At 36.0% G+C, this 144,179-nt stretch overlaps 5 protein-coding genes and 1 long non-coding RNA gene across 9 annotated transcripts; 1 reads left to right on the top strand and 5 right to left on the bottom strand.

The window, feature by feature from the left end:
• Positions 1-33,028: 33,028 nt before the first annotated feature.
• LOC122312522 (RNA-dependent RNA polymerase 1-like) lies at positions 33,029-38,131 on the bottom strand. The gene is made up of 5 exons (XM_043127159.1): positions 37,573-38,131; positions 36,851-37,137; positions 34,914-36,763; positions 34,260-34,410; positions 33,029-34,174 (listed from the first exon to the last, which is right to left on the bottom strand). The coding sequence occupies exons 2-5, from the start codon at positions 37,076-37,078 to the stop codon at positions 33,356-33,358; spliced, it is 3,048 nt and encodes a 1,015-aa protein (XP_042983093.1). The 5' UTR covers positions 37,079-37,137; positions 37,573-38,131; the 3' UTR covers positions 33,029-33,355.
• Positions 38,132-56,107: 17,976 nt separating this feature from the next.
• LOC122314350 (probable RNA-dependent RNA polymerase 1) lies at positions 56,108-61,405 on the bottom strand. 2 transcript variants are annotated; one of them, XM_043129871.1, is made up of 5 exons: positions 61,253-61,405; positions 60,300-60,585; positions 57,943-59,789; positions 57,289-57,439; positions 56,108-57,203 (listed from the first exon to the last, which is right to left on the bottom strand). In XM_043129871.1, the coding sequence occupies exons 2-5, from the start codon at positions 60,525-60,527 to the stop codon at positions 56,400-56,402; spliced, it is 3,030 nt and encodes a 1,009-aa protein (XP_042985805.1). In that variant the 5' UTR covers positions 60,528-60,585; positions 61,253-61,405; the 3' UTR covers positions 56,108-56,399. The 2 variants fall into 2 exon arrangements, with proteins under 2 accessions (XP_042985805.1, XP_042985804.1); XM_043129870.1 differs by lacking the exon at positions 61,253-61,405 and adding an exon at positions 61,100-61,239.
• A 5,923-nt stretch (positions 61,406-67,328) lies between these two features.
• Positions 67,329-70,060, top strand: LOC122313084. Its single transcript, XR_006243279.1, has 3 exons — positions 67,329-68,203; positions 68,288-68,335; positions 69,781-70,060. It is a non-coding gene; the product is annotated as an uncharacterized LOC122313084 (long non-coding RNA).
• Positions 70,061-75,602: 5,542 nt separating this feature from the next.
• Positions 75,603-76,439, bottom strand: LOC122312625. The gene has a single exon (XM_043127282.1). It carries the CDS (start codon positions 76,437-76,439, stop codon positions 75,603-75,605), a length of 837 nt encoding a protein of 278 aa, XP_042983216.1.
• A 25,519-nt stretch (positions 76,440-101,958) lies between these two features.
• Positions 101,959-105,717, bottom strand: LOC122314417 (aspartate-semialdehyde dehydrogenase). Of its 2 annotated transcripts, XM_043130006.1 has the most exons (7): positions 105,026-105,717; positions 104,169-104,255; positions 104,004-104,048; positions 103,819-103,914; positions 103,570-103,671; positions 102,408-102,562; positions 101,959-102,321 (listed from the first exon to the last, which is right to left on the bottom strand). In XM_043130006.1, the coding sequence occupies exons 1-7, from the start codon at positions 105,584-105,586 to the stop codon at positions 102,240-102,242; spliced, it is 1,128 nt and encodes a 375-aa protein (XP_042985940.1). In that variant the 5' UTR covers positions 105,587-105,717; the 3' UTR covers positions 101,959-102,239. The 2 variants fall into 2 exon arrangements, with proteins under 2 accessions (XP_042985940.1, XP_042985941.1); XM_043130007.1 differs by lacking the exon at positions 103,570-103,671.
• Positions 105,718-124,614: 18,897 nt separating this feature from the next.
• On the bottom strand, positions 124,615-132,298 carry LOC122313693 (CRAL-TRIO domain-containing protein YKL091C). 2 transcript variants are annotated; one of them, XM_043128873.1, is made up of 7 exons: positions 132,142-132,298; positions 131,971-132,050; positions 131,645-131,900; positions 128,502-128,538; positions 126,574-126,691; positions 125,835-125,945; positions 124,615-124,918 (listed from the first exon to the last, which is right to left on the bottom strand). In XM_043128873.1, exons 2-7 carry the CDS (start codon positions 132,040-132,042, stop codon positions 124,781-124,783), a joined length of 732 nt encoding a protein of 243 aa, XP_042984807.1. In that variant the 5' UTR covers positions 132,043-132,050; positions 132,142-132,298; the 3' UTR covers positions 124,615-124,780. The 2 variants fall into 2 exon arrangements, with proteins under 2 accessions (XP_042984807.1, XP_042984808.1); XM_043128874.1 differs by having other exon boundaries at positions 131,971-132,296.
• Between the last annotated feature and the right edge of the window lie 11,881 nt (positions 132,299-144,179).

Genomic DNA, 144,179 nt, shown 5'->3' with positions numbered 1-144,179 from the left:
ACTGATCAAAATCAATTCGATTCTAATTTTTCTTTTTCTAAAACTAAACCAGACTGGTTTATATATATTTTAATTTTTTCAATTATATATAACTTTTATATATAATATATAATTATATATAAAATAGTTTTGTATTATATGATAAATTATTAATTAATATAATATTAAATTTTAAAATCTTATATTATTTTGTTTATTGTATTAATAGTTATATTAATATTATATAGTACATATATTTTTTTTTTTTAAGAGAAAACCTGATCTCATTAATAAAAACAGTTACCAAATACACCCAAAGTAACCTAAAAGAACAATTCAAGCTAGAGAGTATACAACATTTCCTTGGTAACTATAGTACAAATACATGATGGACACACTTCTATGTCATAAAGATCTTCAGAGCACAAAAGGGCATCTTCTGCTAGATAGTGAGCTGCTGAATTAGCCTCCCGGATACAGACCAGTGACTATATTCATTAAGTAGCTGTCTTGCATCTCCAATGAGGCATCCACCTAGACTCCAGTTCAGTTTGTGATTCTTCAACAGCTCCACCACTTGTTTTGCATCCCCCTCTAAGTAGATACTTTTCAGGCCAAGCTCTCTACAAAAAATTGTTGCTAAGAGTACACCATATGCTTCAGCATCAAAGGGAGATCCTTTTAGGGGCCTGTTTGCACGAAAGGCTCCAATGACCCGATCTTGATGATCTATGATAAGAACTCCTATGCCTATTTTTCCTTCCCTTGAGTTAATAGCTGAGTCCCAGTTGACTTTGAAGCCTTCAGCATCAGGTCTTGACCAAGTGAGGGTCTTTGCTGTGGGCTTGCCATTGGAAGTTGTTGGTTCTTTGAGTGCCTTCATATAATCTGTCATTTCTATTTTTGCTTGTTGATAAACACACGTGAGATGTTTGAGACCTTTTCCATGGATGAACTCATTCCTCCTAGTCCATATTCTTCTTGCAGTAATGGCTATCTCAGTAAGGTCTAGTGGGTCTATGGAATCTACCATAATGGACCAGATATCAAAGAAAAAGTCACTATGGTGAGACATCTTTTGCACATTTTTTCCCCCTTGATTCCACACATCTTTTGCTGCCTTGCATCCCCATAGAGCATGACTTGAAGTTTCTACCTCTTGCAAACATATCAAACATGAGTTGTCTTCCACAATTTTCCTTTTTTTTAGATTGGCCTGGGTGCGAAGAGCCTCATTGCAGGCTCGCCATATGAATATCTTAGTCTGGGGGGGTGTATCTAATTTCTAGATGGACTTCCAAATCAACTTATTCTTGTTTCTATCTGAAGTCTCCCCTTCTAATTCTTTGTCTAGCTCTTTACTGAGGTGATATCCACTTTTAACTGTGTATAAGCCATTGTTGGTAAGTTCCCACACCAACCTGTCTTCCCTTCCTCCCATACTTAAAGGTATAGCTTTAATGTTCTCAATTTCCTGTTGGTCGAATAATTCATAGAAAAGAGAGTCTTTCCATTCCAGCCTTTGAGGATCTATGAGGTCACTGAATTTTTCACACCAACATTCTTCATCTCGGGTTGATAGTACCATTTGATTATGTATATGAGGTATCCATCTATCAGACCATATATTCACTTTGGCTCCATTCCCTATCCTCCACATGAGACCCTCCTTTAATAGATTTTCTCCTACATTGATACTTCTCCATACAAAAGAAGGCCTTGATCCCACCTGTGCTTCTGTGAATTCCACCTTACTGAAACACTTTTGCTTAAGTACCTTGGCCATTAGGGAGGACGGATTTTGTAGAATCCGCCACCCTTGTTTGGAAAGTAATGCTAAGTTAAACAGCCTCAAATCTCTAAAACCAAGTCCTCCTGAGCCCTTTTTTGTACTAAGTTTGTCCCAACTAACCCATTGTATTTTTGAGGTCTCCTCGTCAAAACCCCACCAGAACTTTCTAAGCATTTGATTCAGTTTGTTAGTAATGGACATTGGAAGGAGAAACATCCCCATGGTGTAAGTAGGGATGGCTTGCAAGACTGCTTTTAGAAGGACTTCTTTCCCAGCTGTAGAAAGGTGTTTTGTCTTCCAATTGGCTACACAAGCCCAGGTTCTGTCTATGAGGGAGTGAAAGATTGCTACATTGGTTCCGCCCACCAGTGCAAGAAGGCCCAGGTACCTTTCAAAAGTCCCAGAGGATTTAATCCCTGCTACTTGCAATAGTTGATTCTGTGACAACTGGTTTGTATTCTTACTGAATAAAATAGATGATTTTTCCTTATTCAAAACCTGTCCAAAAGCCTTCTCATATTGGCTAAGGATATTGAGGACACAACTGAGTTCCTCAGGGGCTGCTTTGAGGAATAAGAGACTATCATCTGCAAAGAAAATGTGGTTCACAGTGACAGGTCCTCTTCCAATTGGGACAGGTGTAAGGTTTCCACAAAGCTCAGCTCTATTGAGGAGGCAGGTAAGAGCTTCAGCACAAAGAATAAACAGATAGGGGGACAAAGGGTCCCCTTGTCTAAGGCCCCTGGAAGGCTAGAAACACTGTTGGGCTTCTCCATTTGTGAGGATTGAATATGACACTGAATTAAGGCAAGTCTGGATGATGTTTACCCAGTGGTTTGGGAATTCCATCTTTTTCATGATAGCTTCAATAAAACTCCATTCAACCCTATCATAAGCCTTACTCATATCTAACTTGAGTGCCATGAAACATTTTTTTCTTTCATTCTAGTATTCATAGAGTGTAATATTTTGTAAGCCACAATGGTATTATCAGAGATTAACCTGCTTGGCACAAAGGCACTCTGGTTGTGAGAGATAAGCCTAGGGAGAATTACTTTCAATCTGTTTGCAATTGTTTTGGATATGATTTTGTACACTACATTACAAAGACTGATGGGTCTAAACTCTATAACTTTTTTAGGACTCTTGACTTTGGGAATTAGAGTAATGAGTGTGTCATTTATCTCAGAAAGGGATCCACCTTGATGAAGGATTTGGAGGGCTAGCTTGTAAACATCTTCACTCACTACTTCCCAGTGTTTTTGGTAAAAATGGGCTGGAAAACCATCGGGGCCAGGAGACCCCAATGAGTTCATTTGAAAAGCAGCAACTCTGATCTCCTCTCTAGTGAAAGGAATCATAAGCCAAGTCTTGATATCCCCTGCCAGCTTAGTATCGATGGAATTTAAACACTCTTCAAAATTAAAAGGCTGAGAAGTAGTAAAGAGAGTAGAGAAATACCCTATGAAGACTGCCCCAATCTCTGTCTGTTCAGTGATAATTCTCCCATTTGGATCCTCTATTGCTTTGATAGTATTGGTTTTTCTCCTTTGGCTGGCTTGCATATGAAAGTATTTGGTTTTTCTGTCACCAAGTTTGAACCAGTGTTGCTTTGCCCTCTGCCGCCACTTTAAGTCCTTTTCTGTCAAGTTTTTCTCCACTTCCTTCTAAATTTGTTTCATTTGGGATAGGTGATCACCTGTGCTAGTTTCTTGGAGGTAACCAATTTTTGCCATTCCATTGTTGATTGCCTTGTGATCTTCCTGTTGCCTCTTGTTGTTCCAACCCTGCAGATCTCTTTGACAAGTACCAAGTTTCTGTCTTAACTGATTTGCCTTTGTCCCTCCTCCTCCATCCTTCCTTCATGCCTCAGATATTGTCTTCAAATAGTCTTCTCTCATCTCCCAAGCCACCTCATATCTAAAACAGCTCACTCTTTTCTTTCCTTTAGGACCTTTTGCGTGCTTTTCAATTACAAGGGGGGAGTGGTCAGATTTAATTGCAGCTAGTGCAGTACTCGAGCCATTCTTGACAAGATCATTCCATTACTTATTAACAAAGGCTCTATCAATCCTTTCTTTTATGAAGGCCTTTCCACCTCGATTGCTGGACCATGTGAACCTCAATCCCTGTGAATGGATGTCATTAAGTCCACAGTAGTCTATAGCCCTTCTAAAAGATTCAATTTGTCGATATGGTCTACTTGCTCCACCCATTTTTCTTTCTGGTGCAGGATCTCATTGAAGTCACCTGCACAGAGCCAAGCCATAGGGCTAGAGGGTTTTAGCATTTGCAACAATTGCCAGCTACTACTCATTTTGGCCGATTCAGGGTGTCCATAAAACCCTGTGAACTGCCAAGTTGGTCCAGGATCACCTTCTTGAATTAGTACACTAATATGTCATCTTGTGTAGTTGATTATTTTGACCTGCCAGGCTTCCTTCCAAAGTAATGCAATGCCTCCACTCATTCCCACACAATCCACAGCAAAACAACCCTCCATCTTCAAACTCCTTCTCACCTCTTCAAGTCTTGATTTTCTGCTCTTAGTTTCCACAAGGAAAACTAAGTTGGGTCACTTTTCCTTAGTTAAATTTCTAAGGACACTAACTATCCGAGGGTTCCCAAGCCCTCGACAATTCCATACTAGTATGCTCATTGGGGTTGGCAGGGTTGGGCACCAGCCTCTGCCATTTCTTTTTGGTTTTCTTTGTTGTCATCAAATCTCATTGTTCTTTTTTCACCAGGAACATCCTCATATACCCTCCTCTTACACCCCCTCTTGTAATTAGTTCTCAAAGCCTGGTTGGAGATATCAGCCAGATGTTCTACCTCCTTCTCTTCATTGTATGAACCTCCTTTTCTTGCAATTCTTTTCCATTTCTTAGTTTTATTCTTCAAACTAGTCGTACCTAGTGTCCTATATTCACCTTCTGCTTGCTGGTAATCTGTCTTTTTGCTAATGCTAGACTTCTTGACCTTGGGACCACATTGCCCCTCCTTAGACCCCTCCTTACTTTTAGCTGTTATTATGTTCACTTCACTGTCTAGCACGTGTGCCATAGTATTAATGTCAACCCCTACTCCTCTAGGTGTTGTTAAGTCAGCCTCTATGTCCATTCCCACGTTAGGACCCTGTGGACTTTGGGAACTAGTGTTTTCCCCCGCTACACTATTTTCATGGACGTGCACTGCCTCATTGTGTTCTAAAAGTTCACTTTTGGCCTGAACTGGGTTAAGGACCCCTAGGTAAGAACCAAGATAGTTACCTTTACCTGAGCTTCCTTCATTTAACTGTTGTGTGCTGCAGGCTCGAAGACCATTTTCCTTCTTTTCCGCTGGTAAACTTTCCTGCTCTTCTGCCTTAGCCTGTTGATTGACAGCTTGAGAGTTTTGCCATGTCTCTTCTCTGACACCTTCCGCTCTATCTCTTTGATGTTCCCCATGCTGTTTTTTCTCCCCCTCGGAGCCACCATACCTGCGACTGTCAAAGATGTTTATATTCCTCGGCTGCCCAAGGAGCCAGGGCCCAAACTATGTTGGAGCTTCCTCCTCACCTTGATGCTTAGGCCGCAGTCTGGTGCATTCTTTTCCTTTGTGAAAAAGCACCCCACATTGAAAGTAGAAGTTCTGCAATCTTTCGTATTTAAGTGAAATCCAGTGCTTCTTTTCTCCAAACTTTATCCATTTCCCTCTCAAAAGAGGTTTATGGATGCCCACTGCTACCCTTACTCTCAAGCTTCTCCCCCATGCACGTCCATCTGCTTTAGTGTCCACCCGTATCACGTTTCCAATGGATGCAGCAAACTATTCTCCAAGTTCTTCTATCATGGTAGCTAGTGGTAGGTTGTGGAGCTGAACCCAGAAGGGTTCATACACAAAATGAAGTTCGTTTATTGATACTATTCCGTCCACTTCTAACAGCGTGAGGAGATGTCTATCAAAGAACCAGGGACGGCCACTGAGAACTTTCTCCTTGTCTACCTGAGTTTTGAACTCGATCAGAAAACATTGGTCTCCCAACTCTTTAAACCTGACCCAGTCTTCCAACCTCCAGATTTGAGACATTGTGATTCTGAACGCTTCGCTATTCATCCCTTTTTTCTATCATCGCTCTTCCGACTATATAGTGCTTTCCTCTTCTATCCTCCTCCTTTGAAAAATCTTGTTTGACGTGAAAACAAGACTTTTCTTCCTCCGATAGGTGAAGTCTCTCCCACCTCTTTCCCAAATCCTCTGCCTCCATTTGATCACTCCCAGTCGTGATATACAAAGTGCACTAGATACAGAAACTAAGTAACAAACTTAAAACTCACAGGGTGTGAGACATAAAGCCTTTAAGACCAAAGGCACTGGACAACCTCACTCTTTCTCCGAAAGGAAAGGGAGGACTCATATAGTACATATTAATAGTTATGCTAATATATTATAATATATATTACTATAGTCTATAAAATAATTATAATATATATTATAATATACTATAATATATTATGCCTATAATATTATGTACTATAATATACTATATTATACAATATATAATATAGTACATTAAACCAAAAAACCGAATCGAACCGGACCAGAAACCGATAAAACCAAAGTATTGGTTTAGAATGGTAACTGGTGCGTAATCAGTTTAAAAAAAAATAAAATCAGTACATACCAGTTTAGTCTTAAATTTTACTCAAAACTAGACCGATTACACCTCTACTTGCAGTGCTTATCTCTACATACAAAGTCTCACTAATAAATTGCCAAATCCTTTAAGTAAGCTAAGTTTGAAAACAAAAAGTATTTAATCTATCTAATCTCATAATTATTATAATTTTCTTAAATTTTCCTATTAAATATAATAAATAATTCAACTTTTTTAAATCTTAAAACAATAATAATATTAAAAAATAATATTCTAACAATAATTTATTTAATTTTTAACTTTCTTATCATCTCAATTCCTTACCCCATCCTCTCCGTATCAGTTTTTGCCAAACCGCATTTCACATCACCTTCTTTTGTCATCCCTCCATTTTCGGCAATCATACTGAGTCTTCCTCCTGCAAAATTCACTAAAAACACTTCAAATCAAACACGTCCAAGACGGTTTCTCATATACATATATATATATATATATTTTCCTTCGGCCAAACTCCTCATCACACAGCAAACACCTCCACCATCAACAAAGAAATCCAACCTCTGTTTACTGTAAACAAATTGAGCCTAGCTAGCCATCATGGTTCTCAACCACCTCTCCCTCTCTTTCGATATGCAACACATCCTTTTTCTCTTCCTCTGCTTTGTTGAACTCCGAAAGCTAACAACACTGTTCATCTTCCCACTATATTGTAGAATTGTTGTTGCCGCCGGCATCCCCATCTTAGCACAGACTCCAAGTGCCATCGCACTATCCCCCTTTCGGTGAGCTCATCATTGACTCTGATCTCTTCGTTGCCCAGCACATATGCCTCTATTATGGTTTTTATTTGATTTTTCCTTTATTTCAATGAGCAATGCTACACAACTTCTCAATTTCCACACACCATTTTTTTTTAATTTTTAAATTTTTTAATATTTTTGAAAAATTTTTTTTGAGTTTATTATTCTTAAATTAATTCAATTCTTCTATTTATTATTTATATATTAAATATTTGATAAAAGAAAAAAATAATAAAAATTAAAAAAAATATGGTGTGTAGAAATTGTGTGGATAATAAGAAATTGTGTAGATATTAGATAATGACATACATATTACGTATTGGAGTCTGCCTAAATATTGGATAATGACAGACATTATTTCATACGGCTCGTATTTAAAAATTTTAATTTTTTTATTATTTTTTTAAAGTATTTTTTAATATTTTTAATGATTTAAAATAATTAAAAAAATTAATAATTTCAATAATACTCACTTTCTTAATTATTAAATAAAAATAAATAATAAACTAAATGATAAGGTCCAGCATTATCCATAAATATTTGGCTGTCATCAAGATTGAAAGGAATTTCTTTAAGTTCCGTTAAGCTGGGTAACTTTTTGAAATGATATTACGTTTATGCCCTTTTTTTTTGTAGCTGCCAGTGAGTTAAATTCTTTTCTGTTACTCGCCCTTTTCCTTCCGTACCAGTAGGCAGTAGCGTTGGTAATGTGCTTCCACTGTCAAGTCTAAAATTGGACTAAATATTGAGATTTTAGTTAAAAATAAAATTATTAGAGATATTAATCCGATTATTCATTTTAAAATTATAATAATAATATATTATTATATATTTTAGTAATAATTAATTTTTAAAATTTTTCTATATTTTATAAATAAATTTCATATATTAATTAATAATTTCATTTTTACTTCAAATTACAATTTTTTTCTCAACCTAATTATCCAACAAATACACACCAACTAAAGGAAGAGCAAAAAAAAGAAAAAAAAAAAGAAAAAGGTAAATGATCAATATATCTATAGAACGGTAGAACTTGAAGAATATTTTTATACTAAAAAATTATTTTAGAGATAAATAGTAGAACTCCAAACTTGAAAAATAGTTTGACTTTACTATAACTCAAAAGTGAAATATTAGAATTTTAACTACTTTAATAAAAACAAATTTAATAAAAATTAGACAAATTTTGACTAGAGGCCAATGCCATTAAAGCACTAGTAGTGGACTCAACATAATTATATTTTGGCTAAAATTTAACTAAATTGCATAAAAATTTACTGTACTAGACTTAACAAATCTACAGTATTTTTAACTTTGATCATTTTTACTAACCAAATTTAGCCCACCCAAGTTGTTGGCCGAATATTATTTTGACCTAAAAATTTTAATCCACAGCTCCAAAAAATTCATCTTCTTTCTGAAAAGAATGATCTCATTTCGGCCAAATTCCACGATCTCACTTCTCACTAGCAGCCAAACCATTTTACCCAAATCCCACGCCGTCATCATCTCCCATTGTCGCGGCTGAACGCTGCACAACTCGAAAAGAAAAGGATTTGGGTTGCTTAATACCCAAATCAGATTAGAACTACTAAAAAGATCGACGCATATGAAAATAGGACTGTAAACCGAAGTGTCGGCGTCGGTTTCGGTGGCAAACCGATACACCACCGACACATTAAATCTCCAAAGATCTCGACCAAAATCAATCGATAGCGAAGAAGAGAACCGACTGGAGTTTAATCTGTCGGCATTAATCGGTTCGACGGTTTGGGGATCGATTTCCACTTTCCAAGTGCAGTGGGACTTCAACGGCAAGGGAGGAGGAGGCGGTGGCTCATGCCGCTTGCGAGGTTGTGGTCTGACGACAGAGTAGAGAAGAGAGAGAGAGAGAGAGAGAGAGAGAGCAGAGGTGACGGACAGTGCGAAGAAGAAAAGAGAAGAAGTAGTCTGGCTAGCCCTAGACTAAATAGTGCCGTTTGGATTGCATTTATTTTTTATTATTATTTTTTTTTTTGTATCCTACGTCATCAAAACTATGTCGTTTCACTTAAGTGAAGTGAAACTGCGTCGTTTCATTTAAACATATTTGAAAAAAAATAGGGATGGCTGACGTCGGCTGGTTCAACAGTTTTTCACTAGGCCGAACCGTGAACTGAACTGGCCGACGTCGGTTTGGCTTAAATCCTACCGCCGGCCGACCAGTTCTCTGACGGTTTCAGCCAGTTCCCTGCTCCGGCAGCCAATCTGATCAGTTTCGACCGGTTTCTCAATTTTCTGTACAGCCCTATATAAAAACAAGACTTTGCAACGAAAACATACTGAAATTACATATCGGAACACCCAACTAGATAGAAAGGATGATAGATTAAGAAGATGAAACCTCTACCATAGAGTGGAGGAAAACCTGAGATAGTAGACAACATAGGACCGAGAGCATCAAAACATAGAAACGAACATATTTCAAGCCCAAGAACATACTAGGGATGAACAACATTACCTTTTTGGAGTAGCGGCTCAAGACCCAGGCTCTACAGGGAAATAGGGTGAGAGCTTAATTTTAGACTGGAAAACCGATGAACTAGCCTAGACCGGACCAGTTCGATCGCTTTATAACCTGTCCAAATTCAGAATCGGTTCTTATGTTGTGCAAACTGATTGGAATCAGTCCAGTTTCAGTTTCCTACTTTTAGGGACTAGACCGGTTGTAAAAAATTTAATATATAAATATTAATTTTATATAATTTTGAATATTATATAAAATATTTTGTGTATATATAATTTATATAAATTTTTTATATATAATTATATATCATATATGAAATAATTTTATATTATAATTTACAACATAAGATCTTAACCTTAAATATGAATATTTATAATTTGTTTGGTCATATGTTGTTAATAACAAAAAATATATTAATTACATTTTATGGCATAATAAATTTTCAACATATTCTTTTAAATCTTTGATAAACACATAATAGGATTAGTAATCTACTAATCCACTTTAAGTCTATATGTAAACATCAAACAATTATATAAATCATTATAGTATTAGTAGTTATATTAATACTATATCACTAGATAATGATACTATAGTGATATCACTATAATATATATATAACATCATCTTCACTATATATATATAGTATATATATATATGTGGTATAATATATAGTGAGGATGATGTTAATACAGTTAACTATCATAATATGTTAGTATTAAGTATTAATAACTTAATAGCATTAGTAGTTATATTAATGCTATGATACTATAATGATATAATCAATGATCATATAAGTGATATTTCATAATGGTAATTTATATGTTAGTATTAAGTATTAGTAACTTAATAATATTAGTATCAATAGTATTACTAATATTTATATATGTTAGTATAATATATATATATAAAGTATACTATATTAATGTAAATATCATAGTATATTGCATATTTTTTTACAATTTTACATTTTATTAAAACTGAAAAGTTTGACCGAATCTAACCGGAATCGCTAAAACCGAACATATCAATTTAGGAGGATAACATGTGCGTAATTGATTTTTTAAAATACAAAACTGGTATATACCGGTTCGGTTCTAAATTTTATCTAAAATCCGACCGAACCAGATTGGTTATATCTCTAATTAATAGGAGTGTAAAAAAAACCCCGAAAAACTGACCCAGCCCAAACTGGTTGTGCCGATTTTAGACCAGTCTAGTCCCATAAAATGGAAAACTGGCCGAAACTAGTCCAGTTTTAGTTTCAACCATTTTTAGCCCGGACCGGATCGGTACTGTTTAATATATTTTTTAAGATTATATATAATATGTTTTATATTATATATAATAATATAAATTATAATTATATATAAGATAATGTTATTATAATTTATAAAATAAAAATTTAATTTTAAACATGAAAATTTAATTGATCATATGCTTTAAATATATAATATTATAAATATATTATTTATTAATAACATTTTATTATAAGAAATTAGAACCAAAAAAGAAATAAAATCACTCAAATATTATTACTAAATTTTGATGGCCTAATAAACTTAAAACTCTCTATATTTTTTTGATAAGTACATAAATATAAATTATATATATTAGTATATAATTTATATTAATACAATTTACATTTTATGACCTAATACTAAATACTAATTGTCTAATACTATATTACAATTAATATTATACTTTAAATCTATGTATAAATTAGTATATAAATCATTATGCTAAATAATCACATATAAAATAATGATATAGTAATACTAATACTATCAATATAGTCTATCAATAATATAGTTATAAACTTATAATAAACTAAACTCACTATAACAATTAACAAATACTAATATATAGTTATTCTAATCACTATAATTAATACTAATATTTATAATGATACTAATAGTGTGATACTATATTACTGTTGGTAATATACTTTAAGTGTATTTATAAATTAGTATATAAATCACTATATTAAATAATCACATATAAAATAATCAATATAGTCTATCAATATTATATTTATAATAGACTAAACTCACTATAACAATATAACAATTAACAAATACTAATATATAGTTATTATAATCACTATAATTAATACTAATATTTATAATGATACTAATAGTCTAATACAATATTACTATTGGTAATATATTTTAAGTCTATTTATAAATTAGTATATAAATCACTATACTAAATAATCAAAAATAAAATAATCACATATATACTAATACTAATATTTTAATATAGACTATAGTTATACTTATTCTAATATAGTTATACTAAATTAACATAACTAATACTAATATATAGCTATACTAATATTCTAATATTAATACTATTATATAGTCTACTAAATTATATAGCTATAACTAATACTAACATATATATATACATATATATACTAATACTAATAGTCTAATGTAGACTTATAGTATTAATATCACTATATGTAGTAGTAACACTAATACTATAATGGAATAAGTTATTGTTTTGTATTTACATTGCTTTGTATTTAATAATATCATTGTTGTTCGGTTTAATTATTTTATTTTATTAATATTTAATTGTAGTGTTTTTAATTATCTTGTATTTATTTTATTATACCCTTTTTATTTTGTTGGACCATTTATCTTCAGACTGTGCTTGTTTTGGAGAATTTTATTTTTTGTTTTGGGCCAAGCTGTTCTAGTTTTCGGGCCCAGCCCCTTTCACTTCAGCCCAGCGGTCAGCCCTCTCTTGAACTCAAATGGTGCATTTTGTAAAGCCTTATGGCTTCTTTTCTTTCTTTTCTTTTCTTCCTCCTCTTGCGCCATGCCACTTCTCCTTCACTCGAGTTCTTCTTTTCTTCTTCTCTTCTTCTTCCTCCAATCCTCATGCTGCATCGCGCAGTGCCGTGCCATATAGCCATTTGTTCTTCTTTCGTTTTCATTTTTTACCTTTTCTTCCACAGCCTGCCACGCATAGCCCCTCAAGCAACCCCTCACAACTCACGCAACTCCTCACACAGCCTGCAGCCCCTCTCTCACGTCTTTATGTCTTCGATTCTTCAGAATCCCCACGATAATTTTTCTCCATTATTTTTTTTTCATTTCACTTATTTAAGTTATTTGAAATTACTTTGAAACCTAATATGAATCATTAGGGTTTTGTGATTGTATTTGTGTTATTCGAGTTTTGTTATTAACAGATTGTGTTTGTGAAATTAGTAAATTACTTTGAAATCTGGTAGATGGTATTTGTGTTATTAGGGTTGTTGAATCTGAAATTCAGGATTTTTGTGATGGTATTTGTATAATTACTTTGTAATTGTTTGAGATTACGTTTATAGAATTTGAAAAGCAAGACATAATAGAATTTTGTCTAGTTCTCGAACACGTTTATTCAAAGCACTATAAGGGGTTTGGTATAGCAATTCAAGTAGACTATTGTTCTTTGAGATTGAGGATGTTTAATCAGTTGATTTTGTGTGTTTTTTTTTAATCAGATTTGAACAATAGTCAGTGCACTGAACTCCTATATTTGGATTAAGTTGCAATGACCTCATACCTAAAACAGAAACTAAATAAGCACTAAAATAAGCAATGGTCTGCATTCACTAGCCACTTAAAACTAAATATCTTTTAAAACTCATACCAATTGGATTTGATCAAGGTAAGACTAGTTACAATTTCTAATATTAATACTGTTGAACTCAAGATTTCAAGTTTTGTGTAATTATATATTTACAAATGGATTTTGATGATAACAAATGAATTCAAAGAATGAAGAAGTCTCAAGCTCAAGTTGTCTACATAATGGAGTCAAGCACATCAAGGAAACAAGCATGAACAAGAAGGGAACAAGTTCACATTAAAATTATAGAGTAATGTTGTAAATCTCTTCAAAATTCGAAATTAGGATTAATGCTCAAAATTAATATTTTATCATAAAGCATTAAAATACATTTTTCACATGTGCATGAATATTTTTGAAAATTAAATTTGAAAATTTTGAAAGATGATTGATTGTCATCTTTTACATGTGCATGCCTTGATTAAAGGGTTGAACTTTGAAAATATTAAAGATGATTGATTGTCATCTTTCACATGTGTATGTTTTATTTGAATATTTTCAAAAGTGATTGATGCTTTTTTAGACTTATACAAAAGGTAGATGATTTTGTTTGAAAAATTTGAAAAGTAAAGTGTGCTCATTTTGTCATATACAAAAAGTAAAAGATTAGGTTTGAATTGTTTGAAAAGAAAAGTGTGCTCATTTTGTCATATGCCAAAAGTAAAAGATTAGGTTTTATTTTTTTTGAAAAAGTGAATAATGTTGTCTTTGACAATTGAAAAAGAATAACCTTTTATTTGAATTTTTTGAAAAAGTGAATGATGTTGTCTTTGACATGTGAATCTTTTTAAATTTGAATATGAAGTCTCATATGCCTATAAATAGATCATTTGAGAGCTTCACATTTACAACATCCAGAGCATACAACATTCATTCAAAGCTTTCATTCTCTCTTCTCTAAACATTGAGCCTTAATCCTTGTTCATTTTGAGAGATATAGTTTGCGCTGTATTGTTCTTATTTCACTCATTGATGAGTGTTTTCTGATAACCTACCCACTATCAGCTCTTGTATCAGAAAAGGGTGTGTATAACCCTTGTGCGTGTAGAAAGTATTCTACACAGGGAATAGTTGAATCACCACGTGTAAGGTGATTGCAAGTGTAGATGATGTTCTACACGGATCCTTTGTAGCGGTGTTGTTCAAATGTGTAATAGGTTTCTATCTCCACCTGAAGGAGATTGAATAGTGAATTCGGGAATCCTCAAGGGGTAGCTTGAGGCGAGGACGTAGGCAGTGGGGCTGAACCTCATTAACATACTGAGTTTGCTGCTCTCTTACCCTTACTCTTTATATTTATTGCTATTTCATATTTTGTTTATATTTTATATTGTATATTTAATTTATAATTGTTATTTTTTTTTAATACAACTCAATTCACCCCCTCTCTTGTGTTAGTCATCTGGGCAACAATTGGTATCAGAGCTAAGAGCTCTATTATAAGATTAACTATCTTTTGAGTTAAGATCTTATAGCTAACATTGCAGCTTCATTTGGTGAAGGTCAATCTAGCAGTCGGCCTCCACTCTTTTGTGGAGATAATTACTCATTCTGGAAAGTTAGAATGAGAATATTTCTTCAAGCTCAATGTAGGGAAATCTGAAAATATATTGTAAATGGACCTTATATTCCAACAAAAGTGTTTGATGGAGTAAAGGTCAAAAAGGAAGAAGAAGAGTTTGATCGTGAAGACGATAGACTTTATACTTTAAATTTAACTGCTATAAATTTAGTATATAATGCTCTTAATGGAAATGAGTTTAATAGAATAATGAATTGCGTTACGGCAAAGGAAATTTGGGATAACTTGGAAGTAACTTATGAAGGAACTTCGCAAGTCAAGGAATCAAAAATTTATATTCTTACTCATGAATATGAAATGTTTAAGATGAATGATGATGAATCTATTTCTAGTATGCACACTCGTTTTACTAACATCATAAACAGCTTGACAGTTCTTGGCAAAGTTTGTTCCAAGGTGGAGATAGTAAGAAAAATTCTCAACTCTTTACCAAAACGTTGGGAATCAAAAGTTACAGCGATTCTTGAAGCTAAAGACCTCAAGAAGCTCGAAGTCAATGAACTCATCGGGTCACTTATCACCCATGAGTACACATTGAAAAGAGGAGAAGAATAAGGAAAGCCAAAGAAGAGCTTAACACTTAAAGTTGTTCCTCATGAAAGTGAAAGTGATGAAGATGAGGAAAATGACGATAAAGATGAAGAAGTTGCGATGATAACAAAAAGAATTCAGAGGTTCTTAAAGAAAAATAGAACTCCTCTGAGAAAATCCTTCAAAAAGTTTTCCAAGAAAGATTCAGGTAAAAATGACACTTTAATTTGTTATAAATGTAATAAACCTGGTCATATCAAACCAGATTGTCCTCTACTAAAGAAAGATCGAAACAAGGGCAAGAAAGCAATGAAAGCTACATGGGATGATGATTCAATTAGCTCAGATAGTGAAGCAAGCAATGAAAAATCAGCAAATCTTTGTCTTATGGCTAAAGATGACATTGAGGTAACAAATCTTGATAATATTGAAAATCCTTCATATGAAGAATTGCAAAATGTTTTAGAAGAGATTTATGAGGAAGTTGAAAAATTGGGTATCAAGTATACTACTTTGAAAAAGAAAAATTCTTCTTTAACAAACGAAATTGAAATTTTAAGAAAAAAAAGTATCATTTTGAAAGATGAAAATTTTGAATTGAATAAGAAGAAAAACGATTTAGAAAATATTGTTGAAAACTTTACGAATGGAAAAAGTGTGATGACCCGCTTTTACGTGTATTTTCACTGAAGGGTTGTTTTTATTTTAATTAATATATCAGTTATTTTATTTTAATTTATTTGCGTTTTAAAATTTGTTTTTAATTTAATTTAATTTATTTGTGGTTGTGTTGTATTTCTTTTAGTTGTTGTGTGGTTTTAATCTTTTTGGCGGTTTAGTTTCGTTTCCCGGAATGAGGACTGGACCTCATCTCTTTTCACATCTTTTTCCTTTTTTCTCTTTTTCCTTTTTTCTTTTTCCCTTCCTTTCTTTTTTTTCCTTCTTTTTCTTTTTTCTTCTTTCTTTTTTTTTCTTTTTCTTTTTCTCTCTTCTCTCTCCCCGATCCGGACCCCCCCGTGTTCTCTCTCTCTCTCCTCCCTCTCCCTCACGCCGGCGTCCCCTTCTCCAGCCCCTACCGCCGCCGTCCGGCCACCGTTCGGCCCCCCACCGGTCCCATTCTCTTCCTCTCCCTCCGGTGCACCACCCCACCCAAGCTCACCCCCAACCGGCCGGCCATTTGGCCGGAAAAGCTCCAAGAAAGCCGCACGGTTTTGGCTCCGATCCGCCGCCGTCGCTCCACCTCCGGCCACCACTTCTTCACCACTTCATCACCGACTCCTTGCCGTCCTAACCCACCCATTTCCGGCCTCCAACGACCACCGGAACAGCTCCTACGAGCTTAGTTTCCGTTTTGGGTAATCCGGCCATTCCGCCGCCACCCACGGCCGTTCGTCACTTCCAATAGCTTCACAACCATCCCTAGACCATACCCTATCAATCTCGTGTCCTAGTTTGTCTCCGTTCAAAAGTGGGTAATTTATTACCCACGGCAACAGTGTAATTTTACACTGTTACGTTGCTTTTCCTCCGCTGTTTGCAACGCCGCTTGTTTTCTAAAATTGCCGTATAGCGCTGTAAGTATTTTCCAAACCCTATTTTCAGATTTTAATATATATTGCTCATTCAATTATTTATTGTTGTTGGTTGTTGATTCCAGACTGAGTCCGAGGAGTTTCGGGGGTCGGATGGATGGAGGACGGAGTTACCTGTTTATTTGTTTCATGTTGTTTGATTATTTTATTATGCATTGTTATGGCATTACATGATGCATGCACGGGTGTTTGTGGATTTATGTGAAAAGCCGGTGTATTGGCGTAAGTGTGTTGCGGGTGCGTGTGTATCACGAGCCCAAGTCGGGATGGGTTATTATCTCGGTGGAGCTCCTCTGGTCACTCGGGAGCGGAATAAACTGAGTGATGTCCCCTGAGTTGTCGAGAGAGATGACGGGAGCGGGGCTAGGGGATGCTTGGCTACGAACGCGCCGGGCGTGGAACCGGGTATCGCCCTACTCACCGACTCCGTGGCCCTTCGCTGGCGAGGGCTAGAGGATGCTTGGCTACGCACGCGCAGGAGGCGCGGAACTGGGCATCGCTCGTTAGGTGTCACATGCGTGGTGGTACTCTACGGTGTGACACTGGAGCCAGGGTGTGCGGATGACCCCTAGGGGAGGTCATGGTGCATACGGTTAAAATTGGATAATGGTTTATGAGGCCAAATGGGACTTTTGGCGTGGGCCAGATAGACTTCTGGCGAGATATTGGGCCAAATGGACTTTTGGCGGCCAAATGTGACTTTTGGCGTGTTTTTCGGAAAGGATGTGTTTTTGGGCCAAATGGGTTTTTGGCGTGTGTGGAAAACTTGTGTTTTATGGGCTTTGTGCATTGGGCATGGTTCATGCATCTTGTTTGAGTTTTATGTGTTTTTATCTGGTAGTGTTTGGGTTTTACTTACCTGCGGTACCATTCGTGGTTCCGTAGCTTTTGGTGCAGAGTTAGAGGACGAAGAGGAGGAGGCTGAGCCCGAGGATGCGGCTCCGCCGGGTTGCTGATGCTATCTTTTATATTTGTTTAAAACTGTATTTGGGTTTTTGTAATATTTTATTATGTATGTTTTAAACAGCTTGTATTACGTTAAGAAAAATTTTGGTACTTAGTTATATGACTTTCGTTATCCGCTGCGTTTTTCTTGTGCACACTTGTTGCCTTTGCACACACTTGGCACCCGTCGATGGGATGGTGACCCGGGTTGTCACCATCCGGACGTCTTGATTTTCCCGTGTTCGAGCGTGGGGAATTGGGGGCGTCACAGGTGGTATCAGAGCCGTTTGGCTCTGGGTAAAACCACATGTCCCGTAGGTAGTACCAGAATGTTTTTAAAGTTGTGTTTTAAAATTTATTTTAAGTAAAGTTGCTATTTAACATGTTTTATTTGGTTTATTGATTTGAGCTTGTTTGCTTGTTTTTATTTATTTAGTTATGTTATTGCATGCTGGTTTCTTTTGTTTCTGGCTGTGTGGTGTTGGTTTTGGTTTTTGGTTTTATGATGGTTTTATTTGCTTTCTTAAAGGAGGGTCCAGTAGCATGGTGCAAGCCGGATGCACCTATGAGCGCTTCCTGACGCATAGGACTCCACACTTCACTGGAAATGAGGATCCACTTCAGGCTGGAAAATGGATCAAAGATCTGGAGAGAACCTTTGAGGTGTGTGGATGCGCTGAGGCACAGCAAGTACTCTACGCCAGCTATCTCTTGCAAGGTACCGCTTCTGATTGGTGGGATACCAAGAGGGTGATGCTGGAATCGGAATTGGGATCTTTCGCTGCGGTGACTTGGCAGCGTTTCAAGAAGGAGTTCAATGACCGCTTCTTTCCCGCATCGGTAAGGAAGCAAAAGGCAAGAGAGTTCTCCAATCTGGTCCAAGGGGGCGCGACAGTGGAGCTGTACGCCCGGAGGTTCATAGAACTTGAGCGGTTTGCTCCTCACCTTGTCGCCACTGAGGAGATGCGAGCAGATCGTTTCCAGGAGGGGCTACGCCATGACATACGCCGTACGGTGGTCAGCCATCGGATATCCACTTTTCAGGAATTAGTGGATGTGGCCACCCTGGTGGAGCGGGAAAATAATCTGAGTGTGGGCTCCCCTCCAGGGCATAAGAGGCAGAGTTTTTCTGGTGAAGGAAGCAGCTCGGGTTCGCCCCAGAAATTTGTTCAGCGGTACGGAACTCGACCTCAAACGTCCTCGGGTGTTCGTATGGGAGGACGGGTGCCTATTTGTGGAGCTTGTAATAGAGCTCATGAGGGCGAGTGTCGGATGAGTAGTGGACCCCAGTGTTACCGGTGTGGTCAAGTGGGACATATTGCTCGAGATTGCCCCGTCAGAGTTCAAGGAAGCCGTGGAGGCAGACACGGTGGAAGAACCAACCCGAGACAAGCAGTGCAAGCCCGGGTTTATGCTGTCACCTCCGGAGATGTGGATGATGAGACACCAGCGACTCAGAATGCTGGAGTCATGGCTGGTATGAGTCTAATCTAATCATTCGTGATGAATGCCTTGTGTGGTTTTGTTTTGTTTTATATATATGTTATCGAGGCTTAAAGAGAATGGCTTGATCTGGGTGATCTTTTAGGGAAGTAGAATAATTGAGTTCTTTGGTTCCGTGGAGTTTATGAAATGGTCTTTAATGTAGTAGGTTGTAAGTTCAACAAATTTCGATGTTAGATTTTATGAAGTTTCGACAAGTTTTAAGGTTTGGGGCCTTATAGATTTTAGGAAATGATTTTATCGGTTCGGAAGAAATAGATCCATCGAGGTTTTGGAAACAATAGTTTAATTGTTGGTATTGAATTCGACTGAAGTTGAGACCTCATGTTCGGGAGACTTTTAGGAACGGATTATTAGTAGGTTTAAGGTCATTTTCAGTATAAAGCTTTAAGCGATAGCTATTTGCTGATGTTAAGGGTATAAGTTAAGCAAATATAGGAATGATTCATGTTGATTTGCGGATATAAGTCGAGATGATGGAAATAGTGGTAATAGACTATTTGTGTGTTGGAATGACTATTCGTTTCGGCTAAGGACGTATGAGATCGACACGTGATAGTGGTGAATAGATTGGAGTGTTCAGTCGAAACGTGTTACTCAATGGTATGTTGGTTGGCAATAATTGTTATAGCTCGAGGTTATAGTGATAGGTTTTAGGATTGATTCATACCGAGTGAGGATAATAGATGATGCAGGTTTTAGAAAATGAATTTTTGTTTATTTTGAGGATAAGGTACGGATGTTGGAAATGGAAGTGATGGATCACTTATCCGTTAGAATGATTATTGATCTTAGCTAAGGGGTACATGAGATCCATTTATAGTGGTGGTGAGGGTGTATGGATTTCGGAGAGTACAAATCCTAGTCTCTTTTTTTGGCATTGAGTTGTTTGGTAAGTGAATGGAATGTACGATTGAAGTGGGTTACCAATTGGAGTGATGGTTGGCATTAATGGTTGAGTCTATCTTCAAGAATTAATTGTGACTTGAGGTCACACAGGAATTTAAATTGGTGAGGCTATACTTTTCTTTGGAGATCAAGTATCTAGTTGGGAGAATTGGGGATATGGTTATATAGCTTGAAAGGAGATCGTTAGGTCACCATGTGTGGAATATGAAGTAATGAATCTTGGAAGTTGAAACCTATGCATCAAAGGTGGGTAGCATGATCATATGTATGAGGTAATAAAACATTAGGATTCATGAGTGTTGTTTAATGGTTTTGATGGATTGAAGATTTGAACAGTATGGCCTGTCTTGAGAATTTTTTGTGAAGTGCTATTGAAGGAATTAGTTGTGCTAAAACTAAAGTTTCTGAGGGTATAAGTAGGTGGGTGAGTTACCAAGAGCGTTTTGATTATGTCTAGGTGAAGTCAATGGGAGTTTATAGTGAGCAAGTTATTGCAAGATTAGATATTATTCAAAATATAGGTTGTGAGCTTGAAGTGTGGGATATCGGATAGAGGTTATAGGCGCCCTTGTTGGTTGGCGGGGAAGGACTTGGGCCTTTTGGAGATGTTCCTTATCTTTAGAAGAGACAGGTGTATTTTGGGGATGATGTTATATGTTTTCAAATTGGGGCCTGGAGGTTGATTAGTACTGGTTCTGTCATCAATCAATGGATGTATTTTGCGGAATGTTGGTTTTCGATTGGGGCAGCAATGACCAACTGAGGAATGAGTGGAGATTTGAGGTTTTTGGAGGTATATGATTTTCTATGGAAAAGTGATAAAGGTTTTATTATGATTAGGTGTGGCTTGAGCTTATACTTCATGATATTAATTTTGAGGATATAGCCTTTATGTATTTTGGTGAGTTATCAGAGTGTGCGCGAAAGCGTGATTTTTGGAGATTCTTAGGAGTTCAAATTTTGTGTTGATGTTGAGGATTTAGTAGTGATTCGAAGTTTTAATGGGAGATTAATCTTTTGGTCGTACAATTTGGTTTATTGATGGTTAATTTTGGAGGTGGCTATTAGGTTACCAAGGTTGGAATAGGATGAAAATTCGGAAGGTAAAGCAGAGGCGTCGTCGATATTAGCAATTTATGGTGTGAAGTTAATAACCATTGGATTTGTTGGGAGTTGTCGATGATATGTATCTCTCAAATATGTTCGGAGTTGTATGTTGTATCTGTTTGGCGCTGATGGTTGATCTTGCAAATTTCGAGGACGAAATTTGTTTTTAAGGGGGGAAGGATGTGTTGACCCGCTTTTACGTGTATTTTCACTGAAGGGTTGTTTTTATTTTAATTAATATATCAATTATTTTATTTTAATTTATTTGCGTTTTAAAATTTGTTTTTAATTTAATTTAATTTATTTGTGGTTGTGTTTTATTTCTTTTAGTTGTTGTGTGGTTTTAATCTTTTTGGCGGTTTAGTTTCGTTTCCCGGAATGAGGACTGGACCTCATCTCTTTTCACATCTTTTTCCTTTTTTCTCTTTTTCCTTTTTTCTTTTTCCCTTCCTTTCTTTTTTTTCCTTCTTTTTCTTTTTTCTTCTTTCTTTTTTTTTCTTTTTCTTTTTCTCTCTTCCCTCTCCCCGATCCGGACCCCCCCGTGTTCTCTCTCTCTCCTCCCTCTCCCTCACGCCGGCGTCCCCTTCTCCAGCCCCTACCGCCGCCGTCCGGCCACCGTTCGGCCCCCCACCGGTCCCATTCTCTTCCTCTCCCTCCGGTGCACTACCCCACCCAAGCTCACCCCCAACCGGCCGGCCATTTGGCCGGAAAAGCTCCAAGAAAGCCGCACGGTTTTGGCTCCGATCCGCCGCCGTCGCTCCACCTCCGGCCACCACTTCTTCACCACTTCATCACCGACTCCTTGCCGTCCTAACCCACCCATTTCCGGCCTCCAACGACCACCGGAACAGCTCCTACAAGCTTAGTTTCCGTTTTGGGTAATCCGGCCATTTCCGGCCATTCCGCCGCCACCCACGGCCGTTCGTCACTTCCAATAGCTTCACAACCATCCCTAGACCATACCCTATCAATCTCGTGTCCTAGTTTGTCTCCGTTCAAAAGTGGGTAATTTATTACCCACGGCAACAGTGTAAATTACACTGTTACGTTGCTTTTCCTCCGCTGTTTGCAACGCCGCTTGTTTTCTAAAATTGCCGTATAGCGCTGTAAGTATTTTCCAAACCCTATTTTCAGATTTTAATATATATTGCTCATTCAATTATTTATTGTTGTTGGTTGTTGATTCCGGACTGAGTCCGAGGAGTTTCGGGGGTCGGATGGATGGAGGACGGAGTTACCTGTTTATTTGTTTCATGTTGTTTGATTATTTTATTATGCATTGTTATGGCATTACATGGTGCATGCACGGGTGTTTGTGGATTTATGTGAAAAGCCGGTGTATTGGCGTAAGTGTGTTGCGGGTGCGTGTGTATCACGAGCCCAAGCCGGGATGAGTTATTATCTCGGTGGAGCTCCTCTGGTCACTCGGGAGCGGAATAAACTGAGTGATGTCCCCTGAGTTGTCGAGAGAGATGACGGGAGCGGGGCTAGGGGATGCTTGGCTACGAACGCACCGAGCGTGGAACCGGGCATCGCCCTACTCACCGACTCCGTGGCCCTTCGCTGGCGAGGGCTAGAGGATGCTTGGCTACGCACGCGCGGGAGGCGCGGAACTGGGCATCGCTCGTTAGGTGTCACATGCGTGGTGGTACTCTACGGTGTGACACTGGAGCCAGGGTGTGCGGATGACCCCTAGGGGAGGTCATGGTGCATACGGTTAAAATTGGATAATGGTTTATGAGGCCAAATGGGACTTTTGGCGTGGGCCAGATGGACTTCTGGCGAGATATTGGGCCAAATGGACTTTTGGCGGCCAAATGTGACTTTTGGTGTGTTTTTCGGAAAGGATGTGTTTTTGGGCCAAATGGGTTTTTGGCGTGTGTGGAAAACTTGTGTTTTATGGGCTTTGTGCATTGGGCATGGTTCATGCATCTTGTTTGAGTTTTATGTGTTTTTATCTGGTAGTGTTTGGGTTTTACTTACCTGCGGTACCATTCGTGGTTCCGTAGCTTTTGGTGCAGAGTTAGAGGACGAAGAGGAGGAGGCTGAGCCCGAGGATGCGGCTCCGCCGGGTTGCTGATGCTATCTTTTATATTTGTTTAAAACTGTATTTGGATTTTTGTAATATTTTATTATGTATGTTTTAAACAGCTTGTATTACGTTAAGAAAAATTCTGGTACTTAGTTATATGACTTTCGTTATCCGCTGCGTTTTTCTTGTGCACACTTGTTGCCTTTGCACACACTTGGCACCCGTCGATGGGATGGTGACCCGGGTTGTCACTATCCGGACGTCTCGATTTTCCCGTGTTCGGGCGTGGGGAATTGGGGGCGTCACAAAAAGAAATTTTGAAAAACTTCTTGGTAGTCAAAGATGTGTTTTTGACAAGGCATGTTTGGGATATATGCCAAAACAAAAATACAAACCTTATAAAAATTTCTTTGATAATCATTCTACATCAAAGACTAATATTCAAAATTCTTTTCATAAAAATAATTTTGTCAAAAAAGGATATTATTATAATCATTCAAGTTTTTCATATATGTCACATGCTATTTGTAATTTTTGTAATAGAAATGGTCATAATTATCATACTTGTCCTATTAGAAGAAATCATACAATGACTATTAGGGCCATATGGGTACCTAAAAATCTTGTTTCTTCTAATACTAATAAATAAAGGACCCAAAGAACTTGGGTACCAAGAAAAATCATTTTAATTGTTTTTATAGGTATGCATGAAGTCATCCACAAGCAAAAATAAGTGGTTTTTAGATAGTGGATGTTCAAGACACATGACGGGAGACAAGACTAAGTTCTTTGATCTTAGATCTAAAGAAGAAGGACACGTGACATTTGGAGACAACTCGAAAGGGAAGATCATGGGAATAGGTAAAATTGATAATGAATCTTCTCTCATAATTGAAGATGTTCTACTTGTTGAAGGTTTAAAACATAATCTTTTGAGCATAAGTCAATTATGTGATAAATGATTTACAGTTACTTTCAAAATGGATAAATGCATTATTTTGAATGATCATAATTGTAATATTTGTTTTATTGCTTTTAGAAATAATAATATTTATACAATCGATTTTGAAGAAATTACCTCACAAGATGCTATTTGCTTTTCAGCTCAAAATGAAACTAGTTGGCTATGGCATAGAAGATTAGGTCATGCCAATATGGAACTTATTTCCAAACTTTCAAAAAATGATCTTGTGAGAGGTTTACCAAAAACAAATTTTCTTGAAGACAAAATTTGTGATGCATGTCAATTTGGTAAACAAACAAAAACTTCTTTTAAAACTAAGAAACATATTTCCACTACTAGACCATTGCAATTGATACACATGTATCTTTTTGGACCAAATAGAGTTGCAAGTCAAGGAGGAAAATATTATGCATTTGTTATTATTGATGATTTCTCTAGATATACTTGGGTCATCTTTCTTGCTCATAAAGATGAGGCACATAATGCCTTTACCAAGTTATGCAAGAGAATTCAAAATGAAAAGGGCTATACTATTTCAAGTATCCGAAGTGATAGGGGAAAAGAGTTTGTTAATAAAAATATTGAAACATTTTGTGATGAAAATGGTTTTGTGCATAATTTTTCTGCTCCTCGAACTCCTCAACAAAATGGGGTAGTAGAGAGGAAAAATAGATCTTTTCAAGAAATGGCAAGAACAATGCTCAGTGAGAACAACTTGCCTAATTATTTTTGGGCCGAAGCGGTAAGTACTGCATGTTATGTTATAAATAGAGTTATGCTAAGGTCTAAATTAGATAAAACCCCCTATGAGCTTTGGAATGAGAAAAAGCCCAACATTGGTTACTTTCATGTATTTGGATGCAAATGTTTTATTTTGAATGACGGAGATAATTTAGGCAAGTTTGATGCAAAATCTGATGAAGATATTTTTCTCGGGTATTCTACTAATAGTAAAGCTTATAAAGTATTCAATAAAAAGACTTTGACTGTACAAGAATCTATGCATGTAGTATTTGATGAATCTAATTCTCTACTCTCCAAGAAATCTATTGATGAAGAAACAGGAGGTATAAATAACACGGAAAGTCTCAATCTCAACAAAGAGAACACAATAGAAGAAGTTCAACATGGAACCATCAGCAAAGATCATCAAAATTTAATATAAGATGCAATCAAACAGTGGAAATTTGTGAAAGATCATCCAGTGAAACAAATTTTGGGAGAACCTTCACGAGGTGTAAGTACTCGATCATCTCTTAGAAATATTTGCAATCATACTGCTTTTCTATCTCAGATTGAACCCAAAAATATTGATGACGCACTTCTTGATGAATTTTGGATTCTAGCTATGCAAGAAGAGTTGAATCAATTTGAAAGAAATGATGTTTGGACACTTGTTCCTAGACCTAAAAATCATACTATTATTGGAACAAAATGGGTTTTTAAAAACAAGAAAGATGAGTCCGGAGTCATTACTAGAAATAAGGCTCGACTTGTAGCCCAAGGTTTTAATCAAGAAGAAGGAATCGATTATGATGAGACATATGCACCAGTCGCAAGATTAGAAGCTATTCGAATGCTACTTGCATATGCTTGTTATAAAGATTTCAAACTTTTTCAAATGGATGTTAAAAATGTTTTCTTAAATGGTTTTATAAATGAAGAGGTATATGTTGAGCAACCTCCAGGTTTTGAAAATCATATTTCCCCAAATCATGTTTTCAAACTCACAAAAGCACTATATGGACTTAAACAAGCTCCTAGAGCTTGGTACGAAAGATTTAGTGGTTTCTTGATTGAAAAAGGTTTTTCAAGAGGAAAAATCGACACAACTCTTTTCATTAAATATGAAAATGATGATATTCTTTTGATTCAGATTTATGTTGATGATATAATATTCGGTAATACTAATGAAAATATGTGTCAAGTTTTTGCTAAGACTATGCAGGAAGAATTTGAGATGAGTATGATGGGAGAACTTACATTCTTTCTCGGATTGCAAATTAAGCAAGCAAAAAGTGGAACATTCATCAATCAATCAAAATATATTAAGGAATTACTGAAGAAGTTTGGGATGGAAAATGCTAAGGAAATTGGAACACCAATGAGCCCATCAACTAAACTTGATAAAGATGAATCCGGTAAGCCAGTTGACTCGAAGATATATCGAGGTATGATTGGTAGCTTATTATATTTAACAGCTAGTAGACTAGATATTATGTTTAGTGTGTGCTTATGTGCACGCTTTCAATCATCTCCAAAAGAATCACATTTAATTGCAGTTAAGCGCATTCTTAGATATCTTAGTGGTACAATTAACCTAGGGTTATGGTACCCTAAGCACACATCTTTCGATCTAATCAGCTACACAGATGCAGATTATGCTGGCTGTAAAATAGATCGAAAAAGCACTAGTGGAGCATGTCATTTCTTAGGTCATGCATTAGTTTCCTGGTTTAGTAAAAAACAAAATTCTGTTGCACTATCTACTGCTGAGGCAGAATATGTTGCTGCGGGTAGTTGTTGTGCTCAAGTTCTCTACATGAAACAACAACTTGAAGATTTTAAACTCAAGTATAATCACATTCCAATCAAATGTGATAATACAAGTGCTAAAAATCTTTCAAAGAACCCAATACAACATTCTAGAAGTAAGCATATTGAAATAAGGTATCATTTTCTTCGAGATCATGTGCAGAAAGGCGATATAATATTAGAGTTCACAAACACACACGATCAGTTAGCAGATATTTTCACAAAACCTTTACCAGAAGATAGATTATGTATGATCAGAAGAGAAATAGGTATGATGCATACTATGAATATCTCTTAAAACATAGACCAGAGTCAATAAAAATAGAGATAGATTTTTTAAATACTTTTACATAAACTTGAGATTCTTAGCCTCATGTTTGAGACGCTCATTCTCTTCATACAATATCATGTCATTCTTATCTATGGGAACCGGCAAGCGGAATGAAGAATCTAATAAAGATTTCAACTGTTTATTCTTCTGCCGAATGATTCCTTCCCTTGTGTGAGACTCTTGAACAATTCGTTGAAGTACAACAATTTGTTCTTTGAGCTTTTCAACTTCATGATTTTTGACTTGTAGCCGTTGAGAAAAAGTAACAATAGAGGAAGAGTAGCGAGTCCCAAGACTCACCAAGTCATAAATATCATCAGAATCTGACTTATTAGTCAGATTATTATTTTCTTGCTGCAACATGGCACCAATGGCAGCTGCAAAAAGGACAGGAGGTTGAGATGCAGAATGCCTCATGGATAGATCTAGAGAAATGTTAGAAAAATGAGCCTTGAGAAAAAAATAGAAGGCTTAAAACGAGAATGCTGAAGGAATGCAGATGAGTTATAGAGATGAGATGAAAACTTGATGCGAATTAGATGAAATTCGGGACTGATTTTATAGAGATAGCATAAAGAATAAGACAAACTATTGTCTCTTCAAATCTTATTTAGTTAAAAGAAATACAAGATATGCTGGACACATATTTTCAAAAATTTTCTTACTAAGCCAGCGAGATTAATAGTAGATTGTTCCTATTTTTCTAGTAAACGATGAACCTCTGCTGTTATTTGCCGATGTTGACCTTGTATCTGAACCCTTTCTCATTCCAGCTCCTCTATTCGTGGTTGCAGATTATAAGCATACCAATCTGCAAATTTTTTCAACTCTTGGTTTTCTTGCTTTAGCCTTTTATTCTCACTATCCTTATTAGCAAGCTTCTGTCGTAACTCAGATATTTGCATGTTAAGATGATCAATCTCACTCACCCTCGCCATTAACCTTCGAGACATGATCGTAACAGAGGCAGCATATTGACTACTGAGCATTCTTGATTCTGCAATAATCTCAGAATCAGCCTTACTAGAAAAACGGTTCACTGCTCCTATCATGGTATTGACGGCCTCAGGAGAGAAGATTGATGATTGATGCGTCAAGAGTTCCTGATTCAAGTCTGGAACATTAGTGGAAGAGAATTGCTCAGCCATTCTATCGTTGTGGTAAAACAGAACTCAGGTCAAGAAGTAATTATTTTTTTGGCATCCGATAGATGAAAATGATCATTTTTTTATATCAATTCAGAGCCTTCAATCACGTTTATCAACAACATCAGGCGATTGTTTAAATCTCTAGCCGCACTAAATTCATAGAGTTAGGCCTCGAGACTTTGCAGCATTTGTCGGGTCACGGACGGCTCCTTTTTTTTTTTCAACTATCTACAGTGACTATTAAACGCATCGTTTTCTTCAGTCCATTTACTTGTTGCGGATCCTTTTTAATGATGCCAAAAGGGGGAGAAGTATTAGACTAGAACATTAACATTGTTTAAATTGCTAAACTTGTTATATATGCTTGGAATTATATTTATACTTTTGCTTGAAAAACTAACGCACATTCTCAGGGGGAGCTTAAGTATTAATACAGCTTTCAGGTTCTATCAAGTATTTGTCATCATCAAAAAGGGGGAGATTGTTGAACTCAAGATTTCAAGTTTTGTGTAATTATATATTTACACATGGATTTTGATGATAACAAATGAATTCAAAGAATGAAGAAGTCTCAAGCTCAAGTTGTCTACACAATGGAGTCAAGCACATCAAGGAAACAAGCATGAACAAGAAGGGAACAAGTTCACATTAAAATTATAGAGTAATGTTGTAAATCTCTTCAAAATTCGAAATTAGGATTAATGCTCAAAATTAATATTTTATCATAAAGTATTAAAATACATTTTTCACATGTGCATGAATATTTTTGAAAATTAAATTTGAAAATTTTGAAAAATGATTGATTGTCATCTTTTACATGTGCATCCCTTGATTAAAGGGTTGAATTTTGAAAATATTAAAGATGATTGATTGTCATCTTTCACATGTGCATGTTTTATTTGAATATTTTCAAAAGTGATTGATGCTTTTTTAGACTTATACAAAAGGTAGATGATTTTGTTTGAAAAATTTGAAAAGTAAAGTGTGCTCATTTTGTCATATACAAAAAGTAAAAGATTAGGTTTGAATTGTTTGAAAAGGAAAGTGTGCTCATTTTGTCATATGCCAAAAGTAAAAGATTAGGTTGGATTTTTTTTGAAAAAGTGAATGATGTTGTCTTTGACAATTGAAAAAGAAGAACCTTTTATTTGAATTTTTTGAAAAAGTGAATGATGTTGTCTTTGACATGTGAATCTTTTTAAATTTGAATATGAAGTCTCATATGCCTATAAATAGATCATTTGAGAGCTTCACATTTACAACATCCAGAGCATACAACATTCATTCAAAACTTTCATTCTCTTTTCTCTAAACATTGAGCCTTAATCCTTGTTCATTTTGAGAGATATAGTTTGCGCTGTATTGTTCTTATTTCACTTATTGAGGAGTGTTTTCTGATAACCTACCCACTATCAGCTCTTGTATCAGAAAAGGATGTGTATAACCCTTGTGCGTGTAGAAAGTATTCTACACAGGAAATAGTTGAATCACCACGTGTAAGGTGATTGCAAGTGTAGAGGATGTTCTACACGGATCCTTTGTAGCGGTGTTGTTCAAAGGTGTAATAGGTTTCTATCTCCACCTGAAGGAGATTGAATAGTGAATTCGGGAATCCTCAAGGGGTAGCTTGAGGCGAGGACGTAGGCTGTGGGGCTGAACCTCGTTAACATACTGAGTTTGCTTCTCTCTTACCCTTACTCTTTATATTTATTGCTATTTCATATTTTATTTTTATTTTATATTGTATATTTGATTTATAATTGTTATTTTTTTTAATACAACTCAATTCACCCCCCTCTTGTGTTAGTCATTTGGGCAACAAATACTATTATATAGTTGGTCTAAAACCTGAAAAAGGGACCAAACCTGACCAGAAACTGGTAAAACTGGAGTACCAATTTAGGAGGATAAATGGTACGTAATCGGTTTAGAAAAATGCAAAACTGGTTTTTATCGGTTCGGTCTAGATTTTATTCAAAACCGGATCGAACTGGACCGGTTACACCCCTACTAATGAATAACAATGATGAAATTAGTGGAATTGAAAAGCCAGGGAGTTGAAATAAATAAAGGAATAACACGTTTTTTTTGTTTATGATTTTGGTATTCTTTACTTAAATTGAGTTTTGTTTTTTTAAGCGAGTATGTTTGGTTTCCTTACAATTAGAATTAAAATAAATAAAAGTATTAAAATTAATATAAAAAATTTATATTAATTTTGTTAAAAATTAGCTAATTAAAATTATAATTTTTTTTAAAATATTGTTAAAGTTTGGATTGACTTTGACTCTTCGATTAAAAAAAGAAAATATGCAAGTTGCTTTTATTCTTTTTGGGTTAAGCATGCGCAGACCGTTATAAAATGTTATTTCTTAACAGCACTGTAAATCTAGTGGCAGTATTAGACTTTTTAAGTACTAATATTACGTTATTGCCCTTACAAATTGTAACTATGACAGTTTGTAATCGGATTCTTTATCGTACTAAGGACTTACTTTTATGAGTTAAGTTCAAGTTCTATTAGGCTGGTTTTATTAATGTTATTAATGTTATCTCCCTTAGTAGATATTTAATTAAATAAAATATTATTACACTCCTTTCTAGAAAGTTAGTGACATATTGAACCTTTTATGAAAAATGCTACTTAACCTTCCTTAACCATATTGTTCAAAGTTATTGCTCTGGGTATTTTAATTTTTGTTTTTTTGTTTTTATTTTTATGTTTTTACGTAGTGATTAATAAAATGACTATTAGTTAAGTTGTATATTTTTTAATTTGTTTTAATTATTAATGATGTTAAAAAGATATCGAAAATATAATGAAAAAACATAGAACAACAAATTTCAACCAGCGATACCCCTAATACTAAATGCTAGACAGCCTGCTAGCACCGTCAACTTTGTATAGGTAACAATTTTTAGGGCGAGACTTTGGAATTAGCGATATGAGATAAGTAGTTTGATTATAAATTATGATTACCACATAGATTATTATTACTAAAGCCAATTTTTGATAGCCTCTTTTTATGTACCACGTATGTCATGATTTATGCAAGATATCATTCATCATAGTCCACGATCATATTAAATTCCACATCACATTTAATTCAGCATTTTATATTTATGTACGTATTATTTATGTTATACACCTCATGTTGCATAAGACATGTAAGTTTCTTTATGTTCAACTGTAAGATAAAGTAGATCAGTTATTAAGATTAACATTTAGATGCATGGTACCAATGCAATTTTTTGGGTAGATGTGCAAGCCACGATCTTAAGTATGGTGCACCATAGTATGCTAGAATACTATTAGTAGTTCCCCTTATGGCCGTAGGATGTGAGGCTAGTGTACAATCTTGCATGCAAGGTTAAGTGTGTTAGCCATTAAGACAAGTATGATAAGTCAAATAAGTAAGATAATTCAAGACAAGTCATGCATGTCATAAGCATATGTATGATTAATGATCATAACTTTAAATTTTCAACATAAAAAAGTTTATGAAAAATTCAATATTTATTATGTTTATGTTGTGATGAGTTTCTTACTGAATCTTGGACTCATTTTAGTTTTATTTCATATTTTTTTAACCACCAAAGTGAGGATGAGGGATACGAGCAGGTGGGCCAAGATTTGATGGAGGGTCCATTAAATCCCAAACTTCTTAGAAGAAGTTGTTTTTATTACATGAATTTTATTCAGTTTATTTCATTTAATATTATTTAGAGACATGTTTTTATTAAATAATTATTTTTATGAAATAAATGTTTGTTTTATTAAATAAGAGATCTCTAACTAGATTATTTTTTATGAAAACACGTGACATCTCTAACCATAGGGAAGAGGGTGTTTCATGTAGGGATCTAGACCTGTATCAAAGTCTATGGTCTCGAGAACGAAACCATAGATAGGTTAGGTGGTTATGACAAGATTGCAAATGAAGATAATGCTATCAAAGATACTATGAAAACATTTCATGAAAATATTAGACGAACACGTATATGCTTGAAAAGGAATCACCCTCACTCTTATAGCTATGTGCATCCTTTTAACATGGTAAGGAATCACCCTCTCGGAAAGTTGTTATTTGTTTATGCAAAATACATAAAAACACATTAGTATTATTATAATGAGTAATAATCCATCTTCAATGCAAGTGGAAAACCTGTATTATCCACCCTCAACCAACTTGAAGACACCATCATTTGATATGGCGAAATACGATTCCATCACTATCAAGTCATGTGGCCAAATACAATTCCACCCCACTCTCCAAGAGACATTCTCCTTCCTTTGTGATGTACGAGACAACATTTCGCGAAATGGTTCATGGAATCCTCTATCCCATCTCATAAATATAGATTCACAGTAATGACTCCTCACACAAAGACATGCACTCTCACACTGAGATAAAGGGTTCCCACGCAGGGTCTTAGAGTCAGGTATCGAAAATAGTTAAAACATTGAACACATTAAAAACATTGAAAATAAGTTCGTAAATATAGATAAAAACAAATGATTGAAATATTTATTTATGGTTGCAGAATGGGGGTGATATAACAGACCGCCCGAAAAAACAATCAGTATATCCTCACAATGCTTGTCGACAGCATATCGACATTCCAAACCAATTGTCATATATTACAGAATCATAAAAAGATGCAAAACTGGAAATCTATTTAAATACAACAGAAACTAAAACATATTCTCTAGCCCCAAACATCTGCCTGGAGCATTTACAAGTAAATACCAATAACAGAACAAAGCAAAGGTAAAATAGTCATATCAAACAGCTGTCACATTCATACAAGTTGTTGAGAGAAATGAAATCAATGACTGAATTGATGCTCCGGTGATGACAGATGTAAAGCCTTTACACTCAATTTATCCCTCTTGATTTGCATAAGTTGGTCATAAACGCACCATGCAAAACTAAGGAAATGAGCCCTATTCATTTCTTCGTTGTAGCGACCCCAGTAAGTATAATGATATGTGACATGATACCACGCCGATGCTTTTGCTTTTGCTTTTGCATTATCAGTATTGTCTGCATCAGTTCCCTCGTTGAACCAGGTCCTGGCTTCCATTCTTAACGACTTTACAGCATATTTAATTGCATCCAGATCCCTCTTCCCAACAAAATGTTTTGACATTTTCAAAAGATTGCCACTGAGAATTTCAGCTTCAGTTTTGATCCCGTAATAATCCATCAAATTCCCCAACTTGTAATCATACTCACTTTTGTTTCTAAAAGCATCACTGAGGAAGTCCTCAAAGCCGTCTACTTCCATGTCAGGGTCATAATGCAGTTTTGCTGATTCCAATGTGAAGGCTTTCACAGGACTAGTGCGCGCTGCAATGGCTTTCACTTCTCGGAAAAGCTCTCCGATAACAGATCTCGATCTGTAGGTACGTTTATTAGGCTTTTCCATGAAATCGGGATACACTTTGATGTATAGATGAGGAGGTATTTCGGCTGCAATACCCGTTTCCGGGAAGTCAACGGCGATTGAGTGTAGCTTGGCAAGCTCCATACATTCATGGCTCATTACCCTATGGGGCTCCCTGTCTGCAAAAACGGTATGGACCATTCTGATGATTCCTGAGTTGTCTTTGACCATATAGTTAGGGAAATACTCCTCTACTTCCTGCATGACAACAATTAGAGGCTTTTATATGTTAGGTATAGAAGAAAGTTTGTGGAGAAGGACATGGAAATGTGAGGTTAGATACCTTTATTGTAACATCATGATCAACTTGGGTGGTAAGTGCTGCAACATATTCCATTGGCTGAACTTCAAGAGGAGGAATAAGATCACGGTCCCAAGCGACAAAGTACATATCTCCATCCAAATTACTTCCCGATGATTCATTTGGATGAGGTCTGAACACAATTATTTTCAAATCATGTTAGTAAAGAGTGTATACAGAAATAATGTTGAATATGACTTTTGAGTAATTGTATGGCCAAGGCAAGTGACCAAACAACAACAACAAAAAAGCAATGGCGTGAGTATGCCAACAAATTTGGAACCTTTTCAAGTCACAAGCAGAGGAAGAAATGACAATGCAAAGTAAACAGAGAGTTTAGTCTGAATCTACAATGTTCAAAAATTGCATATTTTATATAACAAATTTAACTTTATGGTAGTTTACATTATATGTTGAGATTGTACTTAAGGATAATGGGTCTCGTTGTTTTCCCTATTGATTACATTAGATCTTATAAACATTATAACAAGACAAAAGGGCAGTCATGAATATTAGTAGGATGGGATGAATTTAATGATGCTATAGGATTATGTGTAAACTCTGGTGCAAGTGAGTGCACATATTAATAGGATTCCATGCGTTAGAATTACCAACTATTGCATTTTAAAGACTTACCTCTTTCCCTTTTGTGGAAAAACAACACAATCCACCATGTGGTGTAGAGCTGGCACATTAACAGCTTTCAGGACTCTCACATCTCCTGGGTGTAGAGAAGGGTCTCGAGCAACAATCACCTCACCTTCAAGGATGTAGTTATTTGGGTTTGAAGTGCTGGTAGTAAACATATGGGATGTCTGCTTACAAAGTTGTCTACTAAAGCGAGAAACTTGCAGAAATACTTGACCGTATTCCAATGTCCTAGTTTCATCTAGGCATCCCATCATATATCTTCCATTTGGAACAAATATCCTTGTTCCAAACCTCAAGTCCATCAACTTAGAAGCATGGAATGCTTGAAGCATCATTGAAAGAAATGGTTCTACATCTGGCTTATAATCACATAAAAGCATTTCCTTCAAAACTTTTGTGATGTCTTCTGAGAACATCATCTCCAGTGCCACTTGTGCTCTCAACGGATCTTTTAATATGGCATTCAGTAGATCTAGAGCCTCCCTTTGCCTTTTTTGAAAAGCTTGATCTTTCACTCCAAGGTTAGACAAAAGAGTGATTATCTGGCGATTCAGAAAACAAGGCTGAAACTTACTCCAAGCCACAACATCGAGTTTTGTGTTATCTGATTTGTATTTACACATGCTCTTTCTCAATGACAACTTCGCCGATGATGTCGGATCCACAGCCACAACACCTTTGTACCCACCATATCGAATCTGAAATGCTGATGGAACAGAGCTGCAGCCTAACTTTGTTGCCACTTTGCAAGCCAATTCTTCAGATACCGTCCCAATGCCATCTGAGAAACAATATGTGGCTTTCCCCCTATTAACTTCTATATCAGGAATAACTTCAATTTCATCTCTAGCAGCAATGGCAGTTGCTCTAGAAGAGCAAAAAGATTGGCCGAGCCTGGAAACATATTTTGCTACATTCTTGATATCTTGAAAATCACCCATCCACTCTCTGATATCTGCTGCAGTCAAGCCAGGCCTTGAAGCAAACATCCAAACAGAATTATCCCGTGCATGACTGGATGAAGGGGCAAGAAATTCAAAATTCTTATCACCAATAACTATGCCATTTCTTAAAGTGGATATTATCCTCTCATAAACTCTTGTTCGCTTGTCCTCATTTGTAGAAGATGCTCGTAACGATAAAGCTATTGATCGAAGTTTATCCAAATCCTCATCAACAAAAGAAACACGCAGAAAATTATCAATATCGTCAGGATAATTTCGCAAGACCCTGTTGGAGAGGTTCACCTCTGGACCACAGAAGTAGACTTTCGATGGAGTAATTTGAACCCTGTGTACATATATGAGCCCATCCTCCAAATAAATAGCAGCAGTTCTAGGAAGTTGAGTGGATGTGGCATATCCTTTGTACTGCTCCTTGAGCCATTTCACAGGTTCATAGCAGCAATCTTTTAGATAAAAAAGTTTGTCCAGGGCAAATTCTATGTGCTCAACTTTGATTCTCTTAGGATCAACCAACCGATAAAAATCATCATCAATTGCTGGCCCAGGAACACACCCATGCTGAATTAAGGAATTGATCTTAAATAAGATATTATATGGCAGCTCAAAGCCCGTGGGTGGATTCACAATGGGCACAAGACCTGAACTGCATGAGTAAGGAGAACCTTCCATCAATTCAAGTTGGTTTTCATTTTCTTTATAATGGGCAAAATCAAGGTGTAATTCCGGAAGCCGGAGCTTATTTGGAAGCTCCAAACATAGAGCATAAGATTGGCCAATGAAGCCGGATGGAGTGAAATCAACTCCTCGCATCCACTCAAAACGTTGACCATCAGATGCATCTTTCTCAAAAATCCTTGGAGACCCAAGTAACTAGCAATATAAACAAGAACTCATTTAGTGAAAAAAGTAAAAGTAGCAATTTCAACACAAAAATGATTAAATTTTTCATCAGCTAACCTGGATGAGAAGAAACTTTGTTGCTTGACCACGTGGAGGATATAGCTCAATCTTCCAAATGTTCTCATAAGAGATTTCAAACTTGTACTCTACGGAAAGATGGGAAAAAAAGAAATACAATCTTCTCATCTTGAAATCAAATTTCCCGAATACACCTTCCTGCTTCCAGAGCACAGAAAAATTATCCCTCGAAACCAGATTTCCAAAGCGCAGCACTACATTATCCATGCTGTATAGAAAGGTCCTTGGCTCTGGTAAAATATCAAATTTTGAGTCCCAAGCTTTAACTGCAGTTTCAGCATGGACAATAGTTGGGAAAATAAATAACAGACTTTAGAACTTGAATGCTTCAAATAAAAAAATTCAAGGAACTCCTAAAAACCATTCTCACAAATTCTGCACTTTGTTTTCTGAAAATAACTCATTCAAACAGAGTCAACGAAGAAAACTAGAGCACATGCAATTGACAATAAGATACATGTTACTGCATTTGAAAGAAACTAATTCTCAAAAACACCATAATCCAAAACCAAAAGGACATTCAAGCCAATCTGAAACCACCAACATTCAGATTTCACAGCAATATATATATACTCAAAACCATCAGGCTGACAAAAGGCTTCAATGATACATTATCTACGAGAGGGGAAGAACAAGTGTTGCTGAGAGGAATGGAAGTGGGTGAAATGTAGAGAGAGAGAGAGAGAGAGAGAGAGTCTGACCTGAGAGGAAAGCACTGAGTGTAGAATTGCTGGTGTGGAAAAAACCCAAAGCTCGTGAGCAAACTAATATGGATGAGAGCAAAGTGGGAGCAGTCTCTGGCGCCAAAAGATGGCTGTTAACAAACTACGCCCAGCCGAAGGGTACTCGAGATGACGTAGGCAGGGTCTGAGGAGCCCAGTTCACTGTAAGTGACAAGTGGCAGCATGTGATTGCATTATAAGGGAAGGAACATTCACGAATGTAATTGCTTTATAACACTTGTTTACCAAGTTGAAGAATGACAAACGTCGTTTAATGTCACGTTCCATACCCTTTACACATATTCTTGCTTGGGTCCCAAATCTGGGAAAACGATTGGGCACTCGGACTTTCTAAGCCTTCTTTGGCAGTTAACGCGTTGGTGGGGCTTATGGAAATGATCTATTTTGTGGGTATTGTCTGTGTTACTTTGTTACCCATGATTCCTTCTTGCTCCCAAAGGGTTGGACCAAAAAAGAAAAATGATGAAACCGAGAAGAAATCTATAGGGAAAAGGTGAAAACTTGGGCAACGAGGATATGCGGGGAGATTCCTTCTTGCTGCCAAAGGGTTGACTCAAACCGTTGGGAAAATACTAAAAGGAAACCTTACGTGGATGGCCAGAGTCCAGTCATTTAAAAAAAAATTAAAAAAAATCCAGAATTTAAGTAAAATTTGAATAAACTAACTTACATATTAAAATGAAAGATGAGTATATAAAAAATGCCTCGTTGATTTCTATTGAGAACAAAATTTTAAAAATGTCTTTACAAAATTATAATGAATAAATATTATTGCATGAAATACTATTATAACAAATCTAAAGGAGATGTTAAGTTGCATTTTTTATAATTTTATTTCCATGTGTATATATATGTATGGCAAGTTATAAATTTTTTTTATTCAAATTGAAAGTTCTCTTTAAAGACGATTAGATGTAAATTTTATATATAATTATAATTTTACCTAAACTTCACATTTATTTTTATTTTACATTAATATTACACATTAAAAATGTTAGCCCCCATATAAAAGTATCTGGTTTTGCAACTGTTGGTGGTACCGAACTGTGGTGGGCTGCCACCACCCCGGCACCAGAAATGGGGTTAGTCCACCAAAATTGCTTCTTCTTCTTCTTCTTTCTTTCTTTTTTTTTTTTTTTTCTATAAATATGGATTCATGCTTTATATATAACCATACTTAAAAATAATTAAAATATAGACTAAATATTTTGTCCCCCCTCTCTTTTCTATTTCAATTTCTTTTATATTTTCAATCAGAAAACAACCTCCCAAATTTTTGCCGAGTTTTCAAATAAATTTCTCATATGTTTGGTAAGTAAGATGAGAATTTTGAGTTGAAATGAAAGTTTAAAATATTATTTTTAAATATTATTATTGTTTTAAAATTTGAAAAAATTAAATTGTTTATTATATTTTGTGTAAAAATTTAAAATAATAATAATAATAAGATGAAAATTTTAAACTGAGATGTATCATCTAAACCTGCCTTAATGTCCCATTTATACCGGAGAATTTGAATTTATATTTCAATTATATTTCAGTTACAAATCAATCATAATTTTATATTAAAATATTAAAATTTTGACTTTAAAAAAGTTACTTCTTCTCATGGAATCGTCAAATAAAAAATATTCAATTAAATAAACAAAATTATTTTTTACTAAAATACTTAAAAAAATCTAAAAGAAAACACTTATTAAAATCAAGCAAGTGTTATTTGCTTAACGAAATAGCTTATTAAATTCAAAATTATAAAACTGAGCGTGCCATAAACTATCTAAGTCTGCCTCTCCCCCTAGGCCAAGTCTCGTCCTGCACCTCCATCCTCTATAATTTTAAAGAGTTGAAAGATTTCCCACGTTGTGAAGGGGTTATCCCCGAGGCCAGCTAGGCCAAACAGGCTCTGCCCATGGAGCCCAGGAAGACCTAGGGCCCGAGGGTGATGGATGGGACAGACCGGGTTGGCATAAAAGGTTGAGCAGTAGAGGCAGCTAAGTAACACGTGTTGATCAGGCTTGCCTGACACCCCTACTGGTTGATAGGTCTCTACAAGCAAGGACAAGAACAATCCATGTCCTAGAGCCCCAGCAGCTAAGCACATCTAGAAGTGGGTTAGCTTGACCAAGGACTTGCCACATTAAATGGAACATGTAAACGGGCACGCCACAACCATGGAACCACGCTACATTCAGTGCTCTCTAGGGGCAAGCACTCTAGCATGCCTATTCATCTAATGTCAGTGATGAATGTTCCGATTACTATTTTTTCTCATATTAATTCTCTTCTTGCAAATTTTTTATGGGGGGAGACAGACAACAAAAGGAAGTTACATTGGCTATCGTGGAAAAAAGTGTGCAAGCCTACAAAGGAATGTGGGTTTGGGTATTCGGGATTGTAAAGAGGTGCAAAAGTCGCTCTAGATGAAGTTTGCTTTCCGTCTTATATCTATCAACAATTTGTGGACTGATTTTTTCTGGGCCAAGTATTTCCATTAAGCACATGTTTTAGCACAAAATAGGCGACCCACAGACTCCCGTTTTTGGAAATCTATTCTTTCCATCTTATCGGAAGTAATGGATAATGTGAAGGTGTTGGTCAGGGGTGGAAATGCTTCTTTTTGGTTTGATAGATGGCTATCATCGGGTTTGCTTTCCGCTAGAGTTCAAGATATTGCAAATATGAACTCACGTATTAGTGACTGTTGGATGAATAACTCCTGGAATATGGATCTTTTAAGGGATTTAGTTGATGTTGACATGGTGACAGAAATTATAAAAAATGTTCCAACTGGAGAAAGAGGACTGGATTTAGTTTTTTGGAAGCCATCCCTTGATGGAAAATTCTCTACTTCTGTAGCTTAGGAGGTTATTCGGACCAAAGGGTCTTAATTTTCCGGGATATGGATGGTTTTGGCATAATAGTTTGCCTAAACGGATATCTATTTGTATGTGGAGCATTTAGTTTAATTCATTGGCTATGGATGAACGAATTTAGAACAAAGGGGTCTCATTAGCTTCTGCCTGTGACTATTGCTCACGGCATCAATTGAAAAGCATCGATCATATTTTTTCTAGGGGTGAGATTGTGGCTCAGGTTTGGTTTTATGCTAGCACAAAAATGGGGATTCCATCGACACAACATTGGTCATGGAAAACCAGAGTTTTGCACTAGTTTAATTATGCCAAGAAGTCTTTCATCAAGGATACGCTTACTGGTTTAATTCCTTGTTTAATCACTTGGTGCCTTTGGAAGAGAATATGTAATGTGAGAATGGAGGGGAAGTCTAAAAATGCTGGACAGGTTTGGCGAGCTGTACGTGTATGGATTAAAAATAGTAAAATGGTCTAGGCCCCCCGCGGGTTGGTTTAAGCTCAATTGCGATGGTAGTTTTCGGGGGAATCCTGACAATACAGGAGGTGGTGGCATAATAAGAGATAGTAATGGCATAGTGAAATGGGCTTTCTCTACTTATTACGGACGTGGCACTAATAATAGTGTGGAATTAAAGGCCATTGTGGAAGGTATTTGGCTATGTAAAAAGCTTTATATGGATAATATTATTATTGAAAGTGACTCTAAAATTGTCATCGATTGGATACGTAAGGGGAGGTGTACGTTGTGGTATCTCTGGGATTTTTGTGAAGAATTATGTAAGGAGTTGAGTGGAACGAACTACATGGTAGAACACCAATTTCGGGAAGCAAACTATGCGGTAGATTTTTTAGCACGCGAAGGAGAAATGGGAAGGATAGAAATTTATGATAGCATTCAAAGAGGCCCTTAGCTTTTAAAAGGTATCGTCCGGATTGATTATGTGGGTCTTCCTTCTTTTCGTTTTTAATTGGTTTGTTTATTGTTTTTGAATGGGTTTGTGTTGGTTTTTTTTAGGCCTATTTAGATTTAATTTCTTTCCTTTTCATTGGCCTGTTTAGTTCCTTTTGTTTTTCTCTTATAGGCTTGTTTAGATTGGCATCTTTTTCTGGTTTTATTTTCTTTGTTTGTTTGGTTTGTGTTTGGGAGGTCCTTTAGTTTCTTTATTTGTTAACTCCCAGAGGCTGGTTCTGTAACTACGGTTTTCCTCCGTCATAAATGAGGATTTTTTACTAAACTTGGGATAGGGCCACTATTGGACATGTGACTACTGACTCTTTAAAAAAAAAAAAAAAAATCTAGACTCTACACCTTGGGATCTTCAAAACGATTTAATGGTGAGGAATTAAAACACTGATTTAACTTAAAAACACTTAGAGGAATTAAGATAGAATATTATTTAACTAAGCTTTAGTTTATAAAATATAATATTCATCATTAATTAAATGAAGTTTTGCTAATTAATTTTAAGAGAATAAAACCATTTAAATAAATTAGAGTTTTCGATAAAATTTAAATCTCATAATATTTTTAAATAACTAAAATCATTTAAATAAAATGATTTTCTATAATTATAATATTTTTGGAGCTTTGAGCTCCAAAAATATAATAATTTTTTTATTTAAAATTAGGCTTGATTCAATAATACTGAAAATATCCCATATAAATATCTCCTAGACATTTAAAAATATTTGAAAGCTTTAAAACACTAGGCTTGCTTTAAAAATCACTTAATATCTTTGAAACACACCATTGCGATCCGGCATGCAGAACAAGGCTCCTAACCATAAGAGAAAGAAGGAGTGGGATGTTACAAACATTGGCCCGATTTGAAACTCGATATTCCAATGCGAAAAATTGGATAAGTTCTTCATCACTGGCCAGGGCTGGGAGTTTCCCGCCTCTAAAAGCCCCCAACAAGATTTCCCAGTTAGGGCTAATTGAGGTACAATTCCATATGAAAAAGGCTTATGGGCAAGCATGGAGCCCCTGTCTAACCAAGAACTAGCCCGAATTAAAACTGTTCGTTCCTAGGCTGAGGCTCACCCTGACAATCTTTGGACTGACTTCTTGTTGACCCCAACTCACATCGATCGCTTCCTGTTGTCCCCTAATCATTCTCACATTCAATGGCGCTCATTCTTGGTTCTGGCTACAGTTCCCCCCTCTCTACCAAAGAAATCTCCAAAAAATGACAAGAAGGACAGACAAGCCGTGCAAGAGAAGAAAGAAAAGAAAGGGCAAACCGAGAAAAAAGAAGAGAAAGAAAGGAAGGAAAAGAAAAGCAAGAAGGAGAAGATAGAGAAGGAAAAAGAAGAAAGAAGTCAACAAACAAGGGCTCGCTCCAAAGACGCCCCTTTCCCCTACCCCAAAACAAAAAAGGATTCTGACACCCTCAGAGGGCGACCATACCCAGACATCCAACCCACCAGTTATTACTCCACTCTCTGTCCCTGGCGTCTCTCTTGTGCGGTCGCACTCTCTTGCCTTGGGAGATGCTGAGGGTTTGACTAGTTTAGCCCTCTTTGATCTAGCTGCCACCTTCCAGTTCGAGACTCCCCAACGGGTTCACACATTGGCATCCAGTTCCACGTTTAAGTTCCCCGTGTTCGAGGATCTGGTGGGAGAAGGTGAGTTAGATGAAGAGGTTGCCGCCACCCTTAACCTGGACCCTATCGTGGGGGAAGGAGTTCGCTCACCTATGACGGAAAGTCTTGTACATCTCCCAACTGGGAGTGTGCATGGTGAACTGGTGAGTGCCTCCTCAATTAGAAGGGCGGATACTACTCCTACACACACAAAAGACCTGGACGGCGGGGATGGAAACCTAGGCGGCGTGATTAGGGGCATGCCCCCCTGGCACCACCACCAAGAAGTGTGTGAAGAAGTGGAGGCCAGCAACCCTTCTTACAGACCCTGCCACCTACTGTTTGTAGGGGCACTACCTTTTCGTTAAATTTTAGCGGTGAGTGCCTCTCCATTCCTTCCCTCTTCACCCCATCTTTTGGTTGAGATACTGAGTCTCTTCTTATCGAGGGCTTGGGTTGTTTAATGGGAGAAGAAGCCCACTTAATTGATGCTGACTTGGCATATACTAGGGCCACCTACCCATCTATAGGCCTTGGGTGCTCCCTAGAAGGAGTGGCAGATTCAACACCAAGACATAACAAGATTTCTCTGCCAAGGGGTGTTCATGGTCATGAAGAAGTGGAGGCCAGCGACCCCTTCTTAGAGACGCTGCCACCTAAAGTTTCTGGGGGCACTACCCTTCATTAAATGTTAGTGGTGAGTACCTCTCCATTTCTTCCCTCTTTGTCCCATCTTTTGGTTAAGATACTAAGTCTCTTCTTATCGAGGTCTTGGGTGGTTTGATGGGAGAAGACGCCCACTTAATAGATGCTGACTTGGCATATATCAATGGTGGGGAGACCAATGGTGGTGCTTCCTCCAATGGTGGGGAGACTTGTTCTTTTTGAGGTACTGTCGCCATGGGACTTGTTCTTTTTCCTTGTTTGCTTATTCGCAATTTTGACCCGAGTGTTCTATGGTTTTTGTAGGGAATCAATGGCTTGGTGGCATGAATTATGGCAGAACGAGCCCGCCTAGAGGAGGAAGTCCAAGAAAGGTGAAGGTTGTGTTATATTACCAAGGTCGCCTTCGAGAAATGGAGGGTGGATAAGGCGGAGATGGAGGTGCTTGCCGAGAAGAAGAGGGAGTTGGAAATACTACTGGAGCAGTCAAAGGGCCACGCCCACTCCCTGCACAGCGACTTGGAGATTCTTGAAAATGAAGTCCTTGGGCTTCATGACAATGTACGCCATGCCCAAGAGGCGAAGGTCAAGGATGACTTCGCCTTGAGGCTTTTCAAATAAGAGAGTGACTATGCTAAATCCCAGCTCTACAATGCCCAGAAGGGCTTTGAGTCTGAATTGGCCCTCCTCAATGCTGATCTACATGCCCGCTCTAGGAAGTTAGACTCAACTTAAGAGGAATTGGCCCTTTTCACAAGAACGTAGTCAAGGGCTGGCACAAGAGTTGGCGGCCGCTGTGGAGAAGACTCGCCTTACCTCTCTTGACTTTTATGAAGCGCAGAGGGCCTTGGCATAACTCAGGTGGCGTCATCAACAATACAAGGAAAACTGTAAGGACTTGATGAGGAACTCAGGAAGCTAAATTTTTCCTTCCTTGCAAAGGACCAACAATTGTCCGAGAAGAAGAATGAGCTAGTTGCTGCCCGGGTGGAAATTATAAGCCTGCGTGCCCAGCTAACCTCTGCCCCTACCACCAGGGATCATGCATTTACCTACGGTTATGGCATTGGAATCCTGAGGCTCAGGTCCCATCTCCTGACTGATCCTTCTACTGACCTTGTGACTCTAGATTGAGGTTTGTTTTATCCTGAGGCAACTACTCGTCGCCGCGTTGACACATTCGGGCAAGATGAGATGCCTGACGCTTTTGGGGGAGTCCCTCCACTACCACCGCTTTCTGGGAATAATGCCTCCTAATTCCTTGTGTATTTTGCCTTTTCTTTTGCACCTTTTGTAACCCATCTCATAAACTTTTGGGTTTACTTTTGACTCTATGAGGACAATTTTTAGGTAGTCCTTTTGAACACTTGCCTTCTTATTTGTGCTACCAATATTTTTGGTATGAGAGGAGATGTAGCTTGTTATAAGCGTCTTAAGGGTGGCATGGTCTCGTGACCTTTGTGCCCTTTTTGCATGGCACTGCAAGCTGTTAAGACTTGTCGTAGGGTGGCATGGTCTCATGACCTCCATGCTCTTTTTTATGGCATTGCAAGCTACATGGTCTTGTGACCTCCAAGCCTTTTTTTTATGGCACCGCAAGCTGCTAAGGTTTTTCATAGGTGTTGGTGGCATGGTCTCATGACCTTCACACCCTTTTTTATGGCACTACAAGTTGCTAAGGCTTGCCATAGGTGATTAAAGGTAGCATGGTCTCATGACCTCTATGCCCTTTTTTTATGGTTCTATAAGCTACTAAGACTTGTCATAAGTGTTTAAGGGTGGCGTGGTCTGGTGACCTCCGCGCTCTTTTTTCATGGCACCGTAAGTCGCTAAGGCTTATCATAGGTGTTTAAAGGTGGCATTGTCTTGTAACCTCTACGCCCTTTTTTCATGGCACCGTAAGCTACTAAGGCTTGTCATAGGTGTTTAAAGGTGGCGTGGTCTCATGACTTCTCCTCCCTTTTTTCATGGAACTGCAAGCTACTAAGACTTGTCATAGGTGTTTAAGAGTGGCATGGTATCGTGACCTCCACACCCTTTTATATATGGTGTGTCAGATTTGAGAAAATGTTCATCCTAGGGTATTTCCTTATACAAAGAGATAACAACACAGTGGAAGGCGATAGGAATTAAGTAACTACATATGTGAATAAGAATACGAGTGTAAACATAAACAATAACAAAATGAAATAAACAAAACAAATGTAATTGCTATGGATAGAACTTCTTTAAGTGCTCTGCATTCCACGAGTGTGGTAGCTCCTTGCACTGGCTATCCTTCAAGCAGTAAGACCCTGGCCTGTTGTTTGCTACCACCACATAGGGTCATTCCCATCAGTGCCCCAATTTTCCATTGTCCTTAGTGGTCACCCTGCTTTTCTTCAAGACTAGATCCCTTGTCTTAAAAGTCCTAGGCTTTACTCTCTTGTTGAAATATTGCTCAGCTTTAACTTTTTGTGCAACACTTTGGCCTCCGATATTTCCCTTTCCTCTTCCAATAAGTTGAGGTACTCCTCCATCTTTTTGTCATTTTGGGGCGCTGCAAAATAGCGTGTTCAGAAACTTGGGAGCCATACTTCGACTGGGGGAATTGCTTAGCACCCGTACACCAGTGCGAATGGGGATTCCCCCATTGGTGTCTTTACCGATGTTCTATATGTCCAAAGTACCCCCAGCAGCTCATTCGCCCATTCTCCCTTCTTTTTTGTGACCTTTTTTTTTTAGGATTGAGAGTAATGCCTTATTCATCTCTTTTGCTTGTCCATTTGCTTGTGGGTGACCTGGCAAAGAGTATTTTACTTTGATCTTCAGTTCCATGCACCATTCCCTATAATGGTCCGAGTCAAACTAGTGCCCATTGTCTATAACTATGCTTTGCAAGATCCCATATATGCAAATGATGTTCTTCCACAAAAATCTTGTCACAACCTTACTTTTCATGGTTGCCAATGGCTCTACTTTCGCCCACTTCATGAAGTAGTCCACTGTGACAACCATGAACTTCACACCGCCTCTCCCTGGAGGCAAAGGTCTAACCAGATTCATGCCCCACTAGACAAAAGGCTATGGCGTAGTTAAGGATGTCAACTCCTCTGGGGGGCAGGAGGTATCAGCGCGTATGTCTGGCATTTGACGCATCTTTTCATGAACTCTCGAGCATCCCTCAATGTGTTGGGCCAATACCCTACCCTTACTGCTTCTCAGCTAGGGCCTTTCCGCCAGAATGGTTTCTGCATATTCCTTCGTGTATTTCTACTAGGACATACTGCTCTTCTTGAAGTGAGATACATCGTAGTAATGGGGTCAAGAAACCCCTTTTGTAAAGGACCCCATCGATAAGCGTGAAGCTAGCCGCCCTTCTCCTTATTCTCCTCGCCTCTTCCTTTCCTTCAAGCAATTTTCCCACATCTAAATGCTCGACCACATTGCTTGCCCATTCTGGAATACTTGAGCCTAGGAAGCCCACTTCTTTCCCAATAGCTGGGACCTCAACGATTCCCCTTTCAACTTGCCATGGGAGGGGTGCTTCCTCCATTCCTAATGCTATGCTTGTTAACTTGTCTGCCACTATATCCTCCTCTCGTGGTATCTAAGATATATTGAAATACGATAAAAGATCACGTGCCTCCTAGACTCATGCTAAGTATTTCTTCAACTTCTCCCCCTTCATGGTGTATAGGCCCAGCACCTGATTGACTCCTACCTGTGAATCCAATTTTTCCTCCACCTCGGTTGCTCCTATTGTGGCGGCTATAGAGAGCCCTGCCACCAATGCTTCATATTCTACCTCATTTTTTATAACTTTGAATGTTAACATTGCCATGTAGTGTCGTTCCATACCATCGGGGCTTAGCAGATGCACTCCCAAGTCCCCCTCCAGCCCAACAGGATGAACTATCTATGAAGAGTACCCATGGCTTTCCTGTTGGCGCTACTGCATCTCCTTAGGAGAAACCTGAGAATTCTACCACAAAATCTGCCAATGTTTGCCCCTTTACCATCTTCCTTGGCATGTATTCTATATTGAACTCACTTAGCTCAATCGACCACCCCACCAACCTTCTTAAGTTGTCAGGTTTCCTTAAGGCCTTTGCTAACGGGCTCTCTATGAGCATCCTTACTATGTAGGCCTAAAAATATGGGCAGAGTTTTCTAGTCGTCGTCACTAAGGCAAAAGCTAACATATCAACTCAGGGATACCTTACTTCTGCTCCTCTTAAAGCCCGACTTATATAATACACAAGAAGTTGAACGACTCCTTCCTCCTTCACTTGGATGGCTGACACCGCATGTGTGGAGAATGCTAGATATGCGTAAAGTATGTCGCCTTTCTCTGGTTGCTTTAGAAGTGGCAGGCTGGCTAGGTGTTGTTTTAAATTTTTAAGGGCCTCATCACATTCTTCCGTTGACCTGCCTATGAATCTACTCAGCGCGGCTATCCTTCTCGCCAGTCATTGAGTGTTGTTCAGACTTCTTGGCGACTTCATATTGAGTATGGCCTCTATTTTTTTGAGAGAGGCTTCAATTCCTCTCTCTCAGACATAATAAATCACAAGAATTTTCCTAACTCAACCTCGAAAGCACATTTTGCAGGGTTCAACCTCATCCTGTAATGGCATAGGATCCTGAACGCCACTAGCAGGTCATCAAGGTGCTTGGCGGGTTCCTTACTTTTCACTAAAAGGTCGTCTACATATACTTCTATGGAATTCTCAATCTGTTCCTTAAACATGCAATTAACCAACCTTTGGTAGGTTGCTCCCGCATTCTTCAATCCGAACGGCATAACCTGTTAGCAATACAACCCACAATTTGTAATGAACGATGTCTTCTCCTCATCCGCTGGGTGCATTCGGATCTGGTTGTAGCTTGAATAGGCATCCATGAAGCTCAGCATCTAGTGTCTTGCTGTTGCGTCCACAATAACATCAATACGTGGTAAAGGAAAACTGTCCTTTTGGAAAGCCTTTAAGTTAGTGAAGTCCACGCACATTCTTCACTTTCCATTTTCCTTTTTCACTAAGACGACATTGGATAATCATTCTGGATAATGAGCTTCCTTGATGAATCCAGCGGCAAGTAGACATTTTACTTCTTCATTAATGGCGACATACTTTTCCGCTCTGAATGACCTTCTTTTCTGATGCACTGTCATGTGCTTGGGATTTACGCATAAGCGATGCTCAATGATACTGTTGTATATACCGGGAATCTACTCATAACCCTAAGCGAACACATCCGTGTGCTCTATTAATAACTACTTTAGAGCTTCTCTAGCCTCTGGAGGGAATTGGGCCCCAGTATGTGTGGTAGTGCTGGGCCGGTCCGAGTATAGTGTCACAAGCTCCAGTGGTTCATTAGCCCCAACCTATTGTAGACTCTACTCATCCCTGACTTCCACGTTTTTTCCTAAAGTCACCGCCAAAGGTGGCAGTAAGGGTGGTATCGATGCTTCACTTATTTTTGCAATGACACAAACTTCGCTTTGATTGCTCTCCAACTCTTGTACATAACATTCTCGTGCTAGAGCATGTTCACCCCATGACTTTCCAACTGCGCCATCAGTTGGGAACTTTATCTTATGGTGGTATGTGGATGTTACCACCTTGAGATAATTGAGCGTTTGTCTCCCCAATATAGCATTGTAGGAGGATGAAACTTTTACCACCAAGAAATCGGTCATGGTGATGGCTATCCGTGTACCAGTCCTGACAATTACCGGAGGGTAATAGCATTGATGGGCTATATTGTATCTCCAAAAAAGCCCTTTAGTGGCATCAGGGTGGGCCTTAGCTTTTTGGTGTTAAAACCAATCCTGGTGAAAGCCTCCCAAAATAGTATATTTGTCAAGCTTCTGTTGTTAGTTAGTATCCACCTGGTCGTATAGTTAGCTATTACGAGGGTGACCACCAAGGCATCATCGTGCAGATACAATACTCCTTCACGATCTTCCTCCCTAAATGATATTACCACCTGAGCATTAAGTTTTTTATGCTTAGAGGCATTATCTGTCACATATATTTCCTTATACCTTGCCCTTCCTGAATGTGCCTTTCGGCTAGATGTGGGCATGCCGCCTCTAGCAGTGTCCCTTGCTATTTTCCAAATTTCTCCTATGGGTACCCTGTTCCTGTTGCCTTTTGGGGGCACCCTGTCCCTGTTTTCCTGGTGGACATCAACTTGGTATTGGCATAATCGATCATTATTGCTTCCTCAGGTACCACATCTAGACTCTTGGTGCCTCTTGGGTTTCGAGCGTTCTGCAACCATTCACTCCAACTCTCACGTTCCCTCTAGCTTAGTCACTCTCTTCTTTATAGTTGTGCAATCTTTAGTCCAGTGCGATCCTGTTTGGTGATACTTGCAGTAGCAATTGCCTGTCCTAGTCTGTTGTCATTCCTTGTTGTCCTTCTCCTCTTCTTGCACATTTAAATTGTTGTGTATCAACCTAGGATTGTGGTCTGGCTGCCTTTATTTACTTCTTTCTTGACGATTCAATCTAGGCTTCCTGTCAACCTGCCCACTTCTCCACTCGATTTGTTGTCTTCCTTCCTCGGATCCACCAATGCCTGTAGTGTATCTTCAAATCATCCGCCCTATCTATGAATTCCCTGAGGATGGAAGGTGTCTTTCTGGCGAGGGTAATCTTCTCGTCCTGATCATCCATTGCGAACCTTTCCTTATTGAAACTAGTAAGGTAGGCCTTCAGGTTCTCATCCTCATTTTATTTGACCATTAGCAGATAGGCAGTTGGGCGCCGACGTCTCCTACTGGGCATAAACTGGGTGAGAAACTTCTTAACCAGCTCTTCGAAGCTGTTTATTAACCTTGGCCTGAGGGTCCCAAACCACCCTCTTGCTGTCTCCCCTTTAGGGTCAAAGTAAAAGCTCGACAGGCGATCACCCCTAGAAAACCATGCAGTGTGATGTGGGCTTTGAAGTTCTCCAGATGGTCCACTAGATCTTCTGACTCATCATACATGTTTATTTGGGGAACCTTGAATTTTGGCTAGAGTGGCATGGCCATAATTTTTTCACTGTATGGCAAATCAGTTTGGTTTAATAGGCATTCTACCGAAGAAGATCCCCTCATCTTCCTTGCCATTTCTTCATACTTTCTCGCCAGACTTCTCAGCTCATCGTGCATCTTTCTCTTCTCCACCATTCTTAGACTCAACTCTCCATTGTACTGCGATTCACCCTCACCCTACTCACTATGACCGGGTGTGGTGGTGTTGTTAGATTCTACATTCTTTTACCACAAGTCATCGTTTTCCTTCTTTAGAGTCTCCATGGCTTCTAACGGCTTCAATTGCTACTAATTGTGCTTACATGGTTGTCGGTAATGTATCCATCTCTCGATTTGCTAAGGAAGGGGTTACGGTCGGCATGTGCGAACCACGTTTGTATGCAATGAGAAATTGGACCCAAATCCCATAGACGACGCCATTGTTAAGAACATATCCCACCACCTTAAACGTACAGTTCACCTGCAAGATGGAATAAAACATCAACATGATACGCCTGCAAACACTTTGATGCTTAAGTCAGTAAAGAATCTCACTCAAGTAATCAAGAATTCACATCTAGATTGTCTTTGGAATTACCTGGTATATATAGAGATTTCTAGTTGAATTAGATCAGTGCTATAATGAGATCACACTCATGTGATGTCTATCTTGCGCAATGTTTATCAGCATAGAATATCTCTAAGTAACCAAAACAACCATGTACATGTATGAAATTCTTATTCTTCCAGGCAAGGCGGCATGTAGATCCCTACCGGGCTTGGGTCCTCCAGTTTGGGCCGTGTGATAGAGGGCCTTCTCCATTGGGTTGGAAGCACCAAATGGGCCCTCCAATCTGTGTATAATATTAGTATATATCGTTGTTATATATCATATTCTATATTAGTATTAGTATGGTATTTATAATTGATATATATATGTGTGTGATACTATAGTATACTATATACTACTATATATACTATTACTATATTATATATCATCACTATATTTATATATCACAATATACATAACTATATATATAGTAATGTTTGTCAAAATAAATAATAAAACTATATATAGTAATAAATTAAAACATATAGTGTAGATATTAGACTATACTAAAACATTTAGTAAGATACGTTCGAACAGTATGGCCTAGCATTTGAATGTTATATTAATAATTGAACATTTTTCACCTTAAATAAGCATGTTCGAAAGGTTTCTAGGGTTTTTAGCACCTCCTAACATAGTGGCGGGAATGTCTTCCGCCAGTCCTTGAGTAGCAAAATTTTGTTCGAACGATACTTTATTACAGTTTGAATGCTAACACAAAAATTTATTAAGTGGGAAAAATTGCGTGCAAAATTTATTTTCACATTCGAACATGTTATATTTACATTCAAATGGTTAACAGCTTAATATGCCACATAGGTGACAACTTTTTTCACCTTAGTAAGTGAAGCTTTAAGTGGGATGATGGCATTTTGTGCACTTGGTACTTATTATAACGACATTTTTCATCGTAATAACTTCAAAAATTCTGCACAAATTTAAGTACCCTAGAACACCCTTTATTCATCCCTTATTCCCCTTCAACCCAACGCTATACTCCCTCATTTTCTCCCCACACTCCTTCATTCTTTTCCCTACACTCCTTCATTCTTTTCCCCTTTCGATTAGAGAGAGACAAAGAGTGACACAGAGATAGAAATAGAGTGAGTTAGATTGAACTCACATTGCAAATAGGGCTTTACACGAATTTTTTGAAGCTATGTTCTTTGTTAGATATCTTCTTCATTGCACTAGAATTTTATTAATACTAATTTTATTGTTTGTCTACATGTTGTGTAGGTGTTTTTTGTTTATTGAGTTGTTTGGAATTGCACTGAAGATAAATTTCATATTTTATAGTTTATAGTTTACTCATTATAATTTATGTATTTGTGTATTTGTCTATATTGTGCATGATTTGTGAGGTTATGTTTGAGGATTGTATTTCTTGATGTTGTTTTGGGTTTGCATTTGAAATTTAGGTTGAATCCGTTCGAACAATATTTGTTATCATTTGAAAGGTATTGTTGTGCTCGAACATAAGATTTATACATTTGAACGTTAAAACATAAGTTTTATAGTGAACAAACAATTAATGATTAACAGAAGAATAGTATAACAAGAAATATTAAAAAGAAAAACTTAATTCTTAACATAAGAATAGTATAAAAAAAATATTAAAAAATATTTAACACTTAACATAAGTATAGTATAAAGAAAATTAAAAAAATACTTAATACTTAACATAAGTATAGTAAAAAGAAAATTAAAAAAATACTTAATACTTAACGTAAGTATAGTATAAAAAAAGTATTCAAAAATACTTAATTGTTAACATAACAATAGTATAACAAATATTAAAAAATACTTAATACTTCACATAAGTATAGTATAAAAAAAGGTATATAAAAAATACTTAAATGTTAACATAAGAATAGTATAAAAAAAAATTAAAAAATACTTAATACTTAACATAAGTATAGTATAAAAAAAAGCATAAAAAAATACTTAATTGTTCACATAAGAATAATATTAAAAAAAATTAAAAAATACTAAATACTTAACATATATAAGAATAGAATTAAAAACACATTAAAAAAATACTTAACACTTAACATAAGAATAGTATAAAAAATATTAAAAAAATACTTAATACTTAACATAAGAAGAGTATTAAAAAATACTTAAAATTAATACTTAACATAAGAAGAGTATTAAAAAATACTTAAAATTTAAAATTTAATTAATTTTAATATAAAAATCAGAAATGTTTTTAGCTGTTGTTTGAATATTTGTAACGATAATAATCATTTCTCTTGTGTGTAGGATAAAATGGTTGCCCTATGTACTGAATCTGCGTCAAATCCAAAATTCCTCAACAAGTGATGTTGAAATTGTTACACAAATTATAGGTCAACGTTCATGATATTTGAGAGGTTTACATCGCTGTGTTAAAGCCTTCTAACTCTTCCTCATTGTTCATGTTTGACTCTAACACCTCTATAGAGTTAGAGCAAACGAATTCTAAAATCGAAGAATTGATTACAAGGTAGCATGAGTTAAAAGCTCAATTGGCAAAACAAGTAGACATAGAGATATGTATGAAACAACAAGAACAACAAGAAGAAGAGTTAAGGAGAGTGGTGCAACTCCAAATGCAGATGCTTATGTAACAATTCAGGGCTCCAAGCAACTGATTTACATTATATGTATAGATTTTGGTATCTATTTCTGTACGAAGAATACTAGAACTACTGTTTTATTTATTTAGTTCGCACTTATTAGACTACTTTTGTAGGTATTGAACAAATTGTAATATATATTTTTTAAATATTATGTATGTCTATAAAATAGTTATTGTTTGAATGACAAAAAACCGTTCGAACAGAATAAGTAAAACCATTTGAATATTAATACAGAACATTCAAATGTAATCGATATTAAACATTCTAACATTACTTGAAACCGTTTGAACAAAATTATCGAACATGAAATTAAACATTCGAATGTCATCTCATAACAAATCGTTCAATTCTATCATGGTTCGATTGAACGTCAAAATCAATACTTTCAAAAATATTTTACTGTTTGACTATTATATTGTTTATTCGAACATTTTCTCATGCCTATTTGGTTGAACGGACTAGTGTCAATTGACCACTCACAAAGGATGCGTTCAAACATATTTGGCATTTGAATATCAAGTTTGCACCGTTCAAACATGGTTTGGGGATGAAATTCAAGCGTTCCAAAAAAAATATTATGTGCGAACGCGATGAATGGTTTTGCTCAAAGTTGTCCCAAAAGATATTTTTTGGGATGTAATTTATATTTTCGTCTTAAAATATCTTTTAGAACACTGTTATTGGAATGACCTTAAGATCTTTTTTTTCGTCCCAAGAAATATTTTGAGACAAAATCACTGTTTTTTAGACGAAAATTTTTGTCCCAAAAAACAACTTCTGTTGTAGTGCAAGCGGAATGTGGGGCCGTCACACCTATTAAAATTGGGTGTTAAAGACAAATAGATATGGGGCCACATAAAGTCAGGGCACTTTTTTAAAACAAGATGAAAACTGAAAACTACTATAGATACAAAAAGATTAAATAAAATAAACCCACAAATTAATGTAGTTTCACGTGATACAGTAGATATGTTTTATACTAAAAGTAACTTTACAATCAGACGAATTATATCCAGTCACATTAGTTTTTTAATTTACTTTAGGGAAATTTTCACAGCCAATCAAGTGTGAATATAATTTTAACACCAATCAATACAAATCCGCCACATAGGACATGTACCAACCTAAAATTTACACCCACATGCACGTGATTTCATTTTATTTTTCCATTTCTTCCCCCTCTCTCCCTCCCCCCACCCCCGACACCTGCAACCCCCTTTCTTTTAAGGATGTATATACAGAGATGATTTTCTGCTATGAAAATAAACAATAAAATAGGAGAACCAAATAAACAGGAAGCTCTCGAACTGGTCTGGAACAATGACATAGACGCTTAGATATATATTGGACTAAGACAGAAGCACCAATAAGTTTTATTTCAATGATGAGTTCATCTTTCCCAAAGCGTTTTACATTTAGATGATTTTCTGCTATGGACTAAGTGATGATTTTCTGCTATGTATTTATAGCGTTTACATTTAGATGATTTTATGTTATGAAACATTTAGATGAACTCTTAACATTTAGATGATTTTCTACAACCCCCTCCCACACGCAGAAAGGAGGCATTGGGTAGATGGAAGCTTCGAGTAAGAGAAGATGACAGGCATATTTTAGAGAGAGAGAGAGAGAGAGAGGGAGATTGCAGGAGTGGGGAGGGAGGGAGGGAGAGATGGGGAAGAGATGAAATATAAAATGAAATCACGTGCATATGGGCGTAAATTTTAGTTTAGTACACATCTTACATGGCAGATTTGTATCGACTGGTGCTAAAGTTAGATTGACTGGTGCTAAAGTTAGATTTCTACCCGACTGGCTGGGAGCTTTACTCTTTACTTTAGTATAATTCTTTTATGACTAAAATATTTACTCTTTACTTTAATATAATTTTGTTGTGACTAAAATATTTCTCGTACAAGATTATCCAAATTCTCAAATTCATACAAGATTTTTTTTCCATATGTAATCGTTTTGAAATTGATCAAAACCAACAATTTTTCCTTGAATATGGAAAATAAAGAGTTTAAATGCAGATGGGCTAACAACATAAAATCTCCAGAGGAGCAAGTTCAAATAAATAAACACAAAATTGAAATAAATAGATACCAGTTTGTAGGGGAGTTGAAAACTTGGAACAACAAAACCATTGTTATATTTAAAAAAATACAATCATTATATTCTCACAACGCTTGTCGACAGTATATCTACATTCCAAACCAATTTCTGTACATTGCAGAATCATAAAAAGATGCAAAACTGGAAATCTATTCAAATACAACAGAAACTAAAACATATTCTCTAGCCCCAAACATCTGCCTGGAGCATTTGGAAGCAAATACCAATAACAGTACAAAGCAAAGGTAATATAGGAGTCATATCAAACAGCTGTCACATTCATACAAGTTGTTGAGAGAAATGAGATCATTGACTTAATTGATGCTCCGGCAATGGCAGATGTAAAGCATTTACGCTCAATTTATCCCTCTTGATTTGCATAAGTTGGTCATAAACGCACCATGCAAAACTAAGGAAATGAGCCCTATTCATTCCCTCGTTGTAGCGACCCCAGTAAGTATAATGATATGTGACATGATACCATGCCGATGCTTTTGCTTTTGCATTATCAGTACTGTCTGCATCACTTCCCTCGTTGAACCAAGTCCTGGCTTCCATTCTTAACGACTTTACAGCATATTTAATTGCATCCAGATCCATCTTCCAAATAAAATGTTTTGACATATAGCAACTGAGAATTTCAGCTTCAGTTTTGATCCCGTAGTACTCCATCAAGTTCCCCAACTTGTAATCATACTCACTTTTGTTTCTGAAAGCATCACTGAGGAAGCCCTCAAAGCCGTCTACTTCCATGTCAGGGTCATAATGCAGTTTTGCTGATTCCAAAGTGAAGGCTTTCACAGGAATTGTACGTGGTGTAATGGCTTTCACTTCTCGAAAAAGCTTTCCGATAACAGATCTCGATCTGTAGGTACGTTTATTAGTCTTTTCCATGAAATCGGGATATTCTTTGACGTATAGATGAGGAGGTATTTCGGCTGCAATACCAGTTTCCGGGAAGTCAATGGCAATTGAGTGTATCTTGGCAAGCTCCATACATTCATGGCTCATTACCCTACGGGGCTCCCTGTCTGCAAAAACGGTGTGGACCATTCTGATGATTCCTAAGTTGTCTTTGACCATAGAGTTAGTGAAATACTCCTCTACTTCCTGCATGACAACAAGTAGAGGCTCTTATATGTTAGGTATAGAAGAAAGTTTGTGTAGAAGGACATGGAAATCTGAGGTTAGATACCTTTATTGTAACATCATGATCAACTTGCATGGTTGGTGCTGCAACATATTCCATTGGCTCAACTTGAAGAGGAGGAATAAGATCACGGTCCCAACAGACCAAGTACATATCTCCGTCCAAATTACTTCCCGAAGATTCATTTGGATGAGGTCTGAACACAATTATTTTCAAATCATGTTAGTAAAGAGTGTATACAGAAATAATGCTGAACATGACCTTTGTGTAATTGTATGGCCAAGGCAAGTGACCAAACAACAACAAAAAGAAAAAAGCAATGGCACAGTAAGCCAACAAATTTGGAACCTTTTCAAGTCATAAGCAGAGGAAGGATTGACAATGCAAAGTAAACAGAGAGTTTAGTCTGAATCTAGAATGTTCAGAAATTGCATTTTTTATATTACTATTTTAACTTTTGCTAGTTTATATTATATGTTGAGATTCTACGTAAGGATAATGGGTCTCAATGTTTTCCCTGTTGATTACATTAGATCTTATAACCATTATAAAAGTCAAATAGGCAGTCGTGAATATTAATAGGATGTGATGAATTTTATGTTGCTATAGGATTATGTGTAAACTCTGGTGCAAGTGAGTGCACATATTAATAGGATATCATGCTTTAGAATTACCAACTATTGCATTTTAAAGACTTACCTCTTTCCCTTTTGTGGAAAAACAACACAATCCACCATGTGGTGTAGAGCTGGCACATTAACAGCTTTCAAGACTCTCACATCTCCTGGGTGTAGACAAGGGCTTTTAGCAACAACCACCTCACATTCAAAGATGTAGTTATTTGGGTTTGAACTGCTGGCACTAAACATATGCGTTGACTGGTTATGGAGGTGCCTACTAAGGCGAGAAACTTGAAGAAATACTTGACCATATTCCAATGTTCTGGTTTCATCTAGGCATCCCATCAGAAATCTCCCATTTGGAACAAAAATCCAAGTTCTACACCTCAGGTCCCTCAACATAGATGCATGGAATGCTTGAAGCATCATTGAAAGAAAAGGTTCTGCATCTGGCTTGTAATCACATAAAAGCATTTCCTTCAAAACTTCTGTAATGTCTTCTGTGAACATCATCTCCAGTGCCTCCTGTGCACTCAACGGATCTCTTAACATGGCATTCAATTGATCTATAGCCTCCCTTTGCTTTTTTTGAAAAACTTGATCCCCAACTCCAAGGTAAGACAGAAGAATTATTATCTGGCGACTCAGAAAACAAGGCTGAAAGTTACTCCATGCCAAAACATCAAGTTTTGTGTCAAGTGATTTGTGTCTGAACATGCTCTTTCTCAATGACAACTTCACCGATGATGTCGGATCAACAGCCACAACACCTTTGTACCCACCGTATTGAATCTGAAATGCTGATGGAATAAAACTGCAGCCTAACTTTGTTGCCACTTTGCAAGCCAATTCTTCAGAAACCTTCCCAATTCCATCTGAGAAACAATATGTGGCTTCTCCCCTATTAACTTCTATATCGGGAAGAACTTCAGTTTCATCTCTGCCAACAATGGCAGTTTCTCTAGAAGAGCAAAAAGATTGACTCAGTCTGGAACAATATTTTGCCACATTCCTGATATCTTGAAAATCACCCATCCACTCTCTGATATCTGCCGCAGTCAAGCCAGGTCTTGAAGCAAACATCCAAATAGAATTATCGAGTGCATGACGAGATGAAGGGGCAAGAAACTCAAACTTCTTATCACCAATAACTATGCCATTTCTTAAGGTGGATATTATCCTCTCATAAACTCTAGTTCGCTTGTCCTCATCTGTAGAACATGCACATAAAGATAACGCTGTAGGTTGAACTTTATACAAGTCCTCATCAACAAAAGAAACACGTAGAAAATTATCAATATCTTCAGGATAATTGCGCAAGACTCTGTTGGAGAGATTCACCTCGGGACCACAGAAGTAGACTTTAGATGGAGTAATTTGAACCCTGTGTACATATACAAGCCCATCGTCCAAAGAAATAGCAGGAGTTCTAGGAAGTTGCGTAGATGTGGTGTATCCGTACTGCTCCTGGAGCCATTTCACAGGTTCATAGCAGCAATCTTTTAGATGAAAAATTTTGTCCAGGGCAATTTTTATGTGATCAATTTTGATTCTCTTAGGATCAACCAACTGATAAAAATAATCATCAATTGCGGGCCTAGGAACACACCCATGCTGAATCAACGAGTTGATCTTAAACAAGATATTATATGGCAGGTCAAAGCCAGTGGGGGGATTCACAATGGGTACAAGACCTGAGCAGCATGAGAAAGGAGAACCTTCCATCAATTCAAGTTGGTCTTCATTTTCTTTATAATGGTCAAAATCAAGGTGTAAATTCAGAAGTCGGAGCTTATTTGGAAACTCCAAACATAGAGCATAAGATTGGCCAATGCAGCAGGATGGAGTGAAATCAACTCCTCGCACCCACTCATAATGATGACAATCAGATACTTTTTTCTCATAAATCCTTGGAGCTCCGAATAACTAGCAATACAAACATGAACTCATTTAGTGAACTTATGTAATGTTGACTGATATTTAACTGTGGAACGCAAAAGTTTTACAGATGGCAAAAGGGCCTTTTATTGATGTTATATGGTTGGAAAATACTTCCTTTCATTAAATAGATTACATCAATGACACAAGGAGTGTTGATAAGAAAGAGTATAGCAACTTATGCATAAAAGAGCGAAACAAGATTACTGGCTTTATATGCCTGTATGAACTACAGAATTAACCCCTAGGGGTTGCCTCAACTGGTAAATGCCTTTTAGTGTTATGCTCTGTCCAAAGTTTAAGGTTCAAATCCTCTTAAGTGCAAACAATCCCTAAGGACCATGAGACTGGAGGATTTTTCTCTTGAATTACCTAAGGTGTCCGTGCACCCCCGAGATTAGTCAAAACATTGTTCTCGGGGCACCCGGTGCAAGTAAAAATAAATAAACTACAGAATTGATGAAATTTATTTTTGAATTAAATTTTTCACCAGCTGACCTGAATGAGAAGAAACTTTGTTGCTTGACCACGTGGACGATATAGCTCAATCTTCCCAATGTTCTCATAGGAGATTTCAAACTTGTACTCTACAGAAAGATGGGAAAAAAAGAAATACAATCTTCTCATCTTGAAATCAAATTTCCCAAAGACATCTTCCTGCTTCCAGAGCACAGAAAAATTATTTCTGGAAACCTGATTTCCAAAGCGCAGCACTATATTATCCATGCTGTATAAGATCCTTGGCTCTGGTACAATATCAAAGAGTTTGAATCCCAAGCTTCAACTGCAGTTTCAGTATGGACAATAGTTGGGAAAAAAATAACAGAATTTAGAACTTGAATGCTTCATTACAGAAAATAAAAAGTTCAATGCACTGCCTTGATATTATTACCTACATATTTATATTTAATTTGGAAATGTGCAGACAAAAATTTACCATAAGAGACATCTCTGTATGATGGTCATTGGGGAAAGTAGATCTCTTCTTTGAGATACATTTACCAAGGACAACTTAGTTTAAAGACAAGTAGATCAAGCTTGCGATTAGCATTTTCACTGTTTTTTTCTTTTTTCTTTTTTCTTCGTAGTTGCACCGTTCATCCATGGAACTCCTAAAAACCATTCTTACAAATTTTACACTTTGTTTTCTGAAAATAACTCATTACACAGAGCAAACAGAGTCAACTAAGAAAACTAGAACACATGCATTTGACAATTAGATACATATTACTGCATTTGAAAGAAACTAAATATCAAAAACACCATAATCCAAAAGCAAAAGAAAAATTCAAGCCAACCTGAAACCACCCAGCATTCAGATTTCAAAGCAATATATTTGCTCAAAACCACCAGGTTGACAAAGGCTTCAATGAGAAGGGAGAGAGAGAGAGAGAGAGAGAGAGAGAGAGAGAGAGAGAGAGAGAGAGAGAGAGAGAGAGAGAGAGCCTGACTTGAAAGGAAAGCACTGAGTGTAGAATTGCTGGTGTGGGAAAAAAACAAGGCTCATGATCAACTATATATAGACGAGGGTAAAGAGAAAGCAGTCTCTGGCGCCAAAAGATGAGTACTGTTAATAAACTAGCCCTGGCCGAGGTAAACTGATCAAGCTAAGTAAAGAAACATTGACGAACCTAATAGCTTTATATAGACGAGGGTAAAGAGAAAGCAGCCTCTGTTCCAAAAGATGAGTACTGTTAACAAACTACCCCTAGCCGAGATAAACTGATCAAGCTAAGTAAAGAAACATTGACGAATCCAATAGCTTTATAACACTTGTTTACTAAGTTCACAAATGACAAACGTTGTTTAATGTTATGTTCCATAACGGCTGCATTTGGACGTACGTTAACCTAACCTGAGTTCTTTATAAATAATATTAAGTTAAGTAGATAGAGTGAATTATATGAAAACCATCTCAAATTAATTTAAATATGTTTAGATATTAAGATGAGTTTAGTAATATTTATGAAAAATTGAAAAAGATTGTAAATTCACGTATAAAAATGTGTTGAATTGAAAAAGGTTATACATCCCACGTGTAAGAAGATTTTGAGTTTGAGTTCTTTGATGAAGTATCATAATTGCATGATTAAGCTACTAAAAAGAATAAATTGTTTAATCAAAAATAAATTAAGCACTTAATTATACAATAGATTATAATACTTAAGTCTATTAATAAATTCTAATATTTTTGCACTTAAAAAGAGTTATAATGTAACTATTTCACATCGAAATTAATATCCCAATTCTACTCATTTTGTATCTTAGTTAAGTGTTGCAGGACACTGCTGAAAAAAAAAATACATGAGCTGCCTACACCCCATTTGAGAGGGATATTACAACAAATGGGTATTCTTGGAAATACTTAACCATGCACAAAGAAATTGGTAGTAGAGCACGTGTAGCACACAACTACAAAACAATTAGGGAGGGGAAATGCAAGATGCGAACCCAGCTGAAGAGATCGTGGCCTCGGAAGTGCAGCAACAGACCTCAGCGCACAGCACGATCACGCAAGATGGAGGGGCGGGCAAAGCAAACCTGCAGAGAAAATCACGCACGGACGTGGGGCATGAGCTGGGACGCGGGACCTCAACACAAGATGCAGGGACAGTTTCGAATTTTTGGAGAATTTCATTCAGCATTTTTTTTCTCTTGTTTTTATTTTACTTGGTTCAGACGGTGCTAGGGAATTAATTGGGCATTCTCGTTTTTATGCTAGGAATATTCTTTTTGGCTCCAAGATTTTGGTGGGACGTCTCTCTTTTCGGAGGGGTAGCTTAGTTTTTCTTTTGGTTATGTTTGGGACTCAGGGGTTGTTATTATTTGCGGTTTTTCTTTTCATCTTCTTGGCTTTTTGGTTCTCGATTCCAGACCCTTGTGAGGAAGCTAATATTGTTCTTCATCTTCTTTTGGAGTATATTCTGAAATGGAGATGGAGCATTTGGACTCAAACATGTTAGGCTAACTTTTCAACTTGAGCTACGGGCTGTTGATCTCTTTTGTTCAAACTGCTGATTGAAATAATTTAATTTTATGATTTCCATTCTATTGAGCTGCAAATAGATATTTGAGAATATAAATTCCTGAAACTCTTGTTCTTATTCTGCTATTGACGTAAGGCACAGTAGAAGCTTGGTAATCTTTTCAAGGTTTCTCATGGTTAGTGCTTCATAGTGAATTTGTTTGCACTCTATAGACACTTAGATTTGGCAAAAATATGGTTTTAATTCTTTTATTTTCCTATTGTTAATACTTGGAATGGATTGACAATTGAGTCATAGAACTTGAGAAGTAAATTAGAGTTTGAGATAGGATGATACAATCTTGTAGCCCAGGTGTTTGATATATTGTCTCTTAAGTGTTTATTTTCCTGCAATCTTTATTTTTCTTGCACTCATTTCTCTAGCATTTATTTATTTACTCATTTCTTTTAATTTTATAAGCATTAAAAAAAATAGAGAAAAAATCCAAAGCATTCTTCATTAATACACTCCACATCAGTACATAAATTTCTTTTTCTTGTTTATTTTCTTAGTTGTGTAAGTAGCCTCTTTCACAAACACGCTCCTCCTCACACAAACACAACTCATTATATGCTTGTTCTCCATGAACATTGTTGTCCCTGTGGAAATGACCTTGGAACTCATCTATGTATTACTTTGATAGCTTTTGCACTTAGAAGACAGATTTAGAAAGCCATCATTCTTCTATGGAGTAGCCACTGTAGCAGTGCATAGATTGCACACACTACTTGGCTTCTTCTGGTTTTTTGTTTTTTTTTTTTAAAACCAAAACGCACAGTTTTGATTCAATTTGAAATACGGTTTCTTATTTTTATCCCCATTCGAATTCATCTAGCGAAACCACCCTCCTCCCTCGACAGCAACCCGCGTGAGCTCCCTCTATGCAACACCTCCCCAAGACGCCATCTCTCTCGACAGCATCGCCACTCCCTGCAAGAACAAAGCAAACTAGAGCAACATCCCGTGAAACCCACCCTCTTTCCTTGCCACAAACCCACATCTTTTTCCTCTTCCCAGCGCCATCGAGCGACAATGTCTCTCTGTTTAGCACCACCTCGTGACACTCCTACGTTTGCCCAATGCCGCCACTCCTCACGAGCTGATTGAACGGACCAAACCAGCGACAAGTTCCAACAACTCTGTTTCGGTGAATGGATTGAGAAGCTTCGTAAACAAATATTGTACTATTTTCCCGTCCATAATAATATGTTCTTCATATGTAAATCAAGATGTGATTTTTGTGTTTTTTGAGATTGGTATTGTAGCCTAGGGCATGGAGAAAAGCCTCAGTTTTTGCTTGGCTTTTGGCTTTTGTTAGTTTTGAATGGTTGTGGATTGTGACATCTGAATCTTAGCTTTTGCTTAGCTTCTGTTAGTTTTGAATAGTTGTGGATTGTGACATAAAAATCTCAGCTTTTGCACGGTTTCTGTTAGTGTTGAATATGAAGGAATGCAATACTTGTTAGCTTTTTCTACCAACCATGTACGTAGGTACATGAGCCGTGAGCTTAAATATTTAAGATGGTTGTTATAACATTTTTCTTTTTAAATTCATTCTTACATAGATTTTTCCAAAAGTCTCCAAGCATGAGTACGATATTATCAAATCATGGAAGTACTTTAATTAATTTGACACATCTTCTGTTTAGAAGATCAACTATTATTATTGATGAATGATACAAATCATGAAACACACACAGCCACACCCATTTATATAGATTTTCTTTTTTCATGTAGCAAAAGAAGGATCAGAGTTGAGAGAATATCATCTGTTTCCACTTGTGATCCAGTACTTGCGATATATAAATATCATTAGATTTTGCTTCCCAAGGATCATGGCAATATATACTAGCTTGTATATTATCATCCAGCTCCAGAATTAGATAATAAATTTAAGTACTAGCAGGAGTGCATGCATATTTCTTCTCTGCATTAATGATAGACCATGTTATAAGATTAATAATTCATGAATATATATTAGGTTCATCTTAAAATAATTTTATGATCTCTCTTGTCATATTACAAAAAGGAAATTAATGATCAATCTGGCCACTAAACATAACTTTCCCAAACCCCATACAACTGGACATTTTCACCCTTGGAAGCAAAACATTTCTAATATGCAAGCTGCTTAGTCTGAAAAAGAAGTCCAAAGTTACTTTATTGCATTTATCGGGCTTGCATAATGCTCCTTACAATATTTGAGAACTTGAAGGTTGGGAATGCTAAATAACATTAATGCATGATCCATAAGGCACGGGTTGTGCAAAGTTGAAGCAACCTTTTACTTTAGATGGAAAAAAGAAAATCTTTCCTAAGAAATATCAAACGTGCACTACTTTTCATGCTTTGTGAAGCCTTTTGTTAAATAAGTTAAAGTTAACAAGGCATAACAAAACAGCAAGGTTTAAGAAAATCATAGATGAGAATCTATTCTGAGAAACCTTAATTATGTTGGTACCTTAGAATCACCGAAAGATCATTACCTTTTCTACTTTAAATTGTGGAACCCTTAATTATGTTGCTACCTTAGAATCACCAAAAGATCATTATCTTCTCTACTTTCTCTTCTACTTTTCGTCTGTTATTTCTTTACTAACTTTTCTCCCATCTATGAAGAAGCTAGCCACCCTCTATCTTATATCGCTTTTACTTTCACTTTACAAGATTTCCCCTTTTATCCAATCTTTTTCATTTATTTACTGGGAAATGTTTCTCTTTTCTTTCTTTTAAAACTTCTTCCCAATCCTCCCTTAGCTGATCTCATCTTGATTCTACTTTTATTATCCTCCCAAAAACTATTACTATTTAGAGCTGCTCATGATCTATTTTAAACTAACAATAATATTAGTTTAGTCTACCTTCACTTTTTCTAGAAGCAGCAGGAAATAAAGTGACTGACCTGAAAAACAGTTTAACTTTGTTAATATGAATTGCAGATTTCTGCTCTATGGTTTCCTTAGCCTTCTATGTTGTATTGCATTTCATCTCTAATCTGTGCCTTCCTGGAAATAACATCTCTACAAGTGAATCAGGACTAGTTTTTTTAACTCCTCACTTTCATGCCTCTCCTCATCTTCCATACAAGCATAGTTGGGGGATCCGATTAGCCCCCCTGGTATACTCTTTTCATCAATTATTGTTATAGAAAAGTGTACTTAGACACTCTCTCTCAAATATGCAAAATCAGTTCCTACATTTGTTGGTGTAGTCAGTTATTATTAACAAATGATGCATTTTAATCATATACCAGTGGCTCTCTTCAATCTGTCTCATGAGCATACACTCATGTTTTTAATGTCAACTCTCTTGTTTTTTACTAGAGTTGATGATGCTCTTTGTGTTGACATTATGTAATCTGAGAATAATCCCAATAGGAAAAGGTTAATTTATTGAGTACTGACCTGAGCAACCAAGTTCCCTTCATTTCAACTTTCTATAAACTTGAGGCAATAATAATAATACTTATGGCATCTGCTCAACTATTTATTATTCTCAATGTTGAAGCCCCATGCACTACTACTCATGTTGTTATTGTGGCACAGGTTTTTCCTGATTCCTTTTTTTTTTTTTTTTTTTTTTTAATGGATTAGGAGATAGGACCCGATCATGATAAGGTAAGAACCATTTAGAATCTCAAACCCAAAAGAGTGACTACTGTTGTGATTGACATGTTTGCTATTGGAATTAAATTGTAATTTTTTGTTTAAAATAAATGTTTACAATTTATTCGTCTTCCATTCATTTATAATCCTCTCATTACTCCATAGGGTGATATAAAGTGTTTGAGAAATTTTTTTATTATTTTCCACTTGTTAATCAATCATCTAATACCATATCATGAACAGACCCAAGCTGAATTAAGGAGTTGATCTTAAACAAGATATTATATGGTAGGTCAGAGCCTGTGGGGGGATTCACAATGGGTACAAGACCTGAGCAGCATGAGAAAGGAGAACCTTCCATCAATACAAGTTGGTCTTCATTTTCTTTAGAATGGTCAAAATCAATGTGTAAATTCAGAAGTCGGAGCTTATTTGGAAACTCCAAACATAGAGCATAAGATTGGCCAATCAGCAGAAAATATACAAGACTACCATTCTATCTTCAGAAAATATAAAAACTTAATGACTAAGATATACAACAGTTACAAAAAATCAATTATAGAAAGTGTATAATGTAACACCTCCCAATCTGTTTTCAAATTTTTATTTTTTTAATATTGACTATGGGCATAAAATATTTCTTTTGTTTCTTTTGATAAATTAAGATTTTTCGGTTTGATATTTAATTTAAAAATCTTTTTATGAGCCTAGATATTTTTTTCTTTTTTCTTAAAAAAAAAAAAAAAACAAGTTCAGATTATTCTTTTAATGTTTTAAATTGAGGTCTAATTTATTTATGAATCGAGACCTTGTTTTGTTTTTTAAAGTTTTTATTTTTTTATCTTTCTCATACAGATTAGGGTTACGTTTCCGTTAAAATTCTTAAACCTATTATTCAGCCCCGTAGATGTTTTATTTTTTATTTTTTAAACCCTTTCTTGGTTGCCGTCACAACGTGAACCACACATGCACGTTCTTTCTTATTTATTTATTTATATTTCGCCTCTAGGTTTCAGCCATCTAACCTCTATTTTTAGATGCACTTTCACGTCTATTAGGAATACAGTGCTACTGCCGCCAGCCTCATCCAAAGCCAAACCTCTTCCGTCGCACTCCCTGCACCTTCACAGAATCACCTTGCAGCCGCAGCAAACCACTGACCCACGTTGCCGTGACCCCATGCCTTCGCGCCGCACCACCTTCAAGTAATCACCACCCTTGCTCCTCTATAGCACCTTACACGTCGGAAACATCCCACGGCAGCAACCCACGCGTTGCATGCCCTTCCCGAGTCCAAGAGCCACTGCACCTCCTCTTGGCCGTCACCATCTCACCACACGGTACCACTCTGCACCACCACAGCCCGCAGCTTCCTCCAGTGCCAAGACTCCTTCTCTCCACAGAACCACCATGTCGTCAGCCCGATTTCCGTTGACCCATATTCCTCAGCCGTCCAACACCGAAGCACTGCCTCACACGGCACCGAAGCACCTCTGTTTTGGTTCTCAAAAACAGAGCAACCCGAGCGACTCCACCCCTCCCACGAAGAAACCTCCAGCTTGCCCGCAACCATGAGAACCAGTAACTCAAGTCTAGCTCAGCCACATGAAACCGAAACCACCCCTGTTTTTGATTCCCGAAAACAGAGCATGGGAAGCTCTCCCCATACTCTCTGTTTCCAGCCTTGCTACACGCCGGAAACTACCCAAAAACAAAACCCACAGAAACCGCCTTCCGTTTCCCCCTCGGGTCCGTCGTTCGGCAAGCTGCGGTAAGTCACCTGCACCTTTCCGTTTCTCCCTCTCACGGCTTCCCTCTTCACGTGTTCTCATATCTCTCTCTCTCTCTCTCTCAGTGCGCAGCCTCCCAACCGTGTCTCAGCCATCTCCCAGCTGTCCCAACGGTAAGCCTCCTCACACGACCCTGGTCATGTGACTGTATATCATCCCTGGAAACAAAACAAAACATGGGCTATAGTGTTTTCGTAGCCTTGTGTAGAGATGGGAGGAAGAGTCTATTTTGGTTAAAATGACAATTTTGCCCTCAGTTCTATAACTGGGTGTTAGGGTTTTATTCTTGTTTTTATCCTTTTTTTTTTTTTCTTTTCTTTTCTTTTCTTTTTTTTCTTTTTTTAGTGCGTTTTCTTAAGTTATTTTGAAATAAAATATTTTTGAGTTAACTTCGGATTGTAAAACTATTTTGGGTAAGGTAATATTTTATTTTTATTTCAAAGACTTTTTCATTGTTAAATAGGTTGGGTTTTGTTTACTTAAATAGATTGACAATGGAGTTGGAATTAGGTTAAGTATATTAAGTGTATAATTGATGGTTTTGGAAAATGATGGTATTTAAGGAATTTTGAGAATTTAGGTTCTTGAGGAATTAAAATAGGTTATTTAGGCATCTTATGCTTAAATATTGAAATAAGTGATCGATTGTAAATTTACGGAAATTATGTAACTATTTTATAGGTTACGATTAATATTTGTTCGGCATTGTTGAGGAAAATTTCAAAAAGTTAAGAAGTTCAGATAAGCAAGATTCGTTTGCTAAACTTGCATAAAAGAAATGAACTGAGATTGATCTTGAAAAAGTATGCATATTTTGTTATGAAAATAATTCTGAAACACCTCAATTATTTGTTTTGCATTACTCATGAAATTTTGTATAAGAATAAATTATTTTCTAATATGACTGGTGTAGACATAAAATATTTTGGTATTTTATTTATGAACTATGCAAAAGAGAGCAAATATGAAATTTTGTGCATAAATCATATTTTTATGATCCGATTCTGTTATGTTCTGAAAATGTTTTGTACTTTGATATGATATGACGTGATTTCTGAAAACCTCTAGCATGACATTCTATTTCTGTTTCTGTTTTGTTCTGACCTTACCATGGGTATAAAACTATGGCCTCTGTTCGGGTTGGTACCAACTTTTCTGTTTCCAATGCACCCACTTTGAAAGCAAAGTGGTTTTCTGCGTGGTCTTTACTATGTGTACACTCGGGGCTCTGAGAATAATAAGGAGAAAATTCACATTCTGTTTCTGCTCAGTTGGCCTCTGAGGTTTGCACAACCCTACCACGGGGGTTAAACATGGAATTCTGTTCTGATGTGATTTTTTCAGTTATGCCGTGCCAAAGGAACTTTGAATAAGAATATTTTCCTGAAAATTTCACTCTGATATTTTTGATAATATGTTCTGATTCTGTATTCTAAAAGTAAAAGTATTCTGTTCTGCATTTTTTTAACTCTGTAAATGCTCATATTTGCACACTAGTATATGTTCTCTACTTACTGAGTTGTTGATAACTCACCCCTTATCTTAAAATATTTTTCAGATAATTTTGATGGTTCAGCTGGAGATCAAGAGTAGGAATTTTAGCAAGGTGTGATGATCGTATTGAAATAAGTGTCCGAGAGTACAAGTGCTTATTTGAGAGGCGTAGTTAGTAAATTGATTTCTTTTTGGATATGTTGATTTGATGAGTTAAGGATATTTTCGGGTCTTTGAGGAGTTTTTAATTTATATTATTGAGAAATTCTTTGTAGTCCCTATGAAGGAACGTGGATATTTGGATTTTGTGAATAAATGAATATTTTATGGAGTTTTCTGAATTTTATAATTGTGTTATTGAAGTTGATATTAAGTAATAAGAGCTAACTCTCCGAACCTCCGGGAACGGGGCATTACATATAACATGATTTACAGCTAGGCTCTAATTACAGAAAATATCTACAAAAATTTTGGTTAGCTAAGTTGTCCACAATCTGTGTCACCTTCCTTAATATGCCCCTGCAAGATTGTGCTTCCATCGGCTAGGCAATCTTGTTCCTTAAAAATTCTGTGCATTATCCTGACAATGCTTTTGTCATTAAATCTGCCAGTTGGTCTTGAGTGTGGACATGACGGACAGTAAGTGCCCCTCGTTGAACTAGATCACGCACAAAATGAAGATCAATTTGAATATGATTCATCATTGAGTGTTGCACATGATTGAAACTTAAGTAAGTTGTTCCAAGGTTATCACAAAGAAGAGAGGGTGATGCCTGGATTGAGAAGTCAAGTTCCTGAAAGAAAGCTAGAAGCCACACAATTTCAAACGCTGCATTTGCAAATGCTTGATATTCAACTTCTGTAGATGAACGTGCAACAGCACATTGTTTCTTAGAGCTCCATGATATTAGATTGGAACTTAGAAAAGTGATGTAAGCCGAAGTTGAGGTTCAATCATCAATGTTGCCAACCCAATCAGCATCACTGTAGGTTGTTAAAGATGGAGCTATAGATTTATGGACTTGAATGCCATGAAAGATTGAGCTATAATATTGTGATTATTTTACACTTAAATTCGAGTCAATCACTCTTTTCTTACTAGTAATTAAATAGGTTAGGCCTCAATAAATCAATTCTAACTCAATTAATAACAGCTTAATTTTATGATATTAATCTCTAAACTATTACATGAAATTAAAGAGGTTAATTGTTTTGCATATATGCAGGTGGCCATGCTGAAATATTAAATCTCAAATTAATTCCTTGCATTTTCAATCTTATTTTTTGGATTTGACGAAAGAGACATGTAGCCCCTACATCTTCAGCATTTCGGAATGCACCTTTTTGACTCTTCAACTTTCAACTTCAGCCCCTACTACTCACCAAACCAAAAGATTAATCTAAGCCCTCATGCATCTACGTCAATGGAGCACCTTAGGCTTGACCTTTCAAAGTGTAGACCCTGCATACTTTATATTTCCAGTTCACACAAAAGCACCTCAAGGAAGTCTTGCAGAAGCCACTCTTTCCACAAATAACACTCAACGGCATCAACATACTGTTAGCAAATTTCAAAAGCTTCTTGAAGGTGGACCTTGCATGCATTGACTCTTCAACTGTACCTTGACTGCTTTACTTCACATCAGGGGATAATCCATTTCTTCATTTGGACGCATGCAAATCTCCAATTTGCGGAAAGCACTTCATCCCATCAAACCAACAGAAATTTAGATGGAAGACCTCACGGAAGCTAAACACGATCACTTTCTTTCCCTTCTTGGACATACAGCCCCTGCTCCATGCGACAATCAACTGCCATGCGCCCCTGCATCAAACAAGAATCACGCCAGCTCCAGCCTGCAGAACACAGATGCAATTCCAAGCTTGTATTGGGTCTCTTTGGGTCTTGAAAAAATAAAAGGCAAATAGCAGTTTTGCTCTGTTGGGATTGACAGGACGCGGCAGGAGAGTCACGAAAGAGGCTTCAGCTTACCAACACACTGCATGCCAACTCCATTTTTTAACTTTGTTGGTCCAAATCACATAAAGCTAATGTTTTAGTTAATAGAAAAGTGAGAGAAAATGGAAGGAGGGAGCCTTCATTCGGTGGTTTTTTGCTAGAGAGTTCATCAGACTCCGAAAACCCATTTTCTCTTTTCCATATTTTCAGTTTTTACAGTTCATTGGCTTTGTGTTTAATTCAAGCTTTTATTTACATTTCACCTAGATGAAATTGTTCTCGTTCAGTTTGTTTTCAGTTCAACCGAATACCTTCAATAGTTATTTCGTTTGAATTTATTTTCGATATTATGTGGTTTATTTTCCAGTAATTTTCAATCATCTTCACGCCCACTCTTGCTTGATTTACGTTGATTGCTTGGAATTGTTTGGACCTTTACGTTGGATTATCTTCATTGGAGTTGATTAGTCTAAGTAGTGTAATTTTTTCTAGGTTAGATTGAACTCTATTGGATGGAAAATAGTGACTTTTTAATTGACACACATGGTATTTGATAAAATGTCCCTTAGAACGTAAACTCCGTGAACTTCCTTTTATTATTTGGAAACATTGGATTAGATGACATTGATGAATATGGTTTAACTTCTTAAGTGAGGATAATTATAATTTAATCAATGTACATTCACAAATCCATTTAATATATGGAAGCGATTGAAGTAGCATCAATGTGCATTAGAGCGAAAATTATTATATGCTAACTAAATATTTCTATTCTCCACTCATGCTTAACACTTTATTTTATTCACTTTTATTGCATATTTTTGGCACTCATTCACCATCTCATGCAAAAGGAAATGAGGGTATTTTTGATAATGTCCACACAAAAAAAAAAAAAAAAATCAATTCTCATTGTGAATATCGTTGTAGATAGCCTTAGTTAATAATTTTATTTTATTTTCGATAGTGAATGAATTTGCATTTTAAACTAATCGTTCCTTGAGGAAATGATTTAGGGATTTTCCTATTACTATGTGACAACTCTTATACTTGGGAATAATTCTTAAAACAATTTCTAAAGTGAGTCACTGTAGATTTGTGGATTTGAATGCCATGAAAGATTGTGTGCTTTAGATACCTCAGTAGCCTCTTTGTAGCCATCCAATGTGTGACTGTTGGTTTATGCATGAACTGAGACAGCTTGTTAATCGCAAAAGAAATATCTGGACACGTCAATGAGAGGTATTGCAGGCTACCAATTACATGCCGATACTCAGTGCTGTCAACTGCAACAGTGCCATCCACCAAATGAAGAGATATGCTAGTTGAAAGAAGGGTAGAAACATCCTTTGCACTGAGCATATTTGTGCTTTTTAGAATATCATGGACATATTTATGTTGTGATAGGAATAAACCTGCACAAGTTGGAATGACTTCCAACCCAAGAAAGAAATTAAGAGACCCCATATCTTTCAATGAAAACTGATCACCAAGTTTGTCAATAACAGATGCCACAAATTTTTTATCATTCCCTCTAATAACAAGGTCATCAACATAAACAAGAAAGTAGCATGTAATATATCCACGTCGATAGACAAATAATGAGAAATCAGCTTTTGAATTGTGAAAACCAAGCTCGACTAGAGCATTCTTTGAAGCAGAATACCATGCCCTAGGGGCTTGTTTGAGTCCATAAATAGCCTTTCTCAACCTATATGCATGATCAAATTTGGACATATCCTTGAATCTAGGAGGTTGCAGCATGTAAACAGTTTCAGTAAGCTTCCCATGTAGGAAAGCATTGTTAACATCCATTTGTCTTAAATCCCAGCCATCCATAACTACAATTGCTAACACAGATTGGACAGTTGCTGGTTTAATAAAAGGGCTAAAATCTTCCTTATAATCAAGGCCTAGACGTTGATTATACCCCTTTACAACAAGTCTAGCTTTGAACCTTTCAGCAGAGCCATCGGTTTTCCTTTTCACTAGAAAGACCCACTTACAACCCACTAGATGATAATTTTTTTGTGGGGAAACCAAATCTCATGTGCCATGCCACATAAGAGTTGTGAGCTCACTAAACATAGCCTCACGCCATTGAGGGTGAGACACAGCTTGGTAAAGGGTGTTTAGTGATAGAGTAAATCTGTTTTGGCTTGAATATATTATTCATGGACCGAGTGGTCATTAAATGAGTTTGGGATGATGGAATTTTGGGCTGATCATGCTGCATGGAATCAGTGGGTTGGGTTGATGCATGTGCACGTAAACTCAAATTTAAATTAAGAACACCTAGGTCACCATTGAAATGAGAAAAATCTTGAGGAGAGAGAGAAGGGATATTACCTGGAGGTGATGTAGTAGCAATAAGAGTAGTTTCCGAGCTCTCTAGTAGTGGTGGTGGTGGCGGCTGAGGTGAGGCACACGATTGCACTAGAGCAAAGGACTCAATTTGGAGAAGATGATGACACGGGGTCGGTGAAGGAGAAGAGAAAGGATGAAGGGCTAAAGGTGGGCTTTTTTTCGAAAGTGGGCTGCTTGCGTTGGATATAGCAATCGGTCTTTGCATTTATCAAAGGTGACATGTCTTTAAATGTACAACCTTTTGGTGTTTGGGTCCATGCATTTATATGCATTTTGGTTTGAAGAATATCCAAGAAAGATGCATAGTGTGGACTTGGTATGCATTTTGTGGTTATTATAGGGCTTTAGGAGTGCATAACAAAGGCATCCAAATTTTTTTAATTTGTGATAATTGGGCCTTTGACCAAAAAGTGCCTCAAAAGGAGATTGGTTTTGGAGAAGTGGAGTGGGTTGACGATTTATGAGATATGTGACAGTTTGAAAGACATGAGGCCAATATGAGATAGGTAGTGATGCATCACGAAGTAGGGTGAGACTTATTTCTACAAGATGATGATGATGACGTTCAGAGACACCATTTTGTTGATGTGTATATGAAGCAATGGTGAAGGGACAGGTATTTTTTTAGACTTAGAAGTTCTCCTCCATTGTCAAAGTATAAACTTTATATTTTTTAGTTGAACCATGTCTGAACAAGATTTTTAAGTTGTGGAAAAATGTTGTATACACTGGATTTTGTAGCCATCATGTAAAACCACGTGTTTTGTGTAATGATCAACAAGGATGAAGTAATACCGAGAGCCATCGAGGCCAATGTAGTGAGCACGACCTTAAATATTAGTGTAAAAAATTTCAAGGGGGGCATGACTTTGAAAACTAGTGGAACCAAACGGTTGTTGCTGTGCTTTATTAATGGAACAAGAAGTACATGAAGATGACAATTTATTTGTGGTAAGCAAAAGAGAAAAATGATTAACAAGATGTTGAACAACTTTGATTGATGGATGTCCAAGACACTTGTGCTACCGATCAATTGAAGTTTGTTCATGCACATTAGCAACCATGTTGGATGAAGAAGCCACCAGCTAGTTCGGAAACATGTAGATGCCATTTTCACAGGCACCTGTTAGTAGTATCGCCCTCGTGGTGTGATCTTTCACAACAAAATGAAACTGATGAAATTCAACAAAAACATTATTTTGTTTTGTGAAATGGTGAACAGAAATTACATTATTGTAAATATTGGGAATATATAGTGTATCATGTAGATGAAAAACTTGTTCGAATGAATATAAAGCCAAAGAACCAACATGTGAGATAGCCAAAGCTGTACCATCACCTATAACAACTTTGCCAATTCCATCATATTCTAAGTGATTGGACAAATTAGTCAAATCACCAGTAATACTATCAGTGGCCCCAGAGTCAAGGAGTCATTTAGTTTCCAGGGCATTTGATGTGGCAGCACAGTTTGCTAACAGTTTAGTTGATTGTAGCTGAGGACAAGACTTAGCTATGTGGCCCAGTTGATCACATAACTGACACTTGGGTTGAAAGCATCGCTAAGTTGAGTTGGAGCGGCTCAAGGAATTACATCGCTGATCTTTCTGCTGACCATTTCCTGAGCAGGTTGGACTTGAGGTCCTTGAAGGCCCATTCGGTTTATTAGAGCCCTTCGTCGACTGACCTCCATGAAAACCAGACTTTCTAGTTGTGAAGTTGGCAGCAGCGACCAACTGCTGAGGTGTAGCCTCCATATGACGCAAGTAACTCTCATGTTCAACGAGCAAGTCATGGAGTTCTTCAAAAGCCAGCGATTTCTCTCTTGTTTGAATAGGAGCAGCGATTTCCCCAAAGTCAGGACCCAATCCATTGAAGACATAAAGGGTTAGATCATCATCTGAAATGGGATGATCAATGAGAGCTATTTCATCAGCCAAGGCTTTGACATCATGGAAATAGTCTAGAACTAATCGATTCCCACGCTGGATCAAGGTCAATTCTTCCCCGAGTTGCATGGCCCTTGTACACGATCTGCTGGCATACATACTGGTCAATTTTTTCCATGCCTCATGAGACGTTTTAGTAGTAGCAATGAGAGGAGTGATAGAGATGGATGTAGATGCAAGAATAGCACTTAGAATGAGCTTGTCTTGCCTAACCCAATGAGTTTTTCTTGAGATTGACAATGGAGTTCCATCAGTGGAAGGACACAGAGAAACGCCACTTACATAGTCCATCAGGTCATAGCCAATTAGGAGTGCTTCAAATTGGGCACGCCATTGAGGAAAGGTGAAGTGTGTGAGTTTTTCATTGACTTGTGTAGTAATGTTGAAAACAACAAGAGGGTTTTCGGTGGAAGAGAGGGGTTGAGTGTTAAGGTTGGTTGCAGAAGACATTGTAGAGTTGAGTATCGTGATCTCGTTAGAGTTTAGGTCTCTTGATACCATATAGAAGAAAGTACACTGCAAGTATTTTCAATGAAAACTTTCCACACTCTATTTGATTTTTCGAGAAGATGTTTATAAAAGACTACAATTCTATCTTATGAAAATATACAGACTTAATGAATAAGATATACAACAGTTACAAAATCAAAACCACCAGGTTGACAAGGGCTTCGATGGGAAGAGAGAGAGAGAGAGAGCCTGACTTGAAGGAAAGCACTGAGTGTAGAATTGCTGGTGTGGGAAAACTATAAGGCTCATGATCAACTATATATGGACGAGGGTGAAGAGAAAGCAGTCTTTGGCGCCAAAAGATGAGTACTGTTAACAAACTCCCCCTAGCCAAAGTAAACTGATCAAGCTAAGTAAAGAAACATTGACGAATCTAATAGCTTTATAACACTTGTTTTCTAGGGAAAAAATAAGGCTCATGATCAACTATATATAGAGGAGGGTAAAGAGAAAGCAATCTCTGGCACCAAAAGATGAGTACCGTTAACAAACTACCCCTAGCCGAAATAAACCGATCAAGCTAAGTAAAGAAACATTGGCGAATCTAATACCTTTTTAACATGACTTGTTTACTAAGTTCACAAATGACAAACGTTGTTTAATGTTATATTTCATATATTCTTGTTTAGGTTCCAAGTCTTGATAAACGATTGGGCACTCAGACTTTCTAAGCCTTATTTGGCAGTTGACGCGTTGGTGGGGCTTATGGGAATTGAAATTCCCAACGTACCCCTGTAAAACCACGAAATTTTCTACCAATTTCCTTGAACAAATAAGTTAGATCTCAATTATTAAGATTATGAAATGAATCAAATACTTTAAAATAAATAATCAAACTTGCAAAACACAACGATTGGTTACGAATGGAAACCCTTTAAAGAACTCTTTAAAGGTAAAACCCTACGGGGCAGCCAAACCCAGGAAAGTCAATCTTATTATTTGAAGAACAATTACAAGCAATAATCAATTACAAAACCTTTGCAATTCGACTCTCTTACTTGCCTAGACAAACGACCCGTTTGTCTTCTACCGCAGTAGCAGCCAGAACCTCTGGCGATCTTCAAATGTTGACTTCCCTTCTGGAACTCCAGAGGCTGAAATCCAATCGATGTTTCTTCACACTCAAAGCATGATCACACTCAAGAAGATATGAAAAATCTCATGAAAATTCTCAAGTGAATTTTCTCTCATAAACACACAGAATCTCCTCTATAAAATTCGTGGCTTGAAGTCCTTGAAGAGATACAAAACCGAATCCCTTTAAATAGAAGATCTGAAAAGAGTTCTAGTTGCAGTAGGACTCTGCTGACGGTTAGCAACAGACACGAAAACGCATCCCGACGGACTGCTAACATTTCGTGATAACTTCTTCTGATATAAACTAAACTCTGTTTAGATTTATTTTGGATAAGTGCAATACTATCAGGACTCGATTTTGACTTCAGGGACTTATCTAAACAACTCCTAAGACTTCTAGATGGACTCAATATTGTTTAGATTCAAATCGATACTTATTTTACATTCATCCAAAATTAATCAAATAATGATAAGATAAACCTTATCATTCATCCAAATTTAATCAAATAATGATAAGATAAACCTTATCATTTAGTCATCTAATCCTAGCCAATTTTTGCCTTTACAATCTCCCCCTTTGGCGGATTGGTGACAAAACCAACTTGATGAATGTCTTGCATATACAATCTTCCCTTTGATGGATCGGTCACAAAACCAACTTGATAAATGTAGTATGTACCTAAGACAAAAAATACCAGTGGACCAAGATCCCGTGAAAAATATCTTAATACAGTAATGATAAGAAATGACATAGAACATTATTTTGAAACTAGTTCCAATAATAATCAAAGGTTTAGATGTAATGTAAACTTACAAAAAGAAAGTGTTCTAGTCATCATCAATAACCATGTTCAATACTTAGTTCTCCCCCTCAACATTCTACTGCTTCCCCTAAAGTATATAGTTCTCCCCCTCAATATTTTGTTGCTCCCCTTTTTATATTTTCAGTAAATTCATTTAACTCCCACTTACTCAAACTCCCCCTAAATTTTATAATATCAAAATATTCCAATATGCTTTTCCAATACTCCCCCTTTTTGTCACTAATCTGACAAGACACAAAATAGAATAAATATCACTTATGTGTGCCAAGATGAAAACACTAAGAAAAACATGATGAACAACTCCCATGTGTCTCAATGTTTCATGGATTAAATGCACATGATGTATGAGCATGAATGTATGAGCATGAATGTATGTTAAACAATGAATAAATGATTGAGACAACTTGGTTGAGACAAAAAAACAAACACTTGGTGGGCATTCCATGAAAACCGAATGACAAAGGCTAAAGACTCACTCAAAAACCGTCTTCAATACATGCATAGAGTAGATATAACAAAAAAAATCATTGAATTTTTTTATAATTTTTTTCATTTTTATAAAAAACAACAAAAGGGCAAGTAACATGCTTAAATGCATCTTAGTTCAAACATAGTGTAACTCACAAAACAAATTCAATAAAGTACACCCTTTTATTTGCAACAATCACTATGAATGTTCACTCCTCATAAGATCATCAATGTCAAAGTTCATGTGAGTGTGTGAGTGAGTATACTTATATCATAGCATGTTATGAACTCTTTTTTTTTTTTTTTTTTTTTTTCATTTTGCTTCCCCTTTTTTTTAATATATCTTTGAGACCTTTGTTCAAAGAAAGATTACTTTTGATAGATGCTCTCAAGAGTTTGTTACTTGACATTAAAAGTCAAACTTTATGCTAGGCCCTAGATACATGAGCATTTCCTCCAAACACTAGTTTGTACACCTCCTTTGTTCATGTTGGCTGCTCATCTTTTTCCATAATGATTAGAGCAACGATTTTTTCTGTAAGAACTCAAGGTAGTAGATCCGTGTAGGGTGTTTGTCTTTTTCCGCAATGAATTAACACCGACTTTTTCTATATGGATCACTCTTTGTGTTTGGCAAGAAGAGAGCTCTTTATATATGTACTAGGTTCAACTAGTATTAATCAATTCAAGGCATGAACTCCCCCTTTGATGAGCATCTAAAAAAGAAACATATTAATTATAGGATGCTTACATATAGGTTCCTCACAGTGCATTATAAATGAACTTTGCCAAGATAATTTATAGGGTTAGTATGCACAAAGTGAATCGCACAAAATAGAAATATGCATAGGTTCAGCAATTTATTATGTGAGAACATAATTGCTCAAACTTTTACATATCAAGCATGCACTTTCCTTAAAGAAAAGTTTTGAACCAAACCAGAATTTTTTTATAATATATTTTTCTTATTTAAAACTGAAAAACAGAAACATAAAATAAAACAAAAAAATAAAATGCATGTCCTAGACTAATCCAATAATATAAAGGATGCAAGAACATGTAAGTAGTCCTATCCATTAATGTGACATGGCATCCTCTTTGACCACCCACTTTGCTTTAAATTTTGGCCTATTCTTTTTATCAACATCACTTTATATGATCTTTTCTTTATTTTGAAAGTGTGATGACTCGCTTTTGCGTGTATTTTCACTGAAGGGTTGTTTTTATTTTAATTAATATATTAGTTTATTTATTTTAATTTATTGCGTTTTAAAATTAGTTTTAATTTATTTGATGTTGTGTTTTATTTATTTTAGTCGTTTTACGGTTTTTAATCTCGTTTCGGCGGATTTGTTTTGTTTTCCCGGAGTGAGGATTGGACCTCATTTCTTTCCTACATCTCTTTTTCCCTTTTTCCTTTTTCCCTTTTTCTCTTTTCTTTTTCTTCTTTCTTTTTCTTTTTCTTTTTTTTCTTTCTTTTCTTTTTCTTCTTCTTCCTTTCTTTCCTTCCCGCGTCGACTCTCTCTCTCCTCTCCCACGCCGGTTGCAGCTCAGCCCCTCTACCACCGTCGTCCGGCCGCCGTGCTGTACACCACCCCCACCGGTCGAAGCCTCTCCCTTCGGCGCACCTCCCCACCAAATCCTAGCCCCATCCGGCCGGCCGTTTGGCCGGAAAATGCCCTTGAAACCCCACGGATTTTGCCCCGATCCGCAGCCGTCGCTCCAACCACCTCTTCACCACTTCATCACCGGTCCCTTGCCATCCTAACCCACCCATTTTCGGACCCTAATAGCCACCAGAACAGCTCCCATGAGTTAGCTTTCCATTTTGGGAAATCCGGCCATCAACCACCGTTTTCGCCGCCACCTACGGCCAACCACCACTTCCAATAGCTTCATAATCATCCTTAGACCATTCCTTATCAATCCCAAGCCCTGGTTTGTCCCCGTTCAAAAGTGGGTATTTTACAACCCACAGCCACAGTGAATTTTCACTGTTACGTTGCTTTTTCTCCGCCGTTTGCAACACCGCAAGCTTTCTAAAAATACCTTATAGTGCTGTAAGTATTTTCCAAACCCTATTTTCAGATTTAAAAATATATTGCTCATTCAATAATTTTATCTGCTGGTTGGTTGATTCCAGACTGAGTCCGAGGAGTTCGAGGATCGGATGGATGGAGGACGGAGTTGCTTGTTTTATTGATTTATGTTGGTTGGTTATTTTTGTGCATTGATATGGCATTTACATGGTGCATGCACGTGTATTTTTGTTTAATTGAGAAAAGCCTGTTTATTGGTGTAAGTGGACTTACAGGTGCGTGTGTATCACGACCCCAAGCCGGGATGGGGTATTATCTCGGTGGAGCTCCTCTGGTCACTCGGGAGCGGAATAAACTGAGTGATATCCCCTGGGTTGTCGCAAGGCGACAACGGGAGCGGGGGCTAGGGGATGCTTGGTTACGAATGCGCCGGACGCGGAACCAGACATCGCTCTACGCACCGACTCCGTGGCCCTTCGCTGGCAAGGGCTAGAGGATGCTTGGCTATGAATGAGCGGGGCGCGGAACTGGGCATCGCTCGTTAGGTGTCACATGCGTGGTGGTACTCTGCGGTGTGGCACTGGAGCCAGGGTGTGCGGATGACCCCTAGGGGAGGTCATGGTGCATATGGATAATGGTTTGAGATGGATATGGACCAAATGTGACTTTTGGCGTGATATTTGGAAAGGATTTGTTTTTGGGCCAAATGGGATTTTTGGCGTGCGTGGAAAAATATGTTTTTATGGGTTTGCGCATTGGCATCACTTCATACATATTGTTTGAGTTCTATATGCTTTTATCTGGTGGTGTTTGGATTTTACTTACCTGCGGTACCATTTTTGGTTCCGTAAATGTTGGTGCAGGATTCGAGGAGGAGGAGGAGGCTGAGCCCGAAGATGCGGCTCCGCCAGAGTTTTGAGTCGAAGTTATGCTTTATAGTTTGGTTTAAAACTATATTTGTGTTTTTGTAATATTTAATTATGTATGTTTTAAACAGCTTGTATTATATTAAGAAAATTCTGGTACTTAGTTATATGACTTTCGTTATCCGCTGCGTATTTCTTCATGCACATATGTTTCTTTTGCACACACTTGGCACTCGTCGATAGGGTGGTGACCCGAGTGGTCACCATCCGGACGTCTCGATTTCTCCGTATCCGTGCGTGGGGATTTGGGGGCGTCACAGAAAGTAAAAATCTGCTATTTCACTAATTTTGAGACTTAAAAAATTGATTTGTTGACTCATATCACAAACTTGATTCTCTAGACTATTTCCTTTCCTTTTTGGATTTCTTTCACATCCATTTTTCTTCACTTTATTCAAGTTAAAGCAATTTAGTCTTATATGACCAACAACACCACAATAATGACAAATAGGAATAAACTTACCTTTGCACTTACCTTGGTTGGGCTTCTTTGTCATTAATCTATCATGTGAGACTCTTGAAACATGAGTTGTAGACATGGCCTTCTTTGGAGTTTCCTCATCTTGACTTCCTTTAACAAAAATGATATCTTTTGATGAGGTGGCAGCGGATGATGAGTCTTTAAGTTCCATACCTTGGGAAGTCATATACCCCAAACCGGTGCGATCACAACTAGATTTTTGAATACTCAACATCTCTTCTAATTTTTGTGTTGCTGTTTTTTCTTGAACCTTTTCCAATTCTTTTTCTAATGCAATTTTTTGATCCCTTAATCTTGCTATTTCAATATCAGAAATTTTGAATGTCTCAGACAAGCTATTTTTCTCACTCTCCATATTAGTAAATTTCTTGTACAGCTTCTTATTGAGTTTCTTTAATTTGATCACTTCTTCACACACATTATTGTAAGCTTCTTGTAAACTCAACTCATAATCATCCACAACTAGAGCAACCTCCGAATCACTATTGTCATCATCACTTTCAGATTTTGTTAGCTCAATATCAGAGAAATCATTAACAACAGTAGAAAAAGCCACAAAAGTATTGTCATAATCAGATGATGAATTTGAAATTTCAGATTCTGAACTATCACTAAGTGTGACATTCAATGCTTTTCCTTTACTTTTCTTGAAATTTGGACATTCAATTCTTATATAACCATAACCAGAACATTCATGACACTTTACTTTATCAGATTTTTCTTTATTCCATTTTTCAAATTAATTTTTCTTTACAGAAAATTCTCTACCTCTTTTTTTCTTTCCACTATACTTTTTATTAAATATGAATTTTCTGAACTTTCTTACTCTAAGATCTATATACTCATTGTTAAGATTTTCTTCATCAGAAAAATCATCTTGATTGTCTTCTATAGTTTTTAAGGCAATAGACTTACCTTTTCTTGCTTGAGGAAGCGAAGATTCATACGTTTGTAAAGAACCTACCAATTCTTCTACCCTGATTGCATCAAGATCTTTACTTTCTTCAATAGCGGTAACTTTGGGTCGAAATCTTTCAGGTAAAGACCTTAGAATCTTCCTCACGATCCTTGAATCCTCCACCTTCTCACCGAGATTAAATCTGGAATTCACAATATCATTCAGTTTAGCATAAAAATCATTAAAATTTTCGTCTTCCAACATTTAATCTCTTCAAATTTTGAGGTTAGCATTTGCAATTTCAAATTTTTTACTATTCTTGTACCTTCATGTGTAACCTCCAAAATATCTCAAGCTTCTTTAGCAATCTCACACATGGAGATTCTTTTAAATTCTTCGGAGGATACCGCCATGAAAATAGCGTTAAGTCCTTTGCTATTCAAATTGCAATTGCTAATTTCATCTTTTGTCCAAGCATCTATAGATGGCTCGGGTTTAGTCCATCCTCGTTCAACCAAATGCCATACACGTTCATCTAAAGACTTGAGAAAAGCCCTCATATAAACTTTCCAATAAGCATAGTTTTCCCCATCGAAGTATGGTGGAACGTGTAATGACATCGACATGATCTACAAGGGCACGGATCACACTCGAATGAGTGAACCACGCTCTGATGCCAATTGAAATTCTCAACGTACCCCTGTAAAACCACGAAATTGTCTACCAATTTCCTTGAACAAATAAGTTAGATCACAATTATTAAGATTATGAAACGAATCAAATACTTTAAAATAAATAATCAAACTTGCAAAACACAACGATTGGTTACGAAGGGAAACCCTTTAAAGAACTTTTTAAAGGTAAAACCCTACGGGGCAGCCAAACTCAGGAAAGTCAATCTTATTATTTGAAGAACAATTAGAAGCAATAATCAATTACAAAACCTTTGCAATTTGACTCTCTTACTTGCCTAGACAAACGACCCATTTGTCTTCTACTGCAGTAGCAGCCAGAATCTCTGGCGATCTTCAAATGTTGACTTCCCTTCTGGAACTCCAGAGGCTGAAATCCAATCGATGTTTCTTCACACTCAAAGCATGATCACACTCAAGAAAATATGAAAAATCTCATGAAAATTTTCAAGTGAATTTTCTCTCATAAACACACAGAATCTCCTCTGTAAAATTCTTGGCTTGAAGTCCTTGAAGAGATACAAAACCGAATCCCTTTAAATAGAAGGTCTGAAAAGAGTTCTAGTTGCAGTAGGACTCTGCTGACGGTTAGCAACAGACGCAAAAACGCATCCCGACGGACTGCTAACATTTCGTGATAATTTCTTCTGATATAGACTAAACTCTGTTCAGATTTCTTCTGGATAAGTGCAATGCTATCAAAACTCGATTTTGACTTCAGGGACTTATCTAAACAACTCCTAAAACTTCTAGATAGACTCAATATTGTTTAGATTCAAATTAATACTTATTTTACGTTCATCCAAAATTCATCAAATAATGATAAGATAAACCTTATCATTCATCCAAATTTAATCAAATAATGATAAGATAAACCTTATCATTTAGTCATCTAATCCTAGCCAATTTTTACCTTTACAGGAATGATCTATTTTGTGGGTATTGTCTATGTTACTTTGTTACTCATGATTCCTTCTTGCTCCCAAGCAAAAAAGAGTAATGATGAAACCGAGAAGAAACCTGGAGAGAAAAAGTGAAAACTTGGGCAACGAAGAGATCTGGGGGGTATTCCTTCTTGCTACGCAAGGGTTGATTTGAACTCAAATCAATTGAGCTCGTTAACTTGAGTAAGCAGCGTTTGGGAAAAAAAAAAAAAAAAGGAACCGTCCGAAAGTGGAGGTGCTGCTGTCGGGATTAGGCTTAAACCTGGGTTTTAACTTTTACGCCCTCCGATTTTGATGCACCATCTCCAAATGTTAATAATTTTAGCGTAAACTCAACTACACTATAATTTTTTCAAGAAAAATCTAAATGGCAAAGGTCATGTGGATGAAGCAACTGATGAGGACATAATCCTCAAGGGAACCAAATTTTGATTTTATTGAGTCATTTAGGCCTAGTTTGTTTTTGCAGATGAGATAAAATAAAAGTTAGAAAATTAAATCAAATATTGTTATAATATTATTATTTTTTAAAATTTAAAAAAGATAAATTGTTTATTTTATTTTATGTATGAATTTAAGAGAGTAGTAATGATTAGATAATATGATATGTGTTGTGAAAACAAATGATGCCGGGTTATAATTTGACAAGAAAAATGATAGAAGAGCCTCTCAATCTTACTGCTCATGTATTTTAATTTTTTATTTATTTATTTTTTTACTTGATGTTTAAGAAAATGATTATTAGTTAAATTATATATATTTTTTTAATAATTAAGAATGTTAAAAAATTTTACAAAAAAATGATAAAGAAAAAAAAAAAAAAAACATAATCTATATTTGTACTAACTGTACGCCGATCCATAATAGTTGGGAACTTGGGCGGCCGTTAGCACCGTCCGTTTGACCAAATGTGATGCCAAGTGACCAATGGGAGGAAGACACGTGGTATGAGGAGGACTTACCGCCTCAATGAAAATGGTAACCAGTTCTAATTAACTCTTGGACGTTAGATTGGGAAGAAATGGGCCCAAATTTAGTGGAACTTTGAAGTCTAAACTTGTCAAAGAAAGACTCGAGGTAAAGCCCAAATTAATAAACATCTGATGCCAAAGGTAAGGCCCAACTTAATGAAACTTGAATCCCAAAGGAAGACCCAACTCAAGACTTATATTGAGGGAAGGAAACTCAAGACAGAAGGAAAGAGAAATTCTTGGAGGACAACTTAAATAAATCTTGAGGCACAAGATTGGTTACAACTTGATGGAGCTTGAGGCACAAGTTAGGCTGCAACTAAATGAAGCTTGAGGCCCAAGCTTCCACCATGATGATGACACATAATTATACCTATGACAACAGACTTCACTCGAGGAGGGACATGAAGATGCTGAGCACATCAAGCTAGCATTTCTTCACTTATTTTTCTACAAACTCAGCCCCTTTAGCACCAATCAATAGCAGGTTTACAAGTCTAAATAGTAGGAGCAACACCTAACCATTGGATCATATAGCCTTACACATTTCCAAATGATTGGAAAAGTTTATTAAAGGAAGTGGATTGTTTGTGTTTAGTCTACCCTTCTCTTATATCTTTTTATTCATTTTCTTCTGCCATCATCACAATCCAATCATTATTCAGCTGCTGGTCTTCACCAAGGTTGGGCTCCAAGTTTCACATATGACTTCAAAGACCCCTAAGTTTCATCAGTTTAGCACCAAAACTAGCAACTAGTTTCGGATTTTTGCTGAAAAACCTGAGAACCTTCTAATAACCCTTCTCGTGTGCCCAGAAGTCTTCTTCATTATTACACAAGTCAAATCTTATCCCTTCAATTAATCTTGAGCCCTAACTTTGTTACACACAAGCTTGTGTGTGTGTGTGTGTGTGTGAGAGAGAGAGAGAGAGAGAGAGAGAGAGAGAGAGAGAGAGTCCCTTGGGCGATACCAGAGGATTTCACACTTCCTTTCTCTTATTTTCTGTGTTGCATGAACCCGAGAGTTCCTTCTTATATATTCCTCTACTTTTCCTACTCACAAACACGCAAAGCTCAACACAAAGTCACCATCATGAGAAACCGAGAGGGAGTTAACTAGTGGTTAATTAGTATAGCAAAACAAATTTTGGTAAGCCTCAAGAATTCCAGTTTGGTGAGTAAACTTTCCCCTATACATTTTATGTATGAATTGTAAAATGTTAGAATGACATTTGGAATTTATACATGTCTTGGTTAGCATATTGGTGTTGAATGTTGTTCTTTTGGGTTGATCTTAGTAAATGATGGATTCTTATGATTTGAATGATGTTTATGGACTCAGTTTAGGCTTTTAAATTATGTGCATGGTTCAGATTTATAAGAAAATGATAGAAATACGAGTAGATGAAGGCTATAGGTTCAAGAATACCAAAGTGCATGTCTCGGTTTAGCCTTAGTTGTGTATATGGTTTTCTCTCTAGAGATATTTCTGTTTGGTGAGTAGATCTTCTATCTCATTATGTTATGAGTTAGATTAGAGGGTTAAGCTTAGACTTTTATATATATATATATAGGAAATAGACTTCATTTCATTTAATAAAATCGAATTTACAGTTGTGACTGATAAATACAGAAAAAATCCAGATTACAAGCCAAACTACTCATCTGTTTGGGGCTTCCCTGCATACAAATTTCTTTAAGACAGGCATTGTCTTAATTTCTATAAGCATTCTGCTGACAAAACCTTCTGAGATATGAGACTTTGTAAAACAGATATTTCAATCCCAGTTTTTCTGAGAATACAACACTATAAAAATAGATATAACCATCCCTAACCTCCAAAGGAGGAGAGGGTATCCAATTGGAGTTTCTAGTTGTTGCTTAGGTTCATCTTGAAATCTGGAATTTTTATGGCTAATGTTGTAGACTTAGCTCAAGCTTGATTATGATGATCATGGGTGAGTTCTAATTTCTTAGGATGTTGTATTTCAGAAAATCTGCATGTTACATAAGGATCTAGTCATATGCTTAGGTTTGAATGAAATACATGTTTCGGTTTTGAACTTGTGTTGTGATTTGGAGTTTTACCTCTAAGTTATCATGGATTTCTTAATTGTTTATGTATGATATCATCCAGAACTGAGTATCTAGCATTTTAATGTTTAGAGCTAGAGATAGATTGAGCTTTAAGTGTTCAAATGCAAAGGAGAAGCAAGGAACACCATGCTAAGTTGCAAATCTGGCTATATGTGGTATGAATCTAGTGAGTTAGTATGTGGTTAAACTCTGTTTTGGAATGAAATCAAGTGTTTGCTTTCGGTTAAGTCAGAAATGGGTTTAGAACAAAAAATACATGAGGTTTGTACATTTTTGTGAAGTTTGAGATCAAAATGCATTTATTGTAAGTTTAGGGACATATTTGCAATTTTCGGAGAGTTGAAGGGCAAAAAATGAAAGTATTACTCTTAAGTGTACAAAATTTAGTATTTTACTTAGTTTCTTGATTTACTAGAGGTTTCTAACCTTAGCGCACTTCTTATTTGAAATTTGTAAGTTAGTCTCTTACTTATTCTTAGATAATGTTCATATGGCTTTGCCTAAAAGCAACATTTATGTCATAAATGCTATTTTATCATGAAATTTCATATGATATGCATCTACCACTTACATGATTGCAAGCATAATTTGGTTACATGTTACTTTTGCATAAAACATAAAAAACATTATTTTAGCATAAAACATGAAAATATGTCATTTTCATATGAAACATGTTACATTTCACAAAAATTTGAACACATGTCATGAAATATGTTTTTGTCATGAGGATAGCATGAAAATATTTTCATTACGACCTAATGTTAGGATGAGAGATTATCCTAGTGAAATCTGGTGAGTGTGCTTAAGACTCATGATAATGTTTAATTCAAACTACATGAGATTAATGTTTAAGACACACTTGTAACTGAGAATCTGTGATGCAGTAACCAGTAGGTTCACACGGTTTAATGGAAAATGATGAGCTGCCACAAGAATGATGATCGGTTCTTTAGAGATACCATATGAATTGACAGAGCACTATGTGCTATTGATTAAGCAAGATGTATTCTCCGTAAAAAAATTGTGCATTAATATTTTCTTAAAGATGTTGAGGAAACTGAGTAGAAGAAATAATACATTTTTCATAACATGCATACATTTCATGTTTTATTATTTGTCATGTTTATATTATATTTTATGTAAATTTTGAGCCATAAGAACCAGTAGATATCGATGCTGAAAAATATCGTCATAAATGAGTTTATTTCTTCTCAGCCATAGTAGCCTAGAAATGACCATCACGTTTTCGAAATGGAAAAAGCTCCCAACAAGACTAGTGAAAAATCATTTTTGACACAAGCCAATAAAATTCTGCCACGTAGGATATCTAATAAATTTCTATCCACACTTAATATACCAGATTACTTGCTTCTCTGTCCTCTCTTCCTTTTTTTTCTCTTTCTCCCGCCCAATTAAGGCTGTAATAGAGCAGAACCGAGCCGGTTTTTGGCTTGTCGAGCTTAGCTCGACTCAAAATATTCGAGTTCGAGCCCGAGCTCGAGATTTTTTTAATTCTTTATTCAAGCTCGACTTGATAAACTAAAATCTCAACTCGAGCTTGAGTTCGAGCTCGAGCTCGTCCCACAAACAAGTTCAAGTCGAGTCGAGCTCGAGCTTGAATTTTTTTTTTTTTTAGAATAAGATTTAATAATTAATAAATTAAATAAATAAATAAAAGAACTAATATTGAATTTATATAACTAACAAGTAGAACCTCTATTAAATTATAAAATTTTAAAAAATTTATAAATAATTAATATATAACTAGTTGATATTTATCCAAAATAACAATATATTATATGCCTACATATATTATTAATACATATACTTAATATAATAGCATATATCTATTTCATATATAGTTCCCACCTATTAGTATATGAAATTATTAAATTTTATCAACTGATTATTATACAAATTATAAAATATACCTATGAAGTATATTTACTATATAAACATAAATAATTAGAATACATATTATATATTTAATTATAAAAGTTGTATGCTTATATTATTAGCTAATACATATATAAATGCATAGGTATATATATATTTATCAATATATGAATAAGTTTTAATCGAGTCGAGCTAACGAGTCGACTCGAGCATAAACGAGTGAGCCTAAACGAGCCTTAGCCTAGTCGAGTCGAGTTTTATCAGGTATGTATCATTTACAAATCAAGCGGCTATCTGCTTTAATGAACGAACTTTTTTTTTCACGAATCGAGTTCGATTCGAGTTTAACCGAACGAGTACTGAGCGGGCTATAGAACAGACTAATTCATTTACCGCCCTACCCCCAACTCAATGACAACTTTCCCTCTTTCCAAAATGCTTTCTCTAATACTCTCTCTCTCTCTGTCTCTCTCTACAATACATTCTCTCTCTAAAATACACTCGTCTCTCTCTCTCTCTCAATTAAACAAATTAAATACAAAATTCATTTTTAACCCATTTTAAATGGTGCTTTCTCCCTCGCCCACCCAACTGCAACCTCCCACTCTCTCTTGCTTTCAAAATACATTATCTCTAGCTGGCTGTCCGAATTGCAACTTGCCATGCCATCGAATAGAGCTCAAGCACATATTTTGCTTTGAAGCTTTGCCTCACAAATCAAATGGACCGGATGGAGTTGAATCTCGAAGGAGTTAAAAGTACAGGATCTGCAATATTGCCGTTCTGGCGTTCGATTATTTCTAAGCAAGACAATGAAGATATTTCAAGAGATGTTTTACGCATTCGAAAATCAGGATTTTTGTTTTAAAATGTTTGAAAAAGTCTAAAAGTGATCTCTTTTTGTCAAGGAGTTCCTTGCGGTAGTTAATTCAATTCTTCTTTCGCCTGGAAATAATATTAAGATTGGTGGGTGGTTATTAATTTTATTTCTTAACCGATGTGCTGAATTTAGTGCTTAATTTGTTTAATTTAGAGAAAAAGGAGAGTATATTTTAGAGAGAGAGAGAGAGGGGAAGTTGCAGTTGGGTGGGGGAGGGAGAAAGAGAGAGAGGAGGGTAGAGCAGCGAGAAATCTGGTATACCCAAGTGTAGATTGAAATTTATTGGATGTCTTACGTGGCAGAATTTTATTGGCTTGTGTTAAAAATGGATTTTCACCCATCCTATTGGGAGTTTCTCTCTTTCGAAATCTGCAACCTCTAAAATGCAAGGTAGATGCATAACAATATACATTAAGGAAAAGTATAGTTGCAGGCACAATTGTGCACTAATCTGTGCATCAATGTGATGTGATTGGTCAAAAAGTAGATTTTATTGAAAACAGTGTTAATTTAAATTTTAAGTATGAATAAATCAGTATTGGTACACAGATTAGTACGCGACTATGCTTGTATGTAGCAAAACTCATACATTAAATTGAGGCTAAATAGACTGCATTTTTTTAATCATCTTACTACAGATACTCCAAACATCATTAGCCAAGGACATTCCCACGGATGATGTTCTATAGATTCCTCTTCCAGTTCACAAATAGGACAGAATGCTTCCTGCACAATATTTTTCCTCTTAACATTTTGTCTGGTGGGTAGAATATTACAACAAGCTTTCCACATAAATGCCTTAACCGCTTATGGAATATTAATTCCATATTCTCTTCCAACAAGTCTCTTCATTGCTATCTTGAGAGGAGAACCCAGGCTTCTGCAACACAAATCTACCTGAAAAAGGTAGGCATTTCTCACATAAAACCTCTTATTGTTAAGTTATCTTCACCAGCTAGAGGGTTGAGGCAATGATTTAAAATCATTTCAACTTCATCTACACTAAAAAGCTCTTGCAGTAAATTCTTATTCCATGCTTTTGAGTCTTGATTGATTAATTCCTCAACTTTAGCACTCTTACAAGTATGGTCCCTGGTGAATGCATTGAGAAGTTGATAGGTGTTTGAATCCATCTATCTTTCCAATTACGGATCCTTTTTCCATTTCCTACTCTCCACAGCAATCCTTCCATAAACAATTCTCAGGCTGAAAAAATATTCTTCCATGCATAAGAAGCATTTCTTGGCAATGCTACCTCAAAAAGTGATGAATGAGTAAAGTATTTGGTTTTGATAATCTTGATAGACAGTGATGATGTTGTTTGCAGTAGCCTTCAAAATGTTTTTGGTAGAAGAACAGTATTAAACTTTTCTAGTTCTCGAAAAACACAGGCCTTCTTTTTTCTTTGCTCTACCAATTTTCTTACAGCTCAACCAATGAATGTTGGTGTTATTTTCCTTACGGCTCCAATAAACCTCTACATCATCTTATTTGTCAATAAAGAGTTTTAGGCAATCAAAATATACCCATGCAATATGTTGGAATTGATTGGATGACTGCTTCGAGGAAAATTACTTTCCCAGTCCAAGATATAAATCTAGATTTCCAATAGCTTATCGTCCCACAAATTCCATTTGTAATACTTTTAAAAGAATTTATTTTATTTCTTCAAGTCAAGATACTTTTCTAAGCTGCTAGTAGATCGAATTCCTAAAATATGTTGAATATTGTCCCTAACTGCTCTGTCTGTGTTTATGTTGAAATGGATTAAAGTCTTGTCATAATTCAATTACTGGCCGGATGCCCTTTCATAACATGCTAAGATTTCATGCAATTTACTCCACTCCAAAGAGTTTGCTTTGATGAAAAGCAAACAATCATCAACAAAGAATAAATGAGGAACCTAGATCATACCTCTCGAAATTGGTACACCAGTAAGAATGCCATTCATATTTGCATGTGTAAGTATACCATTCAGGGTTTGTATGGAGTAACCATAGATGAAAGAGAATAGAAAGAGCCTTCAAGAAAGAGCGAGAGTGATGGGCAACCTTAGTCTATATGTTGCTCATGAGCCACCAAGAACCAATCTCGCAACTGTACTTGCAAGGATTGGTGCTTCAACTTTAGCTTAGAGGATGAATAGGTAGGGAGAAAGAGAATCTCCTTCATGGATCCCTCTTGAGTGTAGAAATGGTTTTTGTGGTTCACCATTGACTAAAATGGAATAAGAAACTGATGTTACATACTCGATTATCAAGTTTACCCATCTCACACTAAATCCCATTGTTTCCATCACAAGTTTTAAAAAGGCCAATTCTACCCGATCATAAGCCTTATTCATATTAAGCTTCACTACCAATATGACCTTCCTACTCTTGGAAGCAAGAATTCATGGCAAGTATTGTTTCATATATAGCTAACACATTGTCAATAATTAGACAACCAGGAATAAAATCACGTTGATTTTTTGACATAACATGAGGCAAAATATTCTTGAGTCAATTGGCTAAAACTTTGTGGATAATATTATAAAGTATATTACACATACTTATGGGATGGTAGTATGTTAAGTTGACAAGCTCTTTGGTTTTTGGGATAAGAATTATGAGTTTCATTGATGGACACTGTAAAACACTTACATATCTTATCTCCAACAACTTTCCAATTAGCTTGAAAAATAATGGAGAATAACCATATAGACTAGGTGACTTGTATGGAAACATCTGAAATATAGCCTTTATGACTTCTCTGCATTGAAGATTTTGGTCAAAGCTTCATTCATATCATAAGTCACTATCTTTTCCAGGACTAATAAGCAAGCATCAATACCCTCGGGTTTGAACGAAGTAAAAATGTTAGAGAAATATCATGTGAAATCATTTTTTATGCAAGTCTCATCTTACTACAAAATTCCATTCTCACTTTCAATCTTACAATGTAGTTAACTTGTTGTCTCTAGTTGGCACAAGTGTACTAGTACTTAGTATTACGTTCTCCATACTTTAGCCAATCAACTTTTGCCCTTTGCTTGCATCTCGTGTCATCCTTTTCTAGTAGAAATTCATTGCATTTTGTACCTCTTTTAACTCATCCATTAAATCTTGAGTTATATCATTCTGCAATATCTTCAGCTTTGCCTCCAATACTCGGAATTGTCTCCTTTCATCTGCATATTTATCTTGACTCCAACTTTTCAAAGCTGATCTACAATTACTCAAAGAGCATTTTAAGGCTACCAGACTATCAGAGTCTTATGCATCTTGGTCCCCAACAATTTAGAAAAACTTCTTTGCATTTTTCATCTAGATTCCAGCATTCCTCATATCTCCATAACTTCATTCTATACTGAGAATCATTTCTCATGAATTGAACACAGAGCAAGATTTGGTTGTGATGAGAAACCAAATTTTTATAACCTCTTCTTAAGTTTTTCCAAAAGTAATGATCCAATCTTAATTTACAATAGCTCTATTTAATTACTCCACTGTGAAGGTGTAACGCCTCATACCCGGAGGGTCAGGAGTTACATCTTATTACCTAAAATTATCTCCCAATCATATAGTCATAAACTCCAAAGTTTCAAGGACACGTACAACTCATTGTTTCAAATCAACATATTCCAAAATAATTAACTAAGAACACCACAATGCCTTAATATAAACGTAAACCTCATAACATACAACGTCATCAAAGCACGACAAATTTACTAAATTCTCAAATAACCATGGCATCCTTTTGTGCTAAATCTTCTATACTTGAATAATCTCGCTCATGCTCCCTAATCGTGATCATCAACTGAACCATTCAAATTATCTGAAAAATATTGTGGAGATAATGGATGATTTATCAAAAACTCATGAACAGAGAAACACCTCCTGCAAGTCGATTGGATCTAAATTGAAGTTGTACACGAGTTTCTCATAGGAGTAGTCCTCTTCTTTCTTCTTCATGTTTTTCTCTTTTCCATTCTTCTCTCTTTTTTTAATAAAATAAGTGTTGACGTGCCACATCATATTTGTGCGCATCTTTCGTGACAGCATCAATCTTTGGCCAAATGATGAGCCACCATATTAGTCTCTCTCTTAACATGCTTGATTGCCACTCTATAGTTTGTGCCAAGAGCTTTCTAGCATCCGCAATAAGGCTACCAAAAGAGCTAGATTCCATTTCACTGGACTGTAAAAGCTTGTATTACTTTGATAGCATCTCCTTCTAAGATAAACTTATTCGATCCAAGTGCCTTACAGAATCTAACAGCTTCAACCATTCTCCTCGCCTCAATTACAATTGGAGAAGTACAACAACTCAAAGATTTCCTTTTGTTGCAAGAACATCCCCTTGATAATCTCTTATCACCACACCAATCCCAATCTTAGCAGAATCCTCTTAAACAGAAACATCCAAATTAACTTTGCACCACTCAGGTATAGGAGGTTACCATCTAACCACAACCACAGGAACTGTACTACTACCCAAAGCATGGGTTCAGGCTTACAGCTGCCCTAAGAAATTGGGGTAATAGGCTTGGTACCTAGATAGCCCCATAAATTGGAATTGGTGGTGATTCCATTAGACCAAATAATCATTACCACGTATTCTTTTCTCTCATTGATACTATATGTTTCTTACAAGTACTTCATAAGTGAAATCTAAATATAAATGAAAGAATCTAATATGCTTACTTACGAAAAAGTTAATAAAAAAATGCTAATTATCTGTGTTGATTTTATTATTCTTAGTCTTACCCACAAATATAACACATTTTAAATAATTTTATGGATAACCCACTTAAATGAAGACCACTTAAAATATATATCAACTAGTGTCACTGAGAATGACATAATAACATTTCTAAAAAATATAAATAAATGTAAGCACGCAACGATAGGTAAAAGTCGATACCGCTAAATTGGGAATAGGTTCCATACAATGTTTATGGGTCCTGCTAGTTGACCGTCCAGTACTTACCGTTGGCTGTGATTACCAGTAAAAATTCATTTTTTAAAAATATTTTTAAAAAAATAAACATAAATTTATTAATAATAACTTTCTTAAACATTAAAAAAAACACTAATGATCAAACCCCAAAAATAAACCTAGAAAACGAACTAGCATTCCAATGTCTTTTGCCTTCTTATTGAAACGATAGTGAAACCGATGGTTTCACGCTACTATTTTAATGAGCAATCATTAGAAAAGGTTATTACATCTAGGAATAAATTTACTATGCCATCCATTTCTTACCCTTCCATTTGACTGTTCAGAAAAAAAATACTTAATAATTAAGAAAGTAATTTTAATGTATTGGTGTATTTTTTATATTTTTTAAAAATATTTAAATATATAAAAAAATAATTAAAAAAATATAAATGTATTAGGTGGCATACCAGCATTCATTGTTGGACGGCAACCTAGCACAACTCTACATCTAGGGCTAATAGCTACCCTAGCGGAAGCCATCAATATATTAACATATATTTCGGGATGGATGCATGACCTAAAATTTTTCCACTACAAGGGATTAGGGTGATCATTGGCTTATTCATATTCGAATTTTCCAAAATCCAATTCCGACTTTGTCAAAATTCAAATCCTAACTCTAACTCCGACTAGTACAGACTCTAATTCGATTTTGATTTTAATTTGTCAAATCAGAGTCAGATTCAGACTTTCAATTTTAATCTTATTTTAGCTTCATATTTAGTCAATAAAGAATTTTTTGTGACAGTTTTCAACTTTAAAGTTTTCCAAAATGTTAAAAACTCAAATTAAATCATTTGCTACTAATTTACTTCTATATTAATATCTAACTTATTTTTATACTAGAATTATACCATACCATTATATAGTGTCTAAGTACACATTATCATACTATAGTATTACGTATTATTTTTAATGCCTAATTATACGTTATTATACCATATTATTACATGTTATTATATTATACTTGTGTCTAACTTATTTATACCTTATTTCTATACTAGACTTTTTAACGTTGAATTATGTGTTATTATACTTTAATAAATTATTGTTATGTATTAGTAACTTAGTATGCTAGAATCTGAATCTATATAGGAGAAGAGAGAGTGAGAGACTTCGAAAAAAAAAATTACTTTCACCTAGATTTTTTTTTAAATAAGAATAAAAAGAAAATAGAATAATTCAGTCAAATAGAATCTATATAAAAAAGAAAATTGAAATTGAAATTGAAAAATTAAAAGATTGGAGTAGTTTGAGAAGGGTAGACACTAGACACGATTCTTGGGGTGATTTAAGACTGATTTAATTCATTTATTATCATATAAACGTGCTGATGCAGGAATCTATCTCGGAAGAATATTTAGTTACATTGATATAGTATAACTGACTGACTGGCTTGTAGGGTTGTTCATCCAAGCCCGGCCCGAAATCTGGATAACCAGGTTTTCGGTTTCAGGTTCCAACCCAGAATATTATCTTATATTCGGGCCGGTACCTGCATGACTAAAACCGGTTTTATTCAGTCCGGATCTCAGATTTTTAATTCAAAACTCAGATTTAACATCCATTACTTGGGTTTTTTTTTTTTTTAAACCGTATCAAAACGACATGGCTAGGGGTGAGTTCGGTTTGGTCCGGTCCGATTTTGTGGACCGGACCGGACCTATTCGGTCCAGGGTTTTCCCACCCTGGACTGGACCAAACTCCCTCAGGACCGGTCTGGTCCGGTCCCATTCGGTCCACTATTGACTTTTTTTTTTTTTTCAATGACATTTTGTTTAATACTTATGTAATTATATTGTGATATATTTAATATATATATATACATATAGTATACTATTATATATATATTAGTAATACGCTATTACTATTAGTTTATTAGTAATAATACTATAACAAATAACTATATGTAATAATAACTATACTATAACTAATAACTATATGTAATAATAGTAATAGTGATAACTATATATGTAACTATATGTAATACTAATAACTAATACTATTAGTTTATTAGTACTAATAACTATACTAGTACTAATACTATAACTAATAACTGTATGTAATGATAGTAATACTATATGTAATACTATATTAAATAATAGTAATAATAGTAATACTCTTATTACTAATACTCTATGTAGTTATAGTGATTTAATACTAACATATTACATATTAAGCTAACTATACTAATACTATTATAAATTTACAAATATATGATATATTATAATTTATACCATAACTTTTATAATATGTTAATACATTAATATATATACTAGTACTATATATATATTTTTGATCAGTTATACTAGTACTATATATTATAGTTAATAGTTATACATTAAATAATATAGTAATACATTGATACTAAATATATATAGTTATAGACTTATAATGATTTAGTTATTATGAATTTATGATTAGTATAACTATTTAATTGTATTAGTATTAGACTATTAGTAATTCAATTTGGCTATATTATATTAGTAATATTAGTTATGTTGAATCAGTTAGTTAGTATAACTATATTCTATATTATTAGTATTAATATAAATATTAGTATTAGTTATAACTATATAGCCTATATTAGAATTGAGAGTCTTAGACTATATAATAGACTAATAATATTAGTACAACTATATAAGTATATTGTATAGCTATATATTAGTTTTAATTATAGTGATTAGTATAACTATATAATAGTAGACTATTAGTATAACTATATATTAGTATTAGTTATACTGTTATGATGATTTAGTATATTATAATTTATATATTATATTTATACTATAACTCTTATAATATATTACTATATACTAGTACTTCATATTATAGTTATATATTAAAGAATATAATAATACATTCATACTAAATATATATAGTTATATTTCTAGTGATTTAATTATTAACTTATTATGATTAGTATAACTATATAAATTATATAATAGTATATTAATATTAATAGTAGACTATTAGTATAGGTCACTATAACTATTGTTGAAGTATTAATTATAGTGATTTAGTATAACTATATATTAGTATAAGTATAATTATAGTCTATATTAGACTATTAATATTTTTTATACCATATATAATTATATAATTAATTATATACAACTATTATATAAATAATACTTTTTTTTTAATTTCTATTCGGTCCGGTCTGGGGTGAAAAATCCCTAGACCGGGACCGGACCGAAACCGTTCGATCCCTTGAAAAATGGATCGGACTGGACTGAACCAAATTGGGTCCGGTCCGGTCCAAAAGTGGCCAGTCCGGTTGGTTTATCCAGTCCAGACCGTCCGATTCTCAACCCTAGACATGGCAAAGCCCAAAGGGCAAGGGTTGAAACCCAGAGTTCAGAGTCTCGAATTCACTCCTTCAGATCGACATCTCTCTCTCTCTCTTTGCAACTTGTGCCGATATCCTCTCTCACTCTCACTCTTACGCCAAAACCCTAGCCTTCTCTGCCTTCTTCACTTTCGTTGCTCTGTTGTCTCCATCTCTCTCTCGCATCATTGTCTTCATCACCTCCGTCGCTCCGTCGTCTCCACTCACTCTCGCGCGTCGTCAAGATTCCACAACTAGGTGAGGGAAGGTTTGAGTTTTGGACTGTTAAGTGCCAAAACCATAGCCTTCCTCTGCCGAGTGCCAAAATCCTAACACTCTTAGATCTAAGACATGGCTTTGAGTTGTTTTGCTTTTTTGTTCTAGATCTACTCTTAGATCTGATCCCATAATTTGCATTATATTTTCTATTTATTTGTAGATCTTAGAATCCTTAATGTGCTCTGATATTTGATTGTTTTTTTTTTTGGGGGTTTTTTTTTTTACTTGTGGAGACCTGGTATATGACTTTCATGTTTTTAAAAAATTAATTTCTCGCATTATTTCATGGAGAATTTCTTTTCAAACAAAAAAACGTAGTTCAAGAACATAAGAATATGGGTTTTTTTTAGGGTTTTTGGTGCTAGCATTTTTCTGGTTGAATAAAGTATCTCCTTTACATGGGTGCTTGTTCTGTTTTTTGAATTTACAAGTAGGGCTGTAAATGAACCAGTTTGTTCAATAGCTCACTCGGTACTCGTTCGGTTAAACTCGAATCGAACTCAACTCGTGAAAAAAAAAAAAAAAAAAAAAAAAACTCGTTCGTTAAAATAGATACCCGCTCGATTTGTAAATGACACATACCCGACAAAACTCGACTCGACTCGGCTAAGGCTCATTTAGGCTCAAGTCGACTCGTTAGCTCGACTCGATTAAAACTCATTCATATATTGATAAATATATACATACACCTATGCATGTATATATGTATTAGCTAATAATATAAGTATACCATTTTTATAATTAAATATATAATATGTATTCTAATTACTTATGTCTATATAGTAAATATACTTCATAAGTATATTTTATAATTTATATAATAATTAGTTGATAAAATTTAATAATTTCATATACTAGTAAGTGAGAACCATATATGAAATAGATATATGCTATTATATTAAGTGTATGTATTAATAATATATGTAGGCATATAATATATTGTTATTTTGGATAAATATCAATTAGTTAGATATTAATTATTTATAAATTTTTTAAAATTTTATAATTTAATAGAGGTTCTACTTGTTAATTGTATAAATTCAATATTAGTTCTTTTATTGATTTATTTAATTTATTAATTATTAAATCTTATTGCAAAAAAAAAAAAAAACAATTCAAGCTCGAGTTCGGCTAGACTCAAACTCGTTTGTGGGACGAGTTCGAGCTCGAGCTCGAGCTCGAGTTGAGATTTTAGCTTATCGAGTCGAGCTTGACCAAAGAATTTAAAAAAATCTCGAGTTCGGGCTCGAGTTCGAACTCAAGTATTTTGAGTCGAGCCGAGCTCGACAAACCAAAAGCTGGTTCGCCTCGGCTCGATTACAACCCTATTTACAAGTGTTGGAATTGATATTTGGATCTTATGCTAGGTTTGCCCACACTTCTGGTTGGGGATTGCAATTAGAGCTTCTATGTTGATAAAATGGTAGTCTTTATGTAAATAAAATAAATAATTTGAGATTAAGTAGAAAGCTATGCTTGTAAATAGAATGTATAAGGATATTAACAGATAATGTATATCTAATGTGTTCCCTTTGCCAAATAAGCTTAGCAAGAAAGAAGGGTGAGGAGTGGCATGTGTTGGGGATTTCAGTTAGGTTTTATCTCCTAACTTCATGCGTTTTATTCTACCTCTGACTTTTCTTCTCTGCTTACAATTACAAAATTTGAAGTGGTACTGTTTAGAGATCTAGGGAAGGACGAGTTTCCAAGAGACTGGAAACTAGGTTACCAAATTGCTTTTATTTTTCATACCTAATTTTTAGTTGATGCTCTTAGAATATACAATAAATTTGTTGTTTATGATATGTTGGATAACCTTACTTTTTCTGTTTGTATTTATATGGAGTTGGTGAAAGGGACGTCAGCTATTTATTGTCAAAGAGTAAGTGGTGCTTTCCATAATTGGTAAGATATTGTCAATGTATTACAAAGTAATGATAAATTATTTTTTTACATGATAGAAACATATTATTGGTTTAGCATGATAAATTATAAAATTCACTTTAAGTATGTTAATGTAATGTATAAATAACAAAATAATGGAATATATAATGGATTGCATGCAATCTAATTTTTCATTGTTATATAGTTTTATTATTCTAAATAAAGTTAGTATTATACTTTTTAACATGACTTAGAAAAAGTGTTCTTAAAATACAGAGATTTTCAACATTTTTTTTAAATAAATATAGACTTTTACATAAAGGGAAGTATGCTCTTTAGCTTGGATTTTTCTTGAAAAGTCTTTAATATAATATAGGCAATTTTTTTGAGAAAAAAAAAGACCCCGGTTATAGGCCGGAACCCAGATTTCCGGGTTGGGTTTCGGCCCGGGTAATAACCCGGGCATATCCAAGCCGGAACCTGGTCCGGGCTTGAAATCTGGATTCTAGTCTGGATATACTCAGATACCCAGTCCGGTACCCGGTTGAACACTCCCACTGGCTTGCCAGTTTTCATATCAATTTTCCACTAACCTGACTGAAAATTCAATCAAATATCACGCAAAATTCAATCAAATATCACACTTAACCAACCAACCTTGGATCCTGCAAAATTCTGGAATTTTAGTGCAAGGAATGTACAGATTGTGGTAGACAAAATTCATAGTGTTGGAGATCAACACTCATCGCCTACGTATCCAAAGCAACAGTAAAAGATTCCAGGAATCTCTGATTCTGAACCACAAATTATTACTACAAAATCTTCCCGTTAAGGATTGATGAGGTATATAATTTCAATTTAAACTGAAAACATCAAGCAACTTAATGAATCCTACGATGAACATAATGAACATGATTTAGATTTTTAGAGGTTACACTAAACAAAAGCACTCATTTTTCTCAACTCATCCGGATCTGAAAACTACATATGATGAAAAACTAAAAGCATCTTATCTCACCATACAGGTAAATCCATAATTGAAATCTCATCACTGAAAACAATTGGTGGGACTATAGCAACATCTCAGCAATCTGAACTGCATTGAGTGCTGCTCCCTTGCGTATTTGATCGCCACAGACAAAAATTTCCAGCCTGCTTGTAAGTACTCCATTAGTATTAAGGTTTGTCAAAGCAGAGATATAATGATTGAAACAATATCGCCTATAAATTAGTCTCACCCATGGTTCCCCTCCTGAGACACATCGCAGCGGATCCTGCCAACTGCAACATCATCTTTGTTTGACACCTCCAATGGAGTAGGGAATAGATTTGATGCCCGATCATCAATAACCACTACACCAGGAGCATTCTTCAGAATATTCCTGGCTGTGTCCTGGACAACAGAGAAACTCAATGAATTAAGAGTTGGACCTTCAAGTAGAAATTCTTTATAATTCTCCAAAACCTCTTTCCAAAGATCAAATGGGCTGATAACCAAAATGACTCTACAATGGGAGGGAGGAAGGAGGGAGGGAGGGAGGGAGAAAAGCCCCACTATTGTAAGCAATCATAGGACCATAAATACGTAGGATGCTTAGGATTTTGAGTAGGGACCCCATGCAAAGGATTTGGAGTGTGATAAACCACTTCTTTCTTGACCACCGAGCATCAGCAACTTAAAAAGTGAAAAAAGGAACTGCAGAAGGCAACTCAAATTTGCAGCCAACTACTTTGTCCGTAATAACATGCTGAAAATTCCAATATTCACGAAAAGCAATTTTATGAGGGCAACTACTCAATGAGATAGTTTCTTTTATATAAGAAAACGTGCAAAATGATGCACCACCGAGGTACTAAATTGGATGGTTACAACACCTTGGGTAATTATATCAATTCTTTTCGTTTTCAAAGAGAGGGAAAAGGAAAGATGGTAATTACAAAAAGAACAAAAAATGAAAAATATACAAACAGCATACATGCAGGCACCAGATCAAGCAAAACAGACCAATCCTTCAAACAGGTGCTCATGTTTCATGATATCAATTCTGACCAAAGAAGATAAATTGAATTGGTCGGTACATCTACTCATTCATTTCTTCAAGCTAGTTTGAAGTATCATGCGCAGAAATAAGAATCCCCTTGTTATAAAACCAAATAACTCAAAAAAATAAAATAAACCAAAAAACACAAATGACTGATATTACAAATGAACCCATCCCTGAAAATGAACACAACAAAAAACCTACATTGTATAAAATATCATCCACCTCAATTTTTATGTTCTCCCCAGTATTGATATTTAAAAGATAACAAATCAAACCTGTTGTATCAACAGATATTATCATAAAGAAAAATTAACAAGAATAATGCGGTTTATAATTCAGGGGACCACATCATTACCTCATCAAGGGGGTTCTCAAATTGAAGATTTATACTCTCGGCATGTGCACGCATAACAGGAACTCGTATGCATGTGGCAGTCACTTTAACATTCTTGTCGTTCTAAAAAATGTACAAGAATCATTTGGCATAAGACCAGACAGATTTGTTCTCCCAAACACCAAAGGAAATTTCAGTAACTCAACCAATTAAGAATAAATTAAGATGATATTAAGAATAAAGTAAAAGATCACGTTTCTCGATACTTACCCATATTTTCCTTGTCTCTTTTACTAATTTCATTTCCTCTTCATTGTATCCATTTGACAGGACAGGTGCATTGTGCGAGAACAAATTAAAAGCATACTGTAGATGGAGAAAGTCTTTCAGAGGTAGGGAAAAGATGGAATAGAATATGAGAAAAGCAGGTATACTGCGACAAGAAATTGACAGACCTGTTGCTTGAAGATTTTACAAGTTGGTGATTTGCCTTCCAGGACCTTTAAAAAGGAGGAAACAATCCTTTTAGAATAAATAACCAGGGGACGGATTGATCCACTTCCCGTGAAAATAAATGTCAAACTGCAAAACAACAATGAAATGGTGTAAGAGAAAACAACCTCACGAGTCTGCAGCTCAAGCTCCTCCATTGCAGCAGCACCAGCACCACTGGCAGCCTGGTATGTACTCACAACCATGCGTTGTACCTGAAATACTCAATGACCAACAAAGCAAGCAGGTTTTGAGACGTAGTGGAACATGCAAAAGTATGCTGCAGAAACACCACTAAAGGTAACTTGCTTGATACATTCACTATTTTCTTAGAATCGTGAAAGAAGCACAACCCCAACAGTGAATCACAATTATAAGAGTAGTGGGGACAACTCTTTTGCAACCTTTGTGACTCTTTTAAATGGATGGTATTTTTATAAAATAATGATACTCCAACAACTCAATTTTATAAAAATGTCCATTTAAAATGCAGTTGTACAAAAAGGTTGCATTTTTATCATCACTCTAATTAGCTTGATTACCGCAACACTCCAAAATTAGAATAAAATTAAGAGTAATAATAACCACACAATAAAAGATTATTTTTTTAAAATTAAACCCTACTCAAGCCAACCGAAATTCTCCTGCGACTCTTATAAAATTACTTTATCACGATATTCGAATAACACAGCATGCCTGTAAGATGTACCTCTTGAGCGTAGAAACAAAAGATCTCTCCCCTCAAAAACTAACACTTTCCAGACACTCACAAATTTACGAAATGAAAAGACTAATGGTTAGAAAGCTGAATCACTAATCCCTGTCACATAAACAAGCTAGTTGAAAATGCGTTTCTTACGCTAAAAACAGAGACTAGATGAATCCCTACAGCAATATCAATACAGAAAAACCTGTTTCAATTCACATGTGCATGCAGTGCATAAAAAAAGACGAAGAAAATAAACCCAAATGTATAAAGTCTCACCTTGGCTCGTTGATGAAGAGGCGTGGCGGCCATCAAGCAAATGATGGTGGAACAGTTGGGGTTGGCAATAAGTGCCCCCTTCCCCGTTCCGAGTTTGATCCCATCCATGGCCTCGGGATTCACCTCTGGTATCACCAATGGGACCTTCTCCTCCATCCGAAACGCGGAGCTATTGTCCACCACTATAGTTCCCCTCTCCACGGCTACCGGCCCGAACTCCTTGCTGATGGACCCGCCGGCACTGAAGAGAGCGATGTCGACGCCGTCGAAGCTATCGGCAGTGAGTTCCTCGACGGTGTAGTCGCAGCCCTGGAAGGTGAGTCGCTTCCCAGAGGAGCGCTTGGAAGCAAGCATTTTGATGGAGCGGAAGGGGAAGTCGCGGTCAGAGAGCACCGAGAGAAACTCCTGACCCACGGCGCCAGTGACGCCAACGACCGCGAGCGAAGGCGCCGTCTCCTGGAGGGACATACGAACCGCTGTGGGGCCAATACGGATGGGATTGGGCTTGGTGGTTTGCAGGAGTTTGGAGGAGAGAAAGGGATGGTGGGTGACGGCGGCCATTGTAGCTGAGATGCGTGTGGAGTTGTTGTATGTGCCAGAAACGGAGGAGCGGCGGCTGGTGCAGACAGAGTTGTTTTCGAAAGGGTTTTAGTTTTGGAAAGCGTCTGCCGTTGAGTTGATTGGGCTGTCATTTTTCGTTTTTCCAATTATAACCATTCAACAGTCAAACTTGTCGCATTAGATTAAATATAAATCCAACGAGAAATTTAGTTAATAAAATTTAAAAATACTCTATATTAAATTTTTTTACTTTTAACTATAGTAAAATTAAAATTTGTAATCAAATTTAAGTGTTACTATTTTATATCCTAATGAATAAAAAATAATATCTTTATACACTCACTCTCTCTCTCTCCCCTTTTATTCTCCCTCCTAATTCACATTCTTCCTCCTATATTATTTCTCCTTAGTATTTAATAAAAAATAATAATATATTTCCCTATAAGCTCTTAATTTAGAAAAAAATTAATAGCAAAAAATTTTAAAAATATATTATTAAATTTATAATATTTTATTATTATTTTGACTAATAGATAGATAATCCAATGTAGAAATAAGTTTTGAGTAGAATAGCTAAATATAAAATCATGTCATATTTTACAAATTTTATATTTACATTTGGATAATCCAATTAAAATGCTCTTACCCGCTACAACTTCATTGGTAATTTATTTGTTTTTTTGGTTTTGGTTTTCAGGGTTAGAATAATCAAAATCATACAACTATTTGTATTTTATTTATTAAGACAAGTCTTACCTAAAACACATCTTAAATAGGAGAAGTTTATAATTGAGGTATTTTTATAGATATGTTAACTCTATTTTATAATAAAAATAATAATTGATAATTCGATATACCTTATTAAATCACATCAATTTGTTAGCCTCATTTTGACGAACCATTCACCACACACACGCCAAACCAATATCCCAAACATTCAACTTAAACAAACTTACCTCCAACATGTCATATACAATCAGCCCACACTTCCTCCCAACATGTCAACCAAATAACCCACCAATCAAAACAGTCACACCTGGTGCCTCAGGTTTATAATGGCCCAGTCCAAATGCCAAAAAATACTACTTTACCACTATTCCATCCAACATCTTTAACATTCGCTTAACTCTGTTAAAATCCAACATTATAAACACACTCACCAATCCTTAGAACACCAACACAAAGGTTACCCCCGTCCTTTGCTCATGACTTCACAAATAGGGGCACATTTGAACACCAACTAGCCATGAAATCTCTTAATCTACAATCTACAACATACATGCATGGTGTTCCATGCCCAAATAGCTTGGTCAAAAGTTGCAGTTTGACCAATAGATTAGCTGCTCCCACCGTCCATGCTAACTGTTGGTAAATACTTGTTATTAGAGCATCCCATTGTCAAGATTTGTGGCTACTTATCCTCTGAAGCATCACCTATAAAAGGAGATCATTTCTAGTGTAATGTGCCGTGAAATAGAGATACCATGGCACAAGAAGGGTTCAGTGAAAAAGAGCTTAAAAGAGAAAGAAATAGAGAGCCAGAGTGAGCTATGATAAAAAAGAAGAGAGTTGAGTTGAGTGGAGTGTGATCCTTCTCCTCTGTAATATTTTTTGTACTCCACTATTTAATAGTGAAACTCTTACTCTATGGATGTACATAGTTGCCGAACTACGTTAAATTATTGGTGTCACTGTGTGTATGTGTGTCTTGAATTCTACTGTGCAAGTATCATATTTTCTCTGATACTTCCTATGGATCACTGCGATTTCCCCAACAAGTGGTATCAGAGCGTGTTGGGAGGAGGTTTTTTTTTTTTTTTTTTTTTTTTAAGAAAACTCGATTCTGGTATGTTGCTCAATTACAAAATTTGAGCATACTAGGGTGTCCGTTTAATCGAGACAAGAAAAATGGCAAAAACCACAAGCCTTCTGAAGGACGACAAGCAACCCCACGTGCCAGAGTGAGGAAGAAGAGCACGAGATCCATGTGCCCCCACACGCACCACAATAGCTAAATCACGTAAAGTACACGCACCGACGCACCCCATGAGTACCAAAGGCTGAGGTCGCATAAAGTACATGCTCCAACTCGCACCCTAGGTTTAGAAGCAGTGTTAGTTGCACGCGCCTACAAATTTTCACTCATCCCATGCTCTACACATGCAACAAATTCCCTATTTTGGGTTCTTATCTTACCTTGTGCTATCTAAGGCTAATTTTGATGAAACAAAACTCATTCTTAACAAAATCAACCATTCTGGACATAACTATGTTGTCTGTTTTGCATGATTCCACCTTGAAGATCTCGTACATGCATTTTGAACTTAGAATCAGTTGAAGTCCATGGAAGATTCAGGATCAAGCGCCATGATAAAAGCTGACTGCCTCAAACTACAGTCTTTAGAGACCTCAGATGGAAGATCTCTTGAACTATAAAGATCTATTTGACCCCTTGGAAAATGAAGGTACAAAGTCATATGAAGTTACTAATCAAGTGTGGAAAATATATGCATAAGAAGACTATCAATCAGATTAGACAATGGATCAACCATAGTGTCTTTCACCATGTGGCCCAAGAAACGGATGCATGTGCCCTCTGGAAGAAGTTGGAAGATATGTATCAAGCTACAACTGCTCGAAACAAGGCCTTCTTCATGAGACCGCTTGTTAACTTGAAGTTGAAGAGCAATACCTCTGTTGCCGAGGACACTAGCAAGTTTCAAAACCTAGTTAACCAACTCAGGTCCGTCAAGTTACAAGCCCTGCTACTCTCAGCTCATTACTAGACAATTAGGAGACGCTGGTGGTCTCCCTGAGTAACTCTATTTCAGATGGAAAACTTACCGTGACGATGGTCAAGGATGCCCTGTTCAATAAGAAGGCCAAACAGAAGGAAACAAGCATGAATTAGTCTCATGCCCTCGTCAGCGAGAGTAGAGATAGGACTTAAGGTGATGGCAAATGCAGAAGTGGAGGTAGAAACAGAGGGAAGTCTCAGACACATGGAAAATCCAACGATAGTAGGAACTGGCAAAATGGAAACTTTAAATGTTACTTTTGTGGAAAAAAATGCCACATAAGAAAGAATTGCCGCAAATTTCAAAGAGATTAAGGTCAAAGCAGTCAGCTGAAGAAAAAAGATGGTGCAACTTTAGCCACTCTTTCGAGAGATGTAGTGGTACTCTCTATCAGTGACAAGATGTGTCTGCACGTTGCAAGCCACAATATTGAGTGGGTGGTAGACATAGCAGCATCTTACCACACCACTTCCCATAGTGAGTTATTCACTATGTACAAAGCTGGAGACTTTGGTAACATAAAGATGGGGAACACCAGGTCCTCAAAGATTGTTGGAGTTGGCAATGTGTAGATCAAAACCAACTTTGGTTACACCATAGTGTTGAAGGATGTTCGACACATTCCTGATGCTCAACCTAATTTCTGGGACATCCCTTAATAGACAGGGCTATGACAGCTACTTCCACAATGCCATTTGGAAGTTGTCACAAGCTACCATGCTTATCGCCCAAGGACACATTTGAGGTACGTTGTACTAAACTCATGTGAAGATCAATTTTGATAGCCTCAACGCAGTGAAAGCCAAGGCATCACCGAATCTATGACATAAGAGACTCAGACACATGGGTGAGAAAAGGGTGGATATGCTTGTGAAAAAGGCACTCATTAAAGTTGCCAAAGGCATTGCGTTGAACCCTTGTGATCATTGTTTGTTTGGAAAACAATATAGAGTCTTGTTTAATTCCTCTGCCAAGAGAAGATCAGAGTTATTGAGTCTGATACACTCTAATGTATGTGGCCTCATGTAAGAAAAGTCATTGGGATGTAACAGATATTTTGTGACATTCATTGATAATGTTTCACAAAAGGTTTGGGTGTATGTTTTGAAAACAAACAATCGGGTCTTTGAGCACTTTAGAAGTTTCTATAGCCTGGTGGAAAGAGACATGGGAATAAAGTTGAAGTGCTTGCAAACAGACAATGGAGGAGAGTATTCAAAAGAGTTCATTGCATACTGCACTAATCGTGGTGTCTGACATGAGAAGACAGTCCCGTGTACCCCACAACACAATGGTGTAGCCGAGAGGATGAATTGGATCATTATGGAAAGAACAAGGTGCATGCTCAGTACGACTAAGTTACCAAAGCCATTCTAGGGTGAAGTTGTTCGTGCTGCCTATTACCCGATCAATAGATCACCTTCAACACTACTAGAATTTGAAGTTCCTAAAAAGGTCTGGTCTGGAAGAGACGTCTCTTACTGTCACCTGAGAGTGTTTGGGTGCAAAGCCTTTACACATGTATCCAAAGAGCTAAGACAGAAGCTCGATGTCAAGTCAACTCTATGTATCTTTGTTGGATATGGAGATGAAGAATTCGGATACAAATTATGGGATCCTCTGACAAAGAAAATTGTCAGAAGTAGGGACGTTGTGTTCCATGAAAACCAGCGTATAGGAACTGAAGCTTCCTCAAAATCAAGAGAGCTTAGTTCCTATACTTCAGATCCTATGCCATTACAATTCACCACAAATAATGAGGATATGCAAGATCAAGTTCCAGAAATAGAAGAAGATACACAGGGTGTCAAGCAGGGAGAGTAAGAACCCTCTCCACCAAAAGCTGGAGTATCACCACAAGGGTTAGATGGTGAGGAACCTCATTTGGTTGATGAAGCTCAACCAAGAAGATCGGTAAGAGGCCACCCATTGATTACATCGTGGAGATATCTAAAATATCTTTTGCTTACTGATGAGAGGGAGCCAGAGAGCTTCCAGGAAGTTCAAACTCATGCTAATGAAAGCTTATGGATGCAGGCTATGCAAGAAAAGATGAGTTCTTTGCAGAAAAACGATACCTATGAGTTGGTGAAGTTTCCTAAATGAAAGAAAGCACTAAAGAACAAATGGGTGTTCAAGCTAAAGAAAGATGGCCAGGGAAAGCTTGTGATGCACAAGGTCAGATTGATTGTCAAAGGGTTCCTATAGAACAAAAGAATCAAATTTGACGAAATCTTTTCACCTGTGATGAAAATGACCTCAATTCAAGTCGTACTCGGATTACTAGCCAACTTGAATTTGGAACTCGAACATATGGATGTGAAGACAGCCTTTGGCCATGGAGATTTGGAGGAGGAAGTCTACATGGAGCAGTTAAAAGGTTTGAAACTCTAGGGAAAGATCATTTAGTCTGCAAGCTAAAGAAAAGTCTCCACGACCTGAAGCAACCATTGAGACAATGGTACAAGAAGTTCAACTCATTCATGGTGAGTCTTGATTACAAAAGACTTACTACAGATCAGTGTTTCTATGTTTGAAGGCTCCTGAATGACAAGTTTGTTATACTCCTTCTTTACGTTGATGATTAACAAGCTAAGGAAGGAACTACCCAAGTCCTTTGACATGAAGGACTTAGGTCTAGTGCAGTAGATTTTGGGCATGAAAATTGTTAGTGATAGAAAAACTAAAAGGTTATGGCTATCACAACAAAAATATATTAAATGGGTAATCAGACGTTTCAACATGGGAGATGCTAAACCAGTCAATACTCTATTAGCTAACCACTTCAAGTTGAGCAAGAGCTCGTGTCCCTCTTCAAAGAAAGAGATTGAAGAGATGAAAGCAGTTCCCTACTTTCAGCTATAAGAAACTTGATATACACAATGGTTTGTACAAGACCAGATATTACTCATGTTGTAGGCATGGTGAGCAAATTCCTTTCAAATATAGGAAATGATCATTGGGAAGTGATCAAATAGATTCTCAGGTATCTAAAGGGTACGTCAAAGTTATACTTGTGCTTTAGGGAGGTAAACCAGTTTTGGAGGGCTATATTGATTCAAATATGGCAGGAGACCTGGATAGTAGGAAATTTACCTACGAATTTCTCTTCACTTGTGCAGAAGGAGTTGTCTCTTGGCAGTCCAAATTGCAGATGTGTGTTGCTTTATCTATAACAGAGGTAGAATACATTGCTTGCAGTGGAAGCTGCAGAAGCTAGGAAAGAAATATTGTGTGTGAAGCAATTTCTCCAAGAACTAGGGGTTAGTAAAAAAGAATATGTTGCCCAGATGACTAACACAAGAGGGGAGGTGAATTGAGTTGTATTAAAAAAATAACAATTATAAATCAAATATATAATATAAAATATAAACAAAATATGAAATAACAATAAATATAAAGAGTAAGGGTAAGAGCGAAGTAAACTCAGTATGTTAACGAGGTTCGGCCCCACTGCCTATGTCCTCGCCTCAAGCTACCCCTTGAGGATTCCCAAATTCACTATTCAACCTCCTTCAGGTGGAGATAGAAACCTATTACACCTTTGAACAACACCGCTACAAAGGATCCGTGTAGAACACCCTCTACACTTGCAATCACCTTACACGTGGTGATTCCACTATTCCCCGTGTAGAATACTTTCTACACGCACAAGGGTTATACACACCCTTTTTCTGATACAAAAGCTGATAGTGGGTAGGTTATCAGAAAACACTTCTCAATGAGTGAAATAAGAACAATACAGCGCAAACTATATCTCTCAAAATGAACAAGGATTAAGACTCAATGCTTAGAGAAGAGAGAATGAAAGTTTTGAATGAATGTTGTATTCTCTTAGTGTTGTGAATGTGAAGCTCTCAAATGATCTATTTATAGGCATATGAGACTTCATATTCAAATTTAAAAAGATTCACATGTCAAAGACAACATCATTCACTTTTTCAAAAAATTCAAATAAAAGGTTCTTCTTTTTCAATTATCAAAGACAACATCATTCACTTTTTCAAAAAAATCAAACCTAATCTTTTACTTTTTGTATATGACAAAATGAGCACACTTTACTTTTCAAATTTTTCAAACAAAATCATCCACCTTTTGTATAAGTCTAAAAAAGCATCAATCACTTTTGAAAATATTCAAATAAAACATGCACATGTGAAAGATGACAATCAATCATCTTTAATATTTTCAAAGTTCAACCCTTTAATCAATGCATACACATGCAAAAGATGACAATCAATCATCTTTCAAAATTTTCAAATTTAATTTTCAAAAATATTCATGCACATGTGGAAAATGTATTTTAATGCTTTATGATAAAATATTAATTTTGAGCATTAATCCTAATTTCGAATTTTAAGAGATTTACAACATTACTCTATGACTTTAATGTAAACTTGTTTCCTTCTTGCTCATGCTTGGTTATTTGATGTGCTTGATTCCATTGTGTGAACAACTTGAGCTTGAAACTCCTTTATTCTTTGAATTCATTTGTTATCATCAAAATCCATGTGTAGATTTATAATCACATGAAACTTGAAATCTTGGGTTCAATAGAATACAAGACTAAACAGTACATTGTGACAATCAACGTGCTCTAGACTTGAGCAAGAATTCAATGTGCCATTCCCACACTAAGCATATTGATATCAACTATCATTGGATATGCGAAGTGATGAAACAATAATTGTTGAAGCTTGTGAAGATCCATACAAAAGAGAATCCAACGAACATGCTGACAAAGGTGGTTTACAAGTGAGAAGCTTGGGCTATGCAAAGACATATCTGAGATGGACGCCAACTAGAGAAGAATCATAGTGTATTCTCCTTTGATGGGCATGAAGGGGGAGAATTGCGGGTATTCCATGCCCATATAGTTTGGTCAAGAGTTGTAGCTTGACCAATAGATTAGCTGTTGAAGCTTGGTCAAGAGTTGTAGCTTCCATTATCCATGCTAGTTGTTGGTAAATACTTGCTGTTGAAGCATCCTATTGCCAAGATTTGTAGTTACTTGTCCTCTGAAGCCTTACCTATAAAAGGAGATCATTTCTAGTGCAATGTGTCGTAGTGTGGGGGAAAAGACACAAGAAAGGCTCAGTGAAGAAGAGCTAAAAAGAGAAAGAAAGAGAGAGTCAAGGTCAGCTATTAGAAAAAAGAAGAGAGTTAAGTTGAGTGGAGTGCGATCCTCATCCTTTGTAATATTTTTTATGTTCCACTATTTAATAGTGAAACTCTTTCTCTATGGACATAGACAGTTGTTGAAACACATTAAATCATTGGTATCACTTTGTGCATGTGTATCTTGAATTCCATTGTGCAAGTATCATATTTTCTCTGATATTACCTTTGGATCACTACGATTACCCCAACAATACAAACATAGACAACCCAATTTTCAGAACGCACCACTCACACAATTCACAAAAATTAAGTGTGATTATAAGGCTATTGTTCAAGGTTACTATACTTGAAACTCGTTGCAGTGGATCCATTTGAATTAGAGACTAAGGTGGTGTTATCTAGGAGCATTAGAGGTGCCCTTGGTGGTGAGGCAATGACACTTGGCTCAGGGTACAAGGGTGGCAGTACTCATGGTGGAGAGAGACAGAGACAGAGAACATCTTGGTGGCGTCCAACGGCTAATTGTTGGGGTTTTGTGCACAAATAGAGAGAGTGAGAAAGACACAAAGGAAGTATATAGAGGGATAAATTGGAGAAGGAGACATATCAGCTTGGTGGCACATGACGACTACAATGAATGGGTATATGAGAGAGAGAGAGAGAGAGAGAGAGAGAGAGAGAGAGAGAATGCTAGAGAGATGGATGGAGGGCTTACTGGCGATTTCATGCAATGTCATGAATGGCAAGAGGGTTTAGCAGCGTGGAGGGGTCACGATGACTCCAATGGCCTTCTTTGATCACCACGAACAGCTTAACACCGAGACACTGCCTATGTTGAAAATCGAGAGGGAGGCAACAGTTCTAGACAATGTACGGTGAGCAGAGTGTAGAGGGGAGTGAGAGGGGGGCTACATAAAAGGTCTGGGAAGTAGGAAAAAAGATGAAAAAAAATTGTTTGGATTGAGAAAGCCTTTCAACTCATATTATCTCATCTCATCTAATCATTATAACTTTCTTAAACTTTCACACAAAATACAATAAATAATTCAACTTTTTCAAATGCTAAAACAAAATTAACATTAAAAAATAATATTATAACAATATTTTATTCAACATTGAGTTTTCATCTCATCTCATCTCAACTCAACTCAAAATAATATTATAATAATATTTTGTTCCCCACAACAAAGAGGATGAAATTGTATTTCTATTTGCTCTTAATTTGTTAGGTTCTAAAAGATTCGAAGATTCCCCTTCGTCCACCCCAATGTGTGGAGCATGCGAGCAAATGTGTAATAGATAGGAAATCTTAGTAAGACTAATTAATTATCGATAGCATGTTTTAAGAAATCCTAGACTCGATCTCTTGATAGAATAATTGGAGAAAATATAGCCTTTTATTTATTTATTTTTTATTATTATATTTTTTTTTGAGAAACAAATTAGTTTTGATTGAGAACCTCCATAAGAGGAGGGAAAGAACACAAGAAGGATAAGAGTCCATTTCTTGAGACCAATTTCAATCCCATGGAGTCTTGCATTGCTTGCAAGGCACCAAAGGACTTGGCCAACATGGTGTCAGGATACATATCCCTTTGCATGCTCTTTGTACCCAAAATTCTTCCCACTTCATCTCAGCAATAATACCAATCCCAATATCACAAAATAGTCTTGTTAACAACTGCATCCCAATTGATTTTATAAAAATCTATAGAGGAGTTTCCCATTTGCAGATAGAGCTGCCCAAACCTATTTCATTCTTGTCCTTGCCTTTGTTCACTTCTCATAATTTCTTTTCCAAACATCACTTATATAAAAATACTTTTTCAATTTCAAATATTTAACTTTTTCGTCTATTTATTATCTCATTATTATAACTTTTCTAAATTTCTAAACAAAACACAAAAAAATTATAATTTTTTTAAATATCAAAACAAAAATTATGATAATATTTTAACTTTATAATATTTTTATTCAACATTTTCTCTCTCATTTTTCAAAATCTAATAAAAAATTTTAATTTAAACAATTTCACTACTATTCACAAATAATTTCACTACTATTCGTAGAATTCTTATCTCATCTCATTACTCAAACATGTTCTAAAATTTGTGTTTATATGGATTTAAACAACATTTGTTGCATTAGCATCATAATTCTCTATTATATTTTTAAATATTTAGATATTTTCACTGTATGGTTAAAAAGGATACTATAAAACTAATAAATAAGAAGTTATATGACATACAAGTTTGCATTATCTATTAGACGAGCCTAAGTTTTTATAGAGTTTGGTTTGTTTAATAAACAAGATTAAATTGTTTATGAACCCTTGGATTTGATTAGAGGTGGTGGCAATATGTAACATGACTCATTAATTCAATATAAATACAACACGTATTTAGCGAGTTTGGGTTTGATATTAATTGATTCAAGTCAAACTGACGTTAAGACACGATTTATAAATGAGTCACTAACAAGTCAACTTGCTTAACATGTTAGTGCCCCATTTTGACCTGTTAAGACTTTTACTAAAAATTACATTTATATCATTTTAAAACCTAAAAACCAAAATACCCTAACCCGAATTGTAATATTGGATTTTACTTTAAATTTTTGATTTTATTGTTTGAATTATAATATTTATTTTATTATATTTTAAAATCTGAAAAATATTGACATTTTTCATTATTAGTTAGTTTTATACTTTTGGAAGATATTATAATTTTAACTTTTATGTAAAATTATATTAATCATGTCATATAAGTTATTCAGATTAATTCAACCTATTTATAGAAAATGGATAAGGTCAAGTGAACTTAATTATAAGTCACTAATAACAGCTCAAAACAGGTAGTGTTTAGATTGATCCATATCATATAATATATATGACTTGATACAATACGAACACGACCTATTAATCCAATATGTCACCCCTACCATTTGATACTCCCCATTCTTTCAATTTAGTAGCTTACCACGATTATTGCTCGGCAACGGATCGGGTGAGAATAAATTTTTGGGGATCAGAATTATTTGTCCTTTATTTTTATAGCTTTCTTTTCCATAGAGGAGGATTGCATAACAAGTTTGAAATGTAAGTATCAGAAATAAAATATCACATTTTTTGTGATGAGAGAATAATTAGGACCTATTTTTTAACATAAATAAATAAGATGTCTAATTCTAGGGATCCCATAGAGAGTCATTCTTGAGAATAATAATTTTGCTTCTCAATCCATTTAACTTACGTTGGGCTCTTATATAGGAAAAATCCTTTACTCTAGACTTCGTTTGACATGGTTATAATCTCTATGTATAGAAATTATTTTTCTAATTACTTAAAATAAAGGAAAATGCTAAATGTATTTACAGTTCTTCTATATCCATTCTAGTTCGTGCACGACTTGCGCATCACAGGTGACCTGGCGGTAGTTTAAAGAAAAAAAAAAATGAAAAGCCCGAAGAAGAGCAAGGCTTAATCATGCTCACAGACATTTTCAATACACAGAGTCAGTGGCAGACCTACGTGCCCCCCAAAATTTTTTGAAAAACCAAAATATACCTCAATTTTTAATCATAATTTTATAAATGTAGAAAAAAACATCCCAAAATAATTTATAATCTCTGTATACTCTATAAATTTTTATGAAATTTCAATATATTTAGAAATGTCTCTCTAATTTTTTTCCTATAATCTCATAATTTTGTATAGTTTTTATATATTATTTATTTTCAAGAATGTGGTCTAATCAAAATTAAATCAAAACTAAGTTTAGGAGAAATAATAAACTTATTAATATGGATCCTAAAATTTTTTGTTATACAATATCAGGTTTTTTAATATAGAATTCAAAGTAAAAATACAACAACAATCATTTAAGGTTGGTATCTATATGGAAAATAGTTGAGTGGTTTTATCCTCTAGACTTTATTGAGTAAGAAAAAAACTTATTTAATGTCTATATTATAGTATTATATACTTAAATACAAAAATATCTAGAATTTACATGAAACTTAATAAACTAGCTTACATATTAGAATGAAAGATGACATTCTTAAAAATTACTTGATAGTTTATATGAACCAAATAAATTTTAAATATTTTATTATGAAAATAATCATAAATAAATATTATTTCATAAAACATTATCGTAAAAAATCTTAAACATATATTAAGATATTATATTTTTAGAATTTTATTTCTACATATAAATTATAAATTATCGAGATCTAATTATATATATATATATATATATATATATATATATGCGTGTGTGTGTTTTTATGAGTAATGAAAATGTGTTGCATATTAAAAAATTTGCCCCCCTCAAGAAAATTGCTGGTTCTGCCACTACACAAAGTAATTACATGGTTGTGCAACATGGAAGAGAAAGGCTCACCGAGCGAGGAGGAGATCGTGCAATGGTGGTGGGGCATGAGCTACGTCAGCTACCTCTTGTGTGCGACAGCGAGACATAGAGAGAGAGAGTTAGAGAGAGAGAGAACCAAGAAGGAGAATGACCGAGAGGCTTACGGTGCAAGCGTGCATGGTGTAACACGGAAGTGCTTACGACATTGGGTTTAAACCTTCGCGAAGATGGCACGTCCTAGGCTAAAGATAGCATAAGGTGGCACTGCAAAGAACATGAAGACCTTTGAACTTGCGGTGGAGTTGCTCTGTTTTTTGATTGCAAAACAAAGTTGATTGAAGTGGTGTGATCGTAGGTTGCAGGCGGTGGAAAGACAATGATATTTTGAGTACAAGGATTCTCTTAGGGAACCACAGTGCTACAGGAGCTTCTTACGGGAAATAAAACGTACGGGGCTTTGGATCGAGCTACAATTTAAAGTGGAAAACAGAAGTGAAGGTGATGCGCAAGAAGGAGGACAATGTCTTCTCTTAGTCTACGACAAAACGTACGAGGACTTTGGATCTAGCTACAGTTCAAAGTAGAGAAGAGAAGTGAAGGGATCGCGCACAAAGGAGGACGAAATCTTCTCTCAATCTACGACGAAATGCACCGTTACATCACTCACTCAGTTTTTTATTCATGAAATGCATAAAACACAACATTTCTTTTACTACTGTGACCGTCATGTCATTTTTGTGCACCAGGGACGTGCGAAATTGATTGGTTTCATAGTTTTCCATTTATTTAAAAGAAATTTATAAAAAACTTATTTCCTCACGCGTCAATTATTGATAAGTGAAAATCATAAAATATGCATAGTTTCAAATTTGAATTTCAAAAGAAAAATAACAAAATCAATCTTGTAAGTAAAATTATAACTACGTGTAACACTACTCAATATAAAAATGAATTAAGAGAACTAATTGCTTGATTGAAGCTTGATTGAAGCTAATTGAAGTATGTTAGAAATGTTACCTATTTGGGATATTATTTTATTTTGTGCCTTATTTGGATTCATAAAGAGCGCCTTCGTAGTATTGTCAAATTAAAGCCAACCAACTCTCAACCCCTCTCTTAAGTTTCCACCCTACTCATGAAGCTCACGTCTTCTAACTTGGTATCGAAATCCTGCCATGTAGTTTTCTGTTGTTATTAAGGACATTAAATCTAAGATATATGCCAAACTGCCACTCCCACCCTCATTGAGAGTCTCCTGACGCTCAGCTCCACCACCGCTCTGGCTTGCTTTCCGGCCAGCAACTATTATTTACATGCATGAGGAGTATGAGGAATCACAACATCGAATAATTATTTAACATAGTCTCAACTCAGGTAAGGGTGTTTGTATTTTAAGGAATAAGATTTTTAATTTATATCTGAAATTAAATTTTTTGACCATATTGTTTAAATAATTATTTTGGGACTTCTTGTTTAGTTGTATGTACTCTGAAGCTTGGCCTTGCTATCATGGTTGCAAGGATTTTGTGTTCTCTCACAAGAGAGGATTTCAACAGGGCATAATCTGGCCCCAATAAGTGTCAACAGTAGTATTGTTGGAATACACATATTGTAATTAAATGTATAGTGTGAGGGTATAATGGTCACTACTTATATATGTATAGTTGATTATTCATTAATAAAAACATAACATAGAATTCTCTCTCTCTCTTGTTTATCGACTACATGGTATCAGAGTGGTTAGTGGTCGGTTGTGGTTGTACGACGGGTTAATAGTGTTTTTCCTGCCGGTGCTGGTGGTTGTCGTTGGTTGTTGGTGGTGCTTTGAAATTTTGGTCTGAAGTTTCAGCCGGCAGCCCCTTTGAAGTGTTTTTCCGGTGATATAAGGGGTTATCTCCGGTAATGGACACCGGAATCGAGGTCGCCAGCATCCTTTGTCCACTCCAGTGAATTTTCGTCTCCATCGGCTGCCGGAAGGACTGTGTATCGCCAGCCGGAGGAACAGTCCAGGTATGTTTGGCTGCAAGTTTTTGGCTATTCCTGGTGTGTTTTGCTATCTTATCCGTGGTTATGCATGCACTTGTTTGGAATAAGAACCTATTCCTATCTGGAATAGCACTTGTTTGGCATCAGGGTTAGGAATAACTTATTCCGGGTTAGGAATAACTTATTCGCATTTTCTGATTTTTCTTGAATCCGATACGCCCGAATCCGGTACCGGCCGATACAGGCCGAAACAGGCCGGTTCAAATCCGATACAGGCTGGTTCCGGCGAAACAGAATCGGTTCAGACCGATACAGGGCCGAAACAAGGCCGATACAGGCAGGTTTAGGCCGAAACAGGCCGGTTCAGGCCGAAACAGACCGAAATAGGGCCGAAACAGGCCGGTTCAGACCCGATACAGGCCGGTTCAGGTCCTAATTCTATTTTTCCAGACTGTTTTTGACCCGTACAGATTCGAGATTTGGGTTGTTAAGCTAGTTTCGATTTTTCCAGCGTGTATTTGTTCGTTTTTTATCCATATTCTCGTATTTTTCTCCATGAAAGCTAAGTTTGAGTCATTATCTATTGCACCAAACGTTAACATGCCTATGACTACGGTGAAATTGAATGGAAAGAACTACATACTATGGTCAAAATCTGTTGAAATGTTCTTGAAAGGTAAGGGTCTTCGTCGTACCCACTTGATTGATTCAATGCCTGAGTCAACTAGTTCTACCTTTGCTCAATGGGAGCAAGAAGATGCTCAAATCTGCTCCTTGATATTGACTAGTATTGAGCCTAATATTTGTGCTAGTTTAGTACACTTTGACACTGCTCAGGAGATATGGAGGCATCTCAAACAAATGTACTCGGGTGTTGGAAACACAACTCGTATTTATGAGTTGTGTCAACAATTTTTTGGATTGGAACAGGGTGCTTTGGGTTTAGAAGAGTATTACTCTAAAGTGATGGGTATATGTGAAGAACTCAAAATTTATCAACCTATCACTGCTGATGTTTCAATTATGCTAAAACAACGTGAAGAGTTCAACATTGTTCAGTTTCTAGTTGGCCTAAAACCTGAGTATGAGTCAGTTCGCTCTCAAATTCTGGCAAGCCCACAGCTCCCATCATTTCCTGATGTGTTCTCCCGATTCCAGCGAGCTACATTATCTGGACCTGGATCTCAGTTATCTTCTGACCAAAGTAATGAGAGATCCGCTTTAGTTGCCTCTTATGTTGCTCCTGGTGGGCATGGAGGCTGGGGTGGTAGAGGTGCACGTGGGGGACGTGATGCCAGAGGTAACCGTACTCGAGGTCGTGGATCTCGTAAGTGCACCCATTGTGGTCGCACTAACCACTCGGTGGACTATTGTTGGGATCTACACGGGAGACCATCTGGGTCCGCTAATCAGGCCATTTGCCAAGACTCTACATCACAGGCAACGAGTTCCAACTTGCCTCCAGAGATGATCAGCATATCGAAGAATGAGTATGATCAGTTTTTAGTTACACGAGCGGCTTCATCTTCCAGAGCTACTCTTACCCAACCAGGTACAGCATCCACATGTCTTGTCTCGTCTACCCAAAATCCATGGATCATCGATTCAGGAACTAATGAACATTTAACTGGTTTGTCTCATTCCTTATCTGAGTTAGGTACTATGTCATTTCCCAAGAGTGTTACTCTTGCTAATGGTTCTCTTGCTAAAGTTACAGGCATTAGATCCACCAAGCTCACTGAGTCTATATCCCTGTCATCCGTTCTATATGCTCCTAGTTTTCCCTTTAGCTTACTGTCCATTAGTAAAATCACTCAAAACCTTCAATGTTCTGTGACATTTTTTCCTTCTGTATGTATCTTTCAAGATCTCAAGACGGGGAAGAAGATTGGTACGGGGCATGAAGCTGGTGGTCTGTATTACCTCGACGTCAAGCAGTCACCCACTCGAGGCCTCACTTCCTCCTCCGCTTTTGAATGGCATTGTCGTCTTGGATACCCATCCCTCTCTCTTTTGAAACGTCAAGTTAGGGATCTTGGAAATGTGTCTCCATTTCCTTGTGAAGCATGTCAACTTAGTAAACACCACCGTGTGTCTTTTGTACCTCGAGTTGATACTCGAGCATCTTCTTCTTTTGCATTGGTTCATTCTGATATATGGGGACCATTCAACATTGTATCAAACAAGTTTCAATATTTTGTTACATTTGTTGATGACTATTCTCGTATGACATGGTTATTTCTGATAAAAGCAAGATCTGAACTCCTTTCCATATTCAAAGTCTTTTGAAAAGAAATTAAAACTCAATTTGGACAAAAAGTTCAAGTTTTACGTTCTGACAATGCTAAAGAATATCAATCTAATGTCTTTGCTGCTTACTTAAGCAATAAGGGAATTGTTCATCAAATTTCATGTTCTTACACACCCCAACAAAATGGGGTGGCTGAACGTAAAAATCGTCATTTGTTAGATATAACTCGAGCTCTTTTACTGCACATGCATGTTCCTAAACGTTTTTAGAGTGATGATATTCTTACTGCGTGTCACCTTATCAATCGTATGCCTTCATCTGTCCTCGATGGCTCCTCTCCCTTCTCCATTTTGTTTCCCCCATTGCCAACCTTTGCTCTTCCACCCAAAATCTTTGGGTGTGTTTGTTATGTTCATAATCTTGGCCCAGACTTTGATAAACTTGATCCACGTGCTACCAAGTGTTTCTTTGTTGGTTATTCCAGAACACAAAAAGGATATCGCTGCTATAGTCCTGCTCTTCGACGCTACTTCACAAGTGCTGATGTTACATTTTTTTAGTCCATACCCTATTTCTCAGACACGTCTTCGGTTGTTGAGTGTGATCCTCTACCATTACCTACTCTAACCCTTTCTCCTCCACAGTCACCCACTATTACCCAACCTCCTTCAGTGCCTTCTCTTGTCCCTCTACAAGTGTACTCGCGTCGCTCACGGACCCCAGCTCCCCTGCCTCCACCAACTTTGTCTCCGTCTTCAGACCCTGAGTTACTCAGTGCTTCAGAATCTCCACCTATTGCTCTCTGAAAAGGTACTCGTTCTTGTGTTACTCAACATCCGATTAGCCAATATGTCTCCTGTCATGCATTATCTCCATCTTTTTCATCTTTTACTTCTCAATTGTCAAAAGTTTTTATTCCTAAGACAGTTCAGGATGCTTTATCTGATCCGGGATGGAGGACAGCCATGGAGAATGAAATGGATGCTCTTTACCATAATGGGACATGGGATCTTGTTCCTCTGCCGCTGGGAAAACAATCTGTTGGCTGTAGATGGGTATACACAGTTAAATTCCATCCTACTGGCGCTGTGGAACGTCTGAAAGCTCACTTGGTAGCTAAGGGTTACACTCAAATTTATGGCATTGATTACGACGAGACTTTTTCTCCCGTTGCCAAAATTTCATCTGTTCGGGTATTGATCTCTCTTGCTGCTAATTTGGATTGGCCCTTATTTCAGTTAGATGTTAAAAATGCATTCCTACATGGTGACTTAAATGAGGAAGTGTATATGGAGCAACCACCTGGTTTTGTTGCTCAGGGGGAGTGTCGAGGTACAGTTTGCAAGTTGAAAAAGGCATTATATAGTTTGAAACAATCTCCTCGAGCATGGTTTGAGAGGTTCTCTGATAGTGTATTGGCATTTGGTCTTCATAGATGCCAAACAGACCACTCGGTATTTCATCTGCATAGTGATGCAAGTCATATCTTATTGATTGTATATGTAGATGATATTGTAATTACTAAGAGTGATTCAGCTGGAATCGCCAGGTTGAAATAATTTTTACATGATCAGTTTCAGACAAAAAATTTGGGTAAACTTAGATACTTTCTTGGAATCGAAGTTAGTAGATCTAAAAAGGGTATCAACCTATCTCAGAGAAAATATGTGCTTGATCTTTTGGAAGAAACTGGCATGTTGGGCGCACGGTCTATTGACAATCCTATGGATCCAAATCGTAAACTCTTGAAAGAGGAAGGTGAGTTGTTTGGAGATCCAGGTCGGTATCAAAGACTTGTTGGAAAATTAAATTATCTGACTATCACTAGACCTGATATTTCTTATGCAGTAAGTGTACTGAGCCAATTTCTACAAACGCCTAGGGTCTCACATTGGGATGCTGTAATCCATATTCTTCGGTATCTTAAACGAGCTCCTAGTCTTGGGTTGTTGTATAGACCAAATGGACATCTTAGAATTGAAGCTTTTTCAGATGCTGATTGGGCAGGATCTCCTTCAGATAGAAGATCGACTACTGGATATTGTACCTTTGTAAGAGGTAATTTGGTTACATGGAAGAATAAGAAGAAAACAGTAGTAGCTTGATCTAGTGCAGAGGCCGAATACAGAGCAATGGCTCACACTGCTAGTGAGCTGACATGGTTGCAACACTTTCTTCATGAGATTTGGTTTCCAACTCCTGTCCCCCTTCAGTTATTTTGTGATAATCAAGCTGCAATACATATTACGTCTAATCATGTATTCCATGAGAGGACTAAACACATTGAGATTGATTGTCACTTCATTCGAGATAAGATATTCAGTGGTGACATCTCTACACCCTTTGTGAAGTCTGCTGATCAACTTGCAGATGTGTTTACCAAACCACGTTATCATAGTCGGCTAAAGTTTATTTGTTCCAAGCTAAGTTTATATGATATATAGGCCCCAGCTTGAGGAGGAGTGTTGGAATACACATATTGTAATTAAATGTATAGTGTGAGGATATAATGGTCACTACTTGTATATGTATAGTTGATTATTCATTAATAAAAACATAATACAGAATTCTCTCTCTCTCTTGTTTATCGACTACATTATTTAGCATGGAATTAGGAAGAGTAAGGATGTTATAGCAGCCATCTGTGCATCTGTTATTAGTGGAATCAACGGTCCAAAGGGGCAAGTTCAACATCCTGAAGTGCTACTGATTTTGCTTTCCCGCCATATTCTTCTGGCAAGACTTCCTCACCCACTTCGTTCATGAAATATTGCCATTCTTCTTCATTGGTCACAATCACAATCTGCAGGATTATTCCGGACTCAGCCAATATGTAAAGCTGAAAACTAACTAAACCTTAGTAATTTTTTTGCTTTCATAAACTGAAAAACACAGGTCATAAATATCCAACTTCATTCGAATTGTAGCCCTATATGAGTTGATTTAAGTTCCTAGAATGAATCAGAATTTCTTTTTGTACAATGAAAGTATTGTCCTTTTTTTTTCTCGGGAGAAAAATGGGTTTTATATGAGAAAAACTATTTGCATGAACATTTCATTTGAGCTACGTTTAGTTAGTGAGGTGATCTCAGGTGATCTGTGAATAATAGTAAAAAAATGGTAAAAAAGTAATGATAAAATATCGAATAGTAGCGATCACTCCACTACCCAAACACAGCTTAAAACTTGCACTTAAGCCTCATTGTACAGTAAAACGGCTGGAACATCTATCTTTGTGGGCAACGACTGTCTTCATATTAATAAATCAACATATAATTGTGAGAACCATTAAGTGTATCAAACATGAACTCTAGACATGGCAAAATTGGCTGAATAGTTTATAAAAATTAAGACAATTAGGCTCACAATGATCCATAAAACTATGAATCGATTAGATCTAGCATTTGGTCAACAATATCCCCTGCCTTTTAGAAAATTTTGGAACGTAGAGAGACTCCAGCAATTTTAAACAAAGATTTCAATTAAAAGGATCGAGTCAAAGTTGAGATAATGTTATCTTTCCATATATTTTATGCACGATTAAATGCCTGGATTAAGAAAATTCGCATAATATTCAATCAGGAAAGGCATCTTTTTTCTGGACATATTGCCACATGTCATTTACTTGCATATTTTTAAAAGACATCAGCTTACAGTACACATAAGCATGTAAATGATTGGGTAAATCAGAGATGAGGATTCTTATATTTTGGGCTAACCTTTTCCAGCGTAGCCTTCTCAAGGAATCTAGAAACCAATCTCCAAACACTAACAAAGAATCGGGGCATGTGTAGAATGAAGCACTTCGCTAAACGTTCAGGATAGTAAGCCTACAAAATGAGAAATTTAGGGTAGCACAAATATCAACAAAAAATGCATTGAAGTTGTATCACATATTATCTAAATATGGTTTAATCTTTTGAAAGGTAATCCCCTTGCTTATTTAAAAGAAGAAAGGTGATGCCCTCAAGGGACCAGGTGCATTTAACCCATACTTCCCATCATGGATGCAACCATTGACCCTTAGATGGCACGGAACTAATCTCTTTAGGTAATGCCCTCAATGGACAGTGATCCATTTTAAAATCTGCAAGACTTTGTTCACTCTGTCTTTGGATTAAAAACTTGAGGCAGTACATGGCCTAGCACAAGGAGGTCGTAAAAAATTATGGCCAAGATAGTCTACTTTTTGGAGGTGGTAAACAAGACATGATAATGTGAAAAAATAAAAATAAAAATAAAAAGTGCAAGGAGAGCAACTTCTGGAGAAAAGTAACAGGATATGCCAATATGCTTCTGCAGAATGGAAGAATAGAGACAAATCTACATCTGTGATAGAAAGGTGGAAGGTTTAATTGAAAAAATAAAAAAAAAATCAACAAAACCTTGAACAAATTCTTTGCATTTTTTCTCTTGCCGCATATAAAAGTTTAAACTCATAAAAGAAATTCCAATCACCTGTATAAATTGAAATCCGGTGATTAATGCTCTAGCATCAATGTTTCTATAAGTTATATGCTGTAGGTCAAGAATGCCAATCAACTTCTCATTTCCAATTTCTCTATCTTTGAAGGAACTGAAACAAGCAAAAACAGATACCACATGAAGTGCTTCCGTCCTATCTGTGGAAATGGTAAAAGTATAACAAATAATAAGGCCGTATAAAAAACAACTGTACTAAGCAAAAATTTACGCCCATCTAAACACAACAAAGCCTAACAAATTACCTAGATATTTTTGGAAGCAAGGATATAATAATCGTTTTAGATAGATCCAATGTAGGCTCAAAAAACAATAGTTATCTACAAGCTACTCTGATCAAAATTTCAGTTTTTCATCAGCCAATGGAAAGAGATCACAAGAAAGACAACTCAGGGAGAGTGAGAAAGATTGGAAGTTCAGAACCAGAAAGATATATAGCTGATGTATTTGAAACGGAACACACATCAGCAACCTTACATAAAAAATTTCTCACTAGCTCCCTTAAAACTAACCTATCTTACATTCTAAGAACAAGATTTTAAAAATATAGAGTGACAGCATGTAAATGGCCTTTTAGACAAAAACTGATCATATAACTCTCTCTCTCTCACACACACCGCGTTACACCATTGGAATACTTCAAATAATCCCACACACACAGTTGCACACACCCACGCACACGCATGCAGATTCATTTTAGCTCAATCCTACCCCTGGTTTTGACATCTAGAACAATTTGATACCCCGTCTACTCATTCACAAATTTCACTACCATCCAAAATTTCTTTCCCATACAACTCCAAAGTTTGAAGGACATAAATACTAATAGGAACCTTTTCCCTCTCTCTTTGGATTGCAACCCCAATTTTGTCGTCCTAATCTTACTATTCAGGAGCTTTTGAACTCTTTTCCCTCTCATTATATGTATTCAAAGTAAATTCACTGTGTACCTTGATAATGCTTATTGGTTATTATGCTTCCTTTTCTTGATTATCAACAAAATTTATCTTACTTATCCAAAAAAACTAACATGACCTGACCCTTCGGACTTGCCAATACATTTGGACAGCAATAATTGGTGATAGGGGAGAGCCAAAACTTTAAGAAAATGTTTTAACCCCAGTAATTAGATCCTCATTCTAGATTTATAATAAAAATAAATAAAAAAAAGATCCTTGTTCACTCAAATTTTCTGCTAAGAAAAAGCACAACCTGTCTTGTGTTGCCCCTTGAGCAAACCTAAAGTTTTTGTCTTAGAGCGTATTCAGACACATCTAAGGCATGCCTAGCTCAATTGACAATGACACTTAAGAGGCACTTTTTTTATACAAGTAACAGAAAATTTTAACATTTGAGAACAACAAAGGCATAACCCAAGTACACAGGATGTATATAAGAGGAACACTAATTTGAGATAGAAAAAGACGAGAAAATCATGAAAACTTCCAATTAAAACCTACAACAGTTGCCCAAATAAACCATGTGTTGAATAAGAAACTTTTAAGATCTTTTGTCTTCCGCTCACAATCCTCAAAAATTAGTGGCATGTCCTCCTCATCAAACAAGCATTTACACCATGTGTAACTCTCTACTTTCTTGTTACCATTACTTCCAATTTAATTGCAATAAAAGATATGAACACTTTAAACAAGTGGCCTTAAATTGCAATCATGCTCATAAGCATTAGCCATGCTATTGCCAACAAACTCTAGCTCAGAAGCTACACATCCTAACTCAATGGGTCCAAGATGAAGTTTAGAGTTCCAAGGCCATAGAATGTGTGCATAACTTATCAATTGAAAAAAACAAGCTACCTAAAATCATATTTCCAAATGGGTCCACTTTCAGATGCTACCCTTTCTGCTGAAATATAAAAATGTATCATTGTGAAAGTGGAGTGGTACCTTGCAATCGTTTTGTCCAGCAGATGAACCACGAATTCTGTACCAAGGGGTAAAAAAGAGTGAATCAATTATTAAGATTTACAGAAATACAAGTTCATCCCATCAATATTTGAACTGTAAGCAGTTTTCCAACAATGTATTTTTCTTCCTATCACTCGAACATGTTGTAAACTATACATGTATACAGAGAATAGGGGTGGGGAAGCAGAGAAATCTTCAAAATAATGTAAACACAGGAGAATACATTGTCTGTGATGTTCATGACTTCATTCCATGTGGATAATTTTTGAATTTTATCAACTATTAAAATGACTGGACATCACCAACAGAGCTGATTTGATCAACTACTAAAGTTATCCTAATTCATTATTTGCATAGCTGATTTAATAACTTTTTGATCAATATGTCCAAGTTGGTAAATTAAGAATTGGCTATTACTCATTTGATATTGGAAAGAGGGCGGAGGGTCCTGTAATAGACATAGAGAGGAAGTTTCCAAAACTACGACAAGTGAAAGGCATGGTTATCCCCTTTTACCTAGCCTCACATCGTGTGAGGGTTGAATTCGACCCACTTCATAGCAAGTCAAATGAAAAAAAAATTGTTGTATGTGATACAGGTAATGAAAGAATGCTTATTAAAAAAATTTTACTGGCTATGATTACTTCCTTGAACAATGATAAGTGGTTGATAAATGAGATAGAAGCATCATTCTCAGGAGCAAAGTAGAAAATGATTTCTCATGCACGTAAATCGGAAATTGGAATTACGTAGCCTTGTACATTATGCAAATCCAGATTATTTTCCCTTTTATATAACTACATTATGCACATAATCACCCATAACCATATGCAGCAGTAATTGCAGGAGCCAAGTCTCCAGTTCTAGAGCTAGAGCCTCAGGAGACTGTTCCACCAACACAGCTTATCAAACTCAAGATTCAAAACAAGGTATTGAGATGAATATTCTAGATTATGTCATTGTCATCTTCAAAAAATATATGGATTTTTTTTGTATATAAGCAGCAATTTATTAGTCCTTACATTGAAAATAACTAATTTCAATGTAAAAAGCTCGATAGCCATTGTGTGTGCGCGCGCGCGAGAGAGAGAGAGAGAGAGAGAGAGAGAGAGAGAGAGAGAGAGAGAGAGAGAGAGAGAGAGAGAGAGAGAGAGAGAGAGAGAGAGAGAGAGAGAGCATGATTCCTTGAAGCATGATGTGGAAGACCAAACACGAGATAGTTATGAAAAAAGGTGTTTTGGAAATGTATCGAAATTAGTCGTAAACCTATCAACCGTGCTAATAAAAAAATTCTTTGATCTTTTTTAGAGCACGGAGGTTATCAAGCCTCTATTTAAAGAGTGTAGAGTAATCAATACACAAGATCAATTATATTATTAAATGAAAATATTCTATGTAACTAACTCCAAGGGGTTGGCCCAAATAGCGAAGGCCTTGGTCTTGGGATATCACTCCCTTCAAGGTCCAAGATTCAACACCTCATGGGTGCAAACAATCCTTTGGGGCCACACCCCCAAGTGAAAAACCAGTGATTTAACCAGTTTCGTGCAGGGAAACTTTTGAGGGTGTGGTGCATGGATCGGGGTTTACTCTACACAGGTGGATTTGAAGAGCCCTGCCTTGAAGAGGTTCCCCGATATAAAATATATATATTCTATGTAATTAAGTTATCATATCTTGAAACAAAATACAATAAACAGCTACTTTGAAAGAGCCTCAATGATAGTATTTGGATTTTTAGAATTTTGGTTGAGCAACTTGATATTATATCACCTAATTCCTCTTTGATTCTATGTTGATGATAAGAAACCAAACAAACTTTGCTTGACTAAGACCCCGATTGGTTTCACAATTGGTCTCAACCCATCTCATTTCATCTCAATATTCAAATATCATTAAAAAAAAAAAAAACACTTTACAATTTCAAATTTTCAACTTTTTCATCTAATCATTACCTAATCATTATAACTTTCTCAAACTTCCAAATAAAATACAAAAAAAAATCAATTTTCAATTTTATCAAATTCCAAAACAACAATTATATTTTAACAATATTTTATTATTTTACCTATCAAAAAAAAAATATTTTAACTTTATAATATTTTTATTCGACTTTTTCTCTCTCCTTTCCCAAAACCTCATAAAATATCTTAACTCAAATAATTTCACTACTATTCACAAACTATCTCATTACTATTCACATAATTCTCATCGCATCTCATTTGTGTAATCAAACGAGACCTAAGAGAGTCACTAAAAGCTATTTACATAGCATATAAAAGTAAAAGGGAATAAATTGAGAAACGAAAGAAAAACGACGCATTACAAAAACCTAAAAGACCACTAATTTTAAATTGAGAATAGAAACTTGATATATTATTTTTATTTTATAATATTAATTTTAGTCATCTAAGTAGCTATATTATTTTTTATTTTATAAATTTAACTTAATAATATATGGTGAGATAGTTGACCACGTGGGGATAAGTTTATGTCTTTTAAAAATTTCCAGAACCTTGTGGAAGGCTTGTGTAATTAACAAATAAATGTGAGTAGTCCACAAGAAGATCTTAAATAAATATATAAATAAACAAAGACAATATAAGAATACGAAAGAGAAAGTACATGCATACTGACAATAAGTCGTATATGCCAATGGAGTGGGAGACAATATTAGACCCACAACACACTAAAATAATTAGACCAATCTTTTCATCATCTGAATATCATTGAATATCTGTTTAGATTATTTCTCATACCTTGTGGAAGGATTCTTTTCCTTTTATTTATGAGTCGTGCTACACCCACCACAGCCTAAGGACCGCAGGCAGAATTATTTAATATATTGAAAGACCAACGCACACCACAATAATAATTAAAGGCCAATGTGGTTCCATGAGTCTAGGACGCCAAACCAAGTGCTACAGTCCAATCTGTCCAACTCACATCAAGCTATTCTGCTGGAAACTTTCTCTAACAAAGCATCTAGATAATGGCCCATGGATTGCAAAATTTAGACCGGCATCAGTGCAATAGCTAAACAGAAATCAAAGTAATTAAAATAAATATGAACTAAATTTCAAGAATTATAATGAAGAAAAAAGTACACTTTAGCTAATTACTCTTAAATTGGACTTGATCCTTAGAAGGGAAATGCTTGCTTGCTCTGACAACCATCACCGGGTATCCATCCTTTGATAAACTCTGTAGATATATCTTTCTGGATTCCAGTTCATCTTGAACTTCAGAGTCGGAAATGAAGCCGTTGGGCACCATTTCAGCCCTCCACTTCAGCCACTGAACAAACATCTTCGCCGCTTTGTCTGGGTCCATCGACCTTGCAATCAAGAACCTCGTGAGCGTTGGTTCCCCATATCCCTGCAGAAAGAAACCCTTAAAGCGAAACGAAGACAGGTGCATTGTGTGACAAAGATAGAGATCAGTCTACCTCTGTGGATGACCCGAGCTTCTCGACTGATTTCCTCATCTGGGTCAGTGCAATTTCTTGGTTTTTCTCCATGTCGGGATCTAGAGAAGATAACAGTTTTCAAACTTTCCCTTGTTTTGAGATTAAAAGAAGATTAATTTCGATAAGAATGATGAGAAGAAGAGAAGGTACTTCGACTCGAATTTCGAAAATGTTGTGGAGCTGGTTCAAGCTTGGAAATTCCGGAGAGAGAGAGAGAGAGAGAGAGAGAGAGAAAGAAAGAGAGAGAAGGGGCCTTTGGCTTTGAAGCAGGTGGAACATTTGGCAGGGAAATTGGAGTTGCGTTGACAAAAGGGAACATCTATAGGAGTGAAAGAAGACCACCAAATTAACGGAGGCGACTCGGAAAATTTTAAAATAAAAAAAAAATACAAAGATAAAGAGAGAAAAAGTTGGGATGACTGACGGAGACAGCAGAGGGTATCGTGCCCCCAATTGATTAAAAAATATTTTTTAATAATATTATAAATTTTTTAAAAAGTATTTAAAAATACAAAATATATTTATATATGTATAATTTACTATATAAAATATAAGGAAGCGTCAGCCCAGCCGTGACTGTAGAGCAACCCTGCTATTGAAAGCAATTTCTGCCTCAACTTGTACTTCCAAATTCAAATTGGAAAACACTAGATCCACAGAAATCATCTACCGAAAATTTTTTTAATTTTTTATTTTTACTTAGAAATAAATATTTTTAAATAAATATATAATTTTTTTTAAAATATCTAAATAATTTTAAAAAATAATGAAAGAAAAACAAAACTTAAAAAAAGGTTTTGAAGTATTCGGTAAAAATTTTCTATAAAAATTCTCAGTGGACGTAGCAATGCCCATTGAAATTACCCCATTAAAAGGGAAGAGGGAAATGCCCACAACTTGTACTTTCAAATTGAAATTTCCACATAAAATTAAGGAAAATAATCTATATGCAAGTTCTCAAATCCTCAAATACAACTAGTACTACTCTTTAAATTAAATTTTCATTGACTATAATTCTAAGGTCTGTTTCAACTTATAGCAATAGGGACGGGAAGTTTAAGCAATTTTTTTTTTTTTAATTTTTTAAAATTATAAAAGTATCCATCTTAAAATGATGTTTTTTTATTTTTTTTCATTTTATAAAGGGACTAAACATGCAATCTTCAAGTAGAGACTGTAAATATAATTTCTCTTCAACTTATCTATTAGGGGTGTAATTGATCCGGTTTAGGGTCATAGATCAAAAATTTTAGTCCATCATTTGCCATATCAGACAATTAGCTGTCAGTTTGATTTGGTTTATGAATATTTTTTCTCTATTTTTTTTTACAGAAAAATTAATACAAAATACTAAGTAAATTAGTAAAATTAAAATTAAGTGATATGTTTAATATTTTATATATGGTTAATGAATATTAAATAATTTCATTATATATATGGTCAATAATGATCCATTGAATGAAAATTACATAATTAACTTAACCAACTACTGTATAAAATAATATATTATACATTCGGTCAATTTCGATCGAGTCTGGTCTAAAAAACTATATCCCGAGACTGACTAATAAGACTATTGATAGTCTTACAACCCTACTATGTATGTCAAAATTCCCATTAAATTAAGAAAAATTACCTCATATGTAAGTCTTTTTAAAAAAATGTGACTCAAAAAGTCTATTTTAAAATTCAAAATGTATATCTCACATTACTCTTTAAACTTAAAAGCTTCTACAAAACTTACAAACATTAAACTTTTTTCAAATGACACATACAAAACTTACAAACCTTAAACTTATATTTAGCACTGCTCCTTAAACTTATATTTAGCACTGCTTTTAAATTAAATGCTTGATTGATTGTCACCTTATGGGTCTATTCTTGAGTTGTTGAAGGACACTCTTCAATGCAAAAGTGGACTGTAAAACCTCAAGTATTGAGCATGCAAAACAAAAAGGATCCTATATCTGGCAGGCCCAATAGAATCATAAAACTAGTAGGCCCATGAAATCCAAGAAAATAAGGAAAAACAAAGTCCAAGTCAGAATTACTTTGGGTTGCGGTTAACAAATAAGTCTCTGGAAAAAACACAATCACTACGAAATTGATAATTAGTAAATTTGTATATATTTTCAAAGAGAGAAACTTCACATAGGATAATCCGTTTTCCCCCATATAATAGGCTCAAATGAGGAATTGACACGTAGGCAGTAAACTCAAATCTCCTGTGTGATGCTATTCACAGGAAAAAAAATCTTTCTTCCCTGTTGTTTGCCTTCCTTTCTCTCTCTCATTTTCTTTCTTCTCTCCATATGAGTCATGGACTTCTGCTTGGTAGAAGGGAAAAGAAAAACCCTGTTTTCTGGTCAAAATCTCTTCTTACACCATGCACTTGCGTTTCGCGTTTGGTTTTCTTTGATTGTTCCATTTTACGACTTGTTATAAAAGATACTACCTTGATCCCCAACCAAAAAGTGGACTGATAACTATGATTAAGAGATTGATTGAACCCACCAAGATTTTTCCTTTTATTTTTTTCAAATGTCTAGTGAATTTGGATTGAAGACCATTATCAGAAATGTTATTAAATAATCACTCGCACAGTCGCTTGAATGCTTTAATCATATCTACATGCACACATCCTTCCTCTCTGATTGTCCTCTATCTATCCCATAGTTTGAAAATAGTTTTTTTTTTCTGTTTTTTATTTACTTTTCTTTTTTAAAAAATCAGAAATCCATCTTTGTAAGAGTTGTTGGTACTTGGTATATTGTTTGTATCTGAAAATTTATTCCAGATCTATAAGGTTAAACCTTCATTCAAGGTATAAGAGTGCTCCAAGCCCTAGATCTTCCAACGGAAAAAAGGGGGGTTTCAAGAAACAAGTGCTATTTTGAGCTTAAATGCCCTTTATTTGTGATTCTCAGTAGTTTGGTTGTCTTGTGATGAGCTGATCCAGTCTTGTGATGAACATTAACAGAAAATGGGGGGAAGAAAAAATGTTTGAGAGAGAGAGAGAGAGAGACCTATGGTGTGAGCATGTGTAGATTTTATTTTGTGAAATGCTGAAGTGGCAATTTCTTATTGGTGTCCATTAAAATCCATCTATAGAATGGACCTGCCCAAAGAGAAACTGATTTTTAAATATTTAAAGATATTTAAAAAAAATATCTAAGAAAAAAGTATAATTATACTTAGGGCACATATGGGAGCACATTGAGGAGACATTGTATCATTGTCCTTCTATTAATTATTCTCTTTTATGTTTACATTCTCATGCTACAATAATGATTGTCCCCTTGTGTAGGGCTGGGCAACCCGGAAAACACCCGGGCCGGTACCCGGTTTCTAAAACCCGGGTAAACCCGGGCCGGGTACCGGATTTAAAACCCGGTAAATCCGGTATCCGGGTTTTTTAAAAACACAAATCCAGTGCCAAAACGACGCCGTTTTGGCACTGGGTTATATGCATCCCGATTCCCCCCCACCCCCAATCTGACTCTCTCTCTCTCTCTCTCTCTCTCTCTCTCTCTCTCTCTCTCTCTCTCTCTCTCTCTCTCTCTCTCTCAACGAATTTTCCTGAAACCCTAGCCTCATCCCATCGTCGCCGTCGTCGCCGTCATCCACTCATCCCGTCGTCGCCGTCATCCTGTCGTCGGAATCAAAAACACAAATCAGGTTAGTTTTTGATAAACTCTTCTTCCATTTCGGTTCCATTTCGGTTCTTTAGTTTATGGTGTGGTTTGTTTAGTGGGTGTGATTTGTTTGATGTGGTTTCTGATTTTGGGTGTGATTTGTTTTGGGTTTTTGATTTGGGTGTGATTTGTTCTTTCACAGTCGATTTATCTATTAGAGACAGAGTTGATTCATGCGTGCTTTTTTGGTTTAGGGATTTTTCATAATCCAACAAATTAATTTATCCGAACCTATAATTTCATCAAAATCCCTTACTAGATCTTAGGAGATCATCATATTACTTCGAAAAATACCTAGTATATATATATATCTATTTCTGAAAAGAGAAATTTATAAATAGATTCTGCCAGAATAATTAAATAGAATGATATTCTTATAATAATTAATTCCCAGGCCAGGTTAGAAAAAAGCTACTAATTTTTCCATTTTTCCCTTTTAATGGGAAATGAAGCATGTCATAAATGGATGTTCAGGGTGCTATTAAAGTTGAGCTTGTTGACTGCACCATATTTATTGACTGAGATTTTCCAGACCAAAAAGAGGCAGATCTGCAAGCAAATAAACAATGACTAATAAGCACATACAAGGCTGATGTATGGCATGCTACTTCCTACCCCTGTCTTATCTCCTAGAATATGAGTGATTCAGTGAACTGATTAAAATTCAAAACAGAGATCAAATTCTTTGACAATGTATCAGATCTTAACCTCTCATGCCTGCTATTCTCTCTCTGCAATGGAGAGGATCTTTGGGCCTTCTGTTATATGGTTTGGTTATGCAATAAACATTGTTAAGAAAATTCAAATGTATAATAGTGGCAAACCTTACATCAGTTATGTCAAAACATGTAATATCTAAACACTTCAGAATTAGGATTTGATAATCAGAACGATTACGTAGTTCGAATTTCTGGTTTACCCGTAAAACAAAAACCATGATAGATGGTAACTAGTCTAAAAATTATTCACACCGTTCACTAACAAACTTTACAGCCCAAAATAAAAAGAGAAATGATACTGTCATAAATAAAAAAAATTATAAAAAAAATTCACAAACTAACATAATTTTAATTTTATATACAATATAATAAAAATATTAAACACATTACATAACGTGAGATTAGTAAATTTTACAAAAATTTTTGGTGGATAAAGCAAATTTCAAAATATAAAATGTACTAGGTGCACCCAGAAGCCACCTGCTCCCCCAATAACTCCCAGTCACGACTACACCAGATCCTAGAGATACATAGAATCTACAAGTCAAGCAATAAATATACATTTAAAATAAAATAATTGATTTGTGTAGGTCATGGACAGCCCAATTAATTGAGCCCCTCTGGTACAGTCATGGGGTAGGTAATGGCAAAACCTAATTCTGCAAACACTCATAAAAACTGGTTCAGGCCACGAGAATAACTACTTTTTTATTCTTTGATGTATGTATTCATAAATTGTGTTCTTTTTGGTCTGGAAAATCATATTTCCCCTGTTGGATATCATTCATAAGTTTCCACAGGGCATTACCAACCATTTTTTTGAACCACCAAAAAGATGATCACACAAGTTAAAAGCCCATCATAATGGGATATTTCCCTTTTTTCAGCTGTATCGTTTGTTTTCTTTTTCCTTTTTTAGTAAATAATGAGCAGTGATTTATTGACTGCACCATTTAACTGCAAATGAACCATATTTGCTCCGAAAGTTCAAATCTTGAACCTGAAGCCTTTCTTTATTTGCCAAATTTTCAGTTTGATTTTTTTGGATTTAGAATACCAACTCATTTTGGTTACAATTAACCAACTGATTTTTCCAACTAAATAATTAGTTGTTATGCCTTCAAACTCACCTCCTTTTGAGTTTCAAGAGTTTCTTTGTCATACTTGTGTTTTAATTTCCTTTTTTTTTTTTTTTTTGTTGTAACTTTAACAGATGGAAGAAGATTCTGTGAGCTGTAATGTCGGTACAACCCAAGGGGTTGGCGACTCCTCTTCTATTCCATTGGATGTAGAGGAGCTTGGGACTCTTCCAACCCCTTCTTCATCCACACATACACAAGAACCTACACGTTCCATCCCACTTTTACCCAAGAAATCCAAAAAAAAACCTAGCAACCAATCTGTGGTATGGGAACACTATACTAGAGTGCAACCTATTGACCACGATAACCCAAAAGCTCAGTGCAATTATTGCGCTAAGCTATACAGTTGCCACTACAAAAATGGCACTTCATCTATGTTACACCACCTCCAGAATGCATGTGAAACTTCCCCTCTTAGAGTTAAAGGAGTTGGAAGAAGTCAATCCTCTAGTGTTAAGAGGGATGCAGAGGGAAGAGTGTGTAGTCCACAAGTCCTAGTAAAGTACGATGGAGAAAAACTTAGGGTGTCAACCGCTAAGTATTTTATTAGATGCGAATTGCCTTTTAGACTTGTGGAGCATGAAGGTTTTATTGAATATGTAACGGATTTAGAGCCTCGATTTACTTTGCCATCTCGAGGCACTTTAAAAAGGGATTGTATTAAACTATATAAAGAAGAGAAGATACAGTTAAAAAAATTGTTGGATGGTCAAAGAATTTGTCTTACCACCGATACTTGGACGTCGGTGCAAAATCTGAACTACATGTGCATTACCGCACATTTTATTGATTGCAATTGGAGATTGCACAAAAAAATACTTAAGTTTTGCCAAATTCCTGACCATAGGGGCGAAACCATTGGGAGAGTGTTAAACTCGGGATTGCATGAATGAGGTATTGATAAAATTTTAACCATCACAGTTGATAATGCATCCTCAAATGATGTTGCTGTTGATTATATGAGGAGGAGAATAAAAGACCATGATCGTACTATACTAGGTGGTAAATTTCTTCACATGCGATGTGCTGCCCATATATTGAATCTGATTGTTATGGACGGCTTGAAGGATGTAATTGATTTTGTGTCAAAGATTAGGGATGCTGTCCGGTATGTGAAATCCTCACCTTCAAGATTTGCCAAGTTCAAGGCTTGTGCGGTAAAGGAAAAAATTAGTGGGAGGATGATTTGCTTGGATGTTCCTACTAGATGGAACTCTACATATTTGATGTTGAGTACCGCTGAAAAACACAAACAAGCCTTTGAACAATATGCGTTTGTGGATGACCAATTCTTGAACCCCACTAGCAATGATTGGAAAAATGCACAGATTTTTGTGGAGTTGCTGAAAGCTTTTTATGATGTTACATTGAGCATTTCTGGTTCTTTGTATGTGACAGCTAATGTTTATTTTGAGCAACTTTGCACAATTGAGGATACATTAAATGATATGTGCTTGAGTGATGATATTATCACTAGTACTATGGGCATAAATATGAGAAACAAGTATGAGAAGTATTGGGGTAGCACAAATAGGTTCAACTTGATGATATATGTTGCTTTTGTGCTTGATCCACGATATAAAATGATGGCAATGAATTTCTGGTTGCAAAAATGCAGAGGGTGTGAGTTGGCGAATAAGATAGAGGACGGGGTTAAACTCCTTTTAGGCTGCTTGATTGAGCAGTATAACGGATTTCGTGTGGCTAGTGGGAGGAGTTCTAATGTGGCTCAAGGAAGGCCAAGCAGCACTAATATAAATATTGGTAATGAGCCAGCACCTACTAAATTTAAGATCATGTTTACCAACCTTCTTAAGGAACGGTGTGTTACGGAGTTTAGATCGGAGCTAGATAGATATTTTTCTGAGACGTGTATAGACGACTCGCTCGGTTTTGATATCTTAGATTGGTGGAGAATTAATGCCGTTAACTATCCTGTCCTTGCTGAGGTAGCACGTGATGTGTTAGCCACCCCCATTTCCACTGTTGCCTCGGAGTCCGCATTTAGTACTGGAGGACGCATATTGGATCCTTTTAGGAGTTCCTTGTCTCCAGAAACTGTTGAAGCTCTCATTTGCACCCAAAATTGGTTAAGGACCAAACCAATTAACATTCGGGATTTGGAAGAATATATACAGTCGATGGACCTTGAAGGTAAGTTTGAAACGTGAAATTTTTTTTTTAATATCTATCTAATTCGGTTTATTATTTGTCTAACTCAATTTTTAATTTTTTTTAGACGATCATCTAGCTTCATCTTCAACCGAGGCTAATGTGAGTCTTCATTCCCATTCATGCTGAAAAGTTTATCCTTGGTTAATCTTCAATGGAGGTAAGAGATTTTGTACAAATTTTGCTCCTATTTTATTCATGTCTAGTGTATACGTATTGGTTAGATGCTCAAATAAGCCAATAGAAATTGAAATACTGAAGTTGATCCACATGCTGAAGTTCTAAACTATGTACATCGAATCAGCCATTTCTTCTTTCTATGGTTTCATGTATTTGATATTTGCCTCTACTCAGCAAGCTCCTGTGCATCCAAGAACTTTAAACCACATGGCAATATAATTATGTGCAATATAATTGTGCATTAACAGTCTTGTTTGTTTTTTGCATGCACAGAATATAATTATGTGCTGTTGTTTATATATTTAACCATGTATTTGCAGGTTTTTTACTTTTGCAAATGCTGTTGCATGTGCCTTCTCTGTGCTGCCCTTGCTGTCCTTGCAGGTTTTTTTTCCTTTTTTTTTTTTTAATGGGGTTTTTGAGAAGTTTCAAAGATGAAGATTGGGCTGAGAATTTGAGGTTGATAGAAGATTATAAAAGGGATTAAGATTAGAGTTCTTTTAGTAAAGTTTTCATTTTTAATTTTTTGGAAGTTTGATGCTATCATTTTGATTTATCTGTAATTTTGGAAGTTTAATTTTTTGGAAGTTTGATGCTATCATTTTGATTTATCTGTAATTTTGGAAGTTTAATTTTTTGGAAGTTTGATGCTGTCATTTTGATTTATCTGTAATTTTGGAAGTTTAATTTTTTGGAAGTTTGATTTATCTGTAATGAGGAATGAATGTTGATCATTTTGGAAGTTTGATTTATCTGTAATGATCATTTTGGAAGTTTGATTTATCTGTAATGAGGAATGAATGTTGATCCGACAGGGCTTATTAAGAAATTTTTTTGGAATACTGTCACAATGTTTTTTTGTTGAAAAAAATTTAAGAATCAGGCTTTGTTAAAAAAAAAAAAAAAAAAAAAAAAAAAAAAAAAAAAAAAAAAAAAAACCTGGGTCTAGGCCGGAACCCGGATTTCCGGGTTGTAAAAACCTGGATCAATCCGGGTTTCAGCCCGGGTCCTAACCCGGGTGTATCCGGGCCGGAGTCTGGCCCGGATTTAGAATCTGGGTTCCGGGCCGGGTATACCCGGTCCGGTACCCGGTTGCCCAGCCCTACCCTTGTGTTAATATTTGCAGGAACCAAGTGGAAGGGATAAAATATCCCAAACCCATATTGGGTTTTCAATCCCAGCCCTACATGAGAAAACTCATCAGGAAGGAAGAAAGAGAGAACGAAGGAGGGGACAAAGAGCTATGAAAAGAAAATGGTGTCAGGAGAAAAAATGGATATGTGACGTAAAGGAGAAACGATGTGACATAAAACAAGGGAGGAATAGAGGTTAAAGGGGCTTTTAAATGACTTTTAGGGGATTTCTTAGACTTCTTCTTCCTTAGCTTGGAGGAAACCTCACGACAGGGACTACTGCGACGAGATCTCCTTAGAAGAGAGAATTTCGATTTCCATTGTACAGCAAGAGTGAAAGACTATAAAATACCCATATTATACTGGATTCACCTTCCCAAACGACTCGTGGACGTAGGCCCAATACCGAATTATGTAAAGCTATGTCTCGCTCTCTTTATCTTTCCTGCATTATTCTCCATTCACCACCATGGAAACAAGTACCGACACTGCATAACCACACCGAACCACTGTCAGAGATTCCATATAGCACCAACCGATGTCAGAGTAGTCTCAACGGGTCATGATTGACTATTTCTTTCCTTTCAGCCTATTGTGCTATTTTTAAGCATTAACACATGGAATTAGAATCTCACATTCCTTTTGATGTTAATTTGGGACCCAAAGATGAATTCAATTGTTCTTTAGGCAATTATTGTAAAAGTTCTTAACTTAGCTAAATCTGTTGGTTTTGCTGTAATAGTACGGCAACTTTATTGTTTCGTGTGCATAGAATAAGTAATAAAAGAATATGTGAGAAATGATTTGTTTAATTTTTATTTAGATAAGTTTTGTTTAAAAAAAAAAAAAGTGAATCACACCTTAAAAGGGCATCAAAAAATCTATTCTCTTTTAGTGAGATTTACTCTTTTACTAAAGGTCAGTATAGTTTGATATAGAGACATCTCAAAATGTATCTAGTTATGAATGCAAGTTTTTAGAATGAATAAACAATGACAATTTTCCTTGAAAAAATATCTGTCTAAAATTTGTCTACATAAAACTTATACTAGCCTTATTGTGCTTTAAAGGAATGGAGTAAGAATAACACTTCAACCATTTACTACTAATACTGTAATTTGTAATATACATAACATGCTATTATTTTTAAATTTCAACTTCAGATTTGCATAATCTCAATATCACTCACTTGAATTTATCGATTATCGAATATGAGAAATCAAGAATGCGTACACATCTGCCAAACTAGTGTTTAAAAATTCAACAATTATTTTGAAAAATTCTATACAATCTCTCCAGTGTACCATAACCTCCACACACCTGATGTGGCAAACCGGTTTGGTCAACCATGTCACGGTTCGCTTTCTCCCCTCCCTCACTTAATGAGACTCTCTCCCTCTCCTCAGTTTCTTTCTCCCTCCCGAAAGCTAGAATTGTTTCTCCCCCTCCCTCACATCCATTTCATCCCCTCCCAAAAGCCCTCAACTGAGTCACCTCCTTTCTTCCAGCGTCCTCACCCCAGCATAAACCCTCTCACATCGTCGCCCCTCGCAAACCGTCACCCCCATTTTCTTCCCCTCCCTAAAGTCTAACGAACACCACTTTACGTCGAGATCCCCAACCCCTATATTCTCTCAGCCCTGAAAGACTAGAAAAAAAATTTCTCATCCTCACCCAAACAATCTCGGCACCCATGAAACCCTAGAAAAATTACTATGTGAATTCTTTATTCTTTTTCTAAAACTTCCAAGTACTGCAGAATGGGAGCATAGGAGAAACCGTTTATGGTGCAAACACGTATGAGAATCTTGAGAGGGAACCATACTGGCCATCGGAGAAGCTCCAAATTTCTATCACTTTGATCTTTTACAGGCTCTTTTGTCTGTTTTCTCTCACTCGCATGCACAAATCTGAAGAAGAAGAATGGGGATGTATTGGCTCAATCTGTTGAAGAAGTGGTTGATCTTGGGATTTTCGGTGAGGACGTCCAAGATTTTGGTGATGAGAATTTTAGTCCAGCTCCTAGAGTTAATACAATCTGTGTTTTCCCGAAGAATAGCACTCGAGGTAAGTCTTATCCGTTATGTACATACAAGTGCCTTATTTTGTTGTTGTAGAAGATGCACTAAGTTTGATTGGATTCATTTCCTTCCTGTAGTGGTGCCAGCTAGAGAAGGGACTGAGTTGCTGGTTGGAATGAAAATGATGGTAATTAGTTTGCTGTTTCATGACTCACTCAAAAATGTGTAGCACAAAGGCTATCCCAAGTGTAGGAGGATGTCGTGTAATAATTAAGAATAAAATTTCTAGATCGTCTCCTCGAGAAAAATTGTTTGAAAAAAAACTTGTGTAAAAAGTAAAAATATTCTCAAAGAAGAAATCATAGTGATATGTGCAATGAGTGGAAGAGTGGAACAGAAATAAAAGGTAATAGTCATGGACTAGATTTATATTTTTGAATTTCAAAATGAAATGTAAAAGACTAACAAATTGAAATTAATAATCAAGAAATTAACTAAACTAAACAATCTTCATTAATCTAAAAATTAAATAATAAAAATGAAATTATTTAAGTCCTAATTGACCTTTAATCAATCTAAAATGTAATGGAACTAAGAGATTAATAAAACTAAGCCAATAATTAAACTATATTAGAAAGTGATTGATAAAATATGAGTTGAAAATTGAAAAGCCCCAAAATCAAGATTCTAGGGTTTATCCTTGTATTCAAATCACAAATTCTCAAAATCAATCCATAGCAATTGTAATCACCGTTAAATGAAAGCTTTAAAGAGATAGAAAAATAACGACATCAAACTTAAACATACTGAAAATAAAATATCCAAAATCAAATGATTCTAATCTAAAAATCTTTAAAATATACTATAAAATTCGGACTAAAATTAAATAGAGATTAAGAAAAGAAAAAAGCAAGCCAAATAGATGGAGATAGATAAAGCCGCTGCAGTTTGGACCCTTGAGGAGTTATTCAAGCTACCGCCGCTATCGTCTTCTTTTCTGAAAATATATATATATATATTATGTATATATATTTGTGCAGCGTGCATTCCTTCTTGTCATATGAATGGAGACCCCAAGAGAATTTAATGTGAATTCTTTGTGCGCATTAAACCCTAACATCCCAGA

Source organism: Carya illinoinensis, chromosome 6 (assembly GCF_018687715.1).
Source record: "Carya illinoinensis cultivar Pawnee chromosome 6, C.illinoinensisPawnee_v1, whole genome shotgun sequence".
NCBI lineage: Eukaryota > Viridiplantae > Streptophyta > Magnoliopsida > Fagales > Juglandaceae > Carya > Carya illinoinensis.
This window is presented reverse-complemented; position numbering and strand designations above follow the sequence as displayed.

Coding starts and splice junctions, on each gene's coding strand:
- LOC122312522 (XM_043127159.1), bottom strand. CDS start 37,078: ATGGATAATGTAGTGCTGCGCTTTGGAAATCTGGTTTCGAGGGATAAT. Junction 36,764..36,850: donor CAAAGTTTCTTCTCATCCAG/GTTAGCTGATGA, acceptor TTATATTGCTAG/TTACTTGGGTCTCCAAGGAT. Junction 34,175..34,259: donor ATCATGATGTTACAATAAAG/GTATCTAACCTC, acceptor GTTGTCATGCAG/GAAGTAGAGGAGTATTTCCC.
- LOC122314350 (XM_043129871.1), bottom strand. CDS start 60,527: ATGGATAATATAGTGCTGCGCTTTGGAAATCAGGTTTCCAGAAATAAT. Junction 59,790..60,299: donor CAAAGTTTCTTCTCATTCAG/GTCAGCTGGTGA, acceptor TTGTATTGCTAG/TTATTCGGAGCTCCAAGGAT. Junction 57,204..57,288: donor ATCATGATGTTACAATAAAG/GTATCTAACCTC, acceptor GTTGTCATGCAG/GAAGTAGAGGAGTATTTCAC.
- LOC122312625 (XM_043127282.1), bottom strand. CDS start 76,439: ATGTCTTCTGCAACCAACCTTAACACTCAACCCCTCTCTTCCACCGAA.
- LOC122314417 (XM_043130006.1), bottom strand. CDS start 105,586: ATGGCCGCCGTCACCCACCATCCCTTTCTCTCCTCCAAACTCCTGCAA. Junction 104,049..104,168: donor TTGAGCTGCAGACTCGTGAG/GTTGTTTTCTCT, acceptor TCCTTTTTAAAG/GTCCTGGAAGGCAAATCACC. Junction 103,915..104,003: donor GTAAAATCTTCAAGCAACAG/GTCTGTCAATTT, acceptor CTCCATCTACAG/TATGCTTTTAATTTGTTCTC.
- LOC122313693 (XM_043128873.1), bottom strand. CDS start 132,042: ATGGAGAAAAACCAAGAAATTGCACTGACCCAGATGAGGAAATCAGTC. Junction 128,539..131,644: donor GGATCAAGTCCAATTTAAGA/GTAATTAGCTAA, acceptor CCCTTGGTACAG/AATTCGTGGTTCATCTGCTG. Junction 126,692..128,501: donor CTGGACAAAACGATTGCAAG/GTACCACTCCAC, acceptor TGCTTGTTTCAG/TTCCTTCAAAGATAGAGAAA.